At 43.1% G+C, this 144,179-nt stretch overlaps 3 protein-coding genes and 1 long non-coding RNA gene across 7 annotated transcripts in view; all 4 read left to right on the plus strand.

The window, feature by feature from the left end:
* The first annotated feature begins 15,434 nt into the window (after window positions 1-15,434).
* On the plus strand, window positions 15,435-45,686 carry LOC141088143 (uncharacterized). Its single transcript, XR_012231848.1, has 3 exons — window positions 15,435-15,839; window positions 42,969-43,126; window positions 45,321-45,686. It is a non-coding gene; the product is annotated as an uncharacterized lncRNA (long non-coding RNA).
* Window positions 45,687-57,953: 12,267 nt separating this feature from the next.
* Window positions 57,954-105,476, plus strand: SYT8 (synaptotagmin 8). 2 transcript variants are annotated; one of them, XM_073574033.1, is made up of 9 exons: window positions 57,954-58,003; window positions 85,294-85,448; window positions 86,073-86,233; window positions 88,863-88,958; window positions 90,619-90,786; window positions 92,695-92,862; window positions 94,645-94,762; window positions 103,216-103,349; window positions 103,705-105,476. In XM_073574033.1, the coding sequence occupies exons 2-9, from the start codon at window positions 85,340-85,342 to the stop codon at window positions 103,936-103,938; spliced, it is 1,188 nt and encodes a 395-aa protein (XP_073430134.1). In that variant the 5' UTR covers window positions 57,954-58,003; window positions 85,294-85,339; the 3' UTR covers window positions 103,939-105,476. The 2 variants fall into 2 exon arrangements, with proteins under 2 accessions (XP_073430134.1, XP_073430133.1); XM_073574032.1 differs by lacking the exon at window positions 57,954-58,003 and adding an exon at window positions 85,144-85,175.
* A 23,591-nt stretch (window positions 105,477-129,067) lies between these two features.
* Window positions 129,068-135,583, plus strand: TNNI2 (troponin I2, fast skeletal type). Of its 2 annotated transcripts, none has more exons than XM_073574035.1 (6): window positions 129,068-129,201; window positions 131,021-131,079; window positions 132,446-132,574; window positions 133,883-133,972; window positions 134,701-134,877; window positions 135,136-135,583. In XM_073574035.1, exons 2-6 carry the CDS (start codon window positions 131,041-131,043, stop codon window positions 135,229-135,231), a joined length of 531 nt encoding a protein of 176 aa, XP_073430136.1. In that variant the 5' UTR covers window positions 129,068-129,201; window positions 131,021-131,040; the 3' UTR covers window positions 135,232-135,583. The 2 variants fall into 2 exon arrangements, with proteins under 2 accessions (XP_073430136.1, XP_073430137.1); XM_073574036.1 differs by lacking the exon at window positions 129,068-129,201 and adding an exon at window positions 130,608-130,939.
* A 6,356-nt stretch (window positions 135,584-141,939) lies between these two features.
* The window catches only part of LSP1 (lymphocyte specific protein 1), a 106,745-nt gene continuing 104,505 nt past the window's right edge, over window positions 141,940-144,179 (plus strand). Inside the window, exon 1 of one of the 2 annotated variants that reach the window (XM_073574041.1) lies at window positions 141,940-142,062. The gene's annotated coding sequence lies outside the window, so the exon portion shown is untranslated. The remainder of the gene's footprint in view (window positions 142,063-144,179) is intronic. The other variant, XM_073574038.1, reaches the window with a different exon arrangement.

Here is a 144,179-nt window from a genome sequence, read left to right on the forward strand (position 1 = left end):
GACCCCTCATATATAGGAACACCACAAACTGTATCAGACAGACCCCTCATATATAGGAACACCACATACTGTATCAGACAGACCCCTCATATATAGGAACACCACATACTGTATCAGACAGACCCCTCATATATAGGAACACCACATACTGTATCAGACAGACCCCTCATATATAGGAACACCACAAACTGTATCAGACAGACCCCTCATATATAGGAACACCACATACTGTATCAGACAGACCCCTCATATATAGGAACACCACATACTGTATCAGACAGACCCCTCATATATAGGAACACCACAAACTGTATCAGACAGACCCCTCATATATAGGAACACCACATACTGTATCAGACAGACCCCTCATATATAGGAACACCACATACTGTATCAGACAGACCCCTCATATATAGGAACACCACAAACTGTATCAGACAGACCCCTCATATATAGGAACACCACATACTGTATCAGACAGACCCCTCATATATAGGAACACCACATACTGTATCAGACAGACCCCTCATATATAGGAACACCACATACTGTATCAGACAGACCCCTCATATATAGGAACACCACATACTGTATCAGACAGACCCCTCATATATAGGAACACCACAAACTGTATCAGACAGACCCCTCATATATAGGAACACCACATACTGTATCAGACAGACCCCTCATATATAGGAACACCACATACTGTATCAGACAGACCCCTCATATATAGGAACACCACATACTGTGTCAGACAGACCCCTCGTGTATAGGAACACCATGTACTGTATCAGACAGACCCCTCATATATAGTAACACCACATACTGTGTCAGACAGACCCCTCATATATAGGAACACCACATACTGTATCAGACAGACCCCTCATATATAGGAACACCACATACTGTATCAGACAGACCCCTCGTGTATAGGAACACCACATACTGTATCAGACAGACCCCTCGTGTATAGGAACACCACATACTGTATCAGACAGACCCCTCATATATAGGAACACCACATACTGTATCAGACAGACCCCTCATATATAGGAACACCACATACTGTATCAGACAGACCCCTCATATATAGGAACACCACAAACTGTATCAGACAGACCCCTCATATATAGGAACACCACATACTGTATCAGACAGACCCCTCATATATAGGAACACCACATACTGTATCAGACAGACCCCTCATATATAGGAACACCACATACTGTGTCAGACAGACCCCTCGTGTATAGGAACACCATGTACTGTATCAGACAGACCCCTTATATATAGTAACACCACATACTGTGTCAGACAGACCCCTCATATATAGGAACACCACATACTGTATCAGACAGACCCCTCATATATAGGAACACCACATACTGTATCAGACAGACCCCTCATATATAGGAACACCACATACTGTATCAGACAGACCCCTCATATATAGGAACACTACATACTGTATCAGACAGACCCCTCATATATAGGAACACCACAAACTGTATCAGACAGACCCCTCATATATAGGAACACCACATACTGTATCAGACAGACCCCTCATATATAGGAACACCACATACTGTATCAGACAGACCCCTCATATATAGGAACACCACATACTGTATCAGACAGACCCCTCATATATAGGAATACCACATACTGTGTCAGACAGACCCCTCATATATAGGAACACCACATACTGTGTCAGACAGACCCCTCATATATAGGAACACCACATACTGTATCAGTCAGACCCCTCATATATAGGAACACCCCATACTGTATCAGACAGACCCCTCATATATAGGAACACCACATACTGTATCAGACAGACCCCTCGTGTATAGGAACACCACATACTGTATCAGACAGACCCCTCGTGTATAGGAACACCACATACTGTATCAGACAGACCCCTCATATATAGGAACACCACATACTGTATCAGACAGACCCCTCATATATAGGAACACCACATACTGTATCAGACAGACCCCTCATATATAGGAACACCACATACTGTGTCAGACAGACCCCTCGTGTATAGTAACACCACATACTGTATCAGTCAGACCCCTCATATATAGGAACACCACATACTGTATCAGACAGACCCCTCATATATAGGAACACCACATACTGTATCAGACAGACCCCTCATATATAGGAACACCACATACTGTATCAGACAGACCCCTCATATAAAGGAACACCACAAACTGTATCAGACAGACCCCTCATATATAGGAACACCACATACTGTATCAGACAGACCCCTCATATATAGGAACACCACATACTGTATCAGACAGACCCCTCATATATAGGAACACCACATACTGTATCAGACAGACCCCTCATATATAGGAACACCACATACTGTATCAGACAGACCCCTCATATATAGGAACACCACAAACTGTATCAGACAGACCCCTCATATATAGGAACACCACATACTGTATCAGACAGACCCCTCATATATAGGAACACCACAAACTGTATCAGACAGACCCCTCATATATAGGAACACCACATACTGTATCAGACAGACCCCTCATATATAGGAACACCACATACTGTATCAGACAGACCCCTCATATATAGGAACACCACATACTGTAGCAGACAGACCCCTCATATATAGGAACACCACATACTGTATCAGACAGACCCCTCATATATAGGAACACCACAAACTGTATCAGACAGACCCCTCATATATAGGAACACCACATACTGTATCAGACAGACCCCTCATATATAGGAACACCACATACTGTATCAGACAGACCCCTCATATAAAGGAACACCACAAACTGTATCAGACAGACCCCTCATATATAGGAACACCACATACTGTATCAGACAGACCCCTCATATATAGGAACACCACATACTGTATCAGACAGACCCCTCATATATAGGAACACCACATACTGTAGCAGACAGACCCCTCATATATAGGAACACCACATACTGTATCAGACAGACCCCTCATATATAGGAACACCACAAACTGTATCAGACAGACCCCTCATATATAGGAACACCACATACTGTATCAGACAGACCCCTCATATATAGGAACACCACAAACTGTATCAGACAGACCCCTCATATATAGGAACACCACATACTGTTTCAGACAGACCCCTCATATATAGGAACACCACATACTGTATCAGACAGACCCCTCATATATAGGAACACCACATACTGTATCAGACAGACCCCTCATATATAGGAACACCACATACTGTATCAGACAGACCCCTTATATATAGGAACACCACAAACTGTATCAGACAGACCCCTCATATATAGGAACACCACATACTGTATCAGACAGACCCCTCATATATAGGAACACCACATACTGTATCAGACAGACCCCTCATATATAGGAACACCACATACTGTGTCAGACAGACCCCTCGTGTATAGGAACACCATGTACTGTATCAGACAGACCCCTCATATATAGTAACACCACATACTGTGTCAGACAGACCCCTCATATATAGGAACACCACATACTGTATCAGACAGACCCCTCATATATAGGAACACCACATACTGTATCAGACAGACCCCTCATATATAGGAACACCACATACTGTGTCAGACAGACCCCTCATATATAGGAACACCACATACTGTGTCAGACAGACCCCTCATATATAGGAACACCACATACTGTATCAGTCAGACCCCTCATATATAGGAACACCACATACTGTATCAGACAGACCCCTCATATATAGGAACACCACATACTGTATCAGACAGACCCCTCGTGTATAGGAACACCACATACTGTATCAGACAGACCCCTCGTGTATAGGAACACCACATTCTGTATCAGACAGACCCCTCATATATAGGAACACCACATACTGTATCAGACAGACCCCTCATATATAGGAACACCACATACTGTATCAGACAGACCCCTCATATATAGGAACACCACATACTGTGTCAGACAGACCCCTCATATATAGGAACACTACATACTGTATCAGACAGACCCCTCATATATAGGAACACCACAAACTGTATCAGACAGACTCCTCATATATAGGAACACCACATACTGTATCAGACAGACCCCTCATATATAGGAACACCACATACTGTATCAGACAGACCCCTCATATATAGGAACACCACATACTGTATCAGACAGACCCCTCATATATAGGAACACCACATACTGTGTCAGACAGACCCCTCATATATAGGAACACCACATACTGTATCAGACAGACCCCTCATATATAGGAACACCACATACTGTATCAGACAGACCCCTCATATACAGGAACACCACATACTGTATCAGACAGACCCCTCATATATAGGAACACCACATACTGTATCAGACAGACCCCACATATATAGGAACACCACAAACTGTATCAGACAGACCCCTCATATATAGGAACACCACATACTGTGTCAGACAGACCCCTCATATATAGGAACACCACATACTGTATCAGACAGACCCCTCATATATAGGAACACCACATACTGTATCAGACAGACCCCTCATATATAGGAACACCACATACTGTGTCAGACAGACCCCTCGTGTAGAGGAACACCATGTACTGTATCAGACAGACCCCTCATATATAGTAACACCACATACTGTGTCAGACAGACCCCTCATATATAGGAACACCACATACTGTATCAGACAGACCCCTCATATATAGGAACACCACATACTGTATCAGACAGACCCCTCATATATAGGAACACCACATACTGTGTCAGACAGACCCCTCATATATAGGAACACCACATACTGTGTCAGACAGACCCCTCATATATAGGAACACCACATACTGTATCAGTCAGACCCCTCATATATAGGAACACCACATACTGTATCAGACAGACCCCTCATATATAGGAACACCACATACTGTATCAGACAGACCCCTCGTGTATAGGAACACCACATACTGTATCAGACAGACCCCTCGTGTATAGGAACACCACATACTGTATCAGACAGACCCCTCATATATAGGAACACCACATACTGTATCAGACAGACCCCTCATATATAGGAACACCACATACTGTATCAGACAGACCCCTCATATATAGGAACACCACATACTGTGTCAGACAGACCCCTCATATATAGGAACACTACATACTGCATCAGACAGACCCCTCATATATAGGAACACCACAAACTGTATCAGACAGACCCCTCATATATAGGAACACCACATACTGTATCAGACAGACCCCTCATATATAGGAACACCACATACTGTATCAGACAGACCCCTCATATATAGGAACACCACATACTGTATCAGACAGACCCCTCATATATAGGATCACCACATACTGTGTCAGACAGACCCCTCATATATAGGAACACCACATACTGTGTCAGACAGACCCCTCATATATAGGAACACCACATACTGTATCAGTCAGACCCCTCATATATAGGAACACCACATACTGTATCAGACAGACCCCTCATATACAGGAACACCACATACTGTATCAGACAGACCCCTCATATATAGGAACACCACATACTGTATCAGACAGACCCCTCGTGTATAGGAACACCACATACTGTATCAGACAGACACCTCGTGTATAGGAACACCACATACTGTATCAGACAGACCCCTCATATATAGGAACACCACATACTGTATCAGACAGACCCCTCATATATAGGAACACCACATACTGTATCAGACAGACCCCTCATATATAGGAACACCACATACTGTGTCAGACAGACCCCTCGTGTATAGTAACACCACATACTGTATCAGTCAGACCCCTCATATATAGGAACACCACATACTGTATCAGACAGACCCCTCATATATAGGAACACCACATACTGTATCAGACAGACCCCTCATATATAGGAACACCACATACTGTATCAGACAGACCCCTCATATATAGGAACACCACAAACTGTATCAGACAGACCCCTCATATATAGGAACACCACATACTGTATCAGACAGACCCCTCATATATAGGAACACCACAAACTGTATCAGACAGACCCCTCATATATAGGAACACCACATACTGTATCAGACAGACCCCTCATATATAGGAACACCACATACTGTATCAGACAGACCCCTCATATATAGGAACACCACATACTGTATCAGACAGACCCCTCATATATAGGAACACCACAAACTGTATCAGACAGACCCCTCATATATAGGAACACCACATACTGTATCAGATAGACCCCTCATATATAGGAACACCACATACTGTATCAGACAGACCCCTCATATATAGGAACACCACATACTGTGTCAGACAGACCCCTCGTGTATAGGAACACCATGTACTGTATCAGACAGACCCCTCATATATAGTAACACCACATACTGTGTCAGACAGACCCCTCATATATAGGAACACCACATACTGTATCAGACAGACCCCTCATATATAGGAACACCACATACTGTATCAGACAGACCCCTCATATATAGGAACACCACATACTGTATCAGACAGACCCCTCATATATAGGAACACTACATACTGTATCAGACAGACCCCTCATATATAGGAACACCACAAACTGTATCAGACAGACCCCTCATATATAGGAACACCACATACTGTATCAGACAGACCCCTCATATATAGGAACACCACATACTGTATCAGACAGACCCCTCATATATAGGAACACCACATACTGTGTCAGACAGACCCCTCGTGTATAGGAACACCATGTACTGTATCAGACAGACCCCTCATATATAGTAACACCACATACTGTATCAGACAGACCCCTCATATATAGGAACACCACATACTGTATCAGACAGACCCCTCATATATAGGAACACCACAAACTGTATCAGACAGACCCCTCATATATAGGAACACCACATACTGTATCAGACAGACCCCTCATATAGGAACACCACATACTGTGTCAGACAGACCCCTCGTGTATAGGAACACCACATACTGTATCAGACAGACACCTCGTGTATAGGAACACCACATACTGTATCAGACAGACCCCTCATATATAGGAACACCACATACTGTATCAGACAGACCCCTCATATATAGGAACACCACATACTGTATCAGACAGACCCCTCATATATAGGAACACCACATACTGTGTCAGACAGACCCCTCGTGTATAGTAACACCACATACTGTATCAGTCAGACCCCTCATATATAGGAACACCACATACTGTATCAGACAGACCCCTCATATATAGGAACACCACATACTGTATCAGACAGACCCCTCATATATAGGAACACCACATACTGTATCAGACAGACCCCTCATATATAGGAACACCACAAACTGTATCAGACAGACCCCTCATATATAGGAACACCACATACTGTATCAGACAGACCCCTCATATATAGGAACACCACAAACTGTATCAGACAGACCCCTCATATATAGGAACACCACATACTGTATCAGACAGACCCCTCATATATAGGAACACCACATACTGTATCAGACAGACCCCTCATATATAGGAACACCACATACTGTATCAGACAGACCCCTCATATATAGGAACACCACAAACTGTATCAGACAGACCCCTCATATATAGGAACACCACATACTGTATCAGATAGACCCCTCATATATAGGAACACCACATACTGTATCAGACAGACCCCTCATATATAGGAACACCACATACTGTGTCAGACAGACCCCTCGTGTATAGGAACACCATGTACTGTATCAGACAGACCCCTCATATATAGTAACACCACATACTGTGTCAGACAGACCCCTCATATATAGGAACACCACATACTGTATCAGACAGACCCCTCATATATAGGAACACCACATACTGTATCAGACAGACCCCTCATATATAGGAACACCACATACTGTATCAGACAGACCCCTCATATATAGGAACACTACATACTGTATCAGACAGACCCCTCATATATAGGAACACCACAAACTGTATCAGACAGACCCCTCATATATAGGAACACCACATACTGTATCAGACAGACCCCTCATATATAGGAACACCACATACTGTATCAGACAGACCCCTCATATATAGGAACACCACATACTGTGTCAGACAGACCCCTCGTGTATAGGAACACCATGTACTGTATCAGACAGACCCCTCATATATAGTAACACCACATACTGTATCAGACAGACCCCTCATATATAGGAACACCACATACTGTATCAGACAGACCCCTCATATATAGGAACACCACAAACTGTATCAGACAGACCCCTCATATATAGGAACACCACATACTGTATCAGACAGACCCCTCATATAGGAACACCACATACTGTGTCAGACAGACCCCTCGTGTATAGGAAGACCATGTACTGTATCAGACAGACCCCTCATATATAGGAACACCACATACTGTGTCAGACAGACCCCTCATATATAGTAACACCACAAACTGTATCAGACAGACCCCTCATATATAGGAACACCACATACTGTATCAGACAGACCCCTCATATATAGGAACACCACATACTGTATCAGACAGACCCCTCATATATAGGAACACCACATACTGTATCAGACAGACCCCTCATATATAGGAACACCACATACTGTATCAGACAGACCCCTCATATATAGGAACACCACATACTGTGTCAGACCGAACCCTCGTGTATAGGAACACCACATACTGTATCAGACAGACCCCTCATATATAGTAACACCACATACTGTGTCAGACAGACCCCTCATATATAGTAACACCACATACTGTGTCAGACAGACCCCTCCATATGTAGTAACACCACATACTGTATCAGACAGACCCCTCATATATAGGAACACCACAAACTGTATCAGACAGACCCCTCATATATAGGAACACCACATACTGTGTCAGACAGACCCCTCGTGTATAGGAACACCATGTACTGTATCAGACAGACCCCTCATATATAGGAACACCACATACTATATCAGACAGACCCCTCGTGTATAGGAACACCACAAACTGTGTCAGACAGACCCCTCATATATAGTAACACCACATACTGTGTCAGACAGACCCCTCATATATAGGAACACCATGTACTGTATCAGACAGACCCCTCATGTATAGGAACACCACATACTGTATCAGACAGACCCCTCATATATAGGAACACCACATACTGTATCAGACAGACCCCTCATATATAGGAACACCATGTACTGTATCAGACAGACCCCTCATGTATAGGAACACCACATACTGTGTCAGACAGACCCCTCATATGTAGGAACACCACATACTGTATCAGAGAGACCTCTCATATATAGGAACACCACATACTGTATCAGACAGACCCCTCATATATAGGAACACCTCAAACTGTGTCAGACAGACCCCTCATATATAGTAACACCACATACTGTGTCTGACAGACCCCTCATATATAGGAACACCACATACTGTATCAGACAGACCCCTCCATATGTAGTAACACCACATACTGTATCAGACAGACCCCTCGTGTATAGGAACACCACATACTGTATCAGACAGACCCCTCGTGTATAGGAACACCACATACTGTATCAGACAGACCCCTCATATATAGGAACACCACATACTGTATCAGACAGACCCCTCATATATAGGAACACCACATACTGTATCAGACAGACCCCTCATATATAGGAACACCACATACTGTATCAGACAGACCCCTCATATATAGGAACACCACATACTGTATCAGACAGACCCCTCATATATAGGAACACCACGTACTGTATCAGACAGACCCCTCATATATAGGAACACCACGTACTGTATCAGACAGACCCCTCATATATAGGAACACCACGTACTGTATCAGACAGACCCCTCATATATAGGAACACCACATACTGTATCAGACAGACCCCTCATATATAGGAACACCACATACTGTATCAGACAGACCCCTCATATATAGGAACACCACATACTGTATCAGACAGACCCCTCATATACAGGAACACCACATACTGTATCAGACAGACCCCTCATATATAGGAACACCACATACTGTATCAGACAGACCCCTCATATATAGGAACACCACATACTGTATCAGACAGACCCCTCATATATAGGAACACCACATACTGTATCAGACAGACCCCTCATATATAGGAACACCATGTACTGTATCAGACAGACCCCTCATATATAGGAACACCACTTACTGTATCAGACAGACCCCTCATATATAGGAACACCACATACTGTATCAGACAGACCCCTCATATATAGGAACACCACGTACTGTATCAGACAGACCCCTCATATATAGGAACACCACATACTGTATCAGACAGACCCCTCATATATAGGAACACCACATACTGTATCAGACAGACCCCTCATATATAGGAACACCACATACTGTATCAGACAGACCCCTCATATATAGGAACACCACATACTGTATCAGACAGACCCCTCATATATAGGAACACCACATACTGTGTCAGACCGAACCCTCGTGTATAGGAACACCACATACTGTATCAGACAGACCCCTCATATATAGTAACACCACATACTGTGTCAGACAGACCCCTCATATATAGTAACACCACATACTGTGTCAGACAGACCCCTCCATATGTAGTAACACCACATACTGTATCAGACAGACCCCTCATATATAGGAACACCACAAACTGTATCAGACAGACCCCTCATATATAGGAACACCACATACTGTGTCAGACAGACCCCTCGTGTATAGGAACACCACATATTGTATCAGACTGACCCCTCATATATAGGAACACCACATACTGTGTCAGACAGACCCCTCGTGTATAGGAACACCATGTACTGTATCAGACAGACCCCTCATATATAGGAACACCACATACTATATCAGACAGACCCCTCGTGTATAGGAACACCACAAACTGTGTCAGACAGACCCCTCATATATAGTAACACCACATACTGTGTCAGACAGACCCCTCATATATAGGAACACCATGTACTGTATCAGACAGACCCCTCATGTATAGGAACACCACATACTGTATCAGACAGACCCCTCATATATAGGAACACCACATACTGTATCAGACAGACCCCTCATATATAGGAACACCATGTACTGTATCAGACAGACCCCTCATGTATAGGAACACCACATACTGTGTCAGACAGACCCCTCATATGTAGGAACACCACATACTGTATCAGAGAGACCTCTCATATATAGGAACACCACATACTGTATCAGACAGACCCCTCATATATAGGAACACCTCAAACTGTGTCAGACAGACCCCTCATATATAGTAACACCACATACTGTGTCTGACAGACCCCTCATATATAGGAACACCACATACTGTATCAGACAGACCCCTCCATATGTAGTAACACCACATACTGTATCAGACAGACCCCTCGTGTATAGGAACACCACATACTGTATCAGACAGACCCCTCGTGTATAGGAACACCACATACTGTATCAGACAGACCCCTCATATATAGGAACACCACATACTGTATCAGACAGACCCCTCATATATAGGAACACCACATACTGTATCAGACAGACCCCTCGTGTATAGGAACACCACATACTGTATCAGACAGACCCCTCATATATAGGAACACCACATACTGTATCAGACAGACCCCTCATATATAGGAACACCACATACTGTATCAGACAGACCCCTCATATATAGGAACACCACATACTGTATCAGACAGACCCCTCATATATAGGAACACCACATACTGTATCAGACAGACCCCTCATATATAGGAACACCACGTACTGTATCAGACAGACCCCTCATATATAGGAACACCACGTACTGTATCAGACAGACCCCTCATATATAGGAACACCACGTACTGTATCAGACAGACCCCTCATATATAGGAACACCACATACTGTATCAGACAGACCCCTCATATATAGGAACACCACATACTGTATCAGACAGACCCCTCATATATAGGAACACCACATACTGTATCAGACAGACCCCTCATATACAGGAACACCACATACTGTATCAGACAGACCCCTCATATATAGGAACACCACATACTGTATCAGACAGACCCCTCATATATAGGAACACCACATACTGTATCAGACAGACCCCTCATATATAGGAACACCACATACTGTATCAGACAGACCCCTCATATATAGGAACACCATGTACTGTATCAGACAGACCCCTCATATATAGGAACACCACTTACTGTATCAGACAGACCCCTCATATATAGGAACACCACATACTGTATCAGACAGACCCCTCATATATAGGAACACCACGTACTGTATCAGACAGACCCCTCATATATAGGAACACCACATACTGTATCAGACAGACCCCTCATATATAGGAACACCACATACTGTATCAGACAGACCCCTCATATATAGGAACACCACATACTGTATCAGACAGACCCCTCATATATAGGAACACCACATACTGTATCAGACAGACCCCTCATATATAGGAACACCACATACTGTATCAGACAGACCCCTCATATATAGGAACACCATGTACTGTATCAGACAGACCCCTCATATATAGGAACACCACGTACTGTATCAGACAGACCCCTCATATATAGGAACACCACATACTGTATCAGACAGACCCCTCATATATAGGAACACCACATACTGTATCAGACAGACCCCTCATATATAGGAACACCACATACTGTATCAGACAGACCCCTCCATATGTAGTAACACCACATACTGTATCAGACAGACCCCTCGTGTATAGGAACACCACATACTGTATCAGACAGACCCCTCATATATAGGAACACCACATACTGTATCAGACAGACCCCTCATATATAGGAACACCACATACTGTATCAGACAGACCCCTCATATATAGGAACACCACATACTGTATCAGACAGACCCCTCATATATAGGAACACCACATACTGTATCAGACATACCCCTCATATGTAGGAACACCACATACTGTATCAGAGAGACCCCTCCATATGTAGTAACACCACATACTGTATCAGAGAGACCCCTCATATATGGGAACATCACACACTGTATCCGATAGACCCCTCGTATGTAGGAACGCCACACACTGTATAAGGTGTCACATGCAGTAACACTACAGAATATATTAGACAGACCCCTCATATGTGGGTAAATTACACAATGTACCGGATAAACCCTCATACCTCTTAGTATATCAGGTAAGCTGTTAGAAGTGACAAATAATATACCCTCATATGTGGGAGCGACGCTCAACATGTCAGGTAGCCCCTCATATAAGACAATACCACACAAAGTTTCAGACCCTCCAGACTCTAGATTTAGAGATGGTTTTTACTTGCAGAAGCACCAGTGTTGTTGCAACTGCCAAGAATAAAACTTGCTTCCAGCTCATCTTTGCAGAGATTTCTTGTCTTGTCTAAGGGCTGCAAGGGACTGAGAAAAGTGACAAATTCCTCATGTGTCAGATAGGAAGGTGAGGCAGGCAGCTGGAATCTAGGCAGGAGGAGGGGCATGGTCACTGGATACCTATGGACCCTACAAGTCAACTATAGTAATATACAACCGGCAGAAAGGGCAAATACTCGTAACTAATGGTAACTAAGAATCTCGTGTTCAGTATTACAAAATTTAAACTTTGCCAGAGTATACAATGTTTGGATACGAGGAACATGTCTTTTGTTTTACAGTTATGGCATATTGCATAGTCTGGTGACTGGTCCCTCATTTTTTCCTTGATACCAGCACTCCACCCATTGTGCTTTTTAAGTAACCTGCCAAAAAAGTCCCACCTACTTTGTTCTCAACTTTTCCTCTAAGTCCACATGGTAGATTAAATTTTTGAAGATCAGTTCACTTGGTGTTGGTACTGCGTCACATGTAGTGGGGATGTGCAGCTAGCACACACATGTAGAGGCTCGCTTCGCCTGAGTCACTCACATCATGGCCCATGGGTCGCCCACACGCTCAAATTAAAAATGCCCGCGGCCGCCAGAGACAGAGGTTTCCTCCTGTTCCGGTCCGGGGGCGGGGCCCTCTCGAGCGACGACGTGCAGCGTCACCACGTCGCGGCACGTTTTTAACCCCCTAGGGTGCCTCTGCCTGCCGCCTTGCCAGAAAATTTAAAGGGCTGGCGGCAGGAAAAAGGAGGCCGACCGGCTGCCGCCGCCGCTGCGGCGGCAAGTGGCCCATAACTTCATGAAAATGGCGGCCCAGCAGGAAAATTCCCGGTTGGGTAAGTGGCCAATCCGGGCCTGGACACTACTCTGTGTGCAGAGCCGACCCTAGCGCTGAGCTGCTGCCAGTCAGTGCAAGGGGGTGAATGCTCTATACACAGAGCGACGACTGAACCTGTGCCGGCACCACCCCTGTGACTAAACGCCAAATGTTGCTGGGGGTCTAAACTCCAGCATCAGGCAGATCCAAAGCGCTATAAACCTGCAGATTAACTCCATATCTGCAGGTTAATAGTGGTTTTTTTTCGCGTGGCAGGTTCCCTTTAAATATGTAATTTTTTTCACCTTGTGTAAAAGCTGCTGGTCTCCTGAACTGGGTGATTTTTTTTTGTCTTGGTCTTGGATCTATCCGTTCCTGAAATGTAGCCCTCTTTTCTCTTTATCGTTAAAGGGGTTGAGGTTAAAGTCTATGTAACTTCAGACTTCTGAATCTTGATAGCGCACACTGTGAGGATTCTCCGGTGTCGGCATTGGGAGCGGCCATCATGTGACTACAAGTATGCGATTTTCACACCTCCGGCCACATTTCAACTAATTGTTCTCGGCTTTCCTAATTTCACTTGCATTGAGCGAGGTCGTGCTTTATTTTATTAATATTAATAATGACTCCTTGCTTCTCCTAAAATGATAACAATCCCCCATTGTGCCTCCTTATAATAATTATCCTCAGTGATTTTTCATTGTAATAAGGCTCCTGAGCAGGGGTATACATAGACCTAATAGGCGCCCCATAATAAAGTCCTATCATGTCACAATCAAAGAAGAGAATATCTCCCAACATTTTAAGTAATAGAGAAGGAAATGTATTGCAGAACTTAGGTTAGTTTCACACTAGTGTTTTATTGCGCTGCCTTTCGTGCGCACATCAAACGCATGACATAAACACTTACAAACGCTTGTAAACGCTGCGCTTTTTTCTCGCCTCATTGTGAGCATTAAGGCAAAACAAACGCAGCGTGTGTATGCGTTTTAAAGCGTTTTTCATGCGTTTGCATTTTTATAGCGCATGATGTCACAATCACATGAGTAATAATCCTTGACCAATTAGTGCAACAGACTCCACCAATTGGACAGCAGTGGACGTATGTTATGTGAATTCTTTATATAGACCCTGTTTTCAGCTATTCTTCACATTTGCTTGTTTTTTTTCTTGACGACATGGATCTGCGCTGGAAGAGTTTTCACTTCAACTTGGATCTGGACATCAGGATGGCTCAGGCTTATGCAGTTGCTTGCATGAACAAAGGGAGAGAGAGACAGCGAAGATGGCAGCGGCGGCGTTTGTGGATTCATCCAATTGTTGAACTCCGGGAGAGCCGTGGAGCGTACCACACCCTCTACAGCGAGCTCCAGGCAAATACGGAGAAATTTACTGATTACACACGGATGTCCCAACAAAGCTTCAGGGATTTGCTTGGTTGTGTACAAGATGTCATCCGGAGACAGGACACACAGCTCCGTCGTGCAATTCCTCCTGAGGAACGTCTCCTGGTCACATTACGGTACGTACGTAGTATTGCAAAACTAATGCCTGCCTAATTTTTTTTGTTCTCTGATGTACTATTCTATGTTGGCAGAATTCTTGAACTGACATGTACTTGGGCTGCAGCATTATTTTTCTACCATTTATTAAAGAAAAAGATGCGTTTTTATTCATTGGTATGCCCTTTTTTATGTGTTTTTGGTTGTGGTAAAAACACATATACACAAATATTAATTTTGGTTGTTTCTTTGCGTCCCAGATTCCTGGCTACTGGAGAGACCCTCTCTTCTCTGCACTTCCAGTTCCGTCTTGGAATATCCACTTTGTCTGGAATAGTTGTGGACACCTGCCGGGCTTTGTGGGACGTTCTCTGTCCAGAATTTCTGCCCCTGCCCACCGGGGAAAAGTGGATTGAAAATGCAGAAAAATTCTGGACTGTCTGCAATTTTCCTAACTGTTTGGGTGTGGTGGATGGGAAACACATCAGGATTATAAAACCCAAGAGAACTGTATCAGAGTACTACAACTATAAAAAGTGCTTCTCTACAGTACTCATGGCCATTTCTGATGCAGACTGTATGCTTCTTGCAGTGGACATTGGGGCATTTGGCCGTGGAAATGACTCCCAGGCTTTTAAGAACTCTGACATGGGCCGGAGGTTGTATGGCAACCAGTTCAATTTTCCCATGCCACGACCTCTTCCCAACACCGAAGGTCCGCCACAGCCCTTTGTAATGGTTTTTTCTCTGGGGCCGTAGGAGGATTTTTTTCTCTTTTTCCTAATGGAGATTAAGCAATTGTCTGATCGTGTGGAGCAGCTGGCTGCTGAAGTGCAGGGAATTTCCACCTACCTCATTCAGTCACATGCTGCTGAACCTAAGATCCCTACTCCTGATGTGTTTTCTGGGGATCGGTCTAAATTTCTGAATTTTAAGAATAATTGTAAATTATTTCTGGCCTTGAAGCCTAACTCATCGGGGAGCTCTGTGCAGCATGTTAAAATTGTCATCTCCTTGCTGCGCGGCGATCCCCAGGATTGGGCTTTTTCTCTGACACCTGAAAATCCTATTCTGACTAATATGGATGCATTATTTCAAGCCTTGAGGTTGTTGTATGATGAACCTAATGCTGTTGATCAAGCTGAGAGAACCCTGTTGGCATTAAACCAGGGTCAGGATTCTGCAGTTATACTGTCAAAAATTCCGAATGTGGGCGATCCTTACTACATGGAATGATAGTGCATTGGCAGCTCTCTTTCGGAAGGGTTTATCAGAGACCGTAAAAGATATTATGGTGGGATTTCCTGTTCCCTCTGGTCTGGATGATTCTATGTCTTTAGCCATTCAAGTTGATCGGCGTTTACGTGAACGTAAAACTACACGAGAGGTGCTGCCACCTTTTGAACAAACGTCTGAGCCTATGCAATGTGATGGGGTTTTGTCTAGGGCGCAACGTCAGGAGTTTAGAAGGCGTAATAAGCTGTGTTTTTTCTGTGGAGATGCCTCTCATATTATTTCTGTCTGCCCAAAATGAGAGAAACGTTTTGCACACACATTTGCTGTGGGCAGTATACAACCTAAGTTTCTTTTGGCAATTACGCTGATCTGCTTCTTATCCACGTTTTCCACGAAGGCTTTTGTGGATTCAGGAGCAGCGTTGAATCTGATGAATTTGGACTTTGCTAAACGTTGTGGTTTTTCCATGACGCCGCTGCGGACGCCTATTCCTTTGAGGGGTATTGATGATACTCCTTTGGCGGAGAATAAACCTCAGTTTTGGACCCAGGTGACAATGCGAGTTGTCCCAGACCAACTAGAAAATTGTACATTTTTGGTGCTGCATAATCTGCATGATACTATTGTTCTGGGTTTTCCTTGGTTGCAAACTCATAATCCAGTTTTGGATTGGAAATCTGGATCTGTGGTGAGTTGGGGTTGTCAGTGTGTTCTTAGGGACGCTCCTGTTTTCTCCAATTCTTCTCAGTCTCATGATATTCCTGATTATCTAGCCGATTTTTCTGATGTATTTAGTGAGAGCAAGTCTGCGTCTTTGCCTCCTCATAGGAGTTATGACTGTGCAATTGAGTTGATGCCTGGGTGTAAATTTCCCAAGGGTCGGCTTTTCAACTTATCAGTACCCGAACATGATGCTATACGATCCTATATTAAGGAGTCATTGGAGAAGGGTCATATTAGACCATCCTCGTCACCTTTAGGTGCTGGGTTTTTTTTGTGGCCAAGAAAGATAGGTCATTAAGACCGTGTATTGATTATCGTTCCCTTAACAAGATGACGGTTAAATATCAGTACCCGTTACCTCTGATGTCTGATTTATTCTCCAGAGTTAAGAGTGCCTGCTGGTTTACTAAGCTTGACCTCAGGGAGGCGTATAATCTTATTCGCATCAAGCACGGGGATGAATGGAAGACGGCGTTTAATACTCTGGAGGGACATTTTGAGTACCTGGTGATGCCTTTTGGGCTCACTAATGCCCCTTCTGTTTTCCAGTCCTTTATGAATGATATTTTCCGTGACCTTGTGGATAAGTTTTTGATCATCTATCTGGATGATATTTTGATCTTCTCCAAGGATTGGGACTCTCATGTGGAACACGTCCGGACTGTGTTCCGGATTTTGAGGGAGAATTCCCTGTTTGTTAAGGGATCGAAATGCCTCTTTGGTGTACAGAGGATTTCATTTTTGGGATTTATCTTATCTCCATTGACTATTGAAATGGACCCGGCCAAGGTACAGGCTATTTATGATTGGGTTCAGCCTACTTCTTTGAAGGCCCTCCAAAAGTTTTTGGGTTTTGCTAATTTCTATCGTAAATTTATAGGTAATTTTTCTGGTATTGTCAAACCACTGACTGATCTGACCAAGAAGGGCGCTGATGTGCTGAATTGGTCTCCTGAGGCTATCTCAGCATTTCAGGAGCTTAAGCAGAGATTTACTTCAGCTCCAGTTTTATGGCAACCTGATGTCTCACTTCCATTTCAGGTGGAGGTAGATGCTTCTGAGATTGGTGCAGGAGCTGTTTTGTCCCAAAAAGACCCTGTGACTTCTAAGATGAATCCCTGTGCCTTCTTTTCTCAAAAGTTCTCCCCATCTGAACGCAACTATGACGTGGGGAATCGGGAATTGTTGGCCATCAAGTGGGCATTTGAGGAGTGGAGACATTGGTTGGAGGGAGCTAGACATCAAGTTGTGGTCCTCACCGATCACAAGAATTTGATTCATCTGGAGTCAGCCAAACGCTTGAATCCTAGACAGGCTACATGGGCCTTGTTTTTCACGCGTTTTAATTTTGTGGTCTCTTTTCTTCCGGGCACTAAGAATGTTAAGACAGACGCCCTTTCTAGGAGTTTCTTTGCCGATTCTCTTAGTGTGACCGAGCCTACTACCATCCTAGGTGAGGGGGTAGTTCTTTCTGCCATTTCGCCCGATTTGAGCCGCGCCCTGGAGAAATTTCAGGAGGATAAACCTGAGCGTTGCCCTATAGGAAAATTGTATGTTCCTGACCAGTGGAGAAAGAGAGTGATGTCTGAAATTCATTGCTCCGCATTGGCTGGTCATCCAGGTATTTTTGGTACCAGAGATTTGGTGAGTCGGTCGTTTTGGTGGCCTGCCTTATCTCGTGACATCAGGAATATTGTACAGTCCTGTGGGACTTGTTCTCGGTCTAAACCCTGTTCTCGTTCTAGTGGGTTGCTGATGCCCCTGCCGGTGCCCAAGAGGCCATGGACCCATATCTCAATGGATTTTATTTCTGATCTTCCTGTCTGTCAGAGAATGACTGTTATCTGGGTGATTTGTGATAGATTTTCGAAGATGGTCCATCTTGTACCACTCCCAAAGTTGCCATCTTCCGCTGAGTTGGTGCCCTTGTTTTTACAACAGGTGGTATGGTTACATGGGATTCCTGAGAATATTGTGTCCGACAGAGGAGTCCAGTTTGTTTCCAGATGCTGGAAAGCCTTTTGTTCCAATCTGGGAATTCAGTTATCCTTCTCCTCCACGTTTCATCCCCAGACCAATGGACAGACTGAGAAAACAAACCAGACCTTGGAGTCTTATTTGAGATGTTTTATATCTGCTGATCAGGATGATTGGGTCTCATTTTTGCCCTTGGCCGAATTCGCACTGAACAATAGAGCTAGTTCTGCCACTTTGGTGTCACCCTTTGTCTGTAATTTTGGATTTCATCCTCGATTCTCTTCAGGGCAAGTGGAATCTTCATCCTGCCCAGGTGTGCACACTGTGGTTAAGAGAATGCATCAGATATGGGACCAAGTGGTGGATAAGTTGTCACTCTCTCAGGAAAAGGCCCAGCGATTTTCCAACCGGCATAGGACCATTGGTCCCCGGTTTAAAGTGGGTGATATGGTTTGGTTGTCGTCTAAGAATATTCCTATGAAGGTCGCATCTCCTAAATTTAAGCCAAGATTTATTGGTCCTTATAAGATTTTGGAAATTCTTTATCCTGATTCGTTTCGATTGGCTCTTCCAGTTATGTTCAAGATCCATAACATATTTCACAAATCTCTGTTGAAGAGGTTTGTTGAGCCAGTGGTTCCTATGGCAGTACCTCCTGACCCTGTGTTGGTTGAAGGCAATGTGGAATATGAGATAGAGAAAATATTGGATTCTCGTTTGGTTAGACAGAGACTCCAGTATTTGGTCAAATGGAAGGGTTATGGTCAGGAGGATAATTCTTGGGTCTCTGCCTCCGATGTTGTGAGTTCATTTTCCCCTTCCCCGTCGATGTCTGATGAACTCCCTCTTCTGGTGAAGGAAGGTAGTGAGGCTGATTACCAAACACCTGATCTGGTAGATGATGACTGGGTAACAGGAAATTCTGACTGGATATAAGGCAGCCGACGCCCTTCTGAGTCGCTGGTGAGTTCTCTGCTGGATTCTTGGAGACCAGTCTAATTCCTGCTTCCCAAAGATAAATTTTTGCTCTGCTATTGAACTTATCAGTTTTGTTTTGTTTACCTTGTTTTTTGGAGTTCAGCCATCCCTGGTCGGGGGTGTGCTGAGTTCCATTTTTGTCTCTGATCAGTTTGTCTCTTTGCTCTGTATTCAGAATTTACCTGAGTGCTGATATAGTCTTTTTGAAGTCCTAGCGACTTCAGGGCCTGTTTTTCCTATCAGTCGGTTGGCACATTTTTTGGTAGGGTTTTTTACGGATTGCAGACAGCAGCTTTTCTATCCTGTCCTTTTTAGTTAGCTTTGGCCCCATCATTTGCTCAACCTATCTTTCTATCTGTGTTAGTGTTTTCATCTTGATTCACCGTCATTATATGTTGGGGGCTGCCTATTGCTTTGGGGTCTGCTCTGGGGCAGTTTAGATTTCCCCTTTCTTTCTTTAGGCCTATTTAGTTCTCCGGCTGTGATCGAGGGGTCTAGGGCATCGTAGGAACCCCCCACGGCTACTGTTAGTTGTTGTGGATAGGATCAAGGGTCTGCAATCCGATAGCTACCAACCTCTCCAGTTTTCTGGACTTAGCTTGTATTTTTGTTTTTTCCTCCTTCGGTGACTCATTCATAACACTCCGATATTCATGCCAATAGATTGGTTCGTGCTTTTCACCGGGCCCATCCTGATCGGCCTGGTGGCGTGGATGAGGGTTCAGTGACCCCTCCTCAAGGGGGGGTACTGTTGTGAGTTCATTCTCTGGTTCACCAGTTGTGAGTTCTCCTTCCAGACTCCCTCTGGTGGTAACAGGAGGTAGAAAGGCTGATTTGATCGGTGGAGATCTCCCACCTGAGAATGAGGATGACGATTGGATCTCAGGAGTCTCAGATTGGATTTAAGACAGCCGATGACCTATTCAGTTGCTGGTGATTCCTTCTGGCTTGTCAGCTCTTGGTTTTCAGCTCTGTTCCAGTCATATAAAGCTAAGTTTTTCTGTTAATGTTCACACTTGATTTTGTTGGTTTATTCAGTTTTTTGGTGTGGTCAGCCAGCCCCTGCTGGGGGCTGTGCTGAATTTCCACTCTTATTTATCAGTATTTTGCCAATTTGCTTTTTGTCCCTTATTAGATTGGCCTCTTTTTGCTCTGTCTCAGAATATTTCAGAGTGCTGATATAGTGGGAGAAGCCTAGTGACTTCAGGGTTAATTTTGCTATCAGAAGTGTTGGACATTATTTTTGTAGGGTTTTTTGCAGGTTGCAGACAGTGTCTCTCCTTTCCTTTCTAGTTAGCTTGGGCCCCATCATTTGCTCAGCCTATTTTCCTGCCTGTGTTTGTGCCTTCATCTTGTTTCACCGTCAATACATGTGTGGGTGCTATCTATTCCTTTGGGGTCTGCTCTGGGGTGGTTAGTTTTCCCTTTTCTTGCTTTAGGCTTATTTAGCCCTCTGGCCGTGTCGAGGCATCTAGGAACATCGTAGGCACGCTCCACGGCTACTGTTAGTTGTGTGGTAAGATCAGGGATCTGCAATCTGCATAGTTACCAACCTCTCTGGTTTTCTGTGACTTAGCTTGTTTTGCCTTTTTCTCCTCGGTGACCCATTCATAACAGTACTCTGTTCAGTCTTTGCGATATTACCTGTGAAAAGACACTGAGGGGATTTGGAAATTGCAAGTCATATAGATTTGTTGTTTTGACAACACATATCTCCAAGATTGACACACAAAACATGTGTCATTACTGGAGCTATATGTTCCCAAAAACACAAACTGTACGGCGCAGTGTGTGTACGGCGCAGTGTGTGTATGCGGCAAAAGACACATTAACCAAACCTTTTTAGAAAAAAAAAATTAAACTTTTATTTTTTAAGTTACAAAATAAAAAAATTATTTTCACTTTGCAGGAGGTTTGTGGGAAGAATGGGATACTTTAGGGGTGTGGAGAGAGGAGGAACGGCTGGAAATGGAGGAAGGGGTTCTAGGTGAAGGGGCAACTAAATTTGTGGGGGAAGGGAGTTCAGGCATGGAAAAGGAGGCAGGTTGAGAAACATCAGAAGGAGAGGGGGGACTGACTAACAAAGTCTTTTGTTTCTTGGTCTTCTTTGGGGCAGGAGTCACCAGCCTGGATCGACTAGCACCGCGTGACCGCCTTATATTACTTGAATGCCTGGAGCTGGTGCACTGTGATCGTGCAGAAAAAAATAAGGAATGTGGGTCTCCCCTAGGGTGCTCTGTGGTGGTGCTCCTTGGAGGAGAGATTGTGGTGTCGGTGCTCATCGAAGGTGAATTGTGCACGGTGCTTCTAGTAGGAGAAGTGGTGGCGGTGCTCCTATCAGGCGAAGTGTTGGCGGTACTTCTGGGTCGTCCTCGCTCGCCCAGGGCAGCGGGGTACTCGGTACCGGGCCGGTGTCAAGGTGGGAATGTGTCACAGCAGAGGTGACCCGGTCCGTGGCCCTGGGCGCCCAATATCAATGGCGGTGATGTTAATGGTGTAATAGATTATATGGATAGTTTTTGACGCCACCCGTGGTATTTGGCAAGTAAGATGTTGAGCCAACGCTGCTTGCAGATCCGCTGGGACTGATGGTGTGGTGCAGCAAAGATGGTGTAGCTCCCCACAGGTGGAGCTGTAGTCCCAGGGCAGTGTAGGTGCAATGGATGAGGAGAGGCGCAGAATGGTATAGATGTGGTTACTCAGGTGTTGCGGTGCTGGAATAACTGGAGGACACCAGGGTGTGCAGTTCCAAGGCTTTACTCACTGTTTGCAGTTCACACACACGCCTGCCTCTGTACTGTGTTCTCCAGGTCAGGGCTCCAGCCAACCTCCAGGCTAGATAGGGTTCTCCCTTCCACACTCCGCCAATATGTACCTTCACTGAACGACTCCTCCAATGCGCCTTTAGGTGCGAAGCACTCCAGTACTTAGTTACCCTGGAATGCCTCTCTCTAGGTGTTCCTAGTCTCTACTTGTATGACAGACAGCTGTAGCCTGCTTCGGGGACTCCTCTCTGTGTCCCGGCTCTCTATTCAGTTGCTGTTGTGTCCCAAGTCTATGATGGGAGCAAGGCGTTAGCGGCTCACTACTCCTCCGGTGTCTGTTGCCGGACATAAAGATCCAATCAACCTCGGGGACCGGGCCCCGGCCTTTGCACTCTCAGGACTGGAAGGGTTCTCTGTTTTTCTTCAACCAGCTTTCCACCGTCCTTCTATTCTCCTTCGTTCCAATCTGTTCTATCTCTCTTATGGAAGGTTAGGTTATCAATCTTATCAGTCTCTTTCTCTGGTCTTTCTCGTGCCAGCAGCCCAGATCACTGGGACCTGCTGCAGCACGTCCCTCAGACACCCTTCTTCTCTCTCCTCTAACCAACTAACTACTAACTCTCACTCTTCCCACTCTTTTGTATCATCTCTCTCCACCCGCCTCCCAGCACATCTCGGGTTACGAAGCAGGGTTCCACGAGGGGTGCTCTGCTAACCCCCAGCCTGAAGCTGTTAGGTGGCCCCACTGAACTATCCTGTGTGGAATGCAGGTGTGGAGTGTGGTCAGGAGTTCCCACCTTACCTGGATGGTGGGGCACTACACCTTAGGAGAAGGTGCAGTACCTCTGTGGCGACTGAAGCCTCAGGGGCGCCACACTTCTCTGATGAGGAGTGGTGGCGGTGCTATGAGGAGGCGAAGTGGTGGCAGTGCTCCTCTGATGAGTGGTAGCATTGCTATGAGGAGGCGAAGTGGTGACGGTGCTCCACTGATGAGTGGTGGCGGTGCTATGAGGAGGCGAATTGGTGGCGGTAATCCTATGAAGGGATGTGGTGCCGGTGCTCCTCTGAAGAGGGGTGGTGGTGGTGCTCCTCTGAAGAGGGGTGGTGGCGGTGGTCCTTGAATGGTGTGAAGTTGTGGCGGTGCTCTCATACAGTTAAGAAGTGGCGGTGCTCCGATCCGAAGATGATGATCTCTCTGTGCTCCGAACAGGAGAAGAGGTTGCTGTGGCCCAAGATGATTTTGGGCTTGTGCGCCAAGCTGATGTCGCCATGGCAGTACTGGTGCTCCAGACCGGAGCAGCGCTTGACATGGTGGTGGCGGTGGTGGAGTGTCCAGCAGCACTCAACATTTGTGTTGTATTGTGGTGTCCGGCTTGGCTAGGAATGCATGTGGCCGTGCATTGATATGCAGCAGAAGTCGGTACTGTGGTGAAGCGAGTCAGTGGTGGCACAGGTGGGAATGACACCACTGACTGCTGCATGTACTGATTCTGCTGCATAGCCTGCAAGTAAGTAGTGTTGCAGGCGTGTAACACAGTCAGCTGTTGCTCAGGACTAAGGTGATCCGCCATGCCCCGTTCAATCTTACTAAAGAAATGGTGCGCTGATCTATTGAGGTCGGCCTCCAGCCATTCAAGGCGCTGTGCGGAAGAGTGGAAGAGGTGTTTGATGTAGTTAAAACCACGTTCCATTAATGAAAATCCACTTTCTACTCTTTCGGACAGCGTCTTGAGACTGGCATGAAAGGCTTCGCTCAAGTACATGAACTCGGGCAAGACAGGCCTATCCGAGGCTCTCTGCCGCTGGCGGGTAGTGCCCGCATAACCAGTGGCAGAGACCTGGGATAGGGGAACACCTGATGGACCAGCTTCCTGGTCACCAGCTGTCTGTGTTGCTGACCTGCAACTTGCTTCCTGGCTGTCGGATGGCTGGGACGGGTCCGAGGTCGATCGATGAAGAACCGCTCCCGAGACAGGTTGCTGGGTGCTGCTCCAGGTGCTGTGGAAACAAAAGCTAAACATTAGTATAAAGCATTTTCAAGACAGATCAGCTGTGGAATAGAAAATGAACGATTAGGTTCAATAAAACAAAACAAAACAAAAATTACGCTCTGGACTGGTCGTAAGAATTCCAACGCGCGATGATAGTGGTACTTGGCTCTTCTCCTTGCCTCTGAGCCACTGCGAACCTGTCCCTCAGCACGAACATCAGTTTTAAAATGGTCCTTCATCGAGCGCCAATGTGTGCGGACTTTGTCCACTGTTGAGAAAATGGCAAAGAAAAAAAAAATTATATTATACAATGCACAGATGGTAACATCTGTATCAACACACACCGGAGTGAACTTGACAGTCAATTCGGCAACCCAACAAATTGAATACACAATGCATTCACTGTTGAACTTGAGAACACTTATGCGTTTACTGCAAGTATATATCTTGCAATAAACACACATGTATCCTCAGGAACAAGAGTGAAGCATGAAATATACAGCATGACAATACACAATGCGTACACTATTGAACCTGAGGACACTAGTGTGTTTACTACCAGTATACATCTTGCAATAAACACACATGTATCCTCAGGAACAAGAGTGAAGCATGAAATATACAGCATGACAATACACAATGCGTACACTATTGAACCTGAGGACACTTGTGTGTTTACTTCAAGTATATATCTTGCAATAAACACACATGTATCCTCAGGAACAAGAGTGAAGCATGAAATATACAGCATGACAATACACAATGCGTACACTATTGAACCTGAGGACACTTGTGTGTTTACTTCAAGTATATATCTTGCAATAAACACACATGTATCCTCAGGAACAAGAGTGAAGCATGAAATATACAGCATGACAATACACAATGCGTAAACTATTGAACCTGAGGACACTTGTGTGTTTACTGCCAGTATATATCTTGCAATAAAAACACATGTATCCTCAGGAACAAGAGTGAAGCATGAAATATACAGCATGACAATACACAATGCGTACACTATTGAATCTGAGGACACTTGTGTGTTTACTGCCAGTATATATCTTGCAATAAACACACATGTATGATCAGGAACAAGAGTGAAGCATGAAATATACAGCATGACAATACACAATGCGTACACTATTGAACCTGAGGACACTTGTGTGTTTGCTGAAAGAATATATCTTGCAATAAACACACATGTATCCTCAGGAACAAGAGTGAAGCATGAAATATACAGCATGACAATACACAATGCGTACATTAGTGAACCTGAGGACACTTGTGTGTTTACTGCCAGTATATATCTTGCAATAAGCACACATGTATGATCAGGAACAAGAGTGAAGCATGAAATATACAGCATGACAATACACAATGCGTACACTATTGAACCTGAGGACACTTGTGTTTTTGCTGAAAGAATATATCTTGCAATAAACACACATGTATCCTCAGGAACAAGAGTGAAGCATGAAATATACAGCATGACAATACACAATGCGTACACTATTGAACCTGAGGACACGTGTGTTTACTTCAAGTATATATCTTGCAATAAACACACATGTATCCTCAGGAACAAGAGTGAAGCATGAAATATACAGCATGACAAAACACAATGCGTACACTATTGAACCTGAGGACACTTGTGTGTTTACTGCCAGTATATATCTTGCAATAAAAACACATGTATCCTCAGGAACAAGAGTGAAGCATGAACTATACAGCATGACAATACACAATGCGTACATTATTGAACCTGAGGACACTTCTGTGTTTACTGCCAGTGTATATCTTGCAATAAACACACATGTATCCTCAGGAACAAGAGTGAAGCATGAAATATACAGCATGAAAATACACAATGCGTACACTATTGAACCTGAGGACACGCGTACACTATTGAACCTGAGGACACTTGTGTGTTTACTTCAAGTATATATCTTGCAATAAACACACATGTATCCTCAGGAACAAGAGTGAAGCATGAAATATACAGCATGACAATACACAATGCGTACACTATTGAACCTGAGGACACTTGTGTGTTTACTGCCAGTATATATCTTGCAATAAAAACACATGTATCCTCAGGAACAAGAGTGAAGCATGAAATATACAGCATGACAATACACAATGCGTACATTATTGAACCTGAGGACACTTGTGTGTTTACTGCCAGTATATATCTTGCAATAAACACACATGTATCCTCTGGAACAAGACTGAAGCATGAAATATACAGCATGACAATACACAATGTGTACACTATTGAACCTGCGGACACTTGTGTGATTACTGCAAGTATATATCTTGCAATAAACACACATGTATCCTCAGGAACAAGAGTGAAGCATGAAATATACAGCATGACAATACACAATGCGTACACTATTGAACCTGAGGACACTTGTGTGTTTACTGCCAGTATATATCTTGCAATAAAAACACATGTATCCTCAGGAACAAGAGTGAAGCATGAAATATACAGCATGACAATACACAATGCGTACACTATTGAACTTGAGGACACTTGTGTGTTTACTGCCAGTATATATCTTGCAATAAACACACATGTATCCTCAGGAACAAGAGTGAAGCATGAAATATACAGCATGACAATACACAATGTGTACACTATTGAACCTGAGGACACTTGTGTGTTTACTGCCAGTATATATCTTGCAATAAAAACACATGTATCCTCAGGAACAAGAGTGAAGCATGAAATATACAGCATGACAATACACAATGCGTACACTATTGAACCTGAAGACACTTGTGTGTTTGCTGAAAGAATATATCTTGCAATAAACACACATGTATCCTCAGGAACAAGAGTGAAGCATGAAATATACAGCATGACAATACACAATGCATACACTATTGAACCTGAGGACACTTGTGTGTTTACTGCCAGTATATATCTTGCAATAAACACACATGTATGATCAGGAACAAGAGTCAATGCAGCATCGCACAACAGAGAAATACTTACTGAACGCCTTTTTGACAGTTCCAGAGGCGCTGTCCTAGCCCTCCATCAACGCTGCGGCCACTTCATTCCAGAGCTGCTGGGTCACCACAATGTCTTTGTACAGCTGGTCACGGCTGTCCCACAACGGGACACGCTCCTGGACAAGGCTGATGAGTTGCTCATTGTCTAGATACACGTCTTCATCCCGTTGTGGAACCTAGAAAAGAAATACATTTAGAATCTTTGTAGTTGTGGAGAATGATATAGATGAAAACAAACAAAAAAAATGGGGAGAAAAGCAGGCCAGAAAAACAGGAAAACAAAACATTAATAGGCAAAAAAAACAAAAAAAAGGATACTTAAAGTACTTCTCCTTCCCGCCGTGCGTTGTGGACGCTGTTCCGGCTCACTTGGCTGGTCCGATGCTGAGGTCTGAAAAAGAACAGAAATAATTACCAATTTGTAGAGGCCGGTATACTTACACAAAGGCAGCAAAATACTCACCTCAAGCTCTGCATCTGCCAATTCTTGCCTGGTAGGAGAATATTTTGATCCAGAAGACATGCTGGGGAAAAAAAAACATTAGTACATTATATATTTTTTAAAAGAAAAGGCTCACATACATTGGTTTATACTCACATTACAGTGCTGTATTCTCCAAACTATAATGGATTCTCGCTGGTGGGTGGGTGTCTTGTCTTGTCTTCCAGTCTGTCTGGAGAGTGATGATCTGGCACTACAAAGCCCTTCTTTTATGTACCCTTCACCAAAACAAGACAATCTAGACATTGTTTACTCTGAAATCGCGTGCACTTGCAAAGCGCTGACATGCGCACTACAATGCGCACGTCAGCGCCCCCATAGACTCTAATGCTATTTTTTTGCGCATTGCGTGTGCTGACGCGCGCATGCGCATTTTTAAAGAGGTTGGGCGGAACAAAAATGCAACATGTAGCGTCCGGCGCATCTGGTCGCACACTTGTTAAATGCGCAGCGCACTGAAATGCTGAGCCACGCGTGCAATTGCTAGACACTGCGCCTGCCATTTTAAAGATAGGGGACCATTGCGCGTGCGACCGATAGCACACGATGCGCTGCGCAATAAAACGCTAGTGTGAAACCAGCCTTAGACAGTTATTTTGCCGCGAATAAAGCCCCTAAGTGGTCTCACTCACTATATTACCACTCTCTGTAGAGTATTATGCCCCTACAAAGTTTGATGACCCCCACAACAGAGGCGTAGCTAGGGTTTCGGTTCAGGGGGGGCGAAACTTCGGAGTGGGCCCCTAACTAGGTAACTTTGATTACAACTCGGTGACACACTCAAATAGTGGCTGTAGGAGATGACTGCGCTGTTACTGAAAATAATCCCTGTATAAAGACCAATATGGATATTACCGCCATATGGTCAGTGGTAAATACGAGTCCTATAAAACATATAAGTGATTACTGCACAGTTATAGTTGGTGACTTACCGCTGACGTTCTTTCTGATGGAATCGGTCACTTTTCACGTCTTTTCCATCTGGACCAGACCGACATGACAACTCCTCCAGCCAGGACTCAGCTACAGAGAATTCAAGAAAGACATGTTTCACTTCTCATATTCCAGCCTGCACAAACCCCTCATCCTGCTGATACCCCAATACTGAGCCACTGCTGCCGTATGTGTCCCTATTACTGCACCTGATACCTCAATGCTGAGCCGCTGCTGCCGTATGTGTCCCTATTACTGCACCTGATACCCCAATACTAAGCCGCTGTTGCCATATGTGTCCCTATTACTGCACCTGATACCCCAATACTGAGCCACTGCTGCCGTATGTGTCCCTATTACTGCACTTGATACCCCAATGCTGAGCCACTGCTGCTGCATGTGTCCTTATTACTGCACTTGATACCCCAATGCTGAGTCGCTGCTGCCGCATGTGTCCCTATTACTGCACCTGATACCCCCTATACACACACGGCTCCGCTCCGCACCCCCTATACACACACGGCTCCGCTCCATACACCTTGTACACATGCGGCTCTGCTCTGTACACATGCGGCTTTGCTCTGTACACGCTGTACACACGCGGCTCCGCTCCGGACACCTTGTACACACCTGGATCCGTTCCGTACACCTGCAGCTCTGCTCTGTGCACCTTGTACACACACAGCTCCGCTCCGTACACCCCATACACACATGGCTCCGCTCCATACACCTTGTACACACATGGCTCCACTCCATGCACCTTGTACACACATGGCTCCGCTCCGTGCACCTTGTACACACATGGCTCCGCTCCGTGCACCTTGTACACATGCGACTCCACTCTGTGCACCTTGTACACACACTGCTCTGCTCCGTGCACCTTGTACACACGCAGCTCTGCTCTGTACACCCCGTACACCCCATACACACACGGCTCCGCTCCGTACATCTTGTACAGAAACGGCTCCGGTCACCCCATACACACATGGCTCCGCTCCTCTGTACACCTCATACATGCATATCTTTGCTCCGTACACCTTCTACACACACGGCTCCGCAACTCCGTACACCTCATACACACACAGCTCTGCTACATCCACCCTGTAAACCCCTCCTGACTCCACACAGAAACTTCACCTCATCCTGCCAGCACCATGACAACCAGCACAGCAGAGTCCTGCAGCCACTGAAGCCCCTGATCATGTGACCCCTGACTCCGCCCCTCCTGTGACCTCATCACGGGTCCTGTGCGCACAGAATAGCCCAGGACGACATTGCTGGCTGAGAGGTGGGGGGCATCGGGGCCCCCCACCGCCTTCTCAGAGCACGGGGCCCGGGGCCACCACCCCCCCGCCCCCCTGGTAGCTACGCTACTGCCCCACACAATGTGATTGCCTCACAAACTTTACACAAAGCATGATGCTCCACAGCACTCTACACAGTAAGATTGTCACCACCGACCCCCACACAGTATGATGTCCACCACAGACCTCTATATAAATTGTGATGTCCACCAAAGCCACATGAATAGTATGAAGACCCCTCAGCCCCATACAGTATGATGTCCCCATAGCCATCCCATACAGTATGATGATCACCACAGTCCCAACGTAGTATAATGTAACCCATAAACCTCCAGACAGTATAATGTCCACCACAGCCACCCCACAGAGTATGATGTCCACCACAACCACCCTACACAGCAAGATGGCTTCCCCACACAATATGATAAATCCCCCATACACTATGAAGATCCCCCAAAGCCCCAATACTGCATGATTATCCCCCACACAGTCACCTATATCGTAAGATGGTCCACATCACAGCCCCCTGTACAGTATGATGGTCCACCTCACAGACTTCCATATAGTATGATGCTCCCTCCCACAGTCCCCTATATAGTATGGGAATCCCTCAACAGTCCCCTATATAGTATGATTGTACACCTCACAGCTCCCTATATATTATTATGGTACACCTCACAGCCCCTATATAGTATTATGGTACCCCCAACGACCCCCAATATAGTTTGATGTTTCACCTCATAGCTCCCTATGTACTATGATAGTCCACATCACAGCCCTCTATATAGTATGATGGTCCAACTCACAGTCCCCCATATAGTATGATTGTCCCTCCAATAGCTCCCTATACAGTGTTATGGTCCCCCCAAATCCCACCATCACCCTCCCTATATAGTATGATGGTACACCCCACAGTTCCTTACATATTATGATGGTACATCTTACAGCTTCTATGTAGTATTATGCTACCCCCAACAGCCCCCCATATAGTATGATGATTCACCTCATAGCCCCCTTTATAGCAGTCCCCCATATAGTATGATGGTCCCCCCAACACTACACAATATAGTATGGTGGTCCAACCCACAGCCCCTTATATACTATGATGGTCCAACTCACATCGCCCTATATAGTGTGATGGTCCCCCACAACATCCCAAAAATAAAAAAATCCCTGTACTCCCCCAGATACCTCATCCTCCAGAGCGTCTGACTCTTCTATGCATTCTTGCAGTGGATGCTGGGTGACAGCGCGATGTAGTGACATCATTGCACTGCTAACGTCCGCTGTTTGTGCTGGCCTCCGGCAGGTCACAGGAGACTTCCGCAGCCTGCTGGAGTAAGTGACAGAGCCAGCCACTTTGTTCTCCGTCACAACTGTTAACAGTATAAGCATTTTGAGGCTGCAGTTTTTGATAACAATGTAGCAGACAAGGTGGCCCATGACCAGACAGGCCCTTCTGGCATTTGCCAGAATTGCCAGATGGCCAGTCTAGCCCTGTCCCCAACTCTTCTGTGTAGGCGTCTTCTTATGGATCACAATGATCTGGATTTAAACATTAGATTGACATACAGGGAAGATGGGACCATATCTCAAAATGGAAAGGCGAAGGTACAAAACCTAAACCATGCCAAATTCAGCAGAACTCTGATATTTACTCCAGGTGAGAAAAACTACATATTTAAGGCAAGTGAAAGTCCACGATTTGCTGGAATCTTCACCCTGAAAGTACAGTCGTGGCCAAAGGTTTTGGGACACAAATTTTGGTTTTCACAAAGCTCGCTGCTTCAGTGTTTTTCAATCTTTTAGTCATGTTTCCATGGTTACTGAAGTAGAATTATAAGTATTTTTTAGTATATAATATATACAATTTTTTTTAGCTTTTATTGACAAATACATCGAGCTTATGTAAAGACTCAATATTTCCAAAACTTCTACAATTATCCCTTGCAGCTGGATATTGGCTACTGGACCAAATCCTGACTGATGACCCCACATTCTTTCCTAATCAGTGCTTGGAGTTTATCATAATGTCTGTGATTTGGTTTTTCCACCCGCTTATTGAGGAATGAGCACCAAATTTTGACCTAGAAAGTTTCCTGGCCATGGACCTCAAATTTCAATGTTTTCTTCACTGATAAAGCCCCCTTCAGACTCTTTGGGACATCTGAAAGAATGATGAGTGCTACCATGAGTCCTGTGTCATACCAACAGTAAAGCATCCTGACTAGTGTTGAGCGATACCATCCGATATTGAAAAATATTGGATCGGCCGATATCCAAAAAGTATCGGGTATCGCCGATTCCGATCCCGGAGTCCCATTCAATGGGACAGAAATATCGGAATTAAAAAAAACCCTTTCTTTCCTTGTAGGTTAATTCTACATGAAGAAAAACAACTAATAATAATGTAGAATGTATTGGGGGAGGTGGAGGAGACATTAAAGCCATAGAGGTTTAGCCCAATCAAATGGAATAGCAGGAATTAATTTTTTTTTTAAAGATGTTCGGCGTTACAAACATATTGACTATGTTAACCTCTTTTAAATTTTGTCAGATATGTATGTTTCACTACTTCCATGCTCTTCACCTTCTTTTTTACTTCTCCCGCACTTTCTCCTTCATGATCCTCAGCAGCAGCAGCAGCAGCAGCATCTTTTTCATCAACTTCTTCTTCACCTTATTCATCTTTTTCTTCACCTTCTTCCTATTATTATTTTTTTTTACATTCTTCATATTCTTCTTATTCAACTATTATTCTTCTTCATATTCTACTTCTTCATCTTCTTCCTTTTCTTCCTCATCATATTCTTATTTGTGACAGGCATTCCTGTAGTTGTTATCTATAAAAGTTTGAAGATTACACCTTCCGTTCTGCCTGTCACAAAAGATTTACAACAGGATTTGTCCGCGTTCAGTTTGGCCTGCAGCAGCAGACCTTTTCCAGGGGTACCACGAGGAGGAACGGACTCACTCCCATACACTGCTTAGTCTTCTTCTGCTTATAATTTAGATAATATCATTTGCTCTGATTTTTAGTCTTATGCTTAATGTTCTTCTGCTTTTGGTTTTTCTGCTTCTTGCTCTTCTGTCTCTTGTTGTTCTGCATCTTGGTGGTTGTCTTCATGTTCTTTGTCCTCTTGGTCATCTTCTTCAGGTCATCTTTTTGGTCTTCTTCAGTGTGGTCTTCAGGGTCGTCGTCAGGGAGAACCAAAAACCATTTCCACAAGCTCGAACTTGGAAAAGTAGCAGAAGGTACAAGAAGGCTGATGAACTGCTGAGAACCAGATGACGGTACTGGAACCCGGATGGTTAGCAGAAGGAACAAGAGCAAATGGAACTAGCGAGGACCAGCTGACGGTGCTGGAACCCGGAGGGGCAGCATAAGGAACAAGAGCCAATGGCACAACCGTGGTCCAGCTGACGGTGCTGGAACACGGTTACTAAGCAGGAGGTATCTGTGCTAGAAAGCACTACCAAGGACCAGCAGACGTTGCTGGAACTCGGATACCGAGAAGGAGGCACCTAGGCCAAAGGCACTGCCGAGAACCAGCTGACGGTGCTGGAACCCAGAGTGGCAGCTGAAGGAACAAGAGCCAATGGCACAAACGTGGACCAGCTGACGGTGCTGGAACATGGTTACTAAGCAGGAGGTACCTGTGCTACAAAGCACTACCAAGGACCAGCAGACGTTGCTGGAACTCGGATACCGAGAAGGAGGCACCTAGGCCAAAGGCACTGCCGAGAACCAGCTGACGGTGCTGGAACCCGGATGGGTAGCAGAAGCTGCAAGAGCCAATGGAACTACCGAGAACCAGCTGACGGTGTTGGAACCCAGAGGGGCAGCAGAAGGAACAAGAGCCAATGGCACAACCGTGTACCAGCTGACGGTGCTGGAACCCGGATGGGTAGCAGAAGGTACCCATGATAAACAAAGTTGCAAGGCCGCGAGCAGGCTGCAGTTACCGAAACCCACAGTCCTACAGGGGGTGCTTGTCCTATTGGCACTACGGAACCAGCTTTTATTACCAGAGCCCACAGCCCACATAGGAAGCACCTAAACTGCAGGCACCATAGGCTCGGCTAACCCGACCGCAGCACGAACCGGACAACGAGTCGGTGGCAAAGTGACGTTGACACTACCCGGAAACAGCAGGCGTGCTGGAACCAGGCTGGGCAGGAGGGAGTACCTGTGCCAAAGACACTGCCGAGAACCAGCTGACGGTGCTGGAACCCGGATGGGTAGCAGAAGCTACAAGAGTCAATGGAACTACCGAGAACCAGCTGACGGTGCTGGAACCCAGAGTGGCAGCTGAAGGAACAAGAACCAATGGCACAACCGTGGACCAGCTGACGGTGCTGGAACACGGTTACTAAGCAGGAGGTACCTGTGCTAGAAAGCACAACCAAGGACCAGCAGACGTTGCTGGAACTCGGATACCGAGAAGGAGGCACCTAGGCCAAAGGCACTGCCGAGAACCAGCTGACGGTGCTGGAACCCGGATGGGTAACAGAAGCTACAAGAGTCAATGGAACTACCGAGAACCAGCTGACAGTGCTGGAACCCAGAGGGGCAGCAGAAGGAACAAGAGCCAATGGCACTACCGAGGACCAGCTGACGGTGCTGGAACGTGGTTACTAAGCAGGAGGTACCTGTGCTAGAAAGCACTACCAAGGACCAGCAGACGTTGCTGGAACTCGGATACCGGGAAGGAGGCACCTCGGCCAAAGGCTCTGCCGAGAACCAGCTGACGGTGCTGAAACCCGGATGGGTAGCAGAAGGTACCCATGATAAACAATGTTGAAAGGCTGCGAGCAGGCCGCAGTTACCGAAACCCACAGTCCTACAGGGGGTGCTTGTCCTATTGGCATTACGAAACCAGCCTTTATTACCAGAACCCACAGCCCACATAGGAAGCACCTAAACTGCAGGCACCATAGGCTCGGCTAACCCGACCGCAGCACGACCGGACAACGAGTCGGTGGCAAAGTAACGTTGACACTACCCGGAAACAGCAGGCATGCTGGAACCAGGCTGGGCAGGAGGGAGTACCCGTGCCAAAGACACTGCCGAGAACCAGCTGACAGTGCTGGAACCCGGATGGGTAGCAGAAGCTACAAGAGTCAATGGAACTACCGAGAACCAGCTGACGTTGCTGGTACCCAGAGTGGCAGCTGAAGGAACAAGAGACAATGGCACAACCGTGGACCAGCTGACGGTGCTGGAACACGGTTACTAAGCAGGAGGTATCTGTGCTAGAAAGCACTACCAAGGACCAGCAGACGTTGCTGGAACTCGGATACCGAGAAGGAGGCACCTAGGCCAAAGGCACTGCCGAGAACCAGCTGACGGTGCTGGAACCCGGATGGGTAACAGAAGCTACAACTGTCAATGGAACTACCGAGAACCAGCTGACGGTGCTGGAACCCAGAGGGGCAGCAGAAGGAACAAGAACCAATGGCACTACCGAGGACCAGCTGACGGTGCTGGAACGTGGTTACTAAGCAGGAGGTACCTGTGCTAGAAAGCACTACCAAGGACCAGCAGACGTTGCTGGAACTCGGATACCGAGAAGGAGGCACCTCGGCCAAAGGCTCTGCCGAGAACCAGCTGACGGTGCTGGAACCTGGATGGGTAGCAGAAGGTACCCATGATAAACAAAGTTGAAAGGCCGCGAGCAGGCCGCAGTTACCGAAACCCACAGTCCTACAGGGGGTGCTTGTCCTATTGGCATTACGGAACCAGCCTTTATTACCAGAACCCACAGCCCACATAGGAAGCACCTAAACTGCAGGCACCATAGGCTCGACTAACCCGACCGCAACACGACAGGACAACGTATTGGTGGCAAAGTGACGTTGACACTCCCCGCACACAGCAGGCGTGCTGGAACCAGGATGGGCCGGAGAGAGTACCCGTGCCAAAGACACTTCTGAGCAGCAACTGGCGATATTGGAGCCCAGGGTCAATCAGGGTGTAGGCTGAGGCCTAATTTTATCAAGTTTAATATCTGTTGTAGACTACTACTGATTTCAATCGTGCTAGTAGTGGGAATGTGGACAGAGCAGGAGACATTGCCGGACACACATCTGGGGTTCAGCTGACGTTACTGAACCCCAGTAACACAGGAACAAGTGTTGATTGTGCAGACGCCACTTCTGTGCAGCAACTGGCGGAGTTGGAGGCCAGGGGAAATACTAGAGACAGAGTGGAGCCAGAGGCCTAATTGGAGCAAGTTTGAAATCAGTAGTAGTGTGAATGTGGAGGCAGCAGGAGATATTGCCGTCCACACAGCAGGGGAGCAGCTGGCATTACTGAACCCCGCTAACACTGGAGCTAGTGTTTCTCTCTGTGCAGACGGCACTTCCAAGCAACAACTGGCTGTGTTGAAGCCCAGGAACAGTCATGGAGCAGGCTGAGGCCTATTTGCAGCAAGTTTTATAGGTGATGTAGTTTGAATGTGGAGGCAGCAGGAGATATTGCCGCCCACACAGCAGGGGAGCAGCTGGCATTACTGAACGCCCTAACACTGGAGCTAGTGTTTCTCTCTGTGCAGACGGCACTTCCAAGCAACAACTGGCTGTGTTGAAGCCCAGGAACAGTCATGGACCAGGCTGAGGCCTAATTGCAGCAAGTTTTATAGGTGATGTAGTTTGAATGTGGAGGCAGTAGGAGATATTGCCGTCCACACAGCAGGGGAGCAGCTGGCATTACTGAACCCCACTAACACTGGAACTAGTGTTTCTCTCTGTGCAGACGGCACTTCCAAGCAACAACTGGCTGTGTTGAAGCCCAGGAACAGTCATGGAGCTGGCTGAGGCCTATTTGCAGCAAGTTTTATAGGTGATGTAGTTTGAATGTGGAGGCAGCAGGAGATATTGCCGTCCACACAGCAGGGGAGCAGCTGGCATTACTGAACCCCATTAACACTGGAACTAGTGTTTCTCTCTGTGCAGACGGCACTTCCAAGCAACAACTGGCTGTGTTGAAGCCCAGGAACAGTCATGGAGCAGGCTGAGGCCTAATTGCAGCAAGTTTTATTGGTGATGTAGTTTGAATGTGGAGGCAGCAGGAGATATTGCCGTCCGCACAGCAGGGGAGCAGCTGGCATTACTGAACCCCACTAACACTGGAGCTAGTGTTTCTCTCTGTGCAGACCGCACTTCCAAGCAACAACTGGCTGTGTTGAAGCCCAGGAACAGTCATGGAGCAGGCTGAGGCCTATTTGCAGCAAGTTTTATATAGGTTGTAGACTCTACTACTGATTGTAACCTTGCTCCACTTCGGCCTCTGGCTCCACTGTCTCTAGTATTTCCCCTGGCCTCCAACCCTGCCAGTTGCTGCTCTGAAGTGGCGTCTGCACAATCCACACTTGTTCCTGTGTTGCTGGGGCTCAGTCACATCAGTTGATCCCCTGATGTGTGTCCGGCAATGTCTCCTGCTCTGTTCACATTCCCACTACTAGTAATGGGAATGTGGACAGAGCAGGTGACATTGCCGGACACACATCAGGGGATCAACTGACGTGACAGAGCACCAGTAACACAGGAACAAGTGTGGATTGTGCAGATGCCACTTCTGAGCAGCAACTGGCGGGGTTGGAGGCCAGGGGAAATACTAGAGACAGTGGAGCCAGAGGCCTAAGTGGAGCACGGTTAAAAATCAGTAGTACTTTGAATGTGGAGGCAGCTGGAGACTTTGCCGTCCACACAGCAGGGGAGCAGCTGGCGTGACTGAACCCCACTAACACAGGAGCTAGTGTTTTTCTCTGTGCGGACAGCACTTCCGAGCGACAACTGGCTGTGTTGAAGCCCAGGATCAATCATGCAGCAGGCTGAGGCCTACTTGGAACAAGTAGAAAATCGGATGTTGTGTCAATGTGGAGGGAGCAGGAGACTTTGCCGTCCACACAGCAGGGGAGCAGCTGGCGTTACTGAACCCCACTAACACAGGAGCTAATGTTTATCTCTGTGCGGACAGCACTTCCGAGCAACAACTGGCTGTGTTGAAGCCCAGGATTAATCATGCAGCAGGCTGAGGCCTACTTGGAGCAAGTAGAAAACCGGATGTTGTGTCAATGTGGAGGGAGCAGGAGACTTTGCCGTCCACACAGCAGGGGAGCAGCTGGCGTTACTGAACCCCACTAACACAGGAGCTAGTGTTTATCTCTGTGCGGACAGCACTTCCGAGCAACAACTGGCTGTGTTGAAGCCCAGGATTAATCATGCAGCAGGCTGAGGCCTACTTGGAGCAAGTAGAAAACCGGATGTTGTGTCAATGTGGAGGGAGCAGGAGACTTTGCCGTCCACACAGCAGGGGAGCAGTTAGCGTGACTGAACCCCACTAACACAGGAGCTAGTGTTTTTCTCTGTGCGGACAGCACTTCCAAGCGACAACAGGCTGTGTTGAAGCCCAGGATCAATCATGCAGCAGGCTGTGGCCTACTTGCAGCAAGTTTTAAATAGGTTGTAGACTACTACTGATTGTAACCGTGCTCCTCGCAGGCCTCTGGCTCCACTGTCTCTAGTATTTCCCCTGGCCTCCAACCCCGCCAGCTGCTGCTCAGAAGTGGCGTCTGCACAATCCACACTTGTTCCTGTGTTACTGGGGCTCAGTCACGTCAGTTGATCCCCTGATGTGTGTCCGGCAATGTCTCCTGCTCTGTTCACATTCCCACTACTAGTAATGCTAGTCAGCATGACTGTCCCCCTTATCTGACTGCTTCAAAAAACACTGCAAGCACTAAGGGAGGAGGTTTTGGAAGAGGTGGAGGATGAGGAGTCACAAATGCCATCTGCTTCTGGACAGTCTGCGCTACGTGGTTCCTCACAAAGGCCTAGGCAGGGGACACTTTGTGAGGAGGATGAGGAGGAGTCAATGGAGGAGGAAGACATCTCTCCAGAGGAGGGAGGTACACAATTCTCTAGTCAGTATGTACAGCGAGGGTGGGGTGATGCAGAGCAGGCAGAGATGACGCCTCAAGCAGGGGACAGCGTTTCTTGGGCAGTTGGGAGTCTGCAGCACATGGTTGATTTCATGCTGCAGTGCCTGAAAAATGACAGCCGCATTGCTGTCAAGGACCTCATCATCTACACTCCCCTCTTCAAACACCTGCTTCTCCGGGGTAGTCTCGCCAGCACCGTACGCACCAGAAAGTGGCACCTGAGTCTCGTCATCATCTGATGCGTACTGAGGTGTGCTGAGCATAAGCACTGGCCCACCCGCCTCTTCAGATTCAGAGGGACAAAGAAGTTGCGCATCACTGCATACTCCCTCTTCTTCACATTCTTGAATGCTGCTTGGCTGGCCCCCTCTTTCCAAGCCAACAGATTCAGAGAACAGAAGTAGAGACTGTGATGGCTCCTGTCCAGGGCACTCTGACTGCCTGGGCACTTTGGCAGGTGATGAAGAGATAGATGGTTGCTCTTCAGTGCTCTGGCCCTGAGAGGACGTGGAAGTCATTGAAGTCAATGCGTTAGCTGCCATCCATCCAACAACGGCTTCAATTTGTTCCTCCCGCAGCAGTGGGGTACGTCGAGGTCCTACAAAGCTGCGCATAAAGGACTGTTGCCTGGTAAAACTGGGGGATGCTGACTCACTGGTGCCCGCAGCAGGCACAGAATCCCCACGTCCTCTCCCTGCAGAATCCCCACGTCCTGTCCCTGCTGAAACTCCACGCCCACGTGCCTTACTCCCTGCCTTCTTCATCTTGGTAGACTGATAAAGATAGGCAGAAAAGTACAAAGGTGGGGCTTAGTGTGCTTATTCCTGAACAGCTGCTAACAGGTATAAGAAACACTAATTTTATAAAGTGTGTGTGTGGACTACACTTTAATATGAGCTAATGTGGCTTACACAACTGTCAAATGGAGTGTTTGGTGAACTTTATTTTGTTTTGTTTTTTTTAAAAAAACTAAAAGGATGTGACCAAAGATCTGAAAGCGATAGTATCACAAACTTTTTGGAGCTATTACAATGCAGGAAGGTAACCTACAATGCAAAAGATGAGGCTCCAAAAAATAGGGTAATACTAATCTGGCTGCAGCTGAAGGCCACAAGCCAGAAAAAAGGCTCCTCTATCTACTCCTATATAGTTTTTGCAACCAACCAATGTAGATGGATACGGATGGATGCACACTAATAGGAGAATAAAAAATGAGCTGCAATAAAAGAAAAATATGTGTGAGGCAGTGACGCACGCTGAGCGGCCTACAACCAGGCTTAGCTGCAGGACACACTACTCAGCGTGAGCTGCACTCACACACAGAGACCTCTCAGACAGCCGTGAACAGTGCAGCAAACTGGGCACTAGCACTGAAAGGCTGCAGAGAGACTCCGCTGTCTACTCCTATAGTGTTTGCAACCAACCAATGTAGATGGATACGGATGGATGCACACTAATAGGAGAATGAAAAATGAGCAGCAAAAAAAGAAAAATATGTGTGAGGCAGTGACACACGCTGAGCGGCCTACAACCAGACGTGGCTGCAGGACACACTACTCAGCGTGAGCTGCACTCACACAGACTTTGCAGACAGCTGTGAACACTGCTGCAAGGCAAAAGAAAGCTACAGTGGTGGATTATGTAGCCTGGGTAAAGCACACTATGATTTTGAAAATCGCTATCTCTAACTGTCCCTCACAGTCTTGAACAGCAGCCTGTCCCTAACTGAATTCACAGCAGAGTGAACCCGAAATGGCGGCGGTAGCGGCTTTTATAGTGCATCATGACATCATTTCAGCAGCCAATCACAGCCATGCCATTAGTTAACATGCCTACATGCCTAACAGGATGTGTCCACACTTCTGAGGATTGTCAATGGCTGAATCAACTCAAACTGGCTCATAGCATTATGGGAACTTCCGATTCCGGTATTCGATATGCTAAAAGTATCGGAACTCAGTATCGGAATTCCGATACAGTGAATATCGGCCGATACCCGATACTTGCGGTATCGGAATGCTCAACACTAATCCTGACACCATTCACGTGTGGAGTTGCTTCTCATCCATAGGGGCTTACTCACAATTTTGCCTATGATATTGATGAAAAGAGCTATTTTATGTAGGAACACAAATAATTCTGACTCTGTCTTGGCTGATTGCCTTTTTATGCCCTTTTTCCCACTTTTTATGACAGAAAGCCCTACTTTTTTTGTTGACTATAAAATTCCCGCTAGCTAACGATTGCCCCTCACTCACTTCACCAGCACCATCTTTGTTATTTTGACTCTTGTTCATGAACCCATGGTAGGGTAATCCCGTACCCTCTCACCTCTACTCCTTATCTTTAAATAATCCCCCTCCCATTTTCCTTGGCCTCATGGCCCCCTTATTAATTTTCCTTTCTAAGTCAGCTGCTCTAAAAAAAATTTGTCCCTCTGAACGTTTTGTGTTTTGCTACTCTAATTATTGAAAGGTAATTCTCTGGTCGCGGAATCTTACAACAACCACATAAGGACTGCCCCACAAGGAAGCAAGTGCGAAACGCGCGTCGGTGCCTCTGCTCAGCGTACAAGCGCTACACTTCATGTGTAAGAGCAGTTTATATATGCTCAGGCTTCACTTTGGTCAGGTTCCTTCATGTGACCATAAAATTCACGTGATTTACTGCTAAACCTCTGTTGCATTTTGTGCTGCGCGCATGACATTAACACACTAATGCTGTATGGAGAGTCTCTCTTGGCCATTAACATGCCATTTTTTCTTCATCCCTAGCTATGTGTTTGTAAGCAGAAGGTGTGATTGGATTTCAACAGGACACGTATTCAGGCTGACCGGGAAAAGACGATTTGGCTTGCAGTGGATGAGTAACAGCCAGACGTAGCACGAGGGCAGCTAAGGAGATTAGCAAAACAACATCTTTCCCAACTTAGGTAAGAAATGTTATATAAGACATTTGCGGTACTTTTTGTACAAGTTCAAAGTCAATATTTTATTAATATATACAGTTGTGGCCAAAAGTATTGACACCCCTGCAATTCTGTCAGATAATACTCAGTTTCTTCCTGAAAATGATTGCAAACACAAATTCTTTGGTATTATTATCTTCATTTAATTTGTCTTAAATGAAAAAACACAAAAGAGAATGAAGCAAAAATCAAAACATTGATCATTTCACACAAAACTCCAAAAATGGGCCAGACAAAAATACTGGCACCCTCAACCTAATACTTGGTTGCACCACCTTTAGCCAAAATAACTGCAACCAACCACTTCCGGTAAACATCAATGAGTTTCTTACAATGCTCTGCTGGAATTTTAGACCATTCTTCTTTGGCAAACTACTCCAGGTCCCTGACATTTGAAGGGTGCCTTCTCCAAACTGCCATTTTTAGATCACTCCACAGGTGTTCTATGGGATTCAGGTCTGGACTCATTGCTAGCCACCTTAGAAGTCTTCAGTGCTTTCTCTCAAACCATTTTCTAGTGCTTTTTGAAGTGTGTTTTGGGTCATTGTCCTGCTGGAAGACCCATGACCTCTGAGGGAGACCGAGCTTTCTCACACTGGGCCCCACATTATGCTGCAAAATTTGTTGGTAGTCTTCAGACTTCATAATGCCATGCACACGGTCAAGCAGTCCAGTGCCAGAGGCAGCAAAGCAACCCCAAAACATCAGGGAACCTCCGCCATGTTTGACTGTAGGGACCGTGTTCTTTTCTTTGAATGCCTCTTTTTTTCTCCTGTAAACTCTATGTTGATGCCTTTGCCCAAAAAGCTCTACTTTTGTCTCATCTGACCAGAGAACATTCTTCCAAAACATTTTAGGCTTTTTCAGGTAAGTTTTGGCAAACTCCAGCCTGGCTTTTTTATGTCTCGGGGTAAGAAGTGGGGTCTTACTGGGTCTCCTACCATACAGTCCCTTTTCATTCAGACGCCGATGGATAGTACGGGTTGACACTGTTGTACCTTCGGACTGCAGGGCAGCTTGAACTTGTTTGGATGTTAGTCGAGGTACTTTATCCAGCATCCACACAATCTTGCGTTGAAATCTCTTGTCAATTTTTCTTTTCCGTCCACATCTAGGGAGGTTAGCCACAGTGCCATGGGCTTTAAACTTCTTGATGACACTGCGCACGGTAGACACAGGAACATTCTGGTCTTTGGAGATGGACTTGTAGCCTTGAGATTGCTCACGCTTCCTCACAATTTGGTTTCTCAAGTCCTCAGACAGTTCTTTGGTTTTCTTTCTTTTCTCCATGCTCAATGTGGTACACACAAGGACACAGGACAGGGGTTGAGTCAACTTTAATCCATGTCAACTGGCTGCAAGTGTGATTTAGTTATTGCCAACACCTGTTAGGTGCCACAGGTAAGTTACAGGTGCTGTTAATTACACAAATTAGAGAAGCATCACATGATTTTTCGAACAGTGCCAATACTTTTGTCCACCCTCTTTTTTATGTTTGGTGTGGAATTATATCCAATTTGGCTTTAGGACAATTCTTTTTGTGTTTTTTCATTTAAGACAAATTAAATGAAGATAATAATACCAAAGAATTTGTGTTTGCAATCATTTTCAGGAAGAAACTGAGCATTATCTGACAGAATTGCAGGGGTGTCAATACTTTTGGCCACAACTGTATACTGTTGTTCTGTCTCCGACATAATTAATGACTCTTACCTGTTTATTTTCAGAACATAAATTCAGTGATAATGCTCAGTTTTTCATAGTTTCTGATGTTCACTGTTTTGGCTCCATCTAGTGGCCAAAAATAATAACTACAGTGTTATTCTATCTTAGTCTCATTTTCGTTCTTGATTTCCCTCCAATTTCCAATGTATCCTGGGTAAGTTTACAAGGCATCATGGTCTATTCCAGCCCCCCTTTTTCTGCACAGTCTGCCATTTTCTATCAGGTATGCATGTTAGAAGCACCTCGTTCCTCTTCTCCCCCTGCGTCGGCATCGTCGGTGAGTAATCACGCTCCCCCCATCTAATCCCTGTCTTAGATCACCCCTTAGTTAGCTCTCCCCTGGTTAGCTATTAGCATAGGTAATCTGTATAATGTATATTATGTATTTTTATGTACCCATACTGATTGATTGTATTGTATGTTTTGCTTGTAGTTTCACCGCGCCAATATACCATCATGTTCAATAAAGCACAGAGTCAACCTACAGTCTTCTTTATTGGACCCCCGGTATAGCGGTTTAGCTGCCTGTATAAGCTACATGAATCCCGGTTCATTAGTAAGGACAGAACAACTGTATTACCTCTTGTATATGCCTAATGGTGTCTATAGTGTCAAAAGTCATCTGATTGCTGATAATCATCATTTGAATTTAACCTTTGGCCATTTGTTGGGCCATATGCTTACTGTTACTTGGCTTGTGAGCTCATGCCTGTTCATCTTATCTTTAATTTCATTTTTCTGGTGTATATTTTAGAACTGTGTTTTTTGCATCAATAAACATTTGAAGTCTTAAAAATAATTTTTTGGTGATCCTGGTTTACTCCATTCTCTCTAGTATAAATCATGTATAGGAGTACTTCACCTCTTTACACTAGACAAAATCCACTATGTTACAACTCACTACTGTATAATGAGGCAGCATGAGGCACTTTGTTCCGGGGGTGTCCATCTTTTTAGGCTCAGTTTTAGGGCAGCAGTGTGCATGCCTAAAGTGACGGGACACATCAGTATAGAGGAAAAAAGAGTCCAAAGTGCCTCAATGTAACAAGTGGTTCCATTGGGGGTTTCGTCTGAATCATGTTTTTGGGGGATTAACATGGAAACCCCAACGTAAATGATTAGTGTAGCGCTAAGGATAAATGTGAACCAAACTTTATAGAGAGAGTTTTATTCTTCGGGTCCAGCACATTTACAGCGAGATCGGATTCATATTTTTTTATGTTTTGCTACTTTTACACATTAAAAACTATTTCTTGTCATATTCTCAGAGCTGTAACTTTTTTATTTTTCCACCAAGAGAGATGCCTGGGGGCTTGCTTTTTGTGGGATGAGTAGAAGATTTTATTGATACCATTTTGCAGCATATAACATTTTATAATAGCATTTTATTAAGATTTTTCAGACACAGAATGAACAAAAGCCAACAGTTCAGATCTGATTTTATTTATTAACATCAAAAGAGGAAAAAAGAAGCTATATACCTTAAAATTGTTTAAGCTTTATTTAAATTAGAATAAAGTTTTTATTATATAAAACAATGACCCATGATAAAATAAGGACACAATGTGCAAATGAAAAACCACAAGAAAGTGGTGATGTGCTAAAGGGTTACCAATAAAGCGCCAAATGGTTCAAAACAAACAAAAAAATAAGCAAATGTCATTTAAAGTATACGGTTAAGTAAGAGGCCATAAGGGGTAAACCAGGGGTTAACAAACCTCCTGTTAAGATTACATTGGCCAGGTAAGTGATTAATATAATGTTACCAAATAGAATCTTGTGACAGAAAACAGCAATTCATAAATATACACAAAGTAAATCTATGTATGTGCAAAGTATCATATAAATGACGCAAAATAGTGCATGCTGAATGCTTAAGAAAGATTCACTGAAGTTGAAGGAAATCATAAAAAAAAGAAGTAACTTAAAGAAAAGTGTAAGGCAAATAGTGCAGGCACATTACCTATGAGTTGCAGGCTGGGTACCCCGACGCGCATTTCGCATGTAGCTTTTTCAAGGGGAGCATAAAAAGCTACATGCGAAACGCTTTGGTGTGGCTTTTCATTTGCACATTGTGTCCTCATTATTTTATCATGGGTCATTGTTTTATATAAAAAACTTTTTTATTCTAATTTAAATGAAGCTTGAACAATTTTAAGATATATAACTTCTTTTTTCCTCTTTTGATGTAATTGAATGCTTGAAGCTGCCTTTTCTAGGTGTTTAATACATTTTGAACCTTTTCCTGATTTTCTTTATTGGCGTTCACTGCGGCCAAAGCGATAAGATTATTCATGATTCAGGTCAGCATAATCACAGTGATGCAAGATTTATTTTGCTTTTTTTATGTTTCGCTACTTTTGCACACTAGAATCAAGCAATATTTTTACAAAAAACATAATTTGTTTGTTGCATCGCCACATTCCGAGAGCTATAACTCTTACTTTTGAGGTTTTTTTTTTACATATGACATTTTTTATCACTTTTCATTCCACATATTATGTGTCAGTATGATGAAAAAGCTTTTAGTTATTTCTTTTAATAGTGTTCACAGGCAGTATTGGATAAATAAGTTGACAGGCTTAAATCTCCAGTTCTGGACGTAGTAATAATGGTTATTTGTATGTTTTCTGTTTATTTCTTTTTTTTTTAATAGATAGCAAAACAGTTTATTTTTTGTTTTTTTTTTTAAACATTTTTACAAAGTTATGTTGACATTTTATTATATTATTTTACTTGGTTCCATTATGGGACTTGACCGTTTTTCACTTTGATTGCTGATCCAATGCACTGCAGTACTTCTGTATTGCAGGGTCTTAGACCTGTCACTGTTACACTGACTTATGGCCTGATTCAAGATACCTTCAAAAGTCTTTTGAGGTCCTTGATGAATGGTACAAAGAGAGATGGGCCATCCTCAATATATTGCAGGTAGTTTTTAATGTGATGGCAGAGTATATTTATGAAGTTAATGATATAGAACATCCTTAGACAATGGGGCTCAAAATAGGACACTAACTCTTACACCCCAAGCAGGAGGATTATTTTCCCCTCTCTTTCCCCCATTACACTCCAGCCCAGCACTGAATTGGATATGGATCTGTAATTTACATTCCTTGTTCTACTTCATGAAGACACAAACAAACCAGATTTCTGGGATTCCATGAAGCTTACAATAGTTACATAGCCAACAAATCTCATTACAGGTCACTCATTTGCAAGAAAATTGTTCTTATTATCTTATAGCTGAAGGGCAGGATTGCTAAACTGACCACACTAAAAAATTTAAAGGGAATAAGTCACCAGGTTTTTTTGTCATCTAATTTGAGAGCAGTATAATTTAGAGGCAGAGACCCTGATTTCAGCAATGTCTCACTTACTGGGCTGTAGTTTTGACAAAATCAATGTTTTATTAGCAGGAGATTATCAATAGAGGACTAGTAAACCTGCTGCCATGTAGGCCAGCCACGCTCCCACTACTGATTGGCAGCTTTTTACCTATCCACAGTGTACAAGCTGCCAATCAGAGGTGCAGGCGGGGTTATACAGAGCTCAGCATTCAGAGAACTGGTAAATCTGCAGCAGAGAAAACAGGGATTTTATAAAAAGACAGCAAGCGGCCCAGTGAGTGACACATCACTTGAATCAACATCTCTGCTCCTACATTATGGTGCGCTCAGATGAGGTAGAAGAAACATAGTGACAGATTCCCTGTAAGAATCTGGGCCAGAAAAAAGAAGACGTCTACTGTTTGAAATAATTATTTTTGGCAAACTCTAATTATTAGTGTTCAGAAAAAAAAAAGTCATTCACATGAAGAAGACAGGAATAGGTATGTCACAAAACTCAAGATAAAAAGCGGACGGCACCGCTGTTACCGTATGACTTCAAATGATGTGCGGCATACAGAAGCCCAGCAGCTGGGAATCTCGGGTGCCAGACCTGGAAACAGTCAATCCTGGGAATCCATGCAAAGAGAAAAGGTCGCACTCATCGAGATGAAAGTTTCACTGATTTATTGACATATCATAAACATGTCAAGTCGGGGAGTGACATAAGGAGTGCAAGAAAGGCTGACAACGGCCGTTTTGCGCTGCTCGAGCGCTTCAATGGGTCAACCCGTTGAAGCGCTCGAGCAGCGCGAAACGGCCATTGTCAGCCTTTCTTGCACTCCTTATGTCACTCCCCCGACTTGACATGTTTATGATATGTCAATAAATCAGTGAAACTTTCATCTCGATGAGTGCGACCTTTTCTCTTTGCATGAATTCCCAGGAATAGGTATGTATTTACTTAAAAATTCCCTTCTTCGTGCATTGTTACATTTTCAATTGTTACAATTTTGTTTGCGAAATATACACATTAGAGGCGAATACTTTTTTTAGAGCATTATAGTATTTCTGAAGACCAGCTTATGGTCCATTAAGATGACACCTGGTTAAGACCACACTTTCCCCAGACCATACCTGGCCAAGTCCTTATCTTACCAAGACTACACCTTCACAAGACCATACTTTCTTCAGACCACACCTGGCCAAGTTCTTATCTTACCAAGACTACACCTTCACAAGACCACACTTTACCAAGACCACACCTGGCCAAGTCCTTATCTCACCAAGACTACACCTGGTCAAGACCATTCTTTCCCCAGACCACACCTGACCAAGTCCTTATCTTACCATGACTGCACCTTCATAAGACCATACTTTACCAAGACCACACCTGGCCAAGTCCTTATCTTACCAACACTACACCTGGTCAAGACCATACTTTCCTCAGACCACACCTGGCCAAGTCCTTATCTTACCAAGACTACACCTTCACAAGACCATACTTTCCCCAGACCACACCTGGCCAAGTCCTTATCTTACCAAGACTACACCTTCACAAGACCACACTTTACCAAGACCACACCTGGCCAAGTCCTTATCTCACCAAGACTACACCTGGTCAAGATCACTCTTTCCCCAGACCACACCTGGCCAAGTCCTTATCTTACCAAGACTACATCTTCACAAGACCATACTTTACCAAGACCACACCTGCCTAAAACCACATATGTCCAAGTCCATAGCTGCCCAAGACCACACCTGGCCAAAATCAAACCAGTTCCAGACCACGCCTGCCCAACACCATACCTGCACAGGACCACACTTGCCCCAGACCACACCTGCCAAGTCCATACCTTACCAAGACCACCCCTGCCCCAGACCACACCTGCCCAAGTCCATACCTTACCAAGACGATGCCTGTCTAAGACCACACCTGGTCTTTAACATGAAATAATTCATAACACAGGGGGGAGGACGAATCCAAAACACAACTGGCGGTCATGATAAAATTGCTTTATTGAAGTGGTAAGGCAAGACACAAACAACATGCTATAAAGCCATTTAGAAACATGAACAGCAGATAGGGACACAGAGGCCCAAGTTGCCAATACTGCACATAGGGATACTTATAATAACATGGCAATATAATTATTACCACACAGTAGAACAAAAGCCTAACAGCTGATGTAACCTAATATAATGCCCAAAACATGCTGAAGGGTACCTAAGCTGAATGGCAGTAAAACCAGGCAGTAGTCATAGATATATATTCATGTGAATAATGTATTACCTGAACACTGGCAGGTGGCGAGCGAGGGGTCCCTGTGTCCGCCCCAACGCGCGTTTCGGAACACCTTAGTCAGGGAGCGCAATAGATGGGGTAAAAAACGCAATTTAAATAGCAGGCTTAGACCGGAAAAGACACTGACGGCGCAACCGGAAGTAATCAGAGGTTTCCATGGTGACGCGCACGCTATTGTGTGCATAGATAATAAGTATAAGCGGCAGTGTGAACAGATGCCTGGGAGGCACCCACGCCCCTCCAGGCATGACGATAGGGAGGTGTGACGCCCAGAACACGCGGGGCCCCGCGAGACTGGAAGCCCATAGCTCCCGACGTCAGCACTGGAGGTGCTGTGAGAGCCACACAGGCGCAGTAAAGGGACAAAGAAACGCCACCATATTGGAAACTGGCAGATATGCATAGATTCCCACAGATCTGTAAGGATAACTATTAGCACACGTAAAAAAGATGTTGCACATCAATTATACAACTATTGTTTACACATATCAATATGAGATAGATGGTTCTATGTGTTGTGAACAGAGACCTATTTAAAGCTAGTATACTATATGGGGGCAATTGCAATAAGATAATACTCATACATGTAGCTAGTAAAAGATATATATATGTGTATATATGCATTGCTAACACACATGTAATGAAATGTAAAAGTAATACAAACATACAGATTAGCAATAGAATACATTCAATAATAGACAGGATACTATGATCCAAAATAGAATAACAGCACTATAAATATCTATATACAAGCTTCCATTATGGTAGGTAATCAATAGCATTCTAATTGCAACAACAAAAGAATAACATGGCTACTCCAAAGTGTCCATACAACACCGTATAAATGGTACAGAATGGGGTCAGTAGCTGCCCAAGACCACACCTAGCCAAATCCACACCTGTTCCAGACCACACCTGCCCAAGACCATCCCTTCCCCTAGACCACACCTGCCCAAGTCCATACCTTACCAAGACCATCCCTTCCCCTAGACCACACCTGCCCAAGTCCATACCTTACCAAGACCATGCCTGTCTAAGACCACACCTGGTCTTTAACATGAAATAATTCAGTAGAAAAATATTGTACAAAACATGATGAAGAACAAACTCTGCCTCTGAGAAAAAAAAAATGATTAACAAGGTTCTAGTTAGAAATTTGTCAAACACAGTTGTACATGTCTATAGGAGCTGACGGGAACATTAATAATCCCTTGGTGAGAAAAAGCAAATTGACGCTCCTTCGCTATTTTTATTGCTAAGCTGAGCTGTTCAAATATACAGATTGGGTTTGGTCTCATAAGGTAAATGCTGACCTTACCAGCAATGTTCACTTTACGTTGTGATCCTGATCATCAAAGAATGAAACGTGACAATGAAGAAAACTCATTTTGTCCTTGGAATAGTTGATATGAGACTATGTTATGCTTTGCAGTTGACAGACTTTTTCCCAGATGTATCCCTAAAAGATAATATATAACAGGTACAATATTTATTTGAAGGCATTACGTACTTCCAAGACAAGTGACTTACATGACTTGTGTAGAGCATGGATTGGAGAGGTCCATCAGAGCTTCACTATGGCCATTAGAAAGAAATCATTAGTAGAAAATCCCCTCAATGACATACTTGTACCCTAAGGCTATGTTTACACTGAGGTTTTTGAGGTGTACAAAATACTGAGTTTTTCACTCAAAAACTGTTTCGCGAAATGTTCCTTTTTGGGAAATGTTTGGAGTTTTTATTTTCCTTGAGTGTTTCATGACATGGTTTTGAAATATTTTGGAAGAGTTTTTGTATAAAGATTTTTTTGTAGCCTTTTGTTTAAACAATGCTTAGTTTGCAGCAGATTCCATCAGGATCCGCTTAAAATATATGACATGCACTTTTTTCCCGCTTGGCGTTTTTCTAAAACGCTTCAGGGAAAAAAAAATGCTCAAAAACTCCTCCTATGAGGAGCAAAGTGGATTTCTCATTTAAAAGAATAGGACGATTTTTCCAATTGTGTGGTTTTTGAGTAGGATCCATTAAAATAGCTGTCTACAAATATCTCAAGCCAACGAATATCAAAGACGGTCACATTCGCGCGCCAGCCGTGCATTCCGATAGGGATTACTGCAGCTCCAGCCGAGTACCTCAAGGAGGAAGTAAATATCGATAATAGCAGAGCCCGGTCAGAAGGAGCGCAGAGAGGAAGAATAATGGATTAAAATCTTCTTTTATTACAGTCCACAACGCGTTTCGACAGAAACATCTGTCTTCCTCAGGTGGCAGTACAAAGGTTATGTCAAGGAGAGGTATATAAAAGGGCAATAGCCAATCCGAGATAACTAACAAGTAATGCGTCATGATATTAGAACATGGGAAGTTAAAAACATGAGGAATAGGGAAATAAAACATAAATACATATAATGTATTAACATAACTGGGGAAACGAAAACAATCAATAATAAATTAATTAATTAATAAAATGCTATATAGAAAATATACCATATAAAAAAATCAAAGATAAAAAGCAAAATATCACCGATTTTGTGACGTTATAGCGATATCTCTAGCGATATCGCTATGTGTGATACTTACCTCCGACCGGCTCCCCCGCTGTCCATCGCTGATCATGCGAGAATGTCCGGCTCCATTTCTCATCGGGCGCTTCCTGCTGGGCTTCCTGCTGTGACGACGAGCGACGCGTGGAGGCGGGCGGGAGGACGTCAGGATCACTGTGTGTGAAAGGTGAGTATCGTGCGCTGCGTCGCTGCTGCATCACTGTGAGGTCTGACTGTGTGACAGCTCACTAGCGATCATTTAGCGATGCACCAGCGATCCTGACCGGGTCGGATCGCTGGTGCATCGCTAAATGTAAAGGGGCCTTTAACTATGAAGGTAAAGCTAAAACATATTTTTGTAGAAATAAATCCACGTAATGTGAAAGATTACAGGTAATGGATTTGATCCCTGAAATAATAATAATAGGGCGGCCAGGGGGGTTTTATCGGATCTTTATGGATCTTTGGTAAAAAATAAAAAAGGGCAGTCTGAATTTGGAAATATTCAGAAATCTGTACTCCTTCAAATTTAAAATCCCAAGTGACCTGGCATCTTTAATAAAAGTGGTATATTCCGAAAAAATAGAGGATGAAGGGTCATAAGCAAGTTTATAATAGTATTCAGAATCGCTTAAGAGCCTAAAACCCTCATCATTGTAACGATGTCGGACCATAATAACCCCCCCCCTTTTTCCGCATTTCTTATAATTATATCTTTATTCGCTCTCAATGAATGGAGCGCTTTATTTTCCGCAGGGCTCAAGTTAAAAGTTTTTTTATAGACAGGGGGAAGAAAACGCAAATCTTTTAATACAAGTTGTTGGAATGTTTCTATATGTGGGCCTCTATGATGGACAGGGTAAAAATTGCCCGGACCAGTTTTAGGATTAACGTGAATATAAGAATCATGATTCATCACCTGCGGTTCGGGGGCTCTTTTCTTCTCCTCAATAAGAAAATGTGGTTGTAACGTAATTTTTCTAAAAAACTCGTTTAAATCGAGATAGAGATTGAAAGTATTCAAAGGTGCATCTGGGCAAAAAGATAGACCTCTTTCCACTAAAGATGTTTCAGAGTCAGAGAGTATATATTCTGATAGGTTAAAAATATTTGATTTAACCGTTTCACCTTCTATGTTGTTGCTGATTTTTTTATTTTTGGATTTGGAGACAATTCTCGATTTTCCACTCCCTCTACATCCTCTCCTTCTCTTTTCCTTTTTATTTTTGATGATGGACTTGGGGCCACCTGAAAAAAATGAGTGATCTTATTTTTGTTGTTATTATTGTTTCCCAAGGGAGCTACAGGGATAGCCGAAACCTGGATGGAGGAGGGGGATTGTGACGGGAAAAAATATTATTGGTACATGGTGGATCGCCTAACTGGGTGATCAATCGCTCTATGACTTCCACTGTTTTGATAACCGGTGGAGGGGGGATCGTCAAACTAAGGGAAGGAGGAAGGGCAAAAAAGGACACAGAATTAGTGGATGAATGAGAGGAAGGAAAATCATCATGAATGGTGAACTGGGAAAGTCCTCCCAGGTCATCAATCAAAGAACCCTGATCAGGGTTACACAACTCATGAGTTGATTCAGGGGGAACAGACTCTAAATGGGTTAAGGCAATACAGGGTTCCTCTGATTCTTCACTGGTTTCATCTACCAATGGAGATGTAACAGTGCCAGTGGGAATCACAGGAGCATGGGTGGAAATGGTAGTTTTATTAGCAATACACCCTGCTTGATTAGTAGACCCTTTCAGGGTATCTTTATGCTGTTGATAAAATAGATTCTGCTGCTTGTTTTTAAAATTAACTTCATTGCCCATTTTAGTAGAGGCTCCCTTCGTTCTCGGGGAGTTTATAGGCGAGTTATTAGTCAGCTCCATATGGTTAATGGTTACAGCTGGTTTGTCAGCCAAATTGGCTGCCCTATCCCTTAGAAGCTTACCAACCTTTTTATTAATCAAATCATCCTCAAATTTTGTTAATTTATTATACAGTTTGTCATTTAGATCCTGAAAATCCATGGACATGGAAAATTGCTGTAGTTTGTGTTTAAGGGTATCCAATTCAGAGAGGGCGGTGATGGCTTCAGACTTACGTTTAGAAATAATTAATACTTCCATTAGGGCAGTGGAACATTTTAAGCGTATATTGTCCCATGAGTTGGTAAATTCAGGGTCATTTAAAAATGATGATTGTTGGGCAGTCACTAACCCTTTAGGGATCAATTTCTCAGAAATGTATTGCTGTAAGAAAAGCACATCGATGATTCAGGTAATCCAGGGTGTTTTGCATGTAGGACCCCGAAATGCCTATGTTGTACATCAATTACAAATGGGGTAAAACACTTTGAATCTCGGACTACTGGCGCAAGCTTTAAAATTAAAGGTCATGTCACCTGTCAATCAAGCTTTGTTATCTATTTGATTGAATGTGACTGTGGATTACAATAAGTGGGTAGGACGATCCAGTCTATGCATAACAGGCTCAACAAACACCGCCAGAACATCAGAAACGGGTTTATGTTGCACAGCCTTTCTAAACATTTTTTGTATGCACACAATAAAAATCCCAGTTTACTAACACTCACAGTCATTGAACATGTAAATGAGGATGTGACCAACCGATATGAAAATCTTATTAGGAGGGAAGGTTTTTGGAATTTCAAATTGGGCACACTGGCACCAGAGGGGTTAAATCTTACTATTGAGAAACCTTAGGGATATTTTGCTTTTTATCTTTGTTTTTTTATATGGTATATTTTCTATATAGCATTTTATTAATTTATTATTGATTGTTTTCGTTTCACCAGTTATGTTAATACATTATATGTATTTATGTTTTATTTCCCTATTCCTCTATTCCTCATGTTTTTAACTTCCCATTTTCTAATATCATGACGCATTAATTGTTTGTTACTCGGATTGGCTATTGCCCTTTTATATACCTCCCCTTGACATAACCTATGTACTGCCACCTGAGGAAGACAGATGTTTATGTCGAAACGCGTTGTGGACTGTAATAAAAGAAGATTTTAATCCATTATTCTCCCTCTCTGCGCTCCTTCTGACCGGGCTCTGCTTTTATCGATACAAATATCTCAAAGGCTGTCACATTGTAGAAGGATCATCTTTATTCTCATTTGCACAAGGAAAGACTAGAAGCAATGGGATGAAACTGAATGGGAGGAGACACAGATTAGATATTAGAAAAAAACTTCTTGACAGTGAGGGTGATCAATGAGTAGAACAGGCTGCCACGAGAGGTGGTGAGTTCTCGTTCAATAGAAGCCTTCAAACAGAGACATCTGACTGGGATGATTTAGTGAATCCTGCTTTGAGCAGGGGGTTGGACCAGATGGCCCAGGAGGTCCCTTCCAACTCTACCCTTCTATGATTCTATGATATGATTCTATGATTCCATGAAAATAAAAGTTGTAAAAAAAAATTTGTGTGAAGATAGCCTAAGGCTATGCGCACATGGGGTCTTTTAGATGCCAAAACAGCTAAAGAGTTTATCAAGGCGAAGCCATTTCAGGAAAACACTGTCAGTGGTTTTCCCGAGGGTGGACTCACCATTATTCTTGTGGTGGCACAACAACCCTATAATGATAAGAAGAATGAATATGTCCTTTATTTTAATCATTTCAGGGCTCTTGAACTTTGAAGCAGTTAGAAGTGACATAAGACAGAACATGTACACAGCACCATTGCTTTGGCATTGCTGTGCACCAAGTTCATTTCATGGGACATTTTTACAGTGTTTTTTCAGGTGGATTGTGGGTGACAAGACGCTGGGTGCACATAGCCTAATAACAAGAACAGAATTGGGCTTTTTTGGTGAAAGGGTCTCCAAAAACCATATTCAAGGATACTAAAGATAATTTGCTCATGGTCAACTAGAGTTTCTGCTCTGTCTGTCCGTAGCCTTCCTAGTCAACCACATTACTGTGATCAGGTTGGTTTCGCCGGGTTACCCCAATTTTTTGGCCATTTACGCTTTGCAGTGTATGAAAGTTATAACATTGAAATTAACCAAGTAGCCAGAAGGGTTTTACTGGAGCGTCGTATTTGTGGAGGGAGATAACCTGACAACCAGTAGGACATTTTTAGCTGTGTGTCCTTCAAAGAGGACAATAGATGGGACTTACCTATAAAACAACCAAGACTAGAACAAGTGAGTCACTCTTTGTGCATGTTAGTACATTGTGGGGAAAGAATGCAAAAAATGAATTTTAATGTCAGTCTTCAATGTAGATCTTCATGAGATCTCTTCCTGTAGCAGATCTTGATCGCTGTGGTCTATGTTACATGTAATCTCCACAGCAAAATACTCTGGGGCTTGTAGTTCAATGATGTTTAAAGCAAGTCACAGATGCTCAACTGTGATCACAGAGCAATCAAAGAACTGTGGCCACGTCTGTCGAAACTTGAATATTCACAGATACACTTTAAGTAGTGGATCACTTTAGAAAATCCATTTTTGATAGAAGGGATCTGTAACTCGACAGTTGGATCTAATTGTCTAGGGTAATCTGGTTGTTTATTTCCCCTGTAGAGGCACTGCAGTGGAATTGAAGTATTACACAGTTCCTGCTGAAATGAATAGATATGCTGGGTCCTCCAGAGCCAGGAAAGCTCTTTGCAAGTGATATTTTATCATATATCATATGTTAAAATATTAAAATCAGTGGGCTGTCCTATTTTTGGGCCTCTGTTTATTCTCTTCCAGCTACATACTTTCTAAGGGAGCCTCTCATTTATGACAGTTTTCGCAGTGCGTCACTGCAATGGTCTGTGTGTGACCGTGGGTGTGGTGTCATTCTAGTTTGCAATATAGTTGAATTTCCAGTTCTGTGTGAGTTGGATACGGGGACAGGAGTGACAAGAAAGCAAAGCTTTTGCCGGCAGAGAGGACATACTGCATGGTTCTGGTAAGACATTGTTGAGCATGTAACATTTGTGTCTTCTTAGTGGGGTTCGGACATATTGTTCGTCATTATCCCAAAAATTGTAGGTTTTTGGCTTATTTTGTGAGAGGTTTATCTCCATTGAATATATAGTTTATAAAAATTAAAATCGATAAGTCTTGGCTTTGAAAGGCTAAAACTTTTGAAAACTTTCAAAATCCACTTTTTTCTGCTAACAGCAGCAGGTCAACGCAATAGCACATTACCCCAGATCATAGCCACAGGGTTCATGAAGGTAATATATGGGAGGCGGATTCCCATACAGCTGGTATTGGTGTAAATGATTTGTTTCCCTGACTTTAGCAGCTTTATTCCTGGGTTAACTAATTAACTGAAGTCACATCCGAGCTTCTGCTATAGTAATATTTAGTATACAGTTTATACAGAAGTAAAGGTCAAACCTGGCTCAAAAATGGACGTTTCTTCGAGAGGATTTTCAAAGTTATCCACTGAAAACAATACTACGTGTACTTACTGACTTTGGGAAAAACACAGAAATATTCATTTTTACATTTCTTTGGCTAGGTTATCTGATTTTAATTTTCTGCTATTTAAGGCAAAGTTCTTTTTTAAAGAAAAAAAGATTAAAATATTATAAAATCTTCATTAAGTCATCATACACTGTTTCAATAGAATCCTATGGGGAAAAATGGAACGTGGTTATCGTATGGAATTTATCATCATGGAGCCATGGATTTTATTTTTTTTTTAAATGCTGGATTTTTTTTAAGTTGACACATTAACTACATCAAAGCTTTTTACAGACCCTTGATGGCCAGAGACATAACTGTAAATCCTCTGGACCCCAATGCAGAATGGGTAGCCGGGCCCCCATCTTCCATAGACTCTTGTACTCGAAGAGCAGAGCCAGAGGACAACTGCCCCCTCATATAATTCCAATTTATGCTACGATGTCTTGTATAAATAGTGGTGTGGTGGAAAGTCAGACTACTAATGACCTATAACAATGCAACACTACATGTAAGGAACCACGTTAACAGCTTTTACGTGCACTTTTTACTGTTACGTGGGCAATACCATGACAAATCACGCAGTATAAAAATAAAATAAAACTGAGATTTCCCCCAAAACAGGGAGGTATTCTGATGAGCGGTGTGCAAATGAGATTTAAGAAAATTATCTTTAGAGCTATATAACATCTGACTGCAGCAGTACCTTAGTACAAAACGTAGCAAAGACGTCACATTCAGATACACTCTTACATCAAAATTGGGGAGTGTCATAATCTGGATGACTATCCTATAGCTGGTTGCACACATGGGTCACCTTAAACAGGTCCTGCTGGCTCTCTTGACATGCCTGTTTTGGTAAACATATATGTTATTCATCAAATAATAATTCTGCAGGATCTTTTCTTAGAAATCCACATTGTGCTGCTCCTCTGTTATTCCTCAGGGGTGTGTCCCTAAAAGGTGAGCTTGTCTAATCATAGCTGCCGAAGTCAGACTCTGCAGGTACACAACCTTTCAATAAGGGAATTGGTAACACCCAGGTGTCAATTTATTCAGAAAAACAGTTACAAAAAAGATGCTCCAGCATTGTACCTCCATGGGGAATACAAGTGGTTACTAAAAACAGATATTTCAGGACTGATCACAAGTCCTCGTTAACCTGGAATCAGACCATTAGGCGCTAACTGTCCCCAGGGATTGAGGGAAAGGTGGATTAGGCATGATGGATTTACATACCTGATCCTTCTGTCCCTGCAGGAGATAGTCAATGACACAAAACAATTGTCTTACAGAAAAAAGTTAAAACTCACCAGGCTTCAGTAGACAAAATGTTCAACTGAGATGTCACACTTTTTATGGGTGATGTTTAAAAATGTAGCTATGTACATCTTTTGTATGTACATTGTGCGAGCGTTAGAATCAACACTTTTTTTTTATTAATGTGTGATAGACTTTTGGCATTATTTACTATATCAGTAGTAGCTGTGTAGTACAAATTATGCAATATAAGACACTCGAGGCAAGTTTTTTTGTGGGGTGTAAACGGTGAAATCGCCCAGGACCCCAACCTCAAAAGCACCCCCAACCTTTACAAGCCAGAAGCTGCACTGAGTTTGTGGGTAGCATGGACTGAATATATGTAATATACAGAGTGTGTAGCATCCACATTTTAAAAGGCAGACGGCACAGTCAAGTATTTGTAGGTGTAAACATGGTGGCTATCACACAACGAACAAGCAAAATTCTCACTTATCAGGTGTGTATTGTTTATGTTGGAGCAAAAGTCATTGTTCTCAACAGGAGAAAACAGGATCTGCTGCCGATAACGCGATACTGTACAGAACAGAACGAGCATGATATCAATACTTCTGTCCCCATCATCTTTCATCCACTTGTATAAAGAAGCTGGTAAACAGGCAGTGAGCAAATTGTATAAAGTCCAACAGCGTTTGTTTAATGGTCTGAAATTGGTACCATAAATTATTGTTGCTTTTATAATTTTTTTTTTAGAGCCACATTGATTCCATGGTGCTGTACATGAGAAGAGCTTAAATACGGGATACAAATATAAATTACAATGAGCAAACTAACAATGACAGACTGGTACAGATGGGAGAGGACCCTGCCCTTACAGGGTAATGGGGAAGGAGACAGTGGGAGACACTGTGGTTTGTCCTGATGACGAAGTTTGATACTTCAAAGCGCGTTGATCAATAAACCGCAATCTTGGATTCCTGTCTCATCATCATCCCTCCGATGGCAGCGCAGTTTTAGCACATTTGAATCCAGTCTTTTACATTTATATCTTCATGTGGTTTGCACGAACACACGGTCCATGGAAACACACAGACATGTGCACAGCCCCATAGATTATAATCGGTACATGTGGCATCCATGAAAACAACGGATGCCACCCATACTGCAAACATGAACATGTGAAGGAGGCTTTATACTGTATTTAGCTAGTGCATAGAGTATCCAGATATGTAATGAGTGCCGTGCTCAGATCCAAGATACTGGCAACACTTGCATCAAATTGTTGGCAGATGAAACAGATTTCAATCAGCTCAAATGGCCATTCACACACCAATTTGTTTGCCTGATTGGACAGATATCTGTACTTGTGACTGCATTACTTGCAATCAGAGAACACAAGCAGCAGGGGAGTGGAACAAATCATAACTGGACTCCCAACAAATAGGCAATAAGTAGGAGAACATTATACAGTTCAGGCGGTAATGACCAAGACAGTTACATGTTTACTTTAGACCAAGACTTTGGACTAAGTTGGACCAAGACTATGGACCAAGTTGGACCAAGACTTTGGACCAAGTTGGACCAAGACTTTGGACTAAGTTGTATCAAGACTATGGACCAAGTTGGACCAAGACTTTGCTATATGTGCACGTAAGCAGAGACCTGTCACTCCAGGACTCCAGATGGGGAGAACAACCAAGGACCCGCCTGTCCGACTAGTCTAAAGCGCAGTCCCCGGTGGCTTTTAAAGTATGTTTTTCTCTGAAACGCTTCAATGTTTCAGAGTCAAACATACCTGGCTGAGGCCATATAGCCAGTGCCTCATATATGCTGCCCATGGATTGGGCAGTATGTATCAGCTGTCAGGTCCTCCTTAAGGCATGTGCACACATTTAGGATTTACAGCCAGCTTTTATCCTACAAATATCAGTGTTTTGCAAGAAAAACGCTGCTTAAAATACGTGCATTTGTACTTTTGTTTTTTTCCTGTGCATTTAAACGGGTGAAAAATGCTGCAAAAATGCTGAAAGAATTGGCATGAAAGTGCATCAAACCTGCATCCGGGGTAATATTAGTAATATATCCCATCTGGTGCTGGGGGATGGGGACAGCATGTGCCTGTGTGATTTCAAATGCCAGGGTTGAATTTCAGCCCCAGTCCGTACCTGCTGTGTATACTTCTATAATGCAGGAATAGGTTGGCAGTTGTTGACCATTGAATACGCCTGTGTGTGACCTATGGGTCTGCTCTGCACCTATGTATGTGATCTATCTATTCAGGATGCCATCTGAACACAGTTTGTAATACAGGATTCATTTTCATGTCTTGCTGGCACCTTCCTGACTTGGCAATGCTGAGACAAGTATTTACAATACCAATGGCGCTCTGTTACATACTTTAGTTGGCATGGACCAAAAGTTATTGTAGCAGCAATACTGAGTTACACAGAGTGACAGTAGCCCCTTAATGTTATTTTTCTCAAAAGCCAAATGCCACCCTTTTGTATCTGACACAAGATTACTAAGTCTTGATGCTAAAACATTGTGCAGTATATTTATATACATTAATTTATTTTTTGTGAAAAAGTATTTCTATGCCTCTCGAGACATCCCTGTTACTGAATATTTATGACAGTGAATGGATTTCCAAACAGAACATTATATTAAATTTCTGCATTTTTTTTCAAGGGAATCTGTCAATAAGATCAGTCTTTCCCATACACCACATATGTGGGCATGCAGGAACATTTCAGAGCAAAAAAAAAATAGACCTGGCTGCAATCATGCAGCCCGACCTAGTTCATACAATCAGCGCTTTGGGTGGCATGAATCAGATGACTGGTTCCCTTTAATCATGTAACTATGGGGGTCCTAATGCAAATTCTGTAGCAGGCTCCCACTCCTTCATTAAAAAGGGATTGTATTGTTTGGGCCCAGGAGTAAGGCTACGTTCACAGGATGAGTATTTGGTGAGTATTTTGGGTCGCCCTCCCAGGGCTGTGGGGTACTCGGCACCGGGCCGGTATCAGCGGGATGTGTCACAGCAGTGGGGACCCGGTCCGTGGCCCTGGGCGCCCAAGTAATAGGAAAATGTGAATGGTGGAATGTGGTTAATGGAATAGTTCGTGACGACACCTCTGTTGTTCAGCAAGTGAGATGTTGAGCCGACGCTGCTTGCAGATCCTCTGGGGCTGGTGGTGTGTTGCAGCCAAGATGGTGAAGCTCCCCACAGGTGAAGCTGTTGTCCCAGGGCAGTGTAGATGTGGAGTTAGAGGAGAGGCGCAAGCGGTATGGAAGTGGGTACCCAGATGTAGCAGTGTTGGGTGTGTGGACGCAAGAATCAATGGAGGACACCAGGGCTTGTAGTTCCAAAACTTTACTCACAGTCTGTAGTATACACAGGTGCCTGCCTCCGTACTGTGTCCTCCGGGTCAGAGGCTCAATCAACCTCCAGGTCAGATGGAATGCTCCCTTCCAACGCTCCGCCAACAAGTACCTTTCTGAACGTCTCCTCTTATAGCGCCTTTGGTGTGAAGTACTCCTAGTACTGAGTTACACAGGAGTTCCTCCTGACTGATGTTCCCAAGAACTCTACTTGTACGGCAGACAGCTGTAGCCTGCTTCGGGGACTCCTCACTCCTGAGTCCCGGCTCACTATCCAAGTTGCTGTTGTGCCCCCAAGTCTTAGATGGGAGTAGTGCATTTACAGCCCACTACTCCACCGGTGTCTGCTGCAGAACCATTAGTGTCCATACAACCTTGGGGACCGGGCCCCGGTCTTGCGCTTAGAACTTCTAGGCAGGGTTCTTCCTCTAACCCACATCCTCTCTGTTCCCTTTTACTCCTACGTTCTGTTCTTGTCTTTCTTTCTTATGGAAGATCAGGCTTCAGTTCAATGTCTTTCTCCTTCTTTCCTTTCCCGTGCCAGCAGACACAGGTCACTGAGGTCTGCTGCAGCACCTCCTTCCTCCATCCCTCTCTCAGGGATCTTCTTTCCCCACTCCTCTCCGAGTGTCTTCCTCTCTCTCAGCCTCACTCACTGACTGACTGACCTGTAATTCTAAACCTTCCTGCTCTATTATGTATTCTCAACTCCACCCGCCTCCCAGCACGTTTCGTGTTCCAAGCAGGGAGCCACCAAAGGTGCTCTGCTACACTCCAAGCAGGGAGCCGCAATGTGGCTTTGCTGAACTACTGTGTTTTGTGGGATGCAAGTGTTGGAGCATGGTCAGGAGCCCCCAACCTACCTGGATGGTGGGGCACCACACCTCAGGAGGAGGTGCAGTACTTCTGTGGCGACTGAGCCTTAGGGGCGCCACAATTTTACCTCAGAATTTGTAAGCCAAAACCAGGAGTGGAATAATCAGAGGAAAAGTATAATAGAAACCCGTCTCCACTTCTGTATTTATCACCCACTCCTGGTTTTGGCTACAAATACTGAGGTTAAATACTGAACATGTGAACATGGCCATTGCTGCTGTGCAAAGAAATCCACACTTCTTTTATAGTTGAGTTCCTCATCACCACACCTTTGCCTTAGACCAGGGTTCCCCAACTCCAGTCCTCAAGGCCCACCAACAGATCATGTTTTCAGGATTTCCTTTGTATAGCACAGGTGATGCAATTATTACCTGAGCAATACTAAGGAAATCCTGAAAACATGATCTGTTGGTGGCCCATAAGGACTGTAGTTGGGGAACCCTGCCTTAGACAATGGTATTATAGCACTGGTAAATATATCATATGTGTATGCGTTGCCGTGCGGTCGCTGCACACGTCAAATCGCCGCATGCAGATGCATCCGCATGCAACGCATGTCCCTGCGTACCCAGTGTTAAAGGTAGGTATGCAGGGAAAAGCAGGACACATACAGAAGTAGGCGGAGAGTAGGCGGAGCTTCATGGATGAAGAAAGGAGGAAGTAGGCAGCCAACCGCAGCCCTCCTGAACGCTAGTGTGAAGCTAGCCTATAAAGTATAAGATATATAACACATAGCTATGGAAAGGCTAGGGTTTCACCAGTGTTTTATCTCAGAGAGATTGTGGATGATTATACAAATCACACTCTGATCAGAGTTTAATCAGAGTGTGATCAGAGTGTGATCCGATTCTCTTGGATGCGGAGAAGATGGAGAAAAAAAAATCTCCATCTTCTCCATTCTGTCATCTGAATGCAGTCCAATGATATCTACGGACTCACTGACTTGCATGACTGAATGCGATCCGAATATGGGATCAAACTCAAGTATGCTGCCCTGTCTGAGGAAACAAATCTGACACGTGTACGGCCCCATAGAATAACACTGGTCCAAGTGTGATCCGATGTTTTGTTGGATCACACTCTGACCGAAAATACGCTCACGTACACAAGCCCTAAAGCTGAGGAAAAACACTAGGCAATGGTGTATGCCAAAGAAAATGCTTAAATAAAAGGGGTCACTGATCAATTGTTTATAGAAGAATCTGATCAGCAAGGTAGGCTGATAATGAGGATCCTATTTAAAGAGGTTGTCTGGAGAAAAAAGTCATCACCCTACCCACAGATAAGTAAAAAGTTATTGACTGGTGAGGGCCGGAGTTCTGGAATTGGCAGAAACAGCATTGTTAGAATGGAGCGGCAAGTTGGACGCCTGACCACTGCTCCATTCATTTTCCATGGTGCTCCTGGTAAAAGCCAAGTACAGTGTTCGACAGGAGCACAGGTCGAGCAAATGTACTGCTGCTCCATTCCAATATGGATAAAAGTGCCCTGATTTGTTGGGTGTTGCAGGCTATAGCAGTCACACACAGGCTCGGACTGGCACATAGGATAACAGGGGAATCCCCCGGTGGGCCCCTGTGCAGATCTGGGCCCCTAACCCCACTGTATGGGCAGTACTTGGCATAATTCATTTGATTCACTTTGTACAGAAAAAAAAGCATATCATTCATTTACCATACTACCCAGTGTACTATTATATAGAGATATAGCTAAATTTGTGAACGAAGGTAGTGTAATATTTGTATGCAGGTGAAAAGTTGGCCCCCAAAGTCAATGTTACTGGTGGGCCCTTACCACCCCAGTCTGACACTGGTCACACACCACCAGTCATTACACCCCATCAATCATTACACCCCACCAATCAATAAGTTATAACCTATCCTCTAGACAACACTTTAGGATAGATCTTAGAGCTACTAAACACCAAGGACTAAAAATGGGGTATCACATGAAAATCGCAGTCGCACTGTTAATATAAATTTTGTTAGGCTTCTAATAATAATAATAATAATAATAATAATAATAATAATTAATAGATGTTCTCTCAATTCCCATGTGGCACTTTTTGTTTCCATCTAGCCCAGGTCATGTGAAAAGATTTTTGAAAAAGTTCCTTCACTAAAGGGGAAATTTTACAAGTGAACTAACAAGTTCTGGATTAGTCACATCAACCACATTTTCTCCAACAGTTCACACAAAGAGGAAATGTAATTTCATGGGTCAGTCATCCGTGACATAGGTATACCTGGGATAATATGACTTCCATGCACTGAGTAAGTAGACCATGACATTCATCTACTGATCAGAATAAAGGAAGATCAGATAAAAAAAAATCTTAAAAAATACCTTATCCTATGTTATATTCATGATTTCGGTGTTAGGGAGTGTAACAGATTTATTATTATAACTGTGTAGCGTTGGTGGGAATCGATTCACTGGAACCAGTCCATCGGCCATGTTAGCAATTTGCTGTCGCTAGACGGGAGCCCTAAGAATTGCCTTCTAACTGATGCCATCCACAGCTCTTCTCTCTTCTTTTTATCAGCCGGCCTGGCGTGACATTACATGTTCATCACACCTCAACAATGATGTTGCGCCAGGTTGGTGAATCATGAGAAAAGTCTCAGATTATGAGAGGTAGGAAGTGGTTCTCAGGGCTCCTGTCCAGCGGCCGATGGACCGGGTACTGGGAATCGATTTGCACCAAATACAACACAAAATCTCCATAGCAGGGCACACAGGCTGGGTTAGTGTCCAGTTCTCAGGCTCGGTCAGGAGCCAAGCACACAGGAGGCCTTCTCCCTCCCCAACACACAGACCATGTGCCAAACAACAGCCTCCATTATATAGGCTGTAACTATACCCAGAGGTGAGGTATGTGGGTAGCCATAACCGCCTATCTCTCATAGCTACCCGCAAGCTGGTCCCAGGTGCATCAAACGAACCTCTTAGTGCTTACGTGCACTAAAAAAAAATACTCCGGGTTACATCACAGAGAGCAGCCATCTCTGTGACACATACCTCCCATCTACTATACAGTTATTAGCCTCCTTACAGTACTTAGATCAGTACTATCATTCATTGATGAACTACTTCGGTATGTTGGACACAATCCAAAAACTGTACCATTTGATGAGCAAGAAGTAGGTTAGGAAGGGCCTCATTCATTTCTTAAACTGATGATAAAATGAAACCTGAGCCCTGATTTTCAGGACCTACCCTGTATGTAGTTTGGGTTGACTACAACTGTGCTAGCTATTCTGTGAACTAAGATTTATGAGGGTTAACTAGTAATAAATCTATGCCGAGACAGTGGCAGTGAGCCTGACATAAGCCGTGCGTAGATATTATTAATATTGACAATTTTTTTGTGTTCTTATTACTTTGGTCTGCAGCAGTCAGTGTTGTTGGCTATGTAGTGGTATAAGTACAAGGAAACTAACGGGTAACATTTATCTTTGTGCAGAGTGAGATGTTGGAATAATGTGAACTATAGGCCATGCAATGCTGTCCACAATGAGAAACATTACCCTTTAGATCCCCTGTTAGAGGCATCTCACCCAGCCATGGCAGATTTCCTGCTTTGCACTGATGAGAGGCAAGGCCCACAAAACATGTGTCTGTAAACCGAGCTTCTTGATTGGCTTCTTATCCTAAGTCATGTGGCAAGGTTTGCAAAAGAGTGGATATTGAATTTTAGGATTGCTACATTCAATAAGTGGCGTTAGAGTTCTAGTCCTCTTCTGCTATGAAGAGGCTGTTTGTATATATAAATTCCCAGAGGAGCATTGCATGGCTTATAAGTCTCCTTATGCCAACATACGAAAAACAAAAAAAACCCTGTTTGGGAGAAAAGAACAGACAAAATGCGGCGCTGTAAGTGCGTAAACACAATATATAATAGTATTTGATGGGTGCACAAGTTCATGCACTCACCTGATGGAGGACTAATGTGGCTTTAGAACATGTATCCTCAAAAGATTTTCCTGGGATACTTTTCAATGGACAAGGCTTGCAGCTTGCATCGGGTTGATCTAAGTGGAAGAGCCAGACACAGGCTCACACAGGACAAGTAATTCAAAATGAACACATCCAGCCCATGAACAGCATCTCTTCCCAGGACTCACATCCAAGGATGATATTTTGAATTTTTTTTTTTTTATTTTTTAATACGAGGTGATACAGCGCGTTTCGGATACAGTATATATCCTTCTTCAGGTATCATAAAAACACAATACAATTCCAATACAATTGCATTGTGTTTTTATGATACTTGAATAAGGATATATACTGTATCTGAAAAATTCAAAATATCATCCTTGGATGTGAGTTCTGGGAAGCGCTGCTGTTCATGGGCTGAATTTTCATTTTCCTTATGCTAACAAGGCATTCTTCACAAGGAGAAGTGTTACCCTATGAACTCTCTGCCAGAGGCCTCTCTTCCAGCCAAATCAGACTTCCTGAGGGGCAAACATCCCAAAACACGTATCTGCCAACTGGGTTTTCTAATTGGCTATGGTATGTCATGTGGCTGCTAAAGGGTCGACATTGACTTTTAGGATTTCTACATTCAATAGGTGGCACTAGAGTTCTAGTTTTCTTCCTCTCTAAAGAGAATATCTGCATGAATTTGAGGAAATAACAGAACAAAGAGAATAAAGTAAATTGAGACACAATGTACTAAGCAAAAAGGAATTTGTGTGGTTACTGACATAGACATGCGTGTTCCAGGCATTGATGCTTAAATGACTATTTTGTGCATCTGTCCCAATCTGACAATTTACAGCACTGAAACTGAGCTACAGGATTGGGGATACATCATTATTTACTGGCCAATCTGCACAGGGTTGCTGTCATATAGAAAGTTATTTGGGCATTGGAAAGACCAATGCTCGCTCTCACTAAAATTAAATTATATGCTAAATTAAATTATAGTGAACTGCCTAATACTTCATGGCATCCTAGGTAACATTATGTTACAGGGGCCAACTAATCAAAAAGGCATCTAGGGTGCCGACAGGTAGCAGAAAGTTCCCAGTACTCTGATCCGGCTGCTACGAAGTACTGAAATGATAGTTATCCTCAGTCTTAGTGTATATATAACTCCCATCAACTGCACCTATGGGCAGGAATGGAATGGAAAGGATAAGGGCATAATGATTGCAGTTGCAGAGGCTGTGACTGTGACCGGGTCCATGCAGGTGGAAAGATGGCCAACACCAGCATAAACTTCAACTGGACATGCATCTTCGGACGTACATTCAGCTGAAGTGTATTGTGGTGCAGTGATGTGCCTGGTCTGTGCTCTGCAATACATGCTGCTGGCTAATAAGAAGCCAGCGGCTGACGTTAGCGTGTACGTGACTGGGAGCTCATGGAAGTGACGTAATTTGCTCCCGTGGTTAGCACGCGGAAGTCAGCTGCTGGCTTCAGGTGACGTCACACCATGGGGTGGGGATCAGAGGGAAGGTGAGTGTAATTATTTATTTATTTTTTTAGGCATTAAAGAGCAGTGACAGAACGGAGGACATATGCCAGGATGGGGAATAGTATTGTGAAAAAATGGGAGACACAAGAGCAAAATAGGATCTTATCCCACATATACAATAAGCTGTTTGGCAAAAAAACTGCTCACCTGGTATTAGGTGTTGAAAGCATGTATAGATAGGGCTGCAGCAGATCCACAAGTCGGTCACCAACTATATGAGACAGAACTCTGTAGAGGAATAAGTGGATTTTTGTCTGCGCTGCCCAAAAGATGACGTTCCAGACGATTATCAAAATTGACAGTGGTTTATTCTACGCGTTTCAAGATTTTTTGCAACCCCTTCATCAGGAGATAAGGTATTTCCTGATGAAGGGGTTGTAAAAAACCTTGAAACGCGTAGAATAAACCATTGTCAACTTTAATAACCGTCTGGAACTTCATCTTTTGGGCAGCGCGGACAAAAATCCACTTATTCCTCTACAGAGTTCTGTCTCATATAGGATGGGGAATACATATACCAGGATGGGTCCAAGGATAATGGATATACATACCAGGATGGAGGATATATATATCAGGATGGGGCCCAGGATAATGAACATATATACCAGGATAGGGGACATTTGTATCAGCATGGGGCCCAGGATAAGGGACATATATACCAGGATAGTGTATAAATACCAGGATGGGCAATATACATGCCAAGATTGGGAACATATATACCAGGATGGAGAATATATACACCAGGATGTGGAAAACATATACACATGTGGTCAAAATTGTTGGTACCCCTCATTTAATGACAGAAAAACCCACAATGGTCACAGAAATAACCTGAATCTGACAAAGTAATAAAAAATCAGAAATCTATGAAAATTAACAAATGAAAGTCAGTCATTGCTTTTCAACCATGTTTCCACAGAATTAAAAAAAAAAATAAAACTCATGAAATAGGCCTGGACAGAAATGATGGTACCCCTGAAACTAATGTGACAAAGGGACATGTTAAAGCAAGGTGTGTCCACTAATTAGAAGCGAAGGAAAGAGTTGTCTCAGGAGATTAGAAAGAAAATTATAGACAAACATGTTAAAGGTAAAAGTTATAAGACCATCTCCAAGCAGCTTGATGTTCCTGTTTACTACAGTTGCACATATTATTCAGAAACTTAAGCTCCATGGGACTGTAGTAGGGATGGGCGAATCTACTCGTTAGGACTCGTTACTCTGCGAGTAGTAGGGGACTCGCAGGAGTCGGTACTGTGCGAGTTTCCAAGCGATTACTCGCACAGTAACGAGTCCAATGCAAATCAATGGCAATCCTAGTTTTTTCAGAGTTTAATACAAGCAATCCTAGTTTCTTAGCGATTTTGTGTCCCCCTGCTGACACAAAATCGCTAAGAAACTAGAATTGCTTGTATTAAACTCTGAACAAACAAAAAAAATAGGAGTCTTAGCGATTTTGTGTCCCCCTGCTGACTAGTGTTGAGCTTTCCGATTGGCTGCCGAAATGACGTCATCATGATGCGCTGTCTGTGCGCATCATGATGCGCCGTCAGTTCGGGCCTTCGGGGGGCTGTGCCGACTGTCCGGGGGTCTGTACCGGCCTGCCGGTGGTCTGTGCCGGCCTGCCGGTGGTCTGTGCCGGCCTGCCGGGGGGCTGTGCAGGCTCCGGGGGGCTGTGCCGGCCTGCCGGTGGTCTGTGCAGGCTCCGGTGGTCTGTGCAGGCATCGTCCGATGGGACTACAAGTCCCATCGGGCGATGCCTGCTACCATGACAGTGATTGACACATTAGCCAATGATGGGACAGTAGTAGTCCCATCATCCGGCTAATGTGTTGAATGTAGAAAAAAAAATAAAAAATAAAAAATTACATGCTACATACATGCTACATTCATACAACATGCATACTACATATATACTACATGCAACATACATACTACATACTACATGCATACTACATACATACAACATATATACTACATATATACTATATATACTACATGTAACATACATACTACATATATACTACATGCTACATACATGCAACATACATGCTACATACTACATGCATACTACATACATACTACATACATACAACATATATACTACATATATACTATATATACTACATGTAACATACATACTACATATATACTACATGCAACATACATACTAAATACATGCTACATGCATACTACATACATACACTACATGCATGCAACATGCATACTACGTATATACTGCATATATACTACATGCATGCAACATACATATATACTACATACAATACATACATATAGACATACAGTACATATAACATAGAGTACATACTTACCGTCACTTGTCACTTTGATCCCCGAAGCCATTGTCACCTGAGGGTTAAATATCAAAATAAAAAAACACCAATATACTTACCCCGATCCGCAGAAGTCCACGAGGGTCCCACGTCCATCTTGCGTGGAGAACAGCAGCATCAGCTGATGCTACCATTCTCTACCAGCTCCAGGAATACAATGACGGAAGGTAGGTATCCTTCCGCACTGTATTCCTCCACCACTTTAAAAAAAAAAAAAAGTCCCTAGTCTCACTTTATGCCATTGCTGCGTGGGAAATTCCCACGCAGCAATGGCATAAAGTGAGACTAGGGACTTTTTTTTTTTTACGGTAGCATCCTGGCCCCTTTGCAGAGAAACAGCCCCAAAGCATGATGTTTCCACCACCATGCTTTACAGTAGGTATGGTGTTTGAAGGATGCAACTCAGTATTCTTTTTCCTCCAAACACGACAAGTTGTGTTTCTACCAAACAGTTCCAGTTTGGTTTCATCAGACCATAGGACATTCTCCCAAAACTCCTCTGGATCATCCAAATGCTCTCTAGCAAACTTCAGACGGGCCCGGACATGTACAGGCTTAAGCAGTGGGACCCGTCTGGCACTGCAGGATCTGAGTCCATGGTGGCGTAGTGTGTTACTTATGGTAGGCCTTGTTACATTGGTCCCAGCTCTCTGCAGTTCATTCACTAGGTCCCCCCGCGTGGTTCTGGGATTTTTGCTCACCGTTCTTGTGATCATTCTGACCCCACGGGGTGGGATTTTGCGTGGAGCACCAGATCGAGGGAGATTATCAGTGGTCTTGTATGTCTTCCATTTTCTAATTATTGCTCCCACAGTTGATTTCTTCACTCCAAGCTGGTTGGCTATTGCAGATTCAGTCTTCCCAGCCTGGTGCAGGGCTACAATTTTGTTTCTGGTGTCCTTTGACAGCTCTTTGGTCTTCACCGTAGTGGAGTTTGGAGTCAGACTGTTTAAGGGTGTGCACAGGTGTCTTTTTATACTGATAACAAGTTTAAACAGGTGCCATTACTACAGGTAATGAGTGGAGGAAAGAGGAGACTCTTAAAGAAGAAGTTACAGGTCTGTGAGAGCCAGAAATCTTGATTGCTTGTTTCTGACCAAATACTTATTTTCCACCATAATATGCAAATAAAATGAAAAAAAAACAGACAATGTGATTTTCTGTATTTTTTTTTCTCAGTTTGTCTCCCATAGTTGAGGTCTACCTATGATGTAAATTACAGACGCCTCTCATCTTTGTAAGTGGTGGAACTTGCACTATTGCTGACTGACTAAATACTTTTTTGCCCCACTGTATGTAGTATGCATCTTGCATGCATGTGGTATGTATGTAGCATGTATGTAGTATGTATGTTGCATGTATGTAGCATGTATGTAGTATGTTGCATGTATGTAGCATGTAGAGTGTATGTATGTTACATGTAGTATATGTAGTATATATGTTGTATGTAGTATGTATGTAGTATGCATGTAGTATGCAGCATGTATGTAGTATGTATGTTGCATGTATGTAGCATGTAGTATATATGTAGTATGTATGTTACATGTAGTATATATAGTATATATGTAGTATGCATGTTGCATGCATGTAGTATATATGTTGTATGTTGCATGCATGTAGTATGTATGTAGCATGTATGTAGTATGTAGCATGTATGTAGTATGTAGCATGTATGTATTATGCATGTAGTATGTAGCATGTATGTAGTATGTATGTTGCATGTAGTATATATGTAGTATGTATGTTACATGTAGTTTATATGTAGTATGTATGTTGCATGTAGTATATATGTAGTATGCATGTTGTATGTATGTAGCATGTAATTTTTTTTTAATTTTTTTTTTTTGTTTTTTTACATTCAACACATTAGCCGGATGATGGGACTACTACTGTCCCATCATTGGCTAATGTGTCAATCACTGTCATGGTAGCAGGCATCGCCCGATGGGACTTGTAGTCCCATCGGACGATGCCTGCACAGACCACCGGAGCCTGCACAGACCACCGGCAGGCCGGCACAGCCCCCCGGCTGGCCGGCACAGCCCCCCGGAGCCTGCACAGACCACCGGCAGGCCGGCACAGCCCCCCGGAGCCTGCACAGACCACCGGCAGGCCGGCACAGACCACCGGCAGGCCGGTACAGACCCCCGGACAGTCGGCACAGCCCCCCCGAAGGCCCGAACTGATGGCGCATCATGATGCGCACAGACAGCGCATCATGATGACGTCATTTCGGCAGCCAATCGGAAAGCTCAACACTAGTCAGCAGGGGGACACAAAATCGCTAAGACTCCTATTTTTTTTTTTTTCAGAGTTTAATACAAGCAATTCTAGTTTCTTAGCGATTTTGTGTCAGCAGGGGGACACAAAATCGCTAAGAAACTAGAATTGCTTGTAGTAATATCTTTCTCTCTCTCTCCCCAGCACAGGAATCGCTGCAATACTCGCATCCCCATTCATTAACATTGGACTCGCTAGACTTGCAACGAATAGCGAGTTTCCGACTCGGACTCGTTACAGTCTAGCGATTCTGAGTATTTCAGGATTCGCCCATCCCTAGACTGTAGCCAACCTCTCTGGATGTGGCCGCAGGAGGAAAATTGGTGACAAATCAAAGAGATAGATAATACGAATGGTAACAAAAGAGCCCAGAAAAACTTCTAAACAGATTAAAGGTGAACTTCAAGCTCAAGGAACATCAGTGTCAGATCGCACCATCTGTCGTTGTATGAGCCAAAGTGTTCTTCATGAGAGACGACCAAGGAGAACACCATTGTTGAAAAAAAATCATAAAAAAGCCAAACTGGAATTTGCCATCTACATGTTGACAAGCCACAAAGGTTCTGGGAGAATATCCTATGGACAGATGAGACAAAAATGGAAGTTTTTGGCAAGGCACATCACCTCTATGTTCACAGATGAAGAAAATGAAACATATCAAGAAAAGAACACTGTCCCGACTGTGAAACATGGAGGAGGCTCTGTTATGTTCTGGGGCTACTTTACTGCATCTGGCACAGGGTGTCTAGAATCTGTGCAGGGTACAATGAAATCTCAAGACTATCATGGGATTCTAGCGAGAAATGTGCTGCCCAATGTCAGAAAGCTTGGTCTCAGTCACAGGTCATGAGTCTTGCAACAGGATAATGACCCAAAACACACAGCTAAAAACACCCAAGAATGGCTAAGAGGAAAACATTGGACTGTTATGAAGCAGCCTTCTATGAGCCCAGACCTAAATCCTATTGAGCATCTTTGGAAAGAGCTGAAACATTCCCTCTGGAAAAGGCAACCTTCAAACACGAGACAACTGGAGCAGTTTGCTCTTGAGGAGTGGGCCAAAATACCTGTCGAGAGATGCAGAAGTCTCATTGACAGTTACAGGAATCGTTTGATTGCAGTGATTGCCTCAAAAGGTTGTGCAGCAAAATATTAAGTTAAGGGCGCCATCATTTCTGTCCAGGCCTATTTCATGAGTTTTTTTTTTTTTTTTTACTTCTGTGGAAGCATGGCTGAAAAGCAATGTCTGACTTTCATTTGTGCATTTTCGTAGATTTTTGATTTATTATTACTTTTGTCAGATTCAAGTTATTTCTGTCCCCATTGTGTTTTTTTTCTGTCATTAAACAAGAGTACCAACAATTTTGACCACATGTGTACCAGGATGGGGATCATGTACACCAGGATGGGGAACATATATACCAGGATGGGCCAAGGATGGGGAACATATAGACCAAGATGGGGATCATATACACCAGGATTGGGAACATAGATATCAGGATGGGGATCATATACACCAGGATTGGGAACATAGATATCAGGATGGGCCCATGATGGGGAACATATATACTAGGCTGGAGGTCATAAATACCAGAATGACAAACATACAGATGCATCTCACAAAATTAGAATATCATCAAAAAGTTAATTGATTTCAGTTCTTCAATACAAAAGTAAAACTCATATATTATATAGAGTCATTACACACAGAGTGATCTTTTTAAATTGTTTATTTCTGTTAATGTTGATGATTATGGTTTACAGTCAATGAAACCCCAAAAGTCACTAACTCAGTAAATTAGAATACTTTATAACACCAGCTAGAAATATGATTTTAAAATCTGAAATGTTGGCCTACTGAAATGTATATTCAGTAAATGCACTCAGTACTTGGTCGGGGCTCCTTTTGCATCAATTACAGCATCAATGCGACGTGGAATGGAGGCGATCAGCCTGTGGCACTGCTGAGGGGTTATGGAAGCCCAGGTTGCTTTGATAGCAGCCTTCAGCTCATCTGCATTGTTGGGTCTGGCGTCTCTCATCTTCCTCTTGACAATACCACATAGATTCTCTATGTGGTTAAGGTCAGGCGAGTTTGCTGGCCAATCAAGCACAGTGATACTGTTGCTTTTAAACCAGGTATTGGTACTTTTGGCAGTGTGGACAGGTGCCAAGTCCTGCTGGAGAATGAAATTTCCATCTCCATAAAGCTTGTCAGCAGAGGGAATCATTAAGTGTTCTAAAATTTCCTGGTAGACGGCTGCGCTGACTTTGGTCTTGATTAAACACAGTGGACCTACACCAGCAGATGACATGGCTCCGGAAACCATCATTGATTGTGGAAACTTCACACTAGACCTTGGAAATCAAGGTCCCAGAGTCTGGAGGAAAAGTGGAAAGAAACTGAGTGCATTTACTGATCATACATTTCAGTAGCCAACATTTTGGATTTTTAAATCATTTTTTCAAGCTGGTGTTATTGTAGTACGTGTGCTGACTGGGGGGAGATCCCTTTCAGTTGCGGAATAGACTGGAGACAGACACAGAAATCTTGTTCAATCAGGTCCAACTTTATTGGGTGTCCTCTTGACATCCACAGCTGACATGACAGCTGCTGCTCCCAGGCCCGGGTACCCGTCACCTCATCCTACTCTGGGTTCCATCACTGTGGCTGCTGTTAGGCCCACGGCCACAGCGCTTCCCCCGACCGAGTCTGCCCGCTGTAACACCTACTAACTCTTCGGTGTCCAGCCGTCCTGTACCCCAGGCCTCCGTTAGTCACTGCCATCTTGTCCTGCAGCTGTCCTCTCCGGGCCATCCCCCTCTCCAAATGACTGTCTCCCTCTCTTCTATCTCTCTTGAGTTTTTCCTTCCTCCGTCCTCTCCTGAGCTCTTCTCGCTTTTCTTCTCCTTCTGGGTGTCTGCCCTCCCCTGGGACTCTCCTTTTTATCTTCTCCTTCTGGAATCCCCTTCCCAGTCCAATGACTCTGCCCACCATGACTCTGCTATTTCCCTAGCCTAAGGCTGTTATTGAGTCCTTTTCTCACTGCTGTCTGTCTCCATCTTGTGGCCAAAACCTGGTACTATGTCGTCCTGTACTAATTCTAGCTGTTATCCATACACATATAATAAAGCATAGTGCACATCATCTTTTACATGTTCTTTCCACATCAGACAGGTCCATAGGTCAGTCCACCCCTACATTATAAAGTATTCTAATTTACTGAGATAATGACTTTTGGGTTTTCATTGGCTGTAAACCATAATCATCAACATTAACATAAATAAACAATTGAAATAGATCACTGTGTTTGTAATGACTCTATATAATAATGAGTCTATAGAATATATGAGTTTCACTTTTTGTATTGAAGAACTGAAATAAATTAACTTTTTGATGATATTGTAATTTTGTGAGATGCACCTGTATATACCAGGATGGAGGACATATATACCAGGATGGAGGACATACAGTATATACCAGGATGATAGACATACAGTTGTGCTTAAAAGTTTACATACCGTGGCAGAATTTTTGCTTTCTTGGCCTTTTTTCAGAGAATATGAATGATAACACCAAAACTTTTTCTCCGCTCATGGTTAGTGGTTAGGTGAAGCCATTTATTGTCAAACTACTGTGTTTTCTCTTTTTAAATCATAATGACAACCCAAAACATCCGAATGACCTTGGTCAAAAGTTCACATACCTCATTTCTTAATACCGTGTATTGCCCCCTCTAACATCAATGACAGCTTGAAGTCTTTTGTGGTAGTTGTGAATAAAGTTCTTTATTTTCTCAGATGGTAAAGCTGCCCACTCTTCTTGGTAAAAAGCCTCCATTTCCTGTAAATTCCTGGGCTGTCTAGCATGAATTGAGCGCTTGAGATCTCCCCAGAGTGACTCAATGATATTGAGGTCAGGAGACTGAGATTGCCACTCCAGAACCTTCCCCTTTGTTCTGCTGTAGCCAATGACAGGTCGACTTGGCCTTGTGTTTTGGATAGTTGTCATGTTGGAAAGTCCAAGTACATCCCATGCGCAGCTTCCGGGCTGATGATTGCAAATTTGCCTCCAGTATTTGTATTTACTGATAACGTGCTGCATTCATCTTTCCTTCAACTTTGACCAAGTTTCATATGCCTTTGTAGCTCACACCCCCCAAAACATCAGCGATCCACCTCTGTGCTTTACAGTAGGAATGGTGTTCCTTTCATCATAGGCCTTGTTGATCTCTTTCCAAACGTTTATGGTTGTGGCCAAAAAGTTCAAGTTTGGTCTCATCACTCCAAATTACCTTGTTCCAGAAGTTTTGAGGCTTGCTGTTTTGTGTATTGCAGGCGAGATACCTCGTGGCATTTGTACAGTAATGGCATTATTCTGGCATCTCGACCATGCAATCCATTTTTCTTCAAGTGCCTCCTTATTGTGCATCTTTAAACAGCCACACCAATAGTTTTCAGAGAGTCCTGTATTTCAGTTGATGTTATTTGTGGGTTTTTCTTTGCATCCCGAACAATTTTCCTGGCAGTTTTGGGCAAAATTTTTGTTGGTCTACCTGACCGTGGTTTTGTTTTTACAGAGCCCCTGATTTTCCATTTGTTTATCACAGTTTGAATGCTGCTGACTGGCATTATCAATTCCTTAGGCTGGTTTCACATTTGCGTTTTTTAGCGCTGGAAAAAAACGCTAACCTGCGCATGCGTTTTTTCCCCTATATTTAACATGGGTGCGCATACCTGCGCGCTTGTAAGCGCATGTATGCGATTTTCATGCGCTGCGTTTTTTTGGGGTGTGCGATTGGATTTTCCAGACGCATCATGTTGCATTTTTTGGCCCTGCAAAAAAGCGCATGCGCACATATGCGCACGTTTTGCGCTAAAAATGGCCATTATAGCCTATGGATGCGCATATGTGCGCACTGGCATGCTCATGTAAGCGTTTTTTTGCATATGCGTTTTTTTTTTTTAACCATGGAATTTAGGGGTTTGGGTTAGAGTTAGGGTTAGTTAAGGGGGTTTAGGGTTAGGGTTAGGGTCAGGGTCAGGGTTAGGGTTGGGTTTTGGGTCAGGGTTAGGGTTAAGTATGGTTTGGTTAAGGGTTAGGGTCAGGGTTAGGGTCAGGATTAGGGTTAAGTATGGTTTTGTTAAGGGTTAGGGTCAGGGTTAGGGTTAGGGTTAGGGTCAGGGTTAGGGTTAGGGTCAGGGTTAGGGTTAGGGTCAGGGTTAGGGTTAAGTATGGTTTTGTTAAGGATTAGGGTCAGGGTTAGGGTCAGGATTAGGGTTAAGTATGGTTTGCTTAAGGGTTAGGGTCAGGGTTAGGGTTAGGGTTAGGGTTAGGGTCAGGGTTAGGGTTAGGGTTAGGGTCAGGGTTAGGGTTAGGGTCAGGGTTAGGGTTAAGTATGGTTTTGTTAAGGGTTAGGGTCAGGGTTAGGGTCAGGATTAGGGTTAAGTATGGTTTTGTTAAGGGTTAGGGTCAGGGTTAGGGTTAGGGTTAGGGTTAGGGTCAGGATTAGGGTTAAGTATGGTTTGGTTAAGGGTTAGGGTCAGGGTTAGGGTTAAGTATGGTTTTGTTAAGGGTTAGGGTCAGGGTTAGGGTTAGGGTTAGGGTCAGGGTTAGGGTTAGGGTTAGGGTTAGGGTTAGGGTCAGGGTTAGGGTTAGGGTTAGGGTTAGTTAGGGTTTAGGGTTTGGGTTAGGGTTAAGTATGATTTGGTTAAGGGTTAGGGTCAGGGTTAGGGTTAGGGTTAGGGTCAGGGTTAGGGTTAGGGTTAGGGTTAGGGTCAGGGTTAGGGTTAGGGTTAGTAAAGTCATGGTTTGGGTAGTGTGAGGGGCCACCTAAAAATGTTGGAAAAAAACGCAAACGCGGTAAAAACGCACTAAAAACGCATACAAACGCTTAAAAACGCTGCGTTTTTTTCATGCATGCTCATAAAAATGCTTGAAAAAATCGCAGCAGTTGTATGCTTTTGTATGCGTTTTTTCAATGCGTTTTTTTGCGGGAAAAACGCGCTGCAAAAAAAAGCAAGTGTGAAACTAGCCTAAGATATCTTTTTGCATCCCTTTTCTGTTTTATACAGTTCAACTACCTTTTCCTGTAGACCTGCTGACATTTCTTTTGCTTTCCCCATGACTCACAATCCAGAAACTTCAGTGGCAGGAAGAAAGATGTAAGAGTCTGTCTGGATCCCAGAAATTCACTCAGTTTTTATGCACACACACTGATTACAAGCAAACAGGTCACAGGTGAAGATGTTCCCTATAACTGTAGCCATTTAAACCCATTTGTGTCAACTTCTGTGCATGTTATCAGGCCAAAATCACCAGGGGATGTGAACTTTTGATCAGGTTCATTTGGATGTTTTGGGTTGACATTATGATTTTAAAAAAACGAAACACAGTAGTTTTACAGTAAATGGCTTCACCCAACCACTAACCATGAGTGGAGATAAAGTTTTGGTGTATCATTCATATTCTCTGAAAAAAGGCCAAGAAAGCAAAAATTCTGTAAACTTTTGAGCACAACTGTATATACTAGTATGGACCTAGGATGGGTGACATATATACCAGGAAGGAGCCCAGGTTGGGGGACATTGCAACATAATGGAGGAGGGGGCGGGGGAACTCTTGTGTCCTTATAGGATTTAAAACCCTACAAAGGACCATACATGTGTCCAACATGCAGGGGGGCAGGTTTAAATTTTGCACCAGAGACTCTAGTTACGCCACTGGGAAAGGAAGATGACTAGGAGATAGGGTGGGTAGCAATTTTGATTTTCCCATGATGCCATTGTTTTCATAGGTGCCAATGCCTGATCTAATATATGATTGTTATTTGCACTTGTTGTTTCTCTACTTTCCGTGATTAGAAGTCAGTACATATCAGAAGGAGGATCTTCTGTGGAAAAGTAAACAAAAGGCTTTACAGACAGAATGAAAAAAGCAAGAGGAATGCACAGAATTCCTGTAAAACTGGTACATGGCAGGGTGTGAGAGGGGTAGGACAGGCTGCCTATGTAATAAATGAAAGGGCAAACACATAAAAAAATATTGTGAAGATAATGGTTAACTATGTTGTTTATATAGAAACCACCAATGGCTCTCTGCCAATAGGTTCTCGAAGAGTTAAGCACTAAAGGGGTTCCCCATTATTATGTAAGCAAAGTACGTATTTGGTACCGCTCTCTACACCTATTATTGATCCTATGGGGTGATCAATGTAAATAGAAAAGATCAAAACACAGTCAAAATTGGTGTTTGCTCATCCTGCTAAACAAAAATGTAAAACAAAAAGTATCAAGCAGACATAGGTACCCCATAAATAATAACAATGAATATTTTATCCATATGGTATCGACATGCAGAAAAATGATATCATGTCAATTATGTAACACGGTGAAAACCATAACTAATATAATGTGACAGTGAATGAAGGGAGATATGTGTCACTGACTCACTGCGCATACTGGCATCAGTGATGTAAAACCAGGATATTTTTCCTCCAGCACTCTATGGGCTGAGAGGGTTGGTTTTATGTGAGCACCATAGAGTGAGAGGGAGGGTGCTCACCATATTGCCTCCTGCACAGCTGACACCGGGCATGTGTACTCACAGGACTTGCGGTGATGTCACGGTCATGTGATCATCACATGGTTTTTTGTTAAATACCTGGATATGAGAGTCAGTTTGTGTTGTCTTTGGAGAGGAGGAACTCGCACGTGGCTCCAGGAGTTTGTTACCTGCAGTGAAGCCTGCAAGGAATGGACTCTGATGGACTTCATCTTTGTTTTGTTTTACTGTTATGCCAGAAAGGCTCTGTTTTGCTGAACCCTGCTAAGGTTTTATGCTGTCCATAATAAAACCAGCAGATGATCTACTACCAGAACCGTTCCTGTGTCTACCTTGTGAAGCAGCGGAGTCAACCCTTCAAAATAAATAAAAGACAATACCAGAATTGCTGTTTATTGCTCATGCCAAGTCTTTATACAAGGTATAGGAAGTAATGAAAAAGTCCTATATGCTCTAAAATTGATCCTGATGAAAAGTACAACTTGTGCTACAGAACCCAAGCTCTCATACAGCTCCGTCAATGAAAACGTTCAACATTTATGTCTTTCAGATTACAATGACACAAAGAAATAAAAAAAGCAAAACAAATAATTCTAAAGTATAAAAACAAAATGTTATAACTTTGGTATGAAAATAATCGTACCCACCTACAGCGTAAAGTATATGTGTTTCAGGGTGACCGTAAAATGTAATACATAAACAATGGCAAATCTGCTCTTTTTTCTATACCCCCATAAAGAGTTACTACAAGTTAAGAGATTACAAGGATCCCAAAGTGGTGCATTTGAAATGTGCAATTCGTCCCACAAAACATAAGTCTTCTTATGGCTATTGTTCACAAGAAAAAAATAAATGGTTCTGGCTTTTGGAATACAGTAATGAAAAATGGAACGATAAATTGTCCTAAAGGCCCAAAATAGGCCGGTCTTTTAAGATGATAAAATTGCAACTTTTGCTGTATGTAGGTGACAGGTAGTGTGAATATGACAGAACAGATGAGTAGAGTGACATGAGGCTTATGTGGAACCCTGAAATGCAGGGAAATGTTTCATGTGCCACGGGGCAAAAAACACAACCAGACTATTCTGCAGAGTTTGCAAACCTTTGTATAACCTACATCAGTGTCGGACTTGGGGCCCCCCAGAGGAAATTGCCCTCTATCCATACAGAACGTGCACTTTGGTATTATCAGGGAACACACAGCACATAGAATCAAAAAGATCTCAACCTATAAGGAATTGATATCTCAGAGCATCGGAGCAATTAATATTTCAGAGCAGGATCCACTGGAAGATCTTCTGTTTCTCTGATGGGCCAGTCCTACTCGGCTCTAACAGTATTGTATCCAAAGGACTATACTGAAATGTCCAATAAATACAAATTTCACAGTGACACAACAGTAACAAAGAGCTGAAAACATGAAATAATTGCACAACAGTCTTGGAAAACTTGGATTTTGAAAATGTCAATGGAAATTATTATGACTTACCTAATGAAGTGGATCCACCTGGCCCTAGGTCTGGGCTGGTACAGGGGCAACGAGCCTTGTTGCAGATGGAAGGATGACATGTGGAGAACAAGGACACGACACCCTCAGGAATCTTGGGAGCAGCAGGATGGATGTAGGGAAGTGAGCAGGGCAGCAGAGATAGAGGTAAAAACACAAAAATTGAGCTTGGTTTAAGTTGGTACACATGCAGGACATAAACGCATGTTCACATTGGCCATAAAACATACAAAACCTACAAGATCCAAAATTAACATAAACCCAGCTATAACTAAATAAATAAAAAGCAAAAGTGCATTTAAATAAACTAGGGTTCTTAGTAACACTGTTTTTGATCAAAAATAGCATAAAAGCCATCCCACCATTGGCAAGGTGACCTTGTTCAGGATGGTCCTACACCGTCTAAAGGCCCTTTTACATTTAGCGATGCACCAGCGATCCCGACAACGATATGACCCGGTCAGGATCGTTGGTGCATCGCTAAATGGTCGCTAGTGAGCTGCCACACAGGAAGATCTCACAGCGATGCAGCGGACGATACTTACCTTTCAGACGAGGCGATCCTGGCGTCCTCCCGCCCGCCTCCACACGTCGCTTGTCGGCACCACAGGAAGCCCAGCAGAAAGCTGACGACGAGAAATGGAGCTGGCCGATCTCGCGTGATCAGCGACAGACAGCGGGGGAGCGGGTCAGAGGTAAGTATCACAAATAGCGATACCGCTAGCAATATCGCTATAACGTCACAAAATCGGTGTCTTATAGCGATATTGCTAGTGATATCGCTACGTGTAAAACCCCCTTAATATTAAAAACCTTATCATGTGTCAGAGTTGAACTCAGTGTGTGAATAAGGGCAGACAAAGGACCAGGTCCTGAACTGTGGACACCGGCCTTGGGAAGCTATTTAAATGTAATTTCCATCTTGAGGAAGGAAGTCCACACCATGGCTTGCACAAAATGCAAAAATATAAAAAAAAAACACAAAAATTGACCTTGGTTTAAGTTGTTATACATGCAGCACATAAACACATATTCACATTGGCCATAAAAGATACAAAACCTACAAGAAGCAAAATTCACACACTGAGGTCAACTCTGACACAAGGTAAGGTTTTTAACATTAGACAGTGTAGGACCATCCTGAACAGGGTCACCTTGCCGTTGTGGGACGGCTTTTATGCTATGTTTGACTAAAAACAGTGTTACTAAGAACCTTATATTATTTAAATGCACTTTTGCATTTTATTTATTTAGTTACAGTTAATAACAATCCGGAGACACGGATGTGTGTCCTAATGGGTCTTAAAAGGCATAGGGAGATAATGTCTCACTCCAGGCAACCTGCAAAGCCCAATGTGGAGCACAACAGAGAGCGGCGGATCAAGATGAAGGGAGGAGAGCCAGGACTTTGTACAGGTGTGTAACAGAAATATTGTGGATCATGTTTGAATTGATTTCTTTTTGGAGAAAAGAGTTAGAATTATGTCCCACGTTGACCTGTCCTGCTGGGGGTCATACACTGTGATCCAAAGTGATTATAAGAGGAAGCAGTGAAACAAGTACTGGATCCGTCACAAGATGGACAGTGGCACCAACATTCCCATCCCATGGTCTTATAATAGCGTCTGTTGGGTTTCGCAACAGTGTCTGGATCTGAAAGTAGTGCTATTTTTCTCTTAAAACTGTTTTTGCATGATTTTTTTAGTAAGCATATGCTTAGAAGTTGAGCTCCTTTAGGCAATGCAAAGAAGCTGCAGTCAGTGATCACAGACAAATCTTTGTGCATGTGAACTAAAAAGCCATTGCTGAAGAAAAAGGGTAACACTAAGGGACAAAGGAGGAGGCTTAGAGTCAACCATGGTTCCTGCCTTTCATTTAGTCAGGAAGTGATTTCCTTCCTTTAACTTCCAACACATCCACACTGATTACAACACAACTTGGAGAAGACGTCTTGTAAGATTTCTGCTGCCCCTTCGCTATTACATATGGACTGCTTATAAATATATTCATTTTTTTGTCTCTTTTTGCATATTGCATTAGTCTGTAGTAACAGTGTAAAATTTTATTCCAGGTTGTGCACATTGGAGGGGGAACCTTTCCTCTATCCAATCCCAAAAATGACCAATAGCACAAACACAACGCGCCCTACGTCGGCCACCACCACCCACAGTTCCACCGGATCGGTGATAATCGCCTGGATTGATGGCATTCTGAACCGCATTCCATGTGAGTATTAGTTCAGAGGGAGTTCTGTGCATTTCTCTAACATGCAAATGAAGATATTACCGATATTCTCACCTTGATAAATTAACGAGAGCAAAACTGTCTTTTTCTGATGTTTGTTTTGGATCAGTTCCATCACTCTGACAATAACACTCAGCATTGCTGCACTCATAGGGCAGTGTAGCTAGGAAAACACATTTTCTGTTACTTGATTTGGGACCTCTGAGTTATTAGAGAGTAGATCGTCTCTTCTGGTCATCAGTTATTAGTCAAAGGAACATTTCTCAATTTGTAGAAACAACTTTGCGCATTTCATAGTCAACCATCCTGTTTTCAATGGGATTGTGCAATGCTCCATTTCCCAGGTGATGTCTCTGTTGGGAAGTTTCCCCACAGATTTTATCTAATAGATTGTCATTCCACCCATAGGACACTGTAAGATAAGCTTATTTTAAATAGGTCTTTCTAATAAAAACTGTACACTTCCTTTAAGAAAGCAACTAAAAAGATGCCTTTTGAGGTATTGGAAAAAAATGTATTTTCAATTTTTCACCTTTGTTGAATAAATGTCCTTTACGTTTTCTGTTTGTGTACACTAATCTATCCATTCTAACACACTCTTTCCAGTACCACGATGGGCCATCTACACATTATTTGCTGTGGGACTTTTTTTAATTCTTCTGCTGATAATCTGCTGTTGCTGCTGCTGCTGTAAACGGAAGAAAAATAAGAAAGAAAAAGAGAAAATCAAACTTGGGAATGTGAAAAACAGTGTTACTACAAGCTTGGTAAGGACTCAGCTGATCATAGTTAAAATCAGGGAGAAGATAGATAGATAGATAGATAGATAGATAGATAAATAGATAGATAGATAGGTAGATAGATAGATAGATAGATAGATAGATAGATAGGTAATGGATAGATGGACGGACAGATAGAGAGATAGATAGATAATAGATCGAAGATAGATAGATAAATTGCTTATATCTACGCCAGACCTAAATAGCCCCTTCCATTTGTACAAACCTTGCATAAATCAATAATATAAGCAAATATAAAGAATTTAATAATATATCTTTTTAGAGAAATATGCTATTTATTCCACTTATTAGTCACTTCTCCACTTGCACTCCTCGACCACCATTAAGATCACAGCTTGCTTTTGAAGTCATTGGACAGGGAATGGAGAGGATGAGGAAGGAATGAAAGAGAGAAACAGTGTTGCTACTTTCTGGTAACTGCTTTATCTTATCCTAGAGCTGTATTCACAGCTACACTGTTCAGTATAATGCTTTCCATGCTGCTTCAGAATAGTAGCTACATAGAAACAGGAACAAATGTTTAGAAAAAATACATCACTTGAGCTCATCCATATTTAATCTAATAAGGGTGCTGTGCACGGACAGGTACCACAGGCCGGTACATGGGTGAAAATGATCAGGTAGAAGGCAGGAGGACAAGAACCAATAGCGATTATGAAGAGGAAAATGATCAAAAATGATAAAATGTATCAAATTTTACTTAGATATTATAAACATAAATGATATATAATATATTTAATAGCACAAAAGTTTAAAACTTATAGTCACCATGGGACATGCTAACAGGAACCATAAAGCAGGAACACACCCCTAAGGCTATGCGCACACGTTGCGGAATTGCCGTGGAAATTTCTGTGGGAATTTCTGCGGGAATTCCGGAATTCCATTCTGCGGGAAATATGTGAGAAAACCGCATTTTAATTTCCGCCTATTTCCCGCGGAAAAGCTAGCAACTTGCAAGCGTAATTAGCTTGCGGAATGCTAGAGTTTTCCAAGCGATCTGTAGCATCTCTTGGAGAACTGATTGACAGGTTGGTCACACTCGTCAAACACAGTGTTTGACGAGTGTGACCAACTTTTTACTATTGAGGCTGCCTATGCAGCATCAGTAGTAAAAAGATTTAAAGTTAAAAATAATAAAAAAAATAAAAAAATCATGATATTCTCACCTTCTGGGGTTCCCGATCACCGCGATGCTCCGGCAGGTCCCGTTCCCAGTGATGCATTGCGACAATGACCTTTGATGAAGTCGCTGTCTTGTGAGACCGCTACAGTATCGCGAGACTGCGACGTCATCAAAGGACATTATCGCAATGCATCACTGGGAACTGGACCTGCCGGGAGCATCGCTGAGGCCTGGGGACGCTGCGCGGGACATCGGAAGGTGAGAATATGACGATTTTTTTTTATTTTTATTCTATTTTTTACAGGCATATGGTACCCAGAGCCTGGAGGACAGTCTCCTCTCCTCCGGACCGTGGGTAAGATCCGCAAATGTTCTGCTTACTTTTCGCATGGTGGGCACAGCCACATGCGGAAAGTAAGCAGAACAATGCATTACTATATGTGCGGATTTTCCCGCGATTCCGCACAAAGAATGAGCATGCTGCGTATTTTTCCGCGGTGCAATTCCGCCGCGGAAAAATCCGCAGCATTAGCACAGCATGTGCGGAATGCCATAGGGTTGCATGGGATGCTTTTTTTTTTTGCATTTTCGCAGCAAAATTGTGCATTCAAAATTGCTGCACAAATGCAAAAAAAAGCTACGTGTGAACACAGCCTAACATAGCATGTCTGGAATAATATAGAAATATTATAGTCAGTGTCTATTGGATTAATTATACAAAATATTTCTAGATCAGTGCTGTAAAATAAATATCTCTAAAACCATATAATTATAATACAGCACAGGTTAATGGTGGGTCCAGGAAATATAGAGGACCAAATTGACACATAATAAGAGTGGCACAATATAGGCACATAAAGTAATACATCGGTCAAAATATCTGATCCATTACCTGTGGCCATAATGCAAGGGTAAGTGCACTACTGACTCGCACCTCGACGTGCGTTTCACAGCATCTGCAGTGTCATCAGGAAGGAGACATCCAGCAACTGTAATGGAAAATCTAACAACATTATTTATTAGTAACTCTTAAAATACCAAAAGGTAAAAAATAGAAACAAACACACTAAGCTTAAGCGTTTTGAACACTAAGGTTCTTAATGATTAATTGATCATAATTAATCATAATTGATTAAGAGCCTTATGACTCTAAACATAAAGGCCTAGTGTGTTTGTTTTTATTTTTTCCCTTTTGATATTTCAATAGTTATCAAATAATTGCACCCATTTCCTGGGTAGTCTTTGATAGAGTTGTCTTGACACACATGAGCTGAACTGAGAAGGTAAAACTGCAGGGGAAGGGAGCGCAGCAACCTGAACCAATGTGCCACCAGAACTACTTAGTCCAAGTTATTAGTCCAATGTTATTTTAGCACGTGAAGTTATAAAAATGCACTTTCACAACAAAAAAAGGTGTGTGAATTGAAGGTGACATACTGTATTATATCATGTTATATTGTCATCTTCTAGGTACAGCCAGACATAGAAGGACTGCAGAAATCACAGGAAAATGCATACCGTGGGCGACTGCAATATTCAGTGGAGTATAATTTTCAGAATGAGGAGGTATTGAATTTGAGATTTAATACAAATGCATTAAAATTAGGTAAAATGGGACAGGATTTGCAGTATGCATTCTTGCAAAAAAAAAAAGAATCCATCTCTCTCCTGCTGGCTAACAAGAAGGGACCAGTGAAGATTGTGTAGCCAGCATGTGCATTTTCAGGGGCTGTTCCAATTTGAATTCCACATCGTCTAATTTAAAGCGATCTGTTGAATAAAAAAAAGTATCTTTACTGTAATATTAATAGGGTATTTTTTTTTTATCTTGGAATTTACTTGGTGGTCTATGTTGCTGTTGACAAAATCTAAAAGAACTCATACTTCTGCAAGTTTTTTCTCCAAGCTTAAAGGGGTGATCCGAAACTCACATATATTTTAATCCTAAATATCTGTTTAATAATCTCATCTCTTTTCTAATGTAAGTTAATTAAAAAGTCTCTACTGTTCCCTCTGAATTCTTTATTTTTACTTTTTTACCTACTTCCTGATTGATGACTCTTTATTTGAGAACCCCCAATGCATACTTGGATACTGAAAAGAGTAGTTACTAAGAGGCTGCGGTCACTCCTGCATCCTCTGACCCTACCCTGAAACGAGGCGTCATCAGTGACATCCGTTTCAGAGACTGGCCTAGTCCCTGCTCTAGTGAGGATGGGTCAGTTTTCAATTCTGTCGTATGCTCAACAAGATCTTGTTACAGTGCAATATTCCTTTTAATATACAGTGACAGTGCGCTCAATCACCAGCTCTAATGAAAAGTGACGAGCTGGCAAGAAAGTGCAGCTGTCAGTGTGCATTGTAAGGAGAAAACCCAGTGAGCAGAGACCAGCCCTGCCCCTGCAAGTGATGTCACTTTTGGGGGCAGGGCTGGTCTCTGCTTTTCCTGCTTGCTGGGTTCTCTCCTTTCAATGCACACTGACAGTGCACTCTCTTGCTGGCTTGTCACTTCTCATCACAGGAGCATGTGAGAGCCGGCATTAGACTCACGGATGGTGAGAAAAGAACAGTTTATTTGTGTTTTTAAAACAAACAGCAGCGGGGTACTGGGGTCTTCTGAAACCAGAAGCACCTTTAAGGGCTGCGATCATGTTCCTCCTTCCCCTTTTGCCTGTAGGCTGTACAAATGAACATCTGTCTTTCCTGATAACATTTATTCTTAATGTTTTATGACCTTTTTATAGCTCAATGTCTTTATGTAGGGTAGGTGAGGTCTCCAGAACTAATACTCCAGAAATATTTTTTTACATTGGCTTTCAGGGATGGATGTTCACTTTAAAGGGTTTTGCCTACTACAGTAAATGATTGATACTTTAGATATGCCAACGCGTATTTATCTTCGGGCATCCTAACAATTTGGCATTGCTTACCGCGATGGTAAAATTTCTTTATTAATAAATTCTTGTTTTGTATCTGTAATTTATGTTCCTCAGTTTGGAACTTCCTGAAACCTTTACCAGGTAGATCATCAGATAACAGCTGTTTATTGTGATCCAGACAAGCAAGTATCGTACGCAGATAGTGCCACGATAGTAGATTTCTATGCCGCGCTGATTTGGATCTGGAGACGGGTAGTGCTTGTCAGATTGGATCTGAATGGACATCATGAATTGAGTATTTCCAGGATTATTGGGCAGGTGTCTTTACAAGGTGCTTTCCGTTTTAGATAACTGTGGCGGTGAAACAGGCTGCTAGTTTGAAGGCCATGGACAGCGGAGGAACATCAGATCCATATGTCATAGTCTACCTCACGAACGATACCCGCAAGAAACATGAGACCAAGGTGCATCGCAAGACGCTGAACCCAGTTTTTAACGAATCCTTCACATTCAAGGTATGCTGACTTACAACATAGGAAAATGCCATATTATTTCTGCAAAATGTAACAATTCAGTTATTCTGTAAAGTCCCTAAACCACATTAAGCCTGGGTTCACACGTAGCGGAACTCCCGTGGAAGTTACCACGAGAATTCTGGAATTCCATTCCGCGGGAAAAATCGCATTTTAAATTCCCGCGATTTTCCCGCGGAAAAGCTAGCGATTTGCAAGTGTAATTAGCTTGCAGAATACTAGCGCTTTCCAAGCGATCTGTAGCATCGCTTGAAGAACTGATTGACAGGTTGGTCACACTTGTCAAACATAGTCTTTGACGAGTGTAACCAACTTTTTACTATTGAGGCTGCCTATGCAGTATCAGTAGTAAAAAGATCTAATGTTAAAAATAATAAAAAAATAAAAAATCGGGTTATATTCACCTTCCAGCGTCCCGCGCAGCGTCCCCAGGCCTCCGCGATGCTCCGGCAGGTCCCGTTCCCAGTGATGCATTGCGACAATGACCTTTGATAACGTCGCGGTCTCGTGAGACCGCTACAGCATCGCGAGACCCGACGTCAGCAAAGGTCATCGCAATGCATTACAGGGAACGGGAGCTGCTGCGTGTATCGCTGAAGCCTGGGGATGCTGCGCGGGACGTCAGAAGGTGAATATAACCCGATTTTTTTATTTTAATTCTATTTTTTACAGGGATATGGTACCCAGAGCTCGGAGGACAGTCTCCTCTCCTCCAGACCGTGGGTACCATCTGCAAATGTTCTGCTTACTTTTCGCATGGTGGGCACAGCCACATGCGGAAAGTAAGCAGAACAATGCATTCCTATGTGGGCGGAATCGCGGCGGTTCCGCAAATTAATGAGCATGCTGCGTATTTTTGCACGATGCGATTCCGCCGCGGGAAAATCCGCAGCATTAGCACAGCATTGTGGAATCGCATAGGATTGCATGGGATGCTGTTTTTTGCGTTTTCGCGGCAAAATCGCACGTTATAAACCGCTGCGAAGATGCAAAAAAACCGCAACGTGTGAACGCAGCCTAAAAGAGGCAGTCTAATTACCAAGGTAGCCAAAAATTTAAAAACGTGGAAAGATGTAACATTTTATTCATTTTCTTATATAATGGATACATAAAAAGTACAATGATGTCAAAAGGCACATTCTTATATCAAGTATATACATTTAAAAGAGAGCTGTGAGGCTAGTTTCACACTAGCGTTTATTTCCTGCAGCGCACGGCGCCGCTAATCCCCGCCCCCTCCCGGCTCCCTGCCCGCCCCATCTGTTCATCGCCGCCTACTAGCGCACATAGGCGCTTGCGATCTGTGCACCCTATCTTTAGCATAGAGTACGCAGATCATGCGCTGGCCGTGCGCTAGCAGGATTTTGCCGTGCACTGCGCACTTTTGAAGGTGCGCCCGTGTGCGCTGAACGCAGCATGTTGCATTTCAGCGTGCACGGCGCACCTTCAAAAGTGCGCAGCGCATGGCAAAATCCTGCTAGCGCACGGCCAGCGCACGATCTGCGCACCCTATGCTAAAGATAGGGTGCGCAGATCAAAAGCGCCCATGTGCACTAGTAGGTGGCGATGACCGGATGGGGCGGGCAGGGAGCCGGCAGGGGGCGGGGCTTAGCGGCGGCCGTGCGCAGGCCGTCGCAGCGCTATAAAGCGCAAATGTGAAACTAGCCTTATACACAGTGGGGAAAATAAGTATTTGATGCACTGCTGATTTTGCAAGTTTTCCCACCTACATATAATGGAGAGGTCTGTAATTATTATTGTAGGTACACGTCACCTGTGAGAGACAGAATCTAAAAATAAAAACCAGAAAATCACATTGTATGATTTTTCCATATTTAATTTGCATTCTATAGACCATACTGACAGTGGTTATTATGTTCTATACTCCAGCTTCCACAGACAGAAGTGCCGGACACGGAGGCTGTGATGCAGATCTATGACTTTAATCGTTTCTCCAAGCATGATGTCATCGGTGAGGTGAGGCTCCTGCTGCGGGACGTGGACCTACAGCACGTCATCGAGGAGTGGAAGGAGCTGAATGATCCATCAAGTATGGAGGTGAGAGACAATTATGTCAATGCCGTCACTGCAATAAGTGCACCAAGGTCACTGTGCCTGGGGCAAAAGGCTTTCCTGCCGCATAATCGAGGAGCGACACAATACCCTAGAGGCCCAGGAGCATAGTAAACACCCCAAACCATGGAAAGGTAGCATGTCGTTTTTCCAGTCTATTTGTCTCTTCTGCAGTAGGACATCTGTGGTCAGTTAATAAAGAGAACACAACCAGATCTATGGCTTCTAGAACGGATCCGACACCATCTTTCAGAATATGAACTGAACATATTAACCCTTTCCCTATGCAGTCAATTTCCATTTTTTTCCTTTCCCTTTGTAAATAACCATAACTTTTTTTTTTTTATTTTGTCACTTAACATAGAAATGTGAGGGCTTGCATTTTTGCAGGACAAGATGTTGTTTTGATTGACAGCATTTATATTACCCTGCAAATGAAGGGAAAATGGCCCCCAAAAATTCCAAATGCGGTGAAAGGGTGGAAAAAAATGCAATTCCACCATTGTTTGGTTTTATTTTACGACATTCGCAAAAATGACCTGGAAATATGACTCTCGAGGCCAGTACAATTTGCGGAGATACCCAAGATGTATAGTTTTCCTACTATTTTATTGGCTGGAAAAAAAAAATTCTGAATTTTGTAAAAAAAAAAAAAAAAGAATTAGTCAGTGTTGCCATTTTCTGAGCCCCGTAATTTTCTTTTTATATCAACAGAACCATGTTTGGACTGTTTATTTGCATGCAGGGTTAATGTTTTTGCTCATACAATATTGAGGTGCATATGATGCTTTAATTGCTTTTTATTGCATGCTTTATTGTTATTGAGGTGACCGAAAAACGTCAATTGTGGTGTTTTCTTTATAGCATTTACCTATCGGCTCAATTAATTACATATTTTGATAGATTGGATTTTTGTGGACCCAATAATATCTAATATGTATACATTTTTTATTGTTTTACATTTGAGAAAAGGAGGATGATTCAATTTTTTTTTTACTTTATCTTTTAGTCCCCTTAAGGGACTCGAACCTGCTGTCACCTGATTGATTTTATTATATACAGCAATCACGCAACATTACCATATGATGGTCTCCTATGGTGCACAGCCATAAGCTGGATGTCACAAAATGGATTACTTGAGAGGCACAGGGGTGTTCAACCAGCCCCAGCTCTCATAGGAATGCAGTGGAGACCTGTCAATCAACTAGAGCAGTGGGATGAGAAGCCGGATGGGAAAAGCACTAGACTAGTCTCATCTCTCCCTATAGTCCCTGGCCAGCTTCTCAAACAATGTTTCCTCTGAAATGTTGTAACATGCCGAGCTGTAATTGTGTGCAGCCCAACCTCCAAATCATACGGTCTTTGGTTTTGGCAGCATGAATGAGGTGACAGGTTTCCTTTAAAAAGATATATTAGACCTGGTATACTTACTATGAAGACCAATGTCAAAATGACTGTTCCACCTCTCTGCTGCTACAGTAATCTCACACTGTTCAGTACAAGCTGCAGCTGACCGTCAGACTGGATGGGCAAAGACTGGCTACACTTAGACTCATGAGCACTCACAGTCTTTAGCTCCCTCATGCTCATTTTAGTATCAGGATTATACAGCCATTTGCAAAGTATTTATACCAGTCTCATTTGGTCTACGAGATCTACTGTATTTAATAAGTTAATCAGATTGTGGTGTGAAATCTGGTGACAGATCATTTTACGTTTAGTTGCCATAAAAACTTTTTCCTATTTATTACTTACATGTTTTCGCAGCAAGAACGGCTTGGAGAAATCTGCTTCTCGCTAAAATACATCCCTGTGACATCAAAACTAATTGTTGTCATCCTTGAGGCAAAGAAGCTAAAGAAAATGGACAATGATGGATTTTCAGGTAACTTGAAAACAAAAGGAGAGGGCTGCATTCACACTACTTTTATAGCTGCCTGTTTGAACGGAATCATGAAAGATCCTGAAATATTCCAATGACATAGTGGAGTTGTAACGTACTTACATCACCACGCTCAGCACCGCACTGCTTGCCGTGGCTGCCTTCTCAGCGGTGCTGGCAGAGATGGTGGGTGGGTCATGTGCAGCGCGCCCATACTCGGTCTTTGGACCAATCAGTGAGCCTTGTGTCCCTTTTGTTTTCAAACCAATTTTATTAAGGGGTTTTACAATAGTGAGGAAAAAGGGGTCTCAGGGAGAGGATGGGAGGGAAGGACCAAATGGTCCGAACAAGTTTTTATTTTCAAGACATTAGCGGTGTAGTATAATTAACTGGGTTATCTTATAACCAGAACAATACTATAACTATATGTTTAACAGTCGCCAGATTATCTCTGGAACAGAGAAAAGAACAAACAACAAAGTATCAGTGCAGCAATTGCTGTAGAGTTAGCTTGAGGGAAATAATGCAATCCATCTGAACCATTTGCGGGAGAAATGGCCAATATTATTGTTAATAGTGGCTAGTTTTAGTTCAAAAGATTTATGTAAGGAGATTTTGTCTCTTATATCTTCAATGGTTGGAATGTCCGGTCGTTTCCAATGAAATGCTATGGAACTTTTGGTAATAAGAAGAATATGAATTATTAAAGGGGGAAGAGTTTGATTTAGTTCTTGTGGGGTGATAGATAGCAAGGCCAGTTGAGGTGAGAGGGTGATGGGTTTTTGGAGAAGGGAGTTTATTAGGAGAGAGATATCTCTCCAAAGAGGTTTGATCACCGGACAAAACCACAATATATGAAGAAGGTTCCCGTGTTGTCCGCATCCTCTCCAGCATAATGGGGAGATCTCTGGATATATCCTGGCTAGTCTGGCTGGGGTATAGTACCAACGGGAGATGATTTTCTGATGGGTTTCCAGAAGAGACATAGATAACGTGGCGGACATAGAGGAGGAACAAGCCTGCTCCCAGTCTGCTGCCCCTGGGCTTATCCCAAGTTCCGTCTCCCACTTAATTATATTATTTGTTTTGATGAATTCGTGGCTCTTATTGAACCACATATAAATGTACGAAACCCTCCAGAAAAGGCAATGGTTTATGTTGTTAGTGAGATTAAAGAAAGGTTCAGAGGGTTTTGCGTCTTTCTTCCTAAGTGTAGTTGCTAATTCTTTTAGTTGAATATAGTCATAAAATGCTGATGATGGAATACTGAACTTGTGTTTCATATCGCTAAAGGAAGAGATGTGATTGTGTCCACAAAGATCCCTTAATTTTTTGACACCATGGTCGGACCAGATGGAGGGCAGTTCTAGCTGAAAAAGAGACGCAATCACGTTAAGGGATAGAGGTCCTAACGGGTCAGTATTAGTGAGGCCTTTTTGTTGTTTAGCTAAGAGACCCCAAGCTTCTAGTGTTGCGCGGAAGATTGGATGCGTGATAGAATGTACCTTTTTGAGAAGGATAGACTCCAAGACGAGAAGGGAAGGAGACCTATTGTTGTTTAACGCCTTTTCAATGTTGACCCATGCCGGAGGGTCCTCGGTTGACCACCAAGGGAGGCTGTTTTTGACAAGAAGTGAGGAATAATAAGCTGAGATATTCGGAAGGCCAGCTCCACCAAATCTCCTGCTGCCATATAAAATATTTTTTGCAACTCTGGCTTTTTTCCCGTTCCAAACAAAGTTGTTTGTCATGGATTGAAGGTTGGTAAGGGCGGGGGTGGAAATGGGTAAAGGGAGTGATCTAAAAAGATATACTATTTTGGGGAGGATATAGGCTTTAAATGTTATAATTTTACCCCACCAAGAGAGGTTTTTCTCCCCATATATTTTTAGGTCTTTTGAGATGGTCTCTGTAAGGGATTTTAGGTTTAGAGGCATGAGGGAAGGGATATTATTGGTAAATTTAAGTCCCAAATATGTAATGTAGTCTGATGTCCAGCTCCAAGGACAAGAGCGGCTGATGGAGTTAATTTGGTCGCTGTCTAGATGAAGGGATAGCATCTTGGATTTTGAAACGTTGACTTTGAAACAGGAAATGTCCGAAAACTTCAGCAGAAGTTCTTGGACTTTAACAATTGATTTGATTGGATCTGACAGGGTGAGAATAACGTCGTCTGCGAAGAGGCATATTTTATATTCTTTATCGCCTGCTTTAATGCCATGAATATCCGGGTTATCTCTGATAGACTGAGCTAGGGGTTCAATTGCCAGGGCAAACAGTAGAGGGGAAAGCGGGCAACCCTGCCTTGTACCATTGGATATTTGGAGGACTTTTGAAAGGTGATTGTTAACGTAAACTTTGGCCGATGGTGCAGTGTATAATGCTCTAATGCTAGTGATTAGTTCATGATGAAAGCCAAATTTGGCTAGAGTGACGAACAAGTAATCCCAATTTAATCTGTCGAAGGCCTTTTCGGCGTCAAGAGAAACTATAATGGATTTGGTTTTATGTGTATTAATGAGTTTCATAAGGTTGATCAATCTTCTGGTGCCGTCTGTAGATTGTCTATTGATTATAAACCCGATTTGATCTTTGTTGATTAGCTTAGGGAGTATGGAGTTCAGTCTGTTTGATAATAATTTAGCATATAGTTTGATGTCTGTATTTATTAACGAAATTGGCCGAAAGTTTTTCATGAGGGTTGTGTCCGAATTGGGTTTGGGGATAAGAATAAGGGTGGCCTCGAGCATTTCCTTGGGAAAATAGCCCAAAGTAGAAGCTGTATTAAAAATTTTCGTCAAGTGGGGTGCAAGGATTTCGGCAAAAGTTTTATAGTAATTATTCGTAAACCCGTCAGGGTCGGGAGCTTTAAAGGTTTTAAGGTGGTTTATTGCATCTAGAGTTTCTTTTTCAGTGAAAGGAGATGATAGGGTAGATTTGTCAACTTCATCTAGTTTCGGGAGATTAATTTGGGTTAGAAAAGAAGTGATATCTGAATGACTTGGAGAGGGGAGGGAGGAATTTTGATTGATGTTGTAGAGATTCTCATAGAATGTAGCGAAGGAGTTAGCTATGTCCTGTGGGTGGGACAAGGGGGTATTTTTGGTGGAGAGAATAGTGTCAATCCTGTTTTTCCGTCTAGAATTTTTCAAGATGTTAGTCATATAGTGAGATGGCCGATTTAGATTCTGGTATTGTTTAAAGCGGTGGTTTTTGACTGCTGAGTCATGAAACGAGAAAATCAAGGCCCTAAGCTCCTGTCTTATCCTGGAGAGTTCTGAGCGTACGTCAATACCTGAATTGGGATTGTCGGTTATCATGGTTTCTTTGATTTTGATTTGATTCTGCAGATCTGTTATTTTTTCCCTGTTTGCCCTTTTATGTCTCGAGGATATCCTGATTAGGATTCCTCGCAGAACGGCCTTATGAGCATTCCAATAGGTGAAAGGGCTGGAAAGTTCAGTATCATTTTCTTTTAAGTAATTTCGTAAGGCTGTAGTAATCTCTGCATTATAGTGTGGAATATTGAGTAATGAGGAGTTGCATTTCCATAGGAATTGTTGGTTGGTGGCAGGGCCGACAGTGAATGTAGCTACTACTGGAGCATGGTCAGAGACCGTTTTAGGGTGGATAGAGATGGAAGTAAATTTGGGAAGTGAGAAAATATCTGTTAAAATTAGGTCAATACGAGAAGCAGTGTGATGGACATCCGAATAATGACTATACTCGATTGAGGTCGTGTTTAGACAACGAAAAGTGTCAAAGAATTCGTTGTAATAAATCCAGTTGTTTAACGTTTCTGTTTTATGTCTATTGGGGGCTGAGGAATCCAATTTTCCATTTGGGACCATGTTAAAATCTCCTGCGAATATTAAGGAACCCTTCTTTATTAGGTTGATTTTCTTTAGAAGCTTATTTAAGAATCTAATTTGGCCCGTGTTGGGGACGTAGACGTTTACAATAGTAAAAATTGAGTTATTGATGCTACAAACTAGGATGTGATAATGGCCTTTCTCGTCTCTTAGTTCTTCAATGAATTTAAAGTTGATGGAGTTTTTTTATCATGGTAAGGACTCCTGCCTTTTTCTTTAATCCCGATGATTCATATATGTGGGGGAAGTTTTTGTGGGAAAAGTTAGGGTGAGCGCCTCTTTTAAATTTCGTTTCCTGAAGACACACAACATCAGAACCCAGCCCGTTGGTCTCATGATATATTACATGACGCTTTCTAGGGCTGTTCAGGCCCCTGACGTTGTACGTGGCCAGGTTTATTATCATTGTCAGTGTGGTGTTTTGTGGCTGAGAAGATACCTGTGATGCTGCTGTTCTTGGTGAGGTTGTGGCTGATGGAGAAGTTTAGGTTCAGATGGATAAGGTCAAGGGTGTATTGGCTGCAACTGAAACACACAATAAAGGAAAAAACCAGGCAAATTAGCAACAAGTTTGGTCAGAATAAACTTATAGGGACCAACAGGAGCAGAATTCTAAGGCGAACTCTGCTCAGTTCGGGGGGAAGTTCGTGTGAGGACTTCCCGGCGACATCTTCTGAAGGGAGAAATACGCTCATCCAAGAGTAGTTGAGGGAAGTAAAAGGTGGACAAACCTAGAGTCCAACTGATAACTAAATAATATATAAGGTAAACATTTTTGATGTGTTACTAAAGTCTAGGCCTGTTGAAAGATAGTATTCCAAAGGATCGAGCCTGGAGGAAGAGTTATCATAACTATAATTATAATAATAATAATATATAAAGTGTTACTGTGTTGAATTTCCTTGGGCCTAAACAAGACCCATGAGTCCCTGAAGATCAAGTAGAAGATTTGGAGTCCGGAGACGCCGCAGGCTTGCTTCTAGGTTTAATGTTCATAGATTTGAGAAACTTGTGGCCTTCTTCCGCAGATAGTATAGCAGTAGTTTTACCACTGTGGTGGACCAACAATTTAAGGGGAAATCCCCACTTGTATGGTATGTTATTATCCCTCAAGGGAATGGTAATATCTTGGAAGGATTTCCTACCTTCGATTGTAGCTGTGGATAAATCTGTAAATATCTTGAGATGGGAAAATGGTTCTGGGAAGCCGCCATTGTCCCTGATGGCATTTTGAATCCTCTCTTTTATATGAAAGAAGTGGATCCTAAGAATGGTATCCCTCGGGGTATCTTTGGGTAGGTGGGCCGGCTTTGGTAATCTGTGGATTCTATCGATAATTGTCTCTTGGGGAATAAGTGACGGATCAATTTTCTTGAAGACTTTTTGAACATACTCCTCAAGCTTGGCAGGGGTGACAGATTCTGGGATGCCCCTGATTTTCACGTTATTCCTTCTACTTCTGTCTTCTAAATCTGCTAGTTTTCTTTCCAGCCTTATGAGTTCAGACTTCAGTTGCTGATTTTCGTCTGCAGACATCTCTGTTTGTTTTTCTAACGACACCATTCTGGATTCATGATTTTCCAGTTTTTGATTAAACGTTTCAAACGTAGACTTAAAGATTTTCATTTGTGACTCTAATGTGGATTCTAGAGTGAGCTTCAAGTTATTATTAATTTTGTCGGCCAGTGAGGCCATATAAGCCTCGATGGTGTCTTGGCTCGTTTCAACATGAGAGTCCAGTTTTGGTCTGGATTTGTCTGGGCTGGTATTTGGTGTTGAAGCCCAAGAATCATTGTCCGTGTCGTTTTTGGGGTCATTTAGAAAAGAAAGTTTCTCACTCCAAGCCCCCGGATTCCGTCTTTTTGAGGAAGCTGATGTATCCATGGAGTCAGTAATTTTGTGGGGCGTCCTGGATCTAGTAGGACTGATGGTATTCCCCAAATCGGAGGAAGGGTGAGATGATTGTCTCTTGTCTTTATCCGATTTGGCGGACATAGTAGTTGTGGAGGGAGTTTTTGGTTGTTTGAGGCTGTTTGATCTGTGTTGACTCATTTTATCGGTATGAATAGAACTAGGCTGCAGAGACAATAAGGGTGAATTGGGAAGTGGTGGCAGCGACTTTCGTCACCCTTTTTTTATTATTTTTTTTTTTTTTTTATTTGTTTATTATTTTAATTCTCTTTTGTTTTAGTTTGATTTCGTGTATGGCAAAAACCGTCTGGGCAGTCCACCAGTGATTTACGTTATGTGGGGAGTTGAAGCCAGCAGCACTATGGAGCTGGATTAGAAGGCTGCTCCTTTGACGTAAGATACGCCGGATTTTACGCAAATTGCGTATGTGGAGTGCGCAGCTGTGAATCAGGAAGCCGCTCTGAGAGAAGAGAGAGCGGCCCCCGATAAGACCTGAGGGGGCTAAGAACGCAATTGAAGGAGGATATCTTGGTGGTGGTGGGGGTGGCGAGGACCCCAGGAGCTATTTGCAGTGGGGACGGTGAATGGCAATGCCTTCCCGTGCCGCTGTAGCTACGGCAGTCGGGTTTATCAGCCGGGGGGAGGTGCTCCTGCGCAAGGTGCTTGTAAATATGGCTCTGAACCGCTGCCACAGATTCGCTCCTCAGGATTTTCCAGGCGGGTCTCGGGCAATTGTTCTGACCGCGGGAGGTTAGGTAGCGGAGGCAGGAGGGAAGGAAAGGCGTACCGTAATGAAGATGCAGCCGGGGGCGGCCGAAGTCTGAATTTCAGGCGCACGCTATTGCCTCAAGCCGCTCGGCGGTGTCAGCCGCGGCCAGGGAATGTCGCGCCTGCGCAGTGGGTTTTTTTTTTTTTTTTTTTTCTTTCTTCTGTAAAAGCACCTGAGTGCCCGTCAGCAAAAATTAATAGTCAATTGAAGAAATAAATCTTTCTGTGAACTATTATATGAGCGTCTTTGTCTCCGGTTACCTCAGAAATAGGCGGTAATCTTCTTTAGGAGCTCCTATGAGAGCCGTGGCCCATGTGGGGGGTCGAATCAGGGCTGAGGGAGGGAGCCTGAGGTCCGGAATCCTCTATCCTTGGAGGGGGCTATAATAAGCCTGACATAAGCTCCTTTACGTGCCGAAGATGGTTCGGATGATTGCTGAGCGGGATTCTACCCCAATTCTTCAGGTGGGATCTGAACCCAAGTAATACAGTCCGGGTATGGCCCGTAGGCCTCAACAGGCCACGCAGTAAGTGTTAGGCCTCGCACGTACCAGACCTCAAAAGTCCGTGGGAACTGGCAAATAGGGCTCCGAAGGCCTGGGGTGTCACTCCTGAGTGACTGAGAGGATTTCTGTGAGGATTTAGCCTGGATGGGCTATGATTTCAGTTGATTTAGGGTGGATGTGCTGGGAGATCTTAGACTGCACGTCCTACTCCATGACAGTCTAGGCCACGCCCCCCGTCCCTTTTAAGGTTTTTTTTATAACTAAATTCTTGTGCCAATTATTGTGTCGTGGATACTTCGGGTGCACTCTATTGACCTAAATTCTCTGTACAGTGACCTGGCTTTGACCTTGGATGGGTTGACCTTCACTTGCTTTATTGTTCTATTTGTCTTGATGGCATTCTAGCCCAGCCTCACCAAGACTTTAAGTTTGGACTCTGATTTTACCATTGAAGGGGTTGGGATACAAGTCTGCAGTCATAATATGTGACTGCAGAGTTGTGAATAATCACATCATGTGCACTTTGCGTTGTGAGGATTCTATGGTACCGGTGCAGGAAAAGGGTGATCATGTGAGCGCAAGCATGCGATTTGCATACTTCTGACCACATTCCAACTAGACTTGTCCAGCCTCGTTCAATTCACTTGCATTGAAGGAGGCCACGCATGTCTAGTCGGCACCTGACACATATGTAAATCGCCTTCTTCTGGTCCCGACGCTGGAGAATTCTCACAGCGTGTAATGTACATGTCAGCAGGCACATAGAATGACTTGTAACCTAAGGCCGGATAACCCCTATAACATTATCATTTTCTGGTTTCGGCTGATGACTTCCAACTCCTTTGGGCTCAATCCACCATTCAGTGGCTATTCTGCAGATATAAATTGGAATTTCTGGAGAAAATTCCAGATCCTTGTATAGTAGCTACATGTGAAAACCACTACTCCAAAGAAAGTGTCCTGCATGTGTCCCTCTTTTGAATTGATGGGTATCATTATGGGAGTTCATTAAAGTGTTCTTACTTTTTTGTGTGTTTTAATAACAAAGTAATCAAATATTAGAGTCCAGCAAATTAACAGGACACTGGTAAAATGTCCATGTGGGGACACCGTGGCAGCCAGACATGGGTCCTACAAACTTCTTCGTCTGACACTCAAGCAGTCAACATTCATCGTATGATGTCATGATGTTGCATGAGGTCTTGCAAATGCCAAAGGCATCATCTAGTATGCCATCATCTGAGTTCTGTATGAGGAAGTGTACAGAACCCTGGCCGGCTGCCTCGGAGTACCATCATGGACACCAGACCAGGGTCCTGTGACTCTTTATATATAAAATTCTAAAAATGATTTTTTTATGGATTAGCACAGTCAAATTCATACCTCTTCATCCTTTTAGACCCATATGTGAAGGTACAACTTGCTCTGAATAAGAAGAAGTGGAAGCGTAAGAAGACGGGAGTGAAGAAGAACACGCTGAACCCATACTTTAATGAGGAATTTACCTTTGACGTGACTCTGGAGCAAATTCAGGTCAGATTTCTAACTAACGTTTAGTTCTTGACTATTCTTTGATTTATTTGCACAACAGAAGGTCACACAATCGTGTTTTCTCTCATCGGAGAAAATCAGTCTGATTATGAAAATCACACTCTGATCAGAGTTTGAGTCAACAGATTTTTCTCAGATGAGGAGAAAATGGAAAAAAAAATGTCTCCATCTTCTCCATTCTGTTTTGTCAGATGGCACTCGGACCAAACTTATAGTCGTCTGCACGAGCCCAAACCAAAATGGATCATAAATGCAAACAGGGGACTTAGAAATGATCTCCAATCAGGGACAATTTCTAGACACACATGTAACTCTTTTTCGCTCTTCTGCCTTTCAGAATGTGGATCTCATCATCTCTGTGTGGGACCACGATAAAGTGAATAAGAATGAACAGATCGGGAAACTGTTTCTTGGCTGTCGAGCTTCAGGAAATGCTTTAAGACACTGGTCAGACATGCTGGCACACCCACGAAGACCAGTTGCCCAGTGGCACAATCTGCAGCCAGCAGAAATTGTTGATAAGGTCCTTGCCCTAAAGTCTCATTTAAAATTCCCTCGACCTAACAGATAATGGAAGTCCAACTATGAAGATTGTGAACAAAGTGGATGGACTTTTTCTGAGGTTCCTGATAGCAACAAATGACTCCTATATTGGTCCTCTGTGTGGTTCCATGTGAATCCATCAATTATATCTACGAATGCATTACATCCACCCATATAATGACTTACAAAAGGTTTACATGCTCCAAGACCAAGCTGAAAAGACGCTCATGCCTTCAAAATGTAATTTGGCTAAAAAACTAGAGGATTCCTTACAATCAGAGGTTCTAATTCTACCCTAAGATATATTAAAAAGGTCATACTGTTAAAACAGGTTATTACCATAGGATAGGTAATCATTTGTTTATTGGTAGGGCCGGTCATTGGGACCCACCTTGATCGGCAGAATGGGGAACTTTTAGCCCTGTTAGATTGAAGTGGCAGAGTATATTCACGACCTGAACTCCATTCATTCCCTATCGTTCTGCCACTGCTTTTTACCAGCAACCCCATAAGGAATGAATGCAGCGGCTGATGGGATGCCATCTTATACCAGGGATCAAAGCTTCCCGAATCTACAGATCGTGGATATCTGATAACTTGTTTTAACCTGACAATCCCTTTAATTACCTTTTACAGAATCCATTACTTAAAGAAGTTCTCAACTTTGGACAAGTTGATCACATCGTGTCTACCTTGAGATCAGGAGTAATCTGTCAGGATGCCCATCGTATTTTCAATTTCATGGCAAGACTACCTGAGGGTGTCAGGATATCAAGTCAATGGGTTGTCAGTGTTATGTAAGACAGGTCAGATCTTCCAGAGAAAGAGCGGGGATGCATTTTGTAGCCATTCTTCAGACAGTGAGTGATGAGGATCCCCTTTATTGCTGATTATATCCACCTTCTCAACTGATTTTGTTCTTATTCTCTCAGTGTCAATATAAAAATCTAGAAATTTCTCAATGTGTCTATAATTTCAAGTTTCCTATTGTTTTTTTCCCACTTCTTCTATGCTGACAGTGCATCTCCACAGTAACAAACCAGAAACAAGCTGCGTGTAATCTTATCCTGTGTAAACTTTTCTTTCCATTTGGCCCCTACCTTATTATAACACGTTTGGTCAGTTAGCAGGAATTTAAAGGAGAGAAGAGAAGAGAATGACTGCAGGTTCTGACTACCCAGGGTTTGTTTGTAGTCTGTTACCATGGAGACACATACAGTAGATCTTTATTGGCGCTGTAGAAACAAAACGGTAGAATTTTTTTTTTTTTTTATAAATTAAGACATTACAAAGTTATTTAATTTCTCCTTATAGATGTATTGGGTAATACAATTGGAGGTAAAGGTTAAAATAGGCTTTAATGCGTAACAATAAAAACCCATCTAAAGTTCTGTTTACACTATGACTACTACGCTTCACAGAGTCATAACTAATCCCAACAATTTATGCAATGATTATAGACCTTTTCGTCTGAAACACATTTGCCATATCAATTCCCCGACTAGGTTGTGACTTATATGTGTTATTAAAAATTTTATACTTATCCAATAAATTTGATTTTAAGAAGATCTGGACGCTGGAATGCTTTTTCTTTGATTTATAATCTCGCAGCACCGCTGGTCTCCGAGACGTCTATGTGGGTGAGCTGACCCTTCCTTGTTCTCTGCTTAATCCCAACAAAACACGGCAGATCACATGGACTTATAAAGGGGTCTCTCAAGTTTCCACCGGAATCTTGGTGCTTTTGAAAGTAAGAATAGAGTAGACAAGTCACATTCTTGCCCTAAAAAACTCAGTAACTGGTTTACATTGTTCATCCTTGTATGGAGGAAGCAATCAAGATGCCACCTGGTAAATACTATTGACATTGATGGTGGACCCTACAAATGCTGTATTCTACTTGCTTATATCTAGAAGATAAATTGTCATTTAATTCTGTATTTGTCTTCTCCTTTGTTGATGCCATTTTACTGGACACCTATCTTACATGAAGAAATAATGGCACTGTCTGGATGTCATAAAATAAAATCCATATGATAGGTGTGATATTACATGTCCATGAATCCTTGAATTAGATCTATACGTCATGCACATCTATATACATCTATAGAAGGGTTCTTACATTAAAGGAGACTACTATAAATAGGTAGCTGTATTCGGGATTCTAAGGGTACGTTCACACTAGACGTTTTTTCAGCGTTTTTTTTTGCAGCAAAACTTGATTTCTTGGGAGGAAAGAAGCTGCAGAAAAAAAAGCAGGCTTTGCTTGTTTTTTTTCCTGCATTTTTTGCTGTGTTTTTGGCATGCTACAGTATATTTGTCTCTTGTGCATGCTGATAAAGTTTCGTACAAAACAAAAAGTCCTATTCCACAGAATCAGGTTTTGGCACAAAAAAAACCACAGCACAACATGATACCTGCATTTTTGTGGTGGATTTTCAGCGTTTTTTCACCATCCATTCATGTCAATAGGTAAAAAAAAAACCGCTGAAAAAAACATGAAAGAAGTGACATGCTCTATTGTGCAAAAAAACATGCAAAGCACAAAATACTGCTGACAAAAATAGACCAAAGTGTGTCCTTGAGATTCCAGAAATCGCATAGACTTTGCTAGTACTGTAAAAGGCAGCTGAATTTGCATTAAAAAAAGCTGAAAAACCGCCTAGTGTGAACATAGCCTAATTGAAGGGAATGGATTCAACAGCACATGTGCACCCACCTCTCCATTAACAGCAACCTAAGCTCTAGACAAGACGGGGTATTGCTGAACCCTCATTCTGGAGATTGGTGAGGGTCGCATATGGGACCTGCACCTACCAGACATTTAAAGCACATCATGTGAATATGACAGAAATGTCTAGAATGGCAAGACCGCTCCCCGCAGCCAGGGCCGGCGTTAGGGGCAGGCAGACCAGGCAGCTGCCTAGGGCCCCCGCTCCCCCAGGGGCCCCCAGCTAGCGGCACATCACACAGCTGCTATAGGGCCCCTTGAAGCAGGGGGCCCGCTTTCCCCCAGTGCCGACTCCCCCCGCCACCGCATTGAACTATACCGGCGACTGCTAGTACAGTTCAAAGCAATAATGGAGGAGAGAGCGTCAGCCAACGCTCCCTCTCCCATCATTCCCCGCTCTGCCTCTGACACAGCGGGTGCGCGATGACATCATCGCACTCTCACTGTGTGCCGGCAGAGCAGGAGACAGGAGCAGCCAGCAGCGCGGGCACAAGGAGAAGGTGAGAATAGTTTTTTGTTTTTTTTTAATATATCAGTGTGAGTACTGGACTGTGGGGCCATTCTGGGGGGGAGCGGCTATATGCTATGCTGGGCTATACTCTGTGCTGGGCTATATACTATGGTGGCATTGGTGGGCTTTATACCATGCTGGGCTGTATACTGTGCTCCGTTATATACTATTGTGGCATTGGTGGGCTATATACCATGCTGGGCTATAAACTATGGTGGGCTGCATACTATGCTGGGCTATATACCATGCTGGGCTGTATACTGTGCTGGGCTGTATACCATGCTGGACTGTATACTATGGTGGGCTATATACCATGCTGGGCTGTATACTATGTTGGGCTATATACTATGCTGGGCTATATACAATGCTGGGCTGTATACTGTGCTGGGCTATATACCGTGCTGAGCTGTATACTGTGCTGGGCTATATACTATACTGGGCTGTATACTGTGCTGGGCTGTATACTGTGCTGGGCTATATACTATGCTGGGCTGTATACTGTGCTGGGCTATATACTGTGCTGGGCTATATACTATGCTGGGCTATATACTATGCTGGGCTGTATATTATGCTGGGCTATATACTATGCTGGGCTCTATACTGTGCTGGGCTATATACTATGCTGGGCTCTATACTGTGCTGGGCTATATACTATGCTGGGCTGTATACTGTGCTGGGCTGTATACTATGCTTGGCTGTATACTGTGCTGGGCTATATACCATGTGGTGCTGGGCTATATACCATGATGGGCTATATACCATGTGGTGCTGGGCTACATACCATGCTGGGCTATATACCATGGTGGGCTGTGCTATATACCATGTGGTACTGTGCTATATACCATGGTGGGCTGTTCTATATACCATGGTGGTGCTGTGCTTTATACTATGCAGCTGAGTTATATACCAAGGGGGTACATTTTACATTATAATCTATGGGGGAGGCTGTGTTATATAATATGGGGGCTTACATTATATTCTATGGGGAGGTGGGCAGTATTTTATTCTATTTGGGGCTACATTATATTCTATGGGGGGCTGTATTATATTTATTATATTCTATGGGCGGTGATTGCATCATACTCTATGAGGGGGCTACATTATACTATATGAGGAGGCTACATTGTATTCTATGGGGGGGCAGCATTATCTGTGGGGGCTAGATTATATTGTATGGGGGCTTTATTATATTCTATGGGGGCTGCATTATACTATATGAGAAGGGCTACATTATACTATATAAGGGGCTGCATTATACTCTATGAGGGGGTTGCCATATATTCTATGGAGGGGCTGCATTATATTCTGTGGGGGGTTACATTATATTCTGTGGAATAGCTGCATTATACTCTGAGGGGTAGCTGCATTATGCTCTAAGGGGTGGCTGCATTATACTATAAGAGGGGGGCTGCATTATATTCTATGGGGATTACATTATATTGTATGGCGGGGCTGCATTATAATCTGTGGGGTGGCTGCATTATGCTCTATGTGGGCTGCATTATACTGTATTGAGGACTATGGGGAATACATTATATGATGAACTATGGTGTGCATTATACTATGGGAAGTGAATTGTACTACATGGATGACTACGACGGTGCATTATACTATATGGAGCACTATGAGGAGTGTATTATACTATATGGTGGACTGAGCAGTGTATTTTAATATATGGAGGACTATGGGGAGTGTATTATACTATATTGAGGACTATGGGGAGTGTATTATACTATATGGAGGACTGAGGAGTGTATTATACTATATGGAGGACTATGGAGTACATTATATTATATGGAGGACTATAGGGAGTGTATTATAAAATATGGAGGACTATGGGGAGTGAATTATGCAATATGGAGAACTGAGGAGTTTATTATACTATATGGAGGACTATGGGGCACATTATATTATATGGAGGACTATGGGGTGTAAACTGTAGATGTGCTGCTGATAACATGATACTGTATGGTGATTTGTTAGTGATCCATTAGTGATTGTTCTGTCCCCATCATTCTTTCTCAGACGGTGGAAAGAGGCCGGGAAACAAGTGTTGAACGACTTCAATATTGTCGATCACACTCATTTAGCGGCCTGAACTCAGCGCATATAAATACAACCGAAATGCTTCTGTGTGATGTGCAATATGTTAGCTTTTGGGGCCCCATTTTAATCTTTGCCTAGGGCCCCACTTTGCCTAAAACCGGCCCTGCCCGCAGCTTGTAATCAGTGGTACAACTACTGCGATGTAGGCACACTTTTCAACTGTCCCTGCTCCAGAGGGATTTTCCTGGATTTGAAAGCTGTCCTACTGTCCCAGGTCAACACTTTGCTCCCGGCATTGCCTGAGCCTTGGCGTAGCATGGACAATGACGTCACTAGATTGCAATTCTTCAACTTTAACTGTTCTTCAACTGGAGGAGGCTGATGTACTTGTCTGATAACATGTTCATCCATCTATAGTATATGTAGTATGGAAGTAAAGCTGTACTAACAAGTACAAGAGGAGTAGCGGTAATTCTTTCATATTAGAAGATGCTGCAAAATCATGTCCTCAAATAATTTCTTAAAATAAAAATAACATGGACAATTCCTTTAGGCCGGGATCACACACAGCGAGATACGGCCGAGTCTCGCAGGTTAAAACCAAGCTCTGGCGCCGGCACTCTGGAGCGGAGCGTGCAGCCGCACAGCAATACATGGAGCTGCACGCTCCGCTCCGGAGTGCCGGTGCCAGAGCTTGGTTTTAACCTGCGAGACTCGGCCCTATCTCGCTGTAGTGTGACTCCGGCCTTAAGTTCTTAATAGCTCTCCTACAGAAGAAAATGGTCTCTCTAGTGCTCCCTTTTGTTAGCTACCCTGCAGGTCAATGTCCAACTCATTTCTGCTTTTCAAGTTGTTTATCTAAACCCTTGTCATCTATGAGATCTCCTCCTCCCAGTTGTGTTCAGGATTCTGAGGGTTTTTTTTCTGAGACTGAGTGGGAAGTTCTTCTCCCACAGAGGTCTTATGATCGTGCTCAGATGGATCCCGTTAAGGTACAGCCGTCCTTGATTGGGTACAACCAACAAACCTTAAAAAAAGGGAACCTCTTACCTGTTTTGGCCGCTTTCAAGTTGGATCGGGGGCTTATCTACAGCATTATAGAATGCTGTAGATAAGCCCTGAAAGGCAGTGGCCCCATCTTATAGCAGCCAAAACAGGTGACAGGTTCCCTTTAAAGATTTACAGAGGTTCTTAGGGTTTGCTCATTTTATCGTAAGTTTGTTAAGAACTTTTCAGTCATAGTCAAACCTCTTACTGATATGACCAAGAAGTTCACTGACTTTTCCTCCTGGCCTACTGAGGCTGCTGAAGCTTTTGATACCCTCAAGACCTCCTTTTCTAAAGCTCCTGTCCTCAGTAAACTCGATGTTAGATTTCTCTGTGACATACAGTATTTCCCTGATACTAAGAATGTTGAGGTTGATGCTTTATCATGTAGTTTTGATTTGACTGAAAAGGTAGATGGCTGTATATGACCCTTAAGGGCAGAGACAGACTGCCCTATTTCTCGTGCGAGAATCGCATTATAAACCTCGTACTGGCTGTCGGCTCTCCTGACCTGAGCTTGACAGCTGCATAGTAATCCATCACGCTGTCTTGCTCAGGTCAGGAGAGGTGCTGGCCAGTCCCTGCAGTGCGATGCTTTTCTCGCATGAGTTATATGGCTGTCTCACTCAGCTCTAACGCTCATACTCACCTGTGAGGAAAACGGACAAGTGCAATCCTCTTTGATTCCCTGCTCATCTGCCTTTTTTCTCAGTTCAGATTGGACTGAGAAAAAAAATCACAGCAAGCTGCAATTGTCCTCGTACCTCGGGTGAGACTCGCCAATGCAAGTCAGTGAGTATAAAAATAGGATAAGATATATGCACATAGAATAAATAGATATAACAATGTCAATGACATATATAATTAGGGCAGTGCTTGTGTAGCTTACTCTGCAAGTATCTATATATATAAACGCCTTATCGTGTCTGTCTGTAACCGAAATCGCGGGCTGCCGATTGGTTGCGGCCGCCAGGCCCCCGTCAGGCCGCAACCAATCAGCGACAGGCGCAGCTGTTTGTAACGGTAAGGCTAGTTTCACACTAGCGTTTATTTGACGCAGCGCACGGCGCCGCTAAGCCCCGCCCCGTGCCGGCTCCCTGCCCGTCCCATCCGGTCATCGCCGCCTACTATCGCACATGGACGCTTGCAATCTGCGCACCCTACCTTCAAAAATGCGCAGCGCACGCCAAAATCCTACTAGCGCATGGCCAGCGCACGATCTGCGCACCCTATGCTAAAGATAGGGTGCGCAGATCACAAGCGTCCATGTGCGATAGTAGGCGGCGATGACCGGATGGGGCGGGCAGGGAGCTGGCAGGGGGAGGGGCTTAGCGGCGCCATGCGCTGCGTCGAATAAACGCTAGTGTGAAACTAGCCTAAGCTGCGCCTGCCGCTGATTGGTCGCGGCTCCAGGCCGCGACCAATCAGCGGCAGGCGCAGGCCTTAATCTGTAAAAAAGAGAATTAAAATAAAAAAAGTTATTATCACCTTCCGACGGCCTCCTGTCTTCTTTTCACGCGCCCGGCCTCGCGTTCCCAGTAATGCTTTGCGGCTTAGTATAATGAAAACCTGGCACTCAACTTAAATGCTTAAATGGAACAGTTTATTTGTAGTACCAAACAAAACGTTTCGGTCAGTGCAGACCTTCATCAGTTACGTGCTCAAAGATTGTACTTAGATTGGAGGGCGCTTTTTGTATGTCCCTGTAAAGCCAAATGTCAGTGTGCTGCTGGAGCGCAGTTAAGTCTTATCTGTCTGGCAGGGAAAGCGCAAGCCTGGTCCTCCTGGACGCTGTGTTCCACAGCTTGGACAAGGATTGGGGGGTGAGGGGACCATGCATACCAGGATAGGGGGTTGAGGGGACCATGCATACCAGGATTGGGGGGGTGAGGGGACCATGCATACCAAGAAAGGGGGGTGAGGGAACCATGCATACCAGGATAGGGGGGTGAGGGGACCATTTATACCACGAAAGGGGGGTGAGGGGACCATGCATACCAAGAAAGGGGGGTAAGGGGGCCATGCATATCAGGATTGGGGGTGAGGGGACCATGCATACCAGGATTGGGGGGTGAGAGGACCATGCATACCAGGAAAGGGGGTGAGGGGACCATGCATATCAGGATTGGGAGTGAGGGGACCATGCATAGCAGGATTGGGGGGTGAGAGGACCATGCATACCAGGACTGGGGGTAAGAGGACCATGCATACCAGGATTGGGGGGTGAGGGTGAGCATACATACCAGGATTGGGGTGTGAGAGGACCATGCATACCAGCAAAGGGGGGTGAGGGGACCATGCATACCAAGAAAGGGGGGTGAGGGGACCAAGCATACCAGGATAGGGGGGGTGAGGGGACCATGCATACAGGATTGGGAGTGAGAGGACCATGCATACCAAGACTGGGGGGTGAGGGGACCATACATACCAGGAAAGGGGGGTGACGGTGAGCATACATACCAGGATTGGGGTGTGAGCTACCAGCAAAGGGGGTGAGGGGACCATGCATACCAAGAAAGGGGGGTGAGGGGACCATGCATACACCAGGATAGGGGGGGTGAGGGGACCATGCATACCAGGACTGGGGGGTGAGGGGACCATGCATACCCTGAAAGGTGAATAAGAAGACCATGCATACCAGGAAAGAGAGGTGAAGGGATCATGCATACCAGGAAAGGGGGGTGAGGGAACCATGCATACCAGGATTGGGGGGTGAGAGGACCATGCATTCCAGGATTGGGGGGTGAGGGGACCATGCATACCCCCGAAAGGGGAGTAAGAAGACCATGCATACCAGGAAAGAGAGGTGAAGGGATCATGCATACCAGGAAAGGGGGGTGAGGGAACCATGCATACCAGGATTGGGGGGGTGAGGGGACCATGCATACCAGGACTGGGGGGTGAGGGGACCATGCATACCAGGACTGGGGGGTGAGGGGACCATGCATACCAGGATAGGGGGTGAGGGGACCATGCATACCAGGATTGGGGGGTGGGGGGACCATGCATACCCCAAAAGGGGGGTAAGAGGACCATGCATACCAGGATTGGGGGGTGAGGGGACCATACATACCAGGAAAGGGGGGTGACGGTGAGCATACATACCAGGATTGGGGTGTGAGAGGACCATGTATACCAGCAAAGGGGGGTGAAGGGACCATGCATACCAAGAAAGGGGGGTGAGGGGACCATGCATACCAGGATAGGGGGGTGAGAGGACCATGCATACCAGGATTGAGGGGGTGAGGGGACCATGCATACCAGGAAAGAGGGGTGAGAGGACCATGCATACCAGGATTGGGGGGGTGAGCGGACCATGCATTCCAGGATTAGGGGGTGAGGGGACCATGCATACCCCGAAAGGGGAGTAAGAGGACCATGCATACCAGGAAAGAGAGATGAAAGGATCATGCATACCAGGAAAGGGGGGTGAGGGAACCATGCATACCAGGATTGGGGGGGTGAGGGGACCATGCATACCAGGATAGGGGGTGAGGGGACCATGCATACCAGGATTTGGGGGTGAGGGGACCATGCATACCCCAAAAGGGGGGTAAGAGGACCATACATACCAGGATTGGGGGGTGAGGGGACCATACATACCAGGAAAGGGGGGTGACGGTGAGCATACATACCAGGATTGGGGTGTGAGAGGACCATGCATAACAGCAAAGGGGGCTGAGGGGACCATGCATACCAAGAAAGGGGGGTGAGGGGACCATGCATACCAGGAAAGGGGAGTAAGAAGACCATGCATATCAGGAAAGAGAGGTGAAGGGACCATGCATACCAGGAAAGGGGGGTGAGGGAACCATGCATACCAGGATTGGGGGGTGAGGGGACCATGCATACCAGGATTGGGGGGTGAGGGGACCATGCATACCAGGATAGGGGGTGAGGGGACCATGCATACCAGGATTGGGGGGGTGAGGAGACCATGCATACCAGGATTGAGGGGTGAGGGGATCATGCATACCAGGATTGGGGGGTGAGGGGACCATGCATACCAGAATTGGGGGGTGAGGGGACCATGCATACCAGGATAGGGGGTTGAGGGGACCATGCATACCAGGATTGGGGGGTGAGGGGACCATGCATACCAGGATAGGGGGTGAGGGGACCATTTACACCATGAAAGGGGGGTGACAGGACCATTTATACCAATAAAGGGGGGTGAGGGGACCATGCATACCAGGAAAGGGGGGTGAGGGGACCATGCATATCAGGATTGGGGGTGAGGGGACCATGCATACCAGGATTGGGGGGTGAGAGGACCATGCATACCAGGACTGGGGGGTGAGGGGACCATGCATACCCAAAAAGGGGGAAAGAGGACCATGCATACTAGGATTGGGGGGTAAGGGGACCATGCATATCAGGAAAGGGGGGTGAGGGGACCATGCATACCAGGAAAGGGGAGTAAGAAGACCATGCATATCAGGAAAGAGAGGTGAAGGGACCATGCATACCAGGAAAGGGGGGTGAGAGAACCATGCATACCAGGATTGGGGGGTGAGGGGACCATGCATACCAGGATTGGGGGGTGAGGGGACCATGCATACCAGGATAGGGGGTTGAGGGGACCATGCATACCAGGATTGAGGGGTGAGGGGACCATGCATACCAGGATTGGGGGGTGAGGGGACCATGCATACCAGAATTGGGGGGTGAGGGGACCATGCATACCAGGATAGGGGGTTGAGGGGACCATGCATACCAGGATTGGGGGGTGAGGGGACCATGCATACCAGGATAGGGGGTGAGGGGACCATTTACACCATGAAAGGGGGGTGACGGGACCATTTATACCAAGAAAGGGGGGTGAGGGGACCATGCATACCAGGAAAGGGGGGTGAGGGGACCATGCATATCAGGAAAGGGGGGTGAGGGGACCATGCATACCAGGATTGGGGGGGTGAGAGGACCATGCATACCAGGACTGGGGGGTGAGGGGACCATGCATACCCCAAAAGGGGGAAAGAGGACAATGCATACCAGGATTGGGGGGTGAGGGGACCATGCATATCAGGAAAGGGGGGTGAGGGGACCATGCATACCAGGAAAGGGGGTTGAGGATACCATGCATACAAGGATTGGGGGGTGAGAGGACCATGCATTCCAGGATTGGGGGGTGAGGGGACCATGCATACCAGGATAGGGGGTGAGGGGACCATTTACACCATGAAAGGGGGGTGACGGGACCATTTATACCAAGAAAGGGGGGTGAGGGGACCATGCATACCAGGAAAGGGGGGTGAGGGGACCATGCATATCAGGATTGGGGGTGAGGGGACCATGCATACCAGGATTGGGGGGTGAGAGGACCATGCATACCAGGACTGGGGGGTGAGGGGACCATGCATACCCCAAAAGGGGGAAAGAGGACAATGCATACCAGGATTGGGGGGTGAGGGGACCATGCATATCAGAAAAGGGGGGTGAGGGGACCATGCATACCAGGAAAGGGGGTTGAGGATACCATGCATACAAGGATTGGGGGGTGAGAGGACCATGCATTCCAGGATTGGGGGGTGAGGGGACCATGTATACCCCGAAAGGGGAGTAAGGAGACCATGCATACCAGGAAATAGAGGTGAGAGGACCATGCATACCAGGATTGGGGGGTGATAGGACCATGCATTCCAGGATTGGGGGGTCAGGGGACCATGCATACCAGGATAGGGGGTTGAGGGGTAGCATGCATATCAGGATTGGGGGTGAGAGAACCATACATATCAGGATTGGGGGGTGCATTATTGCATTATTATTAAATCTTCAAAAATAAACTGCATATATATTCTAGAATACCCGATGCGTTAGAATCGGGCCATCATCTAGTTAATTAATAAATATATTTCTGAAAAAAATGGTATGAGATCCCCTGAAATTTTATTAACCAGCAGAAGGAAAGCAGACAGCTGGAGACAGATATTTATAGTCTTGGAAGGGGGTAATACCCATGGTGCTTCCCAGGGTATTAATATCAGCTCACAGCTGTATACTTAGCCTTTAATGGTTATTAAAATGGGGTACCCTCCAAAAAAATGACGTGGGGTCCCCCCTATAATTAATGACCCTCAAAGTGTAGGCAGACAGCTGCAGGCTAATATTAATAGCCTAGGAAGGGAGCATGGATATTGTCCCCCTCTAAGACTAAAATAGCAGCTCTCAGCCACCCCCGAAAAAGCACATCCATAAAATGAGACAATTCTGGTGCTTAGCCTCACTCTACAGGAGAAAATGGCAGCGGAGCAGAGCTGCATGGATCTGTCCTGTGCTTCCTGCCTGCGCTTCCTATCTGACACAGCAGCGCGGCTGGATGACGTCATCATTCAGCTCACAGCTGTGTCAGAGAGAAAGCTGCCGGAGACGGAGATGCTGCAGCTGCAGGGAACGTGCGGAGAGGTGAGTGGTGCTCTGTGTGTGTAGGTAGTAGAGAGGGCAATGATGGGGTTGATGGGGAAGAAGGCAATGACGGGGTGGTGGGGGAGTAGGCAATGATGGAGGTGGTTGAATGGGCAATGATTGGGGTGGTGGGGAGAAAGCAATGATGGAGGTGGTGAAAGGGCAATGATGAGGTGGTGGAGTAGAAGTCAGTGATGGAGGTGGTAGAAAGGACAATGATCGTGGTGGTTGAAAGGTCAATGATGGGGGTGGTGAGGGAGAAGGCAATGATGGAGGTGGTGGAAAGAGCAATGATAGAGGTGGTGGAAAGGACAATGATGGGGGTGGTGGAAAGGACAATGATGGGGGTGGTGGGGAGGACAATTATGGAAGTGGTGGGGGAGAACAATGATTGGGGTGTTGGAAAGGGAAATGATGGAGGTGGTGGGGAGAACAATGATGGAGGTGGTGGAGAGGGCAAAGATGGGGGTGGTGCAGGAGAAGGCAATGAATGATGGAGGTGGTGGAAAGGGAAATGATGGGGTGGTGGAGGAGAAGGCAATGATAGAGATAGTGGAAAAGACAATGATGGGGTGGTGGGGGAAAACAATGATGGGATGGGGGAGAGGATGATGATGGGAGTGGAGGGGGAAGAACATTGATTTGGGTGTTGGAGAGGGCAATGATGGAGGTGGTGATGGAGAACAATGATTGAGGTGGGGGAGAGGGCAATAATGGGGGTGGTGGAGAAGACAATGAAGGATGTAGGGGATTGGGATGGGAGGAAGGGGGACTTATAATGGACTTGTGAACGGGGGAGGGGAGGAGGACATTAGATATGGATGTGAAATTAATTGGGTGATGGAAGAGGGTGCTAAGCCCCTGATAGCGTCCTCCCCATCTCACAATCCATTGTGATGCTATCGGGAACTTAAAATTTATTGACGAGAGGAGGCGATAAGGTGCATAGGACACTTTATAATGAATTGAAAGGTGGGAGAAGAGGCTGTCAGGGACTTGTAATGAATTTGGTGTTGACGGAGGAGGCTCAGTGCCTGATAGCATCTTCTCCAACCCCCAAATTCATTATGATGCCATCAAGGACTTATAATAAATGGGAGGGGGGCACAGGACAGGGACTAAGGCTATGTGCACACGTTCAGAGTTTTCAAGAGAAAATTCTGCTGCATGTCCTAATGTGTTGGCAGGAAGGATGTTGCGTAAAGCACATTTATTTTTTGGCAACATTTTTGCCATGCTTTTGTTACGTATTTTTCCCCATTAGTATGAGTGACATACCGTATGCTGCAAGAATTGATATTACGTAAATTTAAATTTGCTGCAAATCTGCAAGGAAAAAAATAAGCAGCGTTTGCATGAGACTTCAGGGATCTCATTCACTTCGCTTTTACTGTAAAACCTTACATACAGTATATTCCGTGTGCACATAGCCTTATAGTTAATTGAGCAGAGTCACAGACTGAATAATTTATATTATTGGGCGGCAGAGATTGTAGTTAATGGAGGACACAGTGCTGCTTCTCACTTTATATTTTTAATGGTGGGATACATATCTGTATAGAGGGGAGAGACAGATATATGTATACAATGTATGTGACCTTGTTATTTTCAGGGCTGCGACAATCATTGTGACTAGAGGAGTCATGGCTGGGAGATGTCGACATGAAGGTCTGACTAGAAGGAGAAGAAACAGAAGAAAGCGGCTCTAATCAGACGAGACGTCAGGGGTAAGTGCCTGGATGTAAATATTATTCTGTATCTGCACTGTGTAATAATGTTATATGTAAAATCCCTTATTCTACATTTTCACAGTTGTGTGAAACGTCCGTGTGCTTCCATATTTTTTTATCGGATGACACACGGACTCGTAGAGTTTTATAAGTCCACTCACACATACAATACATGAAAATCACGGATCTGAGAATGTTCTGTTCTGATCCGATTCTGAGGATCAGCATAGGTCATGCTCAATGCGTCTGTAAAAGCGAGCAGTACACCGACACTGCACATGGTTACAGGAATGTAGCCTTATTATTTATAGCACAGTTCCTTTGTATATAGTGTACTCACTTATTATTTATAGCACAGTCCCTTTGTATATAGTGTACTCACTTATTATTTATAGCACATTCCCTTTGTATATAGTGTACTCACTTATTATTTTTAGCTCAGTCCCTTTGTATATAGTGTACTCACTTATTATGTATAGCACAGTCCCTTTGTAAATAGTGTACTCACTTATAATTTATAGGACAGTCCCTTTTGTATATAGTGTACTCACTTATGTATAGCACAGTCCCTTTGTATATAGTGTACTCACTTATTATTTATAGCACAGTCCCTTTGTATACAGTGTACTCACTTATGTATAGCACAGTCCCTTTGTATATAGTGTACTCACTTATAATTTATAGCACAGTCCCTTTGTATATAGTGTACTCACTTATGTATAGCACAGTCCCTTTGAATATAGTGTACTCACTTATTATGTATAGCACAGTCCCTTTGTATGTAGTGTATTCGCTTTTTATGTATATCACAGTCCCTTTGTATATAGTGTACTTGCTTATTATGTATAGCACAGTCCCTTTGTATATAGTGTACTCACTTATTATGTATAGCACAGTCCCTTTGTATATAGTGTACTCACTTATTACGTATAGCACAGTCCCTTTGTATATAGTGTACTCACTTATAATTTATAGCACAGTCCCTTTGTACATAGTGTACTCACTTATGTATAGCACAGTCCCTTTGTATATAGTGTACTCACTTATGTATAGCACAGTCCCTTTGTATATAGTGTACTCACTTATTATGTATAGCACAGTCCCTTTGTATATAGTGTACTCACTTATAATTTATAGCACAGTCCCTTTGTATATAGTGTACTCACTTATGTATAGCACAGTCCCTTTGTATATAGTGTACTCACTTATTATGTATAGCACAGTCCCTTTGTATGTAGTGTATTCGCTTATTATGTATAGCACAGTCCCTTTGTATATAGTGTACTTGCTTATTATGTATAGCACAGTCCCTTTGTACATAGTGTACTCACTTATTATGTATAGCACAGTCCCTTTGTATATAGTGTACTCGCTTATTATGTATAGCACAGTCCCTTTGTATATAGTGTACTCACTTATTATGTATAGCACAGTCCCTTTGTATATAGTGTACTCGCTTATTATGCATAGCACAGTCCCTTTTTATATAGTGTACTCGCTTATTATGTATAGCACAGTCCCTTTGTATATAGTATATTTGCTTATTATGTATAGCACAGTCACTTTGTATATCGTATACTTGTTTATTATATATAGCACAGTCCCTTTGCATATAGTGTACTCACTTATTATGTATAGCACAGTCCCTTTGTATGTAGTGTATTCGCTTATTATGTATAGCACAGTCCATTTGTATATAGTGTACTTGCTTATTATGTATAGCACAGTCCCTTTGTATATAGTGTACTCACTTATTATGTATAGCACAGTCCCTTTGTATATAGTGTACTCGCTTATTATGTATAGCACAGTCCCCTTGTATATAGACTTGCTTATTATGTATAGCACAGTCCCTTTGTATATAGTGTACTTGCTTATTATGTATAGCACAGTCCCTTTGTATATAGTGTACTTGCTTATTATGTATAGCACAGTCCCTTTGTATATAGTGTACTCGCTTATTATATATAGCACAGTCCCTTTGTATATAGACTTGCTTATTATGTATAGCGCAGTCCCTTTGTATATAGTATATTTGCTTATTATGTATAGCACAGTCCCTTTGTATATAGTGTACTCACTTATTATGTATAGCAGTCCCTTTGTATATAGTGTACTCATTTATTATGTATAGCACAGTCCCTTTGTATATAGTGTACTCACTTATTATGTATAGCACAGTCCCTTTGTATATAGTGTACTCACTTATCATGTATAGCACAGTCCCTTTGTATATAGTGTACTCACTTATCATGTATAGCACAGTCCCTTTGTATATAGTGTACTCACTTATTATGTATTGCACAGTCCCTTTGTATATAGTGTACTCACTTATTATGTATAGCACAGTCCCTTTGTATATAGTGTTCTCGCTTATTATGTATAGCATAGTCCCTTTGTATATAGTATATTTGCTTATTATGTATAGCACTGTCCCTTTGTATATCGTGTACTCACTTATTATGTACAGCACAGTCCCTTTGTATATAGTGTACTCACTAATTATGTATAGCACAGTCCCTTTGTATATAGTGTACTCACTTATTATGTATAGCACAGTCCCCTTTGTATATAGTGTACTCGCTTATTATGTATAGCACAGTCCCTTTGTATATAGTGTACTCTCTTATTGTGTATAGCACAGTCCCTTTGTATATAGTGTACTCACTTATTATGTATAGCACAGTCCCTTTGTATATAGTATATTTGCTTATTATGTATAGCACAGTCCTTTTGTATATAGTGTACTCACTTATTATGTATAGCAGTCCCTTTGTATATAGTGTATTCACTTATTAAGTATAGCACAGTCCCTTTGTATATAGTGTACTCACTTATTATGTATAGCACAGTCCCTTTGTATATAGTGTGCTCACTTATTATGTATAGCACAGTCCCTTTGTATATAGTGTACTCACTTATTATGTATAGCACAGTCCCTTTGTATATAGTGTACTCGCTTATTTTGTATAGCACAGTCCCTTTGTATATAGTGTACTCGCTTGTTATGTATAGCACAGTCCCTTTGTGTATAGTGTACTCGCTTATTATGTATAGCACAGTCCCTTTGTATATAGTGTACTCGCTTATTATGTATAGCACAGTCCCTTTGTATATAGTGTACTCATTTATTATGTATAGCAGTCCCTTTGTATATAGTGTATTCACTTATTATGTATAGCACAGTCCCTTTGTATATATTATATTTGCTTATTATGTATAGCACAGTCCCTATGTATATAGTGTACTCACTTATGTAAAGCACAGTCCCTTTGTATATAGTGTACTCACTTATTATGTATAGCACAGTCCCTTTGTATATAGTGTACTCGCTTATTATGTATAGCACAGTCCCTTTGTATATAGTGTACTCGCTTATTATGTATAGCACAGTCCCTTTGTATATAGTGTACTCGCTTATTATGTAAAGCACAGTCCCTTTGTATATAGACTTGCTTATTATGTATAGCACAGTCCCTTTGTATATAGTATACTTGCTAATTATGTATAGCACAGTCCCTTTGTATATAGTGTACTCACTTATTATGTATAGCACAGTCCCTTTGTATATAGTGTACTCATTTATCATGTATAGCACAGTCCCTTTGTATGTAGTGTACTCACTTATTATGTATAGCACAGTCCCTTTGTATATAGTGTACTCACTTATTATGTATAGCACAGTCCCTTTGTATATAGTGTACTCACTTATTATGTATAGCACAGTCCCTTCGTATATAGTGTACTCACTTATTATGTATAGCACAGTCCCTTTGTATATAGTGTACTCGCTTATTATGTATAGCACAGTCCCTTTGTATATAGTGTACTCGCTTATTATGTATAGCATAGTCCCTTTGTATATAGTATATTTGCTTATTATGTATAGCACTGTCCCTTTGTATATTGTGTACTCACTTATTATGTACAGCACAGTCCCTTTGTATATAGTGTACTCACTTATTATGTATACCACAGTCCCTTTGTATATAGTGTACTCACTTATTATGTATAGCACAGTCCCTTTGTATATAGTGTACTCGCTTATTATGTATAGCACAGTCCCTTTGTATATAGTGTACTCACTTGTTGTGTATAGCACAGTCCCTTTGTATATAGTGTACTCACTTATTATGTATAGCACAGTCCCTTTGTATATAGTATATTTGCTTATTATGTATAGCACAGTCCCTTTGTATATAGTGTACTCACTTATTATGTATAGCAGTCCCTTTGTATATAGTGTACTCACTTATTATGTATAGCACAGTCCCTTTGTATATAGTGTACTCGCTTATTATGTATAGCACAGTCCCCTTGTATATATACTTGCTTATTATGTATAGCACAGTCCCTTTGTATATAGTGTACTTGCTTATTATGTATAGCACAGTCCCTTTGTATATAGTGTACTTGCTTATTATGTATAGCACAGTCCCTTTGTATATAGTGTACTCGCTTATTATGTATAGCACAGTCCCTTTGTATATAGACTTGCTTATTATGTATAGAACAGTCCCTTTGTATATAGTATATTTGCTTATTATGTATAGCACAGTCCCTTTGTATATAGTGTACTCACTTATTATGTATAGCAGTCCCTATGCATATAGTGTACTCACTTATTATGTATAGCACAGTCCCTTTGTATATAGTGTACTCACTTATTATGTATAGCACAGTCCCTTTGTATATAGTGTACTCACTTATCATGTATAGCACAGTCCCTTTGTATATAGTGTACTCACTTATTATGTATAGCACAGTCCCTTTGTATATAGTGTACTCACTTATTATGTATAACACAGTCCCTTCGTATATAGTGTACTCACTTATTATGTATAGCACAGTCCCTTTGTATATAGTGTACTCGCTTATTATGTATAGCATAGTCCCTTTGTATATAGTATATTTGCTTATTATGTATAGCACTGTCCCTTTGTATATCGTGTACTCACTTATTATGTACAGCACAGTCCCTTTGTATATAGTGTACTCACTTATTATGTATAGCACAGTCCCTTTGTATATAGTGTACTCACTTATTATGTATAGCACAGTCCCCTTTGTATATAGTGTACTCGCTTATTATGTATAGCACAGTCCCTTTGTATATAGTGCACTCACTTATTGTGTATAGCACAGTCCCTTTGTATATAGTGTACTCACTTATTATGTATAGCACAGTCCCTTTGTATATAGTATATTTGCTTATTATGTATAGCACAGTCCCTTTGTATATAGTGTACTCACTTATTATGTATAGCACAGTCCCTTTGTACAGTGGGGCAAAAAAGTATTTGGTCAGTCAGCAATAGTGCAAGTTCCACCACTTAAAAAGATGAGAGGCGTCTGTAATTTACATCATAGGTAGACCTCAACTATGGGAGACAAACTGAGAAAAAAAAATCCAGAAAATCACATTGTCTGTTTTTTTTTCATTTTATTTGCATATTATGGTGGAAAATAAGTATTTTGTCAGAAACAAGCAATCAAGTTTTCTGGCTCTCACAGACCTGTAACTTCTTCTTTAAGAGTCTCCTCTTTCCTCCACTCATTACCTGTAGTAATGGCACCTGTTTAAACTTGTTATCAGTATAAAAAGACACCTGTGCACACCCTCAAACAGTCTGACTCCAAACTCCACTATGGTGAAGACCAAAGAGCTGTCAAAGGACACCAGAAACAAAATTGTAGCCCTGCACCAGGCTGGGAAGACTGAATCTGCAATAGCCAACCAGCTTGGAGTGAAGAAATCAACTGTGGGAGCAATAATTATAAAATGGAAGACATACAAGACCACTGATAATCTCCCTCGATCTGTTGCTCCACGCAAAATCCCACCCCGTGGGGTCAGAATGATCACAAGATCGGTGAGCAAAAATCCCAGAACCACGCGGGGGGACCTAGTGAATGAACTGCAGAGAGCTGGGACCAATGTAACAAGGCCTACCATAAGTAACACACTACGCCACCATGGACTCAGATCCTGCAGTGCCAGACGTGTCCCACTGCTTAAGCCTGTACATGTCCGGGCCCGTCTGAAGTTTGCTAGAGAGCATTTGGATGATCCAGAGGAGTTTTGGGAGAATGTCCTATGGTCTGATGAAACCAAACTGGAACTGTTTGGTAGAAACACAACTTGTCGTGTTTGGAGGAAAAAGAATACTGAGTTGCATCCATCAAACACCATACCTACTGTAAAGCATGGTGGTGGAAACATCATGCTTTGGGGCTGTTTCTCTGCAAAGGGGCCAGGACGACTGATCCGGGTACATGAAAGAATGAATGGGGCCATGTATCGTGAGATTTTGAGTGCAAACCTCCTTCCATCAGCAAGGGCATTGAAGATGAAAGGTGGCTGGGTCTTTCAACATGACAATGATCCAAAGCACACCGCCAGGGCAACGAAGGAGTGGCTTCGTAAGAAGCATTTCAAGGTCCTGGAGTGGCCTAGCCAGTCTCCAGATCTCAACCCTATAGAAAACCTTTGGGGGGAGTTGAAAGTCCGTGTTGCCAAGCGAAAAGCCAAAAACATCACTGCTCTAGAGGAGATCTGCATGGAGGAATGGGCCAACATACCAACAACAGTGTGTGGCAACCTTGTGAAGACTTACAGAAAACTTTTGACCTCTGTCATTGCCAACAAAGGATATATCACAAAGTATTGAGATGAAATTTTGTTTCTGACCAAATACTTATTTTCCACCATAATATGCAAATAAAATGAAAAAAAAAACAGACAATGTGATTTTCTGGATTTTTTTTTCTAAGTTTGTCTTCCATAGTTGAGGTCTACCTATGATGTAAATTACAGACGCCTCTCATCTTTTTAAGTGGTGGAACTTGCACTATTGCTGACTGACTAAATACTTTTTTGCCCCACTGTATATAGTGTGCTCACTTATTATGTATAGCACAGTCCCTTTGTATATAGTGTACTCACTTATTATGTATAGCACAGTCCCTTTGTATATAGTGTACTCGCTTATTTTGTATAGCACAGTCCCTTTGTATATAGTGTACTCGCTTATTATGTATAGCACAGTCCCTTTGTATATAGTGTACTCGCTTATTATGTATAGCACAGTCCCTTTGTATATAGTGTACTCGCTTATTATGTATAGCACAGTCCCTTTGTATATAGTGTACTCACTTAATATGTATAGCAGTCCCTTTGTATATAGTGTACTCACTTATTATGTATAGCACAGTCCCTTTGTATGTATTATATTTGCTTATTATGTATGGCACAGTCCCTTTGTATATAGTGTACTCACTTATTATGTATAGCACAGTCCCTTTGTATATAGTGTACTCACTTATTATGTATAGCACAGTCCCTTTGTATATAGTGTACTCGCTTATTATGTATAGCACAGTCCCTTTGTATATAGTGAACTCACTTATTATGTATAGCACAGTCCCTTTGTATATAGTGTACTCGCTTATTATGTAAAGCACAGTCCCTTTGTATATAGACTTGCTTATTATGTATAGCACAGTCCCTTTGTATATAGTATACTTGCTTATTATGTATAGCACAGTCCCTTTGTATATAGTGTACTCGCTTATTATGTATAGCACAGTCCCTTTGTATATAGTGAACTCGCTTATTATGTATAGCACAGTCCCTTTGTATATAGTGTACTCGCTTATTATGTAAAGCACAGTCCCTTTGTATATAGACTTGCTTATTATGTATAGCACAGTCCCTTTGTATATAGTATACTTGCTTATTATGTATAGCACAGTCCCTTTGTATATAGTGTACTCACTTATTATGTATAGCACAGTCCCTTCGTATATAGTGTACTCACTTATTATGTATAGCACAGTCCCTTTGTATATAGACTTGCCTATTATGTATAGCACAGTCCCTTCGTATATAGTGTACTCACTTATTATGTATAGCACAGTCCCTTTGTATGTATTATATTTGCTTATTATGTATGGCACAGTCCCTTTGTATATAGTGTACTCACTTATTATGTATAGCACAGTCCCTTTGTATATAGTGTACTCACTTATTATGTATAGCACAGTCCCTTTGTATATAGTGTACTCACTTATTATGTATAGCACAGTCCCTTTGTATATAGTGTACTCACTTATCATGTATAGCACAGTCCCTTTGTATATAGTGTACTCACTTATTATGTATAGCACAGTCCCTTTGTATATAGTGTACTCACTTATTATGTATAGCACAGTCCCTTCGTATATAGTGTACTCACTTATTATGTATAGCACAGTCCCTTTGTATATAGTGTACTCGCTTATTATGTATAGCACAGTCCCTTTGTATATAGTGTACTCGCTTATTATGTATAGCATAGTCCCTTTGTATATAGTATATTTGCTTATTATGTATAGCACTGTCCCTTTGTATATCGTGTACTCACTTATTATGTACAGCACAGTCCCTTTGTATATAGTGTACTATCATCTTATTGCTGTATTTTCTGAGATTTACATATTTTATCTCTATACTTTTTTATGGGAATTAGGTGTGTGGCATTAGGACTCTTGTTTTGCCTCTGCTAGGGACTATAATAGGTTTCTGCCTGATATTTTAAAACTGTATCCTTTATATACCCTTGATAGGACTAATTTGGAGAGGTCTGTGACAGGTGGAACCAAGAACAGTCTGTTCCATCTGTGTCTTAGGCTGAGTGCAGACGGACTTTTTGGCCCTGCGGATTTTTCCGCGCAGAATGGAAGAAATCCGCAGGTCAAGTGACCTGCATTTTTCCTGCGGATTTCTTCCATTTTTCATGCGGTTTTCATGCGGTTTTTGTGCGGTTTTCCCCCTGCGGATTTGGTGACAGGGGAGATGGAAAACCGCACAAAAGAAGTAACATGCTGCGGATTTTGTACCGCGGGAAAACCGTGCAGAAAAATCCGCAGCGTCTGCACAGCGTTTTTTTTTTTACATTGATTTTAAGGCTACTGTACATCACAATGCAGAAATGCAACGTCTCTGCGCGGTAAAATCCGCTGCGGATCCGCTGCAAATCTGCATCGTGTGCACACAGCCTTACAGATAAGACTTTATGGTTCTGTGACTCATTTGAGATGCTTTAATATTGCCCTGTTGTCTGGTGTAGTGATAGAAGGTTATATACAGGGAGCCTAATATGTGATTGTCACATTCACAAAGTAGACATCCGAGATTCACTACTTCTCATGTCTTAACCATTGAGAACTGGGCACACAGATCTGACTTGGTTGGCATCAGCAGGAAGTGGCCCAAGATGGGGGACATTACTACATGATGGGGATGAATTTAGCACACTACAAGGGTACATACATCTGACCTACATGTGGGGGTATCCAAGGTCCAAATTTTGCACTGGGGCACAGTGCACTCTAGTTAGGCCACTGCGTACATGTAGAGGATACTGTGGAGAAATTCAATGTGGGGGTATCATACTGTGTTTGGGGGGCACTTCTGTTTGCATCATACTTTATTATCTGTATTATTCATTCAGGGTTTTTTTTAATCCTTTATTCTTATGTATGTAAATTAGGCCACTGAGTAATTTGCTGTTTACTGCTGTTACATAACATATTATATTATTCGAATATTTTATTCTAAGATCTTTTAATTGAAATGGACTTTGTCTGTGGGACAGCCCCTTTAAGTTTGTGTCCATATGAAAAAGTTCATCACTATATTTGATGATAAGGAATAACGTGCTCAATTGTCGCCAATTTTTTAACAAATATGAAGGTTGCCCAGCGACTTTGCCCATACCCTTCTCTCTACAACGTCCTCCAGTACCGTAAAATCATAATCACAGTTGACTTGATATGAAATTAAAGCCTGAAGTGAAAAGAAATTTCAAGAACCTGCGACCAATCTGAGCAAATTCTCTTTGCAGTTGCCCAAAAGTAGGTAAAGGAATGTTGCAATGTTGATGGAAAAGATTAAACAAATGTAAATATAATAAACAAACAATGGAACAAACTTCTTTTGTTGTATGTCTGTGTGTCACTGTGTATATTTACCCATGTAATCTGTTGTGATAAATTCCAATGATTCAACTCCATGCCTACTTTTTGCCCACCCTACACAATGTCATGGACTATGTTGGTGCTATATACAGCATCTATGACTTGCATTATCAATAGTGTCCAGCAGGGGGCAGCACAGCACCGTTTTTTTTTTATTCTTGGTTAACTTAATCATTAAGTCCCCCAGGGGGCAAACACAGTGAATGTTTGAGGACATTACAGGGCAGAGGTGTGCGAATGAGTAGCAATAAAATAACAGGGAATGCCTGGGACCCTAAGGACTGTGGTATCCTATTTCAGTGGCTGGTGAATGTAAATATGGGTAGGCTGAATGCTACAATAGGAAAGGGGGCTTCCCTACGACTGCTGAATGGCAGAGTAGAAGGTTTCATACAATCATAGAATCGTAGAGTTGGAAGGGACCTCCTGGGCCATCTGGTCCATCCCCCTGCTCAAAGCAGGATTTGCTAAATTTTAAGGGATGACAATAGTAGATAGATAGATAGACAGACAGATAGATATTTCTACATTGATAGAAAAAAATACATTTCTACGCTTTTTATGAGATCAATATAGTTTGCAGCAGACTGAGGGTTAAGATGTCTTAAGATGACCTGCTGTGGGAGGTCCTGAGTATTTGTGTCTACCACCCTGTGATTGGATGCTGGGGGTCTGCATGCCCTTACTAAGCTAAGCAGCAATAATCTGGGACTCCCCCCAGCACATTAATACCCCCCTCATTGCCCATTACTGGCAGTCCTATCCCTGCTTCATTCAGAGGGCTCCGTCCACAAGGGTCAGGTAAGAAAAAAAATCCTGGCCAGGGCAATAAGACACCAGGGGCTGGCATAAGTGTCAGTGCATCCACACAGACAAATGTGTGCGCTCCTAATATATGTATATGGGGAAAACAGACCGCTCCAAAACAGCTGACACATCAATAAGTGACCATAGGCAAGTGTGCAAAGGGCTCATAGGTCTAAATCAAGGCCAGACAAAGCCCCCATCACAGTCAGCATAAACCGGAGATACGTTACACAGAGAGATATCGTTCTGATGTGTGTCACAAGATGAAGGTTTCCTAAGACAATGGTGTAACCCTCGGCTGGAGCAATACCGGCGCACGTTGTGTAAGAACACAAGAAGTGTCAGGTATATTGGACCCAAAGCTATGGATCCTTTAGTAGAAAATGCAGACACATGCCTGAATCTTATTATAAAGTTACTTCTCGCCCTTTAAAAAAAAGCCTACATAGATCTCGGAAAGCGGAATACGTCATGTAAATACTTAGGCCAGCCTAACGGAGTTAAGATGACTTAGAAGGCATTTCTGCAGTCCTATGTATAACCACTTTTTAAATAGAGCAAATTGTGTCAAGTGATAGAAGAACGTGTTATTTAAAAACCTCTTTGAGATGACCATTCCTAACTACATTGAAAAGTGGTCTTCTTGAGGAAGTGGTCTTCTCATAATGGTTAGTGTGTATATTATGTTATGGAACTTAATGGATTTGTGCCAAGTTTGGAAGGTTTCCCCTGTCCGCTGTATAACGAACCACTTTCCAATCTATTGGGGTCTCATCACAGGGACCCGTCCCCCTATTGCAAGAATGGGAGAGGAGATTGAGCACCTCTGATTTTCCATGGGACCCCCAACGATTGGGAAGTATCTTCCTATATTATGTTTGGGGGGATTAACTTCCAAACATGGCACAAACTTTTTGCAGTTTGTCACGGGAGATCTGCTCTGGATATAGAGGTGGTCTTATTAAAGAGGTGGTCTTTTAGGTTTTACTGTACACTTTTTATAATGTTTGGTCTTTATAACTCCTAACCTAACATGCTTCTTCTGGGTGTGGTCAGAGTATGGGTTCCATGGGGTTAAAAATGGTCCAGGACTTCTGGGGTTATTTTAATGCATTAACCATTTGGACGATCCTCATGCCGATGACCATTGTGTGACATCGTATTCCCATTAAGATGTCAGCAGACATAACCATTACGCCCATTATTATATTTCGAGCTGTGGATATAACGATCATTGTCATGTAGCCTGGCATACCTACACGACGATCTTTGGTATCGTCACACCCAATGTGTTGACTGTAGGGACCGGAGAGAGAGATACTCAGCATTATAGCCCAGCACAGCCTGTTCTTAATTTGGAGCCTGATATAAGACCTCCTTTGGGATGCCTGGTGTCGGTTTTAAGCAGTGGGAGTAAATAATCCTCAGTATTTTCACCTGTGCCCTCTTTATTAGCTGGGGGGGTTGGTAGTTAAGATTTGCAGAGCAGCATCATGTCAGAGGGGTGAGAGACAGCTGACGTTCCTTAAAGGTTCCTCAAGATATTTTGGGAAAGTCTTACAAAGTCTCCCATGAGATCGGATGACTTATAAGAGGGGTTAGGTGTCAATCTCTATGATCCCCTTTCCAGAAGTTAGGAGCTATTTAGGGGATGGGAAGAGACTGAAGAAACAAGGGGAGTCAGGGATTTGGTTGGGACCTGACAGTTTGGTTCCTTCTCAAGAGCTATCAGGTGGGAGATTTCCACTCATGTTGCTTGTTTTCTGGAGGAAAGAGGACACGCTGTGATTCTTCTTTTGTCTTCTGTGTGCAGGTATCACATAAACCGCCAAGATGTCTAAGATATCGAATACCCGTAAGACGCACCTGAAGGTATGTACAGTGCAACCATGTCTTCATTCCTTCATACCTACCTCGTTTTCCCAAAAGAAATGTGCAAACTACACCTAAATGTCCCCAAAACAGACCAACTACGACGCTTCCAGGTAGTAAAGGTTGTTGCCAGTCTAGACCAGAGGCGGATGGACATATCATTTGTGCAATGTGTGCAGCGGCACAGGGGTCCAAGAGATAAGGGGGCTCCAATCAGCAAAAAGCTTCTGTCACATGCGCAAAGGGGGGCCCTATGCTGTCCTTGCACAGGGACCCCATTCCATCTGCGTCCACCGCAGGTCTAGACATATATTCTAGAGCAAAGTCCCGAATATTGAAATGTTTTTGTTTGCGATCATGATCTCACCATGGACAACGCACCCGAATATTGTGCAACTTGTGTGATGTTTAGGGAAGTTTTACTGATACTAGAAGTTGTGCCAGGGATTGTGCATTTCAGTAATATTTCTGAAGACGACCCATTTCACATAAGCAGCAAGTATACAACTGAATGGTGCGTTGTGCTATCTCCCACCCACTGGCAGTTGCAACCAATATATTAAAGGGCATCTGTCTTCTCCCCATCTGAGAGCAGCATAATGTAGGGACAGAGACCCTGATTCCAGAGATGTGTCACCTACTGAGGTGCTTGTTGCGGTTTTGATAAAACCACTCTTTAATCTGCAATAGCTTTAGCAGTTCTCTGAACGCTAAGCTCTGTATAACCCCGCCCACACCACTGATTGGCTGCTTTCTGTGTACACTGTGCATAGGCAGAAAGATGCCGATCAGTGGTTGGGGCAGGGTTAGACTATGTGGAAGCAGGTTAGTGATAATCTCCTGCCGATAAAATAGTGATTTTATCAATGCTACGGCAAGCAGCCCAGTAAGTGACGCATCGCCGGAATCAGGGTCTCTGTCTCTCCATTATGCTGCTCTCACATTATGTAAAAAAAATCCTATGACCATTTACAAAAGCTCATGTTATCGGTAGACATGTATGGCATGTACCTTGGAACATGGCACATCACTGATAATCAGATCAGTTGCTGATTGTCAGTGATTTCTTGTATTTCCAGAAACAATACTTCTCTTCTGTAGTATTGTTCTGATTTGCACTGACCATCACCGGAAAGTAAAATAGAAATAAAGCAAATGAAAATAAATAAAAAAATAGAAAGTAACTTTGTAACTATCTGATTAGTGCCGCAACTGCTTGATTAAAAACGACAAAAAGCAGGGAGTGACATTTATAGCGAAACGCAATAATTGGACACAATATGTATCCCACTATTCACATAGACAATAATGTACCCTACTAATCATCCCATGACCGCCTCTAACAATTCACGCCTTCTCTTTGCAGAGCTTGATGCTCCAGGTCGCAAAAACTGCTCTTGAAAAAGAGGAAGCCGATATCGCCGCTGAGAAGGAAAGTTACCTGGCAGAGCACTGTCCTCCCCTGAGTTTGCCAAGTTCCCTGCAGGACCTACAGGTGCCCTACAAATGTTATTAGTCTTGTGTTTTTATTCGGGTTATTGATGACATATATGTTTATCATCGCTGTGTTTTATACCAGGGGTGGAAATACCTTTAGAGCAACCTGTGCAGCCGCACATGGACCTAAGAGTTAAGGGGGTCACCTCTACCTCCAAACAGGTGGAATTGGGCACTATGAGAAGCTATTGGACTGCAAAGGGCACATATACTGTTCTTGCACTTCTTTCTTTGTCCACTTCTATTTTATACTAAATATTTCAGCCCCAGTCCATAGATACCTATAGAATTCCCATAAAATTTGAAAAGTAGCCGATCCATCCATGGGTCAGTTTAAAGCTTCTGGGCCCCAATGTAAATCCATAACAGGGCCACCACTTCAAAGTGCCAAGTGCGGGTGGGACGGTGAAAGCGGTACCTAAGTAGTAAGCACCCTCTATAGTTAGTTCCCTGCCACCATGTCACACATCTAGGAAGCTTAGTAATTGGGAGTTGTTGGATTGCTGGAGTTGTTGGGTTGCTGGAGTTGTAGGAGAGCTGCAGTTGCTTTTTCGATACTCTTCTGTATAATGGAGGGAGCACTGTGGTCAAACTAGTGGGTGCGCAGAATTAAAAAATCTGTTTTTTGACTGTTGAACGCATGTGTTTTTTTATGGACTCAAAACAGTAGAGTATCAGCGCAAGGCGCTCCGGACTCCTGTGAGAAAGAGTAATAGCGATACTCGCAGACAAATCTACAGAAGATATTCGGAAATGTTGCATTTGAAACCTAAGGTTTATGTGAACATAGGAGTCCGTCAATACAAAATGACTTTTCATTCCAGACACAGGCGCTTGGTACACCCTTGGTGTGGCCAAATAACTCAATGCACCTTCCTTCCTACTTGTTTCCATCTATCTCTATCCCCTTTTCCTTGATTGATTGGATTCAAAGAGTCAGAGAAGGGTGGAGAAAAATGGAAAACAGGTAGGAGTGAAGGACCATTAAACTGTTTGGCCACACCAAGGGTGCACCAAGTGCCGATGCTTGGTCATATTGTGCAGACAGAGTCTCTTTAAGATGTTAATTAGCCCTGATGGATTGAGCATGCGCTCAGTTTATGGTGTACTTGGAAAGTGGATTTCTGGCCAGCTCCTAGTACCCATGTTTTACTTGATTTCACATTATTTCGACTAGGCTCGGTGTAATACTACATTGCAGAAATACATGATCCTCAATATGAATTCAGTATTTTCGAGACAGACTAGCTGGGTATCTTTGATACACTTATTGCTTTCTTCTCCTAACTTCCGTATCTCCTTCCAGGAATTTTGCAAGAAATTGCATGCCAAGATTGATGTGGTAGATGAAGAGAGATACGACATGGAGGCCAAAGTCCAAAAGAGCAGCAAGGAGGTGAGCAAGAGGATGAAAAAACATTTTCCGGTGATATATATAATAATAATAATAATCTTTATTTTTATATAGCGCTAACATATTCCGCAGCGCTTTACATTTTCCACACATCATCATCACTGTCCCCGATGGGGCTCACAATCTAAATTCCCTATTAGTATGTCTTTAGAATGTGGGAGGAAACCGGAGTGCCCGGAGGAAACCCACGCAAACACGGGGAGAACATACAAACTCTTTGCAGATGTTGTCCTTGGTGGGATTCGAACCCAGGACCCCAGTGCTGCAAGGCTGCAGTGCTAACCACTGAGCCACCGTGCCGCCCTATATATATATTTAGATGTACATCGTGCTGTGAATCATCAGAGTTCACTTTTCTTCAGCTGCCTATTATTGGACACCACTTCCTTCCATGTTGTTTCCTGTGACGTACAATATTTGATAACTCATTGGATAATGTTATAGGTTATTCCCATGTCAGACGTTCATGGTTGAGAAGATAATATCTCCATCCAGGCTCTGATCCCCAGAGCTATGGGTACAGCCGAGAGCTGATGAGCTTCGTTGTTCCATATCTCCTCTTAACTAATGAGGGTTGTGGACAGAATGTAGCACAAGGAGCTACACTGTTTTCCTAGTTTGGTAGTCTTCTTAAGTCCAAAAGTTCAAGAAGCAGATCTGCATCTGTGTTTAAAATGCTCTTCTAAGCCGTTTTTTTGTGCTTTATGAAGCTGGAAGACTTAAACCAGAAAATCTTTGACCTGAGAGGTAAATTCAAGAGGCCAGCACTGAAACGTGTACGTATGTCTGCTGACGCCATGCTTCGCGCATTGCTTGGTTCCAAGCACAAGGTCAACATGGAGCTCCGTGCCAACCTCAAGCAGGTCAAGAAAGAGGACACTGACAAGGTGAGGTTTATTAAGACGTATTTTATCCAAAAAAAGTAACTATACTCTACGTAAAATACTTTCATCACAGAAAAAATTTTTCATGATGTAACACAAAAAATTCAATATTCTAATATTTATTGACACCACTTTAGTCAAGCAGAAGTTCATCCCACGTAAATCTCAACTAGTTATTATGGGTTTCCACATGTAAAAAAACATAGTGAAAAGTAGTAACACAAACTAGTCACTGACCAAAACTTGTCTCCTCAACTCTAGGAGAAGGATCTCCGTGATGTTGGTGACTGGCGTAAGAACATTGAAGAGAAATCTGGCATGGAAGGCAGAAAGAAGATGTTCGAGTCTGAGGCTTAAGCCCCTGACTATGACCACGGCTATCCTCAACCCGAAGCTGCCAAAGACACCGGCTTCAACATATCACAGCTCTTTCCTGGCAACTTCGGCGTTAACCCCTCTGCTGCTCATCTTTACCCATGTTTACAGCAGCCAAGGGGTTAATGAAGCCTTCCCTCCATCCTCTACTCTCCACACCTTTAAAAACCAAAGAGAATGTCTTACAGTATGTTTTTGGACTGGCGAAGGGGGAAACAGGTTTACGGCTCCCCTCTGTTTTAGCCACAGTCTGGTTCGGCAGGTGCTGTGTTATGTGGACGTGAGAACATAACCGTGTAAATAAAGCTTGTGACGTCCTTTATGGTTTATGATACCTGACGTGTCGGTGACGCCACTCTTCTTTCTTCCGTAGAGTCTTGTACTTTGATTTTTGCATTGGTACTAGGAAGAAGGGCTATGTCACCTGGATGAACGAGAATTGGGATTGTGCATGTGGGAAGGCGCTGTTGCATTTAGATTGTCAATTTCTGGCAGACAATTACATCACCAGCTGTCACGGGAATGTCACTATTGGGAAGTGCGATGCCCTATAAAACATTGAAATCCATGAGTAATATTTTTTTCTTGGGCATCTTTTGCCAAATGAAATATCAAGCAAACAGGAAAGCCTTGACAGATTGTCAGCAGCTGGATTCTTCAAAACGGCTGATGTCGCTAGATAAGACTGGGGATGGTAACCCGTACCTTTGTGTATGATTTTAATACCTGCATCACTGGGAATATGAGGTTTTACGTGGCTGTCGCTCCTAGAAGTGCTCTTTGGGCATTCCTTATGGTTGAAGTGCTCTGGTCTCTTTTCAGTAGGCGCTCTACAACCCTTGTCCTCTTCTCTTAAGTGGCAACTGTACGGTCCAACCAGGTGTCTAACACAGCCGTCACAGCCATCACTAAATGTCAGAGGGAGGTGATTGCAAAAAGTCAGCCATTACTACAGAGCATAAGAGACCACCTAAAAGCACATGTGGGACAACAACACATAGGAGACCACCTACAAGCCCACGTGGGAGCACAGCACGTAGGCTTAAAACCTCTATTTTGCAGTGATGATAGTAAAACCCTACACAAAGTTATGTTTTAACTGTCCAGGTTTCCTATGTAGCACTGTTGGCAATTTTGTAGCGTCAAAACAGTTGATTGACTCCCATTAACTCTCCTTAAGGCCGGTTTTACACATCCGACACAGTTTCAATATGGACTATGATGTTCGGACTGGCTGCTGATCTTCTGCCCCAAACTCGACACGATGCTAAGTTCAGGTCAGGAGACCCATGGCCAGTCCAAATGTTGACTCTCAGCCTGTACCTTGACTGTAAATGGCGGACATGTGAAACCGATCTTAGTCTAACTGAAAAGAAGATATTAGTAAAACCTAAAAGAACAAGGATATACTGATATCATGGTGATACTATGTGGACTACCACCAGTTTTCAGAACAGGGGGTGCTTTTTGGAATTCTATGGAGCACCAGAACCTTATGGCAGTGCTCAGAGATTTCTAATACTGGACATTATTGGATTAAAATTTCAAGAAAAACTCTGGCAATGTACTATAGAACATTGGGTCAGTCATGTCTGGGGATAGAAATCTCTTAGTGTCAATATAAGGTCTTGGAGGTCCAAACTCATGGACTCTCCCAATGTTATCTTCTGATCCATTTATTTGGTGGGATTCCCTTTTCATTAAGAAAAACTATATGTAGTAAATTATATGAAATGACCTACTGAGAGACCTCAGGAGGACATCATTTTGCATCTTCTACATTGCTATGAGCCTGTGAAGGCATTCTCTACGACAAAGGTGCGACACTTTTAGAAAGAGAAGAAAGAGGTTAGTTTCTCCAGCAAGTGTGAGAGTGATGGTGGGTGGTCAAAGGTAGGAAGCTTCTTGGATGGAGGAACGTGACAGTTGGACAATACCCTGGACAAGGACTTCTTTTAGGAAGCTTCCTGGATGGAGGAACGTGACAGTAGGACAATACCCTGGACAAGGACTTCTTTTAGGAAGCTTTCTGGATGGAGGAACATGACAGTAGGACAACACACGGGACAAGGACTTCTTTTAGGAAGCTTCCTGGATGGAGGAACATGACAGTAGGACAATACCCTGGACAAGGACTTCTTTTAGGAACCTTCTGGATGGAGGAACGTGACAGTAGGACAATACCCTGGACAAGGACTTCTTTTAGGAAGCTTTCTGGATGGAGGAACATGACAGTAGGACAAAACACGGGACAAGGACTTCTTTTAGGAAGCTTCCTGGATGGATGAACGTGACAGTAGGACAATACCCTGGACAGGGACTTCTTTTTAGATTTTCACTATTAGGCCTCCTAACCTCCAAACATACACAATCATTACCCTCTCATCAAAATCTTAAAGGATTTCAGATCCAAATTGCAAAATCCAAGAGTTTATCAAAATGGTTTAAACTAAAATCTAACACAAGTTCGTACATTATGATTGCTTCAAAGTCCAGGAACATATTTGTGGCGAACATATACATTTCACCGCAGGCTGGAGGATACATTTTATCATAAACGTGAGGGATTACTAATGTAAGTGGTGTAAGAAAAAGATTGATCCCGGTTGTTGAAATAGAAATTAATTGGAATCTTTTGTTGTAAAATTCAGGAGTGAAAGTGATATGCCATCAGTCCTTCTCTAGCAAGAGCGACCCCTCGAGACGACAAAGACCCAAAGGTGTCACTAGCCAGCGCCTATTGACAGCCATTTCCCAATAAATAATGGCCAAAGAAAACTCAATTTTTTCTTCTTTCCCTTTCAACATTTAAAAAAAACAAAACAAAACCCTATCTTCATGGGCAATGAAGTTTTGTGATGAGTTATGAAGCCCTCTCTAGATAATTGATGTCTCACATTTCATTGTATGAGGCCCAGAGGACCATAATTAGCCAAAATCACCAATAAATATAAATATATAGAAGGCTCAGAAATTAATACCTATATGAGATCCCTGATTTACATGACATATTCTTTATATTCTATGAATATTATGCATCTTTAGATGACTATAGATGACTTTTGCAATTTCAGTTAGTCGCCCCACAGAGGTTTCATAATCTCTTTGGTATAGGCATTGTATAACCGCACTAACAAAGTGGTAATCTGCCAATACTTTCTGGATTTTGAAATGGCTTCCATCCTATAAATGACAATTTTATCCTTTCAAATTAAAAAAAAAAACTAAAAAAAACTAAAACTGAATAATTACAGGAGCAGTGAGAATAAAACAAGAGCAAAAACTGTACATTTTTGACCTGGCGACAAGTCCTCTTTAAACAGAACTAACTTCAGGATAACTTACAGGGTACTTGGGTGATGGAAGTAATGAACAACATATGTCAAGAAGAGCTGACTCAGGATTTATTGGGGTCCAAGGCAGGAGAATAATTTTAGTTTTCTTCTGTAATATACAGCTGAAAAACTGTACATTCATCAATCAAAGTGTTATTACACCGTGTGTAATAAATGCAGGAAAGAAATCTTATTCTATTCAAAATCTAATGCTTTCCTCCTAATTTAAAAAAAAAAAAAAATTTGTGAAAATTATGTGGACGGCGCCAAATATTGACCCCTCCGTGCCATAACACTGGCACTTGTAGAATATACGTTATTCACGACCTCCTGGAATGTTGAGACTTCGCATAGCCGTGTCTGGTTCTTATTAATGTTATTAGCTTAAGAATTGTTCTCATAAACCACTAACTTCAAACCAAAGAAAAATCTGATAAAATCTGATAAAATATTTCCCTTTCTGGAGAACCCCTATAAGTTACCTATTCTAACCATAAAGATAATTTTCTTACATGATGCTGCCTTCTAGGAAACCCATAACCAAGTTGGGTGATGGTGATGTAGTGGACAACAGACCGCTGATGCAAGTGATTGGCTGCAGCGGTCACATGTGCTGTAGTTATGATATCACCTCTGCAGCCAATCAACAAGACAGGAGAATCAGCAGGGAGGCGTCACTGGAACAGGAAAAGGTGAGTATTGCTGATGTTTTATTATTATGAAGAACAAGCCTTAAGGCGTTAAAAACTTCCTTTTAAAAGTTCTACTTACTCCCTATTGGCAAAGGGACTTTTTGGACCATGTCAGGTTCCAAGGCTCAGGAGCAAGTGCAATATCTGCACCTTCCAATTGTTGGACCCTTACATAATGGCAAAGGTGGTAAAAATACAGAAGCCTCCCTGAGCGAAAATTCGTGGACATACTATTGGCAGACCAAGTCCCTACTTCTGCTCAGTTTAGGACTTTTATTATCAGTATATAAATGGTGCACAAGGTCAGTCATTACACAGAATCTTGGGGGAAAACCTACGTGAATATCAGAACAGTTGCTAAACATTTAGCAGTCTGAGGACTTTGCGCCACACATCAAATCCTCCAAAGGGTTACGTTACACCGAAGATGACTGATGGCTCTCTTGTTTTAACACCGCCCTTATTAATCAAAGTGAGGGCACCCCTACCACAACATGCCCTACTTAACATTTTATTTAGAGGGGGCTGCACTAGACATTTGCATAAGGATGCTGACCCCTGAGAATCACACAGGTGGGTACACACAGTGACTATGCCCCCGACGCCTGCATTCATACCAGAGTATGATTCCTAACCAACACAATGCTGACACTGTTCAAGCTTAGAGTCTTTTAAAACCTACAAGAGAAAAAGTGAGCAAAAACCCTGCTGTAACTAAGTAAATAAAAAGCAAAAAGTACATTTAAATAGCAGAGTTTTTAGTAATACTTTTCTTTTTTCAAAAAATAGCATAAAAGCCGTCCCTCCACAACAAGGTAACTCCGATCGGGACAGTCCTACACTGTCTAATATTAAAAACCTTACCATCTGACAATGTTGACGTCAGTGTGTGAATAAGGGCAGACAAAGGACCGGGTCCCAACTAGTGAAACACTGGTCTCTTGTAGGTTTTATATGTTTTGTGGTCATGTGAACATGCGAATATGTTCTGCATGTATACCAACTCAAGTCAAGCTCAATTTTTTGTGTTTTTTCTTTGTACTGTGTTTTTGCATTCTGTGCAAGCTGGGGTGTGGCCTCCCCAGACTGGTGTCCACTGGTTGGGCCCGGTCCTTTTGTCTGCCCTTATTCACACACTGACGTCAACTTTGACATATGATAAGATTTTAATATTAGACAGTGTAGAACTGACCCAATCTGGGTTACCTTGTTGTGGTGGGACGGCTTTTATGCTATTTTTTTATTTAAAAAAAAGTATTGCTAAAACCTCTGTTATTTAAATGCACTTTTTGCTTTTTATTTTCTTAGTTACAGCAGGGTTTCTGCTCACTTTTTCTCTTGTAGGTTTTATATGTTTTGTGGCCAATGTGAACATGCGCTTATGTTCTGCATGTGTACCAACTCAAGTCAAGCTCAATTTTGGTGTTTTTTTTAAGTGTAGAGTCTTAGTAAAGGACACCATCTGTAAGGGGAACCAGTCATCAGGTTTTTGCTACTTCATTTAAGAGCAGTATACCAATATTGTCCAATGAATAATTATGGTCTGGCACTTCAAAACCAAATATTATCAAAATACAATTTCGGGGCTAATTTAATAGCACTACCGAAAAAATGAAGAGATCCAGAAAATAATATGAAAATAACATGTTTATTAATTATACATAAAAAGTTAAAAAAAACAACTGAAAAATGCCCAAAAGGAGGCGCACCATTCCCTAACAGCAATAAATCATGTGTGGGTAATATAAAGTCTAATGTGGAGACAAATAGAAAAAAACAATATATACACAATGAAGCCTCACATAGCAGAAAAAACCATGGATAACACCCAAATATAGCGGCCACATGACAACCAAGTCTAAGTCCCTATATAAATGATCATATGTAACCTGCTAACAAGTAGGCAAGAAATGATGGTAGAAAATGAATGAACACTCCATAAATAGCCATACCTCAACGCTGTAAGCACAAGTGACAATGGGCGCTGCAGCCTCCTCCACCCCTGGCTATTTATGGAGTGTTCATTCATTTTCTACCATCATTTCTTGCCTACTTGTTAGCAGGTTACTTATGATCATTTATATAGGGACTTAGACTTGGTTGTCATGTGGCCGCTATATTTGGGTGTTATCCATGTTTTTTTCTGCTATGTGAGGCTTCATTGTGTATACTGTATATTGTTTTTTTCTATTTGTCTCCACATTAGACTTTATATTACCCACACATGATTTATTGCTGTTAGGGTATTGTGCGCCTCCTTTTGGGCATTTTTCAGTTGTTTTTTTTAACTTTTTATGTATAATTAATAAACATGTTATTTTAACATTATTTTCTGGATCTCTTCATTTTTTCGGTAGTGCTATTAAATTAGCCCCGAAATTGTATTTTGATAATTCATTTAAGAGCAGCATAATATAGGGGCAGAGACACTGATTCCAGCAATGTGTCACTTACTGGGCTGCTTAGTGTGTTTTTTATACATTTTAATTTGTATGCAAATGAGGCTTAAGTGCTCTAGGCATGATCAGAGCACTTCACAAACTTCTGAAATCTCGGTTCTGTTCCTGCCCTGCTCCACCTTCTGCTGCTTGACTGACAGCTCACTGGCTTGATTGCACAGCTAAGTGAGCTGTCAGACAAGCAGAGGAAGGTGCGGCTGGACAGAAAAGAGCCAAGGTGACAGAGGATTGGAAAGCGTTTTGAAATTCCCAGAAAAACTTAAGCCTCATTTGCACATGAATTAATACGATTTTTTATTCAGAGAACAACATATTGAATAATTAACGGTATGGATGACATTATCTTTCAGAGAGAAGCATGACCATATAAATACGTTGGTAGATGGGGACTATATTGATCTGACAGATTCCCTTTTAAGGGAATCTACAGTATAACCATGTTTTTTCAACCCTATGTGGAAGCAGTATAATGTAGGGGCAAAGACCCTGATTCCAGCGATGTGTCACTGTTAAGCTACTTGCTGTCATTTTGATAAAATTACAGTTTTCTCTGCTGCAGATCTAGCAGTTCTCTGAATGTTGTGCTCTGTTTAACCCCACCCACACCACTGATTGGCAGCTTTCTGCCTATACACAGTGAAGTTATACAGTGCTTGACTACATGGCAGCAGGTTTACTAGTCCTCTAGTGATAATCTTATGCTGATAAAACAGGGATTTTATCAAAACCGCATTACAAAGCCCAGTAAGTGACACATTGCTGGAATCAGGGTCTCTGCCACTACATCATGCTGCTTTCAGATTAGGTGGCAAAAGCCTGGTGACAGATTCCCTTTTAGTTTGCATACTCCCTGCATTCTTGCATCTCCCCAGCTGCAGCCTTATGTCTCTCTGTTCCTTGTATCGTCACCTCATCTATTCCTTAAAGCGGTTATGAACTTGCTGTTACCCATAGAGAGGTAGAAAATAGCACAGCAGTAGTCGCCCCTCTCCGATCCAGCGCTGCCTCTCCACTGCTGCCCACGTCTTTATTAACATTCTGCAGTTGTCGTGAGTGATGACCGCTGGAACCTCCATCGATCACTAGATCAGAGTTTTCCGAGCCCCCCGTTCCATAGCACTTTAAATGTGGCAATCATCACATATGTGTATTATTGCTCCTTTGAGTTTTCACGAAACTTCAAAATTAGGTGAGCACATGAGTGACTCTGTCATTGGTTCAGCATTTGGGGTCACAGTTTTAATCTGGTATGGGGCCACACTTTATCTAAGGCTGGGTTCAGATCGCCATTATTAGACCGGTGCCTCACAGTCAGGAGCTCTATCTTCATCCAGAGCCCACCCTTATGCTGTGGTCAGATGGCCATAGATTCTGTCATCCCATAGAATGTGGCCGATTATACTAATGACACTCTTAGTGTCAGCTTAGTGTGATCAGATTCTCTTGGATGAGAGAATCCCAGAACACTGGTGAGGAGAAGATGATGAACAAAATGTCTCCATCTTCTCCATTCTGTGAGGTTCCGGAAATTAGACTGCACTCAGATGTCATCCGAGTGCAGTCCGATAATTTCCACGCACCCATTAAATTGAATGTGTGAGTCTCATCCCATTTCAAAGTGAAATTGCAGCATGCCATGATTTGTTTTACTGAAAAAATTGATTATCTGCACTGCTTCATTGAATAACATTGTTCTGAGTGCTGACTGATAAGAAATCGCTGGTGTGAGCGAGCACTTATTAGATTAATCCTAGTACTTGCATTTTTCATGGCATTGTGACGTGTCTGAGCTACAGATGTTCCTGTGAGCTGTGCTGCAGTATTAACACTGTCAAATATACAAAATCAGTGGGTAGACACCTAACGAGAAGCAGAGAGGAAATGGCGGTGAAGTAGTTCAATTCTTCAATGCTTTGTGGTCAGTGCTGACAGCATCAATGTGACTCCGCGGGAAATTAAATATGTGCAGAGGCCTCACTACATTCTGAATTCTGCGCTGACAGCAGAGACAGTACTAGGGGCTCCCATGCTAAGTCTGAAACTAAAAGACAAATGTATGAAAAAGTAATGAAGTCCTATTTATACTAATAGCATACGGTGACACCCATGTTCTTGGGTCAGTCTAGCCCCCAACCCCTTATACCATAGGTGTGTTAGACTTGTGCAGGGCTCTAGACAAGGGCGTAACAATCGCGGTTGCAGAGGTTGCGACATCTATCGGGTCCATGTAGGAGGGAGGTCCACCGACACCAGTGCCTAATTCAACTGGATGTGCATCCAAGGAAGCACATTCAGCTGAAATGTATAGCAATGCAGAGACCTGCCGACTCCCTGCAATGCAATATAAGCGTTGGCATATCCATCATGGGCGGCGCATAGCAGTAACATTATCAGCCATGCCGGGCAAGCAAAAGTCAGCTATCGACCCCTGCTCCGGCTATAGA

The sequence above is a fragment of the Dendrobates tinctorius genome, unplaced genomic scaffold (genome assembly GCF_039654945.1).
Source record: "Dendrobates tinctorius isolate UK_male_01 unplaced genomic scaffold, ASM3965494v1 ptg000037l, whole genome shotgun sequence".
NCBI lineage: Eukaryota > Metazoa > Chordata > Amphibia > Anura > Dendrobatidae > Dendrobates > Dendrobates tinctorius.

What these genes read in the sequence shown, in the direction of transcription:
- TNNI2 (XM_073574035.1), top strand. Translation starts at nt 131,041, where the DNA reads ATGTCTAAGATATCGAATACCCGTAAGACGCACCTGAAG. An exon ending in TCCAAAAGAGCAGCAAGGAG is followed by an intron (nt 133,973 to 134,700) that starts GTGAGCAAGAGG and finishes TGCTTTATGAAG; the next exon opens with CTGGAAGACTTAAACCAGAA. An exon ending in AGAAAGAGGACACTGACAAG is followed by an intron (nt 134,878 to 135,135) that starts GTGAGGTTTATT and finishes CCTCAACTCTAG; the next exon opens with GAGAAGGATCTCCGTGATGT.
- SYT8 (XM_073574033.1), top strand. Translation starts at nt 85,340, where the DNA reads ATGACCAATAGCACAAACACAACGCGCCCTACGTCGGCCACCACCACC. An exon ending in ACAGTGTTACTACAAGCTTG is followed by an intron (nt 86,234 to 88,862) that starts GTAAGGACTCAG and finishes GTCATCTTCTAG; the next exon opens with GTACAGCCAGACATAGAAGG. An exon ending in ACGAATCCTTCACATTCAAG is followed by an intron (nt 90,787 to 92,694) that starts GTATGCTGACTT and finishes TCTATACTCCAG; the next exon opens with CTTCCACAGACAGAAGTGCC.